Source organism: Blennius ocellaris (assembly GCF_963422515.1).
Source record: "Blennius ocellaris genome assembly, chromosome: 10".
In the NCBI taxonomy this organism is placed as follows: domain Eukaryota; kingdom Metazoa; phylum Chordata; class Actinopteri; order Blenniiformes; family Blenniidae; genus Blennius; species Blennius ocellaris.
In genome coordinates this window covers 4,939,156-5,083,334 of record NC_137659.1, presented here as the reverse complement: position 1 = coordinate 5,083,334, position 144,179 = coordinate 4,939,156, and the positions used below count along the sequence as shown (strand labels likewise).

Below are 144,179 nucleotides of genomic sequence, written 5' to 3'. Positions count from 1 at the left end.
ACCGAGACGAGGAATTTTGCTGGTCATAATTGCAAAGTGCCTCCACTCTCCTGCGCCACTGTGATAATCCATTACACAGTGGACACACCTCATCGAGTTGAAAATTAATGCATTCCACAATATTTTCCTGTAAATTCTAAACACTTTCAAAACAACAAAAATGGAGTGTGAAGGCGTTCTGGAGGTCCAAAGGTTTTACCTTGGTTTTAATGAGCAACCAGGACATGAATACAGACTGGACTGGACTTTGCATTGATTGGACCAGATTCCTCTCTCCATCCAAGGCCAACGTATTCATGCTGTTCATAGAAACTTTCACCTCTGTTTGAAATTATGTTTTCAATTTGTGAAGAAAGCAAGTGTACAAACATTACTTGAGAGAACTATTAAAAATCCAACTGAGATGAAATGAACTCCCTCACATCATCATGATTCACTTCCTTGGTTTCCATTTTATTTCTCGCTCGCTCTCTCTCTCTCTCCCTCCCTCCTCATTCTCATGCAGCTCTCTTTCCTGGTTTTCAAATGTCCATTCAGCATCTCTGATTCGTTGTTTAGGCCGTTGCCATGGCAAAACGTTAAAAAAAACCCTCCATTGATGAGCGGCGCCGTGCCGAAGAAACGGGCTGCTTCTCCGCGGGAATCACGGAGACTGCAATTCCAAATCTGATGAGAGCTTTGACCGCCTCACTTGGCAGGTCAGAGGCACAAAATTCCTCTGTGAGCTGCTTTTGATGGAGGAGGCGATGGTTTTACTAGTGAGGGATCCAATGGGAACCGCAGGTTTGGAAACGTTCCTTCGAACACAGAAGCTTTGAAAGCTTCAGTTTGCTTCGCTCAGCCAAGTGGGAGAGACGCCATCTGTTCTCGACTGTCACCAATTAACTGGTGATCTATGAAAATTAGCTTTCATCCCTCTTTCAGCAGAAAAAGAAGCTTTCTAAACTCTTTTTTTTTTTTATATATACTTTTTTAATCTGGCAGAGTAAGCCCCCAAAGAGCTTAAACCACATTATGTTCCCAGGACTCTCATACCAAATAATACACCGGAGATATTTCATATGTGAGAAAAGTTGTCCAGTCTTTAGTTCTGGTCTGCAACTGACACAACTGTGACACTTGTGTTTTTCCACTAAATTGTATTAATTTGTCTCCACAAGTCTTGATGTAGATTATAGGACCTGTGTTTGAATCCTATCCAGCAAGTTGTTATTGCTCTGGTGATCCCAGTAAAAGAGAGCAGCTGAATAGACACATACTTTCTTCCTTTGTCATGATTTCTGCTCAAGAAAGTAGAATTAAAGAGATTTCATTAACTGCTGCAATCCTCTAAAGTGCCTGTGGTACACAATGTTCTGGACAACTGATCGAAATCGTCCTGAGACAACAAATTGAGAGAAATTTAATTATTTGTACACAGTCAAATATTGGGACACAGTGATGCAGTTATTTAGTCGTGGTTGAGACTCTCAGAAACAATTAATAGATAACAAGTGTGACGACGCGCAAAGTGGAAATATACATACAATTTATGAATTACTGCACAGTCATAGAAGCAGCTGCACAAGGACATAATTCATATCAAGTTTGTGCAAATGGTCCTTTCAGTGAAGGTTGAAATGCTGATTATACTGCATCGGTCATAAATGTACACAAGTCTTTCTTCTATGTACTGGTGTGTTTTTGCAGGCTGTTAGTCCTGTCTGTAAGGACGACACTGTGTGCCTGTGTAAAGTCGTCTGCTGTCCTTCAAACCAAAGACATTGGTTTGTGATGCCAGTTTGTCCTTATACAAAGTGATTTTATGAACCTCTTCATGAGCACTTTGATGGGCAGGTATCCACGTCATACATGTAAGAGAACTAGTTGAACTATTTTGCTATAATTTTACCAGAATGACTCAATGGCAATGAAGCTCAATAGACTCCATCATATCCTAAAGAACTGTTGGTTCCTCATCACACCAGAGGAACACACTTGTCGAGAGTGACGACCGTCACAACCAATCAGCAGACTCTGTGGCTCCCACTTATCGGACCCGTTCCGTGTTCCAGTGTTGGGAACCTCAATGAAGGGATGATGAAAAATCTGTAACATACTTTCCGTACTATCCGCAACCTTTGCCAGCGGAAACGCACGAAATCCCGTCATGTACCATACAGTAACGGCACATACTGTGCAGTGGAAACAAGGCTTTGGTTGTCAAGGTGCTGCTTTCTGGAGGTTCGTAGGTTTTCTAAAAGTAGATCAGGAGGCTTTCAGCTCTCAGGCTGCTCTCATGTGGAACCAGCTCCCATGGAAGCCAACACAGTCTCGACCTTTACAGTTGGACTTTTCTGTTTAATAAAGCTGGTTGAGCTTCTCTGGACCATTGTCTACTAACGCTGCTGGAGGTTTAGACTGGGAGACCTTCACCGGACTACTTTCCTTTCTCAATCTACATACAGTGATGTTTCACTCTTGCATTCCTGCAGGACTGTGACAGTGCAACTGAAAGTTAATGATCTGAGCCTCCTGCCTCCGTCAGGTCTGCAGTGAGTGGATTTACTTTATCTGGGCTTGTTTGTTTGTTATTTTCTGGCTCTGCCCTCCTTTTCTTTCTTTGCAGCCTCTAATCCCAACAGTATCAGCAGAAATCTCGGCTTTGAGGTTTCTTTATAATAAAGAGGAGTCTTTCCATTCCCCAGTGCCTATACTTATGTGCAATATTTGGGTTTTTCTCCATAAATGTTCCATTAGAGGGCTTTGTTGGTGCTCCATATTTAAAATTGAATTGATCTGAGTAGAATGTGTTTTGCTGGATGGACACTGAACCTACGACCTTTAAGGTTTTAAAACATCTAAACTGAGTCCACTTTTACAGTCTGTGTTCACTTAGACCCTTTTGATAAGAAAGAACTCGTATTGACAATGTAGCTGATGATCATGTTGTGCAGTTTGTTGCTTTTGCTTTTTGTTCGTAACTGGAGCAGCCCTTATAAGAATTGATTTCTTAGCTTTGAGATATTTACACGTGTGGTTTTTTCCCCCCTCACAAAGCGATTTCTAATCGAAAAATCAAAAAGACAGTATTAGTGAAGCACAGAGAGAAAATTGTGTTTTTTGTTTTTTTTACAGACAATAAAAATAAAAATCAGATTAAAAGATCAGGAATTAAAAAATAATAAGTAGGATAAGTTAAAGTAACATGAAATAAGAGACATGTTTAATGAGCATGTTTAATCGAGACTACAGAGTGGAGCTGTCTTTTGAATGAATTGTCAAATATTTAAACTCTTGTGGAGAAATAAAGACATTTTTTAAAATGTCAAACTTGTTTCAGAGTACAATAACGGCAGCGCCATTCAGATAAATAAATCTGTCTTCTATTCAGTTCAGCTGAAGTCTTTGTGAATCACGACCGTGTTTCTCCCGTTGTGCGATCTCCCGGGCAGCCCCGGCAGAAAGCGGAGTCGGAGTTAAACTTTGTTCAGCTGTATTTGGTCTCCCGGTTGGAAAATAGAGAAATTATTATTCTGGCGCCCTGCCACCACCCTGATGTGAATAATTTCACATCCCACTTCTGGTTTATAAAAATCCCTTCAGTCACTGTGCCGCATGCTTCCGGAACCGAACCGCTTCACCGTCCACTCGTGTAATTATCTCACACGTTCAAACTGAGACATTAAAATCGACTTCGTGTTGAAATTGTAGTAATTTTATGGAGGACTTGTTTGATTTTGTGTAAACGCAGACATTTTCCTCCCATACACTCTGCACCACATCCAGTGTTGGTGAAGTTTTTTACTTCCCAGAGAAAGTAATCTAGTCTCTTTATTGATTACGTATTTCCAGAAGTAATTAGTTGTTTTTAGTTACTTTTCAAAAACATGACGCACAACCTGAAAACGCTATAAAGCAATGGACCTTTCGGCCTCATTTTATTCACTCTGCAGATTCCATAATGTAAAACTAAACGAAACAGTCTTTTTTTAACATTGAATTTTTTTAACATTTCATACGTTTCATAATTTTAATCCTTTGACTTTGTTGCATCACGCACAAGTTGAATTAAACACAACAATCTCTGACTTGAATCCAATCGTTGAACATTTAAACCTATTTCTTGCACATTGCACCATATCTTAATGAAATAAAGCAAGTGCTTCTTCTGTTTTTTTTTATTTTTTTGCATATTCCAGCATTTAAAAACAAAAAACTTTGTGTATTTACTCGAATGGATAAATGAAGGAAATAAATAATAAAATAAATAAATAAGTGCTAAAATTACTGAGTCGAACTGAAAGTAATTACTTGCTTCACGGTCCTGCTCTCTGCTGCGCTCCATGTTGTCTCCTGTTGATACGTCATTGTTACGAGTCTCACCAGACAAAATCACGGCTTGGTAATGCAGCCTGCTTACGGGAAAGTAACAGTAATCCAGTTAGTGTTTTTGCAAAGGTAATGGCCATATTGTCTCGGTCCATCCAGTGGAGGTGAAGCTGGGCTCTATGTGGCCCTTTTAACAGCCCTTCTATCAATGTGATCGTATTAACTAGTTTTATCTGATTTTAAACCATCAATCATTATTTTACTATGCAACCTTTCGATGACAAGTTTTCACTTCCTTTCTAAGACATCAAAATATAAATCAGATCAAATTACTCATACACATCTGTGATGGCAGACTTTTTTTTTTGTAAATCCTCTTTTCAAAACACCATCTTGTCTCCAGTCTTTTCTCATTGCAGCTTTTATTTTGTTTTCACAAAATTTGCACTCTGCATGTTTTGCTGAGCTTTTTATGTCTATGCTGCCAAACGTCAAAGACTTGAGACATTCATCAAGAATTTACGTTCCCTCTGACTGGCTTCTTCCTCTGTTGTTTCTTCTGCTTTCTCTTAGAAGTCCTCATGTCCCTCTGATATTTTTTTTGAAAGCATGAGTGAAACTCGTATATATGAGATATGATTTCAGATTGAATTTGAGGCACTTTAGACTTTTTTTTAAATTATTTTTTGACTGGTAAGAGCTATTTAACTGTCACACATCATCTCTGTCAATGCCTGCTCACTCTCCCGGAAACCGATGTGTCTTTCATCATCTCGCTGAGCTCCAATTCCTCATGGAGAGCTCGTTGATTTTCTCTGTTGATTTTGGAGCCAGACCACGACCGTCCTTTGTCCGGCTGAAGAACTCCAGGTGCTGGTGATCAGACGATGACAGAAGCTCATCATGCAGGAAGACGAAACTGTAGAGTTCGGCAAGGCGATTTGATTTCAGAGCCAAATTGTCAGTTCCATGAGGTGGAGGAGGATTCGTCCTTCTCGGGTTTGGATGCAGCCAGTTGTTCCTCATTTTGTCATGGATGGAGGAGAAGAATCTCGCAGCAGACATGTTGCAGAGACTTGACCTTTGTTTGAAACCCCAGACAGAATGGAAAAAGAAACTACTCCCCTACTTAACAGACATTTACACAGAATCATGTGAATGCTGGAAGAAATCGCACAATTAATTTCCAGTCTTCTCTGTGTGTGTTCTGATTTTTTTTTTGGCTCACTTCTCCTATAGCTTTTTATCCAATTTTGACCATTCTAATATCAAAACGTGCAACAGACTGCATTTCTACAAAATTTTTAAGCTATGAAAATGAGATCATTCAATATACTGTGTCGTTAAAAGTTCCACAGTTTTGTTTTCAAACCTGCTGATCGGGAAGATTTTGCGCTAACTCAAACATGGATGTTACGTTTATGTGAAACAGGAGGCAGGTGGCGCTGTTGAGCCATTTTGCCAGTCCCTTTGAACTTTCGGACCCTAATTAACTCAAGTAAACTCCTTCCAATAAAAATTATGGTTCCAGCTTCTTCAGCCACCACAAACATTACTTTGTGTCTGGTATCTTTATTTTGTGGGGATTATAGCTTTTTAGGAGGTATTTTAATATCATAAAACTCTAGGATCATAAAACTCTACTTTTTGTAGCTTCTAGACTCAGATGGGTTTTAGAAAAAAAAAACCTTAAATGAAGAACGGAAAAAAGTCAAAAAATAATAATAATTAGACTTTGGCAGAATGTGTCTCTGGAAAATTTGAAGAAAAAAAGATTCCAATTTTGCACTCAAGTTTATTCCTCTGTTGGTTATTTTGTGATTTCAGAAATATTTAAATGTTTTGATTATGATTAGTGTGACCTTGTATATAAAAACAGCCATTATCTCATGAAATATTAAAATATTCCACGATACTGTTTCATTCTCCTGCGTTATAAGATATGAATAATGAAACAAAAGGCTTATAATTTGCTTTATTCTTGTGAAACTGATCAAATGTTTAAGCTTAAACATATGAACTTATATAGGTTAAAAGGTGTTTTTTGTTCTTGTCCATGAAAAACCTTGCCGGTCGTTTCACAGTTTGGATTTGATGTGTCACGATCAGCTGCTCAAACATCCCTGCAGACTCGCGTACTTTAAAAAAAGAAAACTTTTTACTGGTCTGGATTAAACATGAAGCGGCCAGTCGGTTTCTCCGTGTGCGGTGTGTCTGCTCGCCTGCAAGGTGTGTGAAGCTCATGTTTCGTGTGAGTTATCTGATTCCCCCTGCTGTGTTTGTTCTCAACAAGTATTTTTTCCCCTCTTCTCTTTATTCCACCATCAGATTCCCCTGCTGTCTCCACTCTTAGCCAGTTTTCATTATCAGATTCCCCTGCTGACTCTCTTTGCACACCTTCCCCTCTCCTCGCCGAGGTTTTTTTCTTGAACGTGCTTTATCGACTAAACGCAACCAAAAGCTTCTATCCCTCAGTGCGTCCACTTAATATTCGGCGCTGGACCAGATCAGTTGAATGTGACACCGTAACCTCGTCCCCAGGCGGTTCTGTGTTCATGAATTGATCTGGAGCTCCTGCTGTGCGTTGGATCACTGTTGTTTTGGCCCACCTGTTTTTAAATTCAATCTCGCCTTGCGTACAATAAGTAAGCAAGTTTCCATCCAGACGTGAAACAAATTTAACCACAATTACTGGAAAGTTTTCTTACTGGATGCCATCAAAACAAGAAAGACGTAAACCAAAATAAACCTCGCACTGCATGAAAGGAGAAATTCAGACACATTTGCTTTTTTTCTAAAATGTCTGAATGATTGAAATGTACTTAGCTGTTGTTTGTTTTGTCCCACTCTATTAATACAGGAGGGGTGTCACGGGTATATTTTTAAGAGACAAAATTCATAGTTAAATTAATAAAGATGTGTTTTTGCAGAAATGTAGTTGTAATTTGTTAGCACTGTTTTAATTGTTCAGAAAATTGGAAACTTTGTAAATGTACATACCTGTACGTACCTGTGCTGTGGCGTGGTGCGATCCATTCGGTTCCTTCGGCTATAAAAGCAGCCTTGCTTCCTGTGTCAGGGGTGGGTGCTGCATGGCATGTTATGCTGCTAAACATGTTTGTGAATATATGTTTGTATAGTTTGTAAATACATTTTACTGGAAATCCGCCTTGGCTGAGATGGAATCACTGGCATGATAGCTAATATCTAATATCGATGCTAACTAGTGAGCTACATCACTGCATTGTTGCACGGGCTTCATGTTTGACACTCCTGCTTTAAATGAATGTTGTTGATATTCTCCTTTGTGAAACGTTTTCTAACCCCTGTGCGTCAGATTTCACCACAGACAGAACCAAGCCTCCGAGGGACTTGACACTCGAATGTTAAACTAACAAATGTGTTGTTTGTATCAGGGGAGTTGTTGCAAGCTTGTCAGCAGTTGTGCCGTCTGTCATCTGCTAAAGCAGATAAGTGCCCATGACAACACCTGCATCAGAATGAATACAAGTCATTTTGCTTTTTCTATTTCTGGCACGAAAAACAGCAGCAGGGCTTTGGCATGTTAAGAATATTACTGTCTTTACTGCCTTGATTTGTGATAATTTAGTCACAAAAAATAAATTCCCTGTGATATGTAAGTTGTGCATCACTGTCAGGGTGCAACTTACTTTCAGTTTGATAAAAGTTTACAGCAGACAACTGGTGATCGGAGAGCCAGATCTATGGAAGTGAGATCGACGACACACGATGTATCACCACAACATTTTGCCCTTCTTCCCTTAGTTTTAAAGTGTCCCCTTTTCTTTTTGTCATGTCTGGATTTTTCTTAATTAAACAAAGTGTACAAAATTATCACTCTCGAACAAATTTGAACAAACTATTATTTCAGGTAGAGCGTTCAGGTTCAAGATGGAGCGGCATGTATACAGGAGAGAAGACTGAAACTAAGCATCAATATTGATACCAAACGTAAGTAACCATATTTGGATCGATCCACCTTCCACTATTCATTACCATCATTTCCTCTCACTTCGGCACTGTTGTGATTATGTTTCACTTCAAGTATGTGTTTTTGTTTCTTTCTATTGCTTGTGAGGGGGTTGGATTGATGGATGAATGGGTTATTTCTTAGGTTTTCACTGCATCTGAAAGCCCCTGCATACTCCCATAAGAACCCATAAGTATAATAAGAAATGTTCGGCTGCTACGTCAGGGTAGAGTTCGTACTCTGACCCCCTCACAGCAGACACACTTCTGTGAAGCGACGTTTTAACTTTTCAACTGCACTGTTTGTTTCTCGCTACCAATGTTTTCAGAAATACATTTCTCTGAACTGTTTCAATAATTAAAAGTAAGTAAAAGAGAAAGTCTGTGTCTGTGCTGCCATGTTGGTCTTTTAACCACAGGAGCGATGCGTTCAGGTGCATCACGTAAATCTGCCCTCCGACATGCTAAACGAGCTTCTGGGCTCATATAGTAACAGGGCTCCATGCTAAATATGATTAAAATATGACTGATACAGTCATTATCAAGCTGGAAACTGCATGCGCAACACACAGCAGTGCCGCCGTTTCAGCAGTGCAGCGCCGACATACTTCAGTCTGGACGTTTGGCACAGCCGAACCAAATTCACAAAAATCAAGAAGGCTTTGCAGCCCCTCGGGGAATCACTGCCGTACACCTTTTCATTTTGTTCAGTTTTAACCTGCTGATTAGCCAGAGCAGGATACATGCTTGAAAAGCCAGCTGATTTTGGTCTGGTGCTCTTCACCTTCATTAAACTTAAGATGAGAAAAAGTCCAATCAGCTCTGAGGAGCTGGGTGAGAGGAGCAACCCTCGTCTGCCACTCTGAAGACAATTCTCAACTAAACCTCTACATTTCACCACATATAAAGTCTCTTCAGTGATATCTAAACTTCCTTTTCTTTTCTTTAAAAAAAAAAAAAAAAAAATCCTCAATGCATAAAAAGAATGGAAGGAGTTATTTGAGGAACACAAACCCCCTCTGGGACCGCATGCGAGAAAATAAACCATATTGATGTACAAATCTGCTTAACTAAGCTTACAGATTAATTTAGAAAAACAGGAAACTGTTATTTGGAGGACCAGCAATAGCTTTGTAGGAAGCGCTATTTGTATGAGTCCAGTAATTTGCACTTTCATTCAGATGGAATAGCAATGAAATGCTGCAAATTATAACAAATAATTGTTGATGTCTTTACAGAAATCTAATTGGCCGTTTATTTCTGAACACCACATGTGTTGTACTCATTGCGATTCTATGTTGGTTTTCTATGACACAATCTTCTGAATTATTTTGGGTACTGTTACACCTGCTGAATAACAATTATCAGCAGATAGACTTTTAGCAGTAAAATAAATTGATCATCCAGGAGTTGTTCAGGAGAAGAAAAAGTTTTTTTTTTTTTTTTTTGCCAGAACATGATAGATCTTGTATCAAGTTGTTACTTGATGAGCTTTGTTCTTGAAAGATTCAGTAATTGCAGCGTTTTTGACAACATAACCACCAACGCCAAATAATATGCTGTGCAAAGACTTGAGTGTCCGCTTATCACCACCCAGCCACACTTTGGGGAGACATGTCTTCAACAACTCTGGATTTCTGGCCAATTGTGGCTCCACACGATGAAAAAGTGCTGTGTGTTATTTATCCAACTTCACTGTCTTTATTGACTCTCTCAAGAGTCAAATGTTTTTTTTTTTTAAATACTCTGTGAAACTGGAAGTCAGATGGATACCGATGCGATCTTGTGTTTTTCTTCTGAGTTCAGGGAGATTACAGTGTGAACTTAGTCTCAATCGGTTGAGTTTTCAGTATAGATATGTGACAGCAGGCAGCGCTGCTTTAAGATGTTAGGTATCAAAAGACTTTCTGTAGTGTAACTTTAACACTATGCAGGGGAAGACACACTCCTGCAGTCAAATGATTTACCAAAAGATGAGCAACATTGCACAGAACTGAGGCAGCTTAAGCTCATTCATACTTTTAATTTCTTTGAATTGTGCTTCCTCTGATTTTGTTTTGGGAATTAGTTTTTTAATTTACTTTTTTTTTTTTTTTTATGACTGCTGCTTTTTTGGGGGGGGGGTCTTCTGTAGCGAATCGATTATAGATATAGCTCAATTCAAAGTATGGATCTTAATTCAGAGATATTATTCATGTAATTTGCATGCAAATTGGTGTGCCTAGGGCCCAATCCCACGAGAGAAAAAAAGAAAAAGAACCAACAGGAAGATTTAAAAAGTAGCCCAATTCCAGACCTGGAATCCCTGAAAGTAATTATTCCCTCTGGTGGCTCCTTGGGGAGGGAAGCGCTTCCAGTGTTGATAAAACTAGCCAAGGCTTTGGTGCAACATTCCGTGGAGACCTTTGTGAAAAGAGAGGAGCCAAAACATTTACCTTAATGTTTGGTGGAAAGATTATTTACTGTTAAACACAGAAGTACATTCATGCCGGTGGGTATTTGATATTGGCTCAAAAAAACAAGTCGATTGGGGGTGTCGAACACGTTTAAGTTCAGGAACCACATTTCGTATTAAGTGGGTTGGATCAGTAAAATAGTGCCTTTAAATCAACACTGTAAAGATTTTCTTTGTTGCGGTGTAGAGTACACGTCATGAAAATGTCTGTATTTTTGCAAAACCAAACAATTACAACAGAAAATGCCTACAATCTCAACATGAAGCCGATTTTAATGAAACTATCTGGTGCAAAATACAGTGACATTAAAAAAAGTCTCCTGTTGGTGTTGCATTATGCATATTAAAAAAAAAAATAAATTCAGCCTGACAGCATTTGGCTTTGACGCTAATGCTCATTTGTCGTCTTTCATGGCAGCATCACCAGTATCTCAGTTCAGGCCTCAGTGTTGTGTCTGCTAATCCAATGAAAATATATATTTTTTTAAAATCTGTTTTCTTTGAAATTTCTACCATTTGCTTGGTGATTAAGCCAGATTGGAGCCTCTTGCTGGCCGGTTTTGTCCCACAGGCCTTATGTTTCACACCCCTGGACTACATGATGGAACTGCTTTACTTTGCTACTGCACCCCCCACATGTTGCTCCTCATTCGATTCAATTCTGTTTACATATTTCATTTCAAGGCACTTTGAAAGAGAAGAACCCAACAATTCCACATGAGAAAGGAGACGTTATAAAGGAAAAACTCATTTTTCACAGTAAGAAACCTGCAGAATCAGACTCGGAGGTGGAGACTTTCTGCTGTGGGGTTTAGAGGATAGATCCAAGAAAAGGATATAGACAGACAGACAGATAATGGGTCGGGGTCAAACCCTCGCAGATATGGCTGATGCACAACTTAAACCCCATTTGACTGCAACAACACTTTGGAATGTTCCCTCATGGGCAAAACTTGCTGGAAACTTGCTGGCTGATGAAACACCTTGAATAATGAAGGGCACGTTATTAAAAAAAAAGAGAGAGAGAGAGAGACATGAGAGAATGTCCTTCATTAAAAAGTGGTAATGTCACATTGCGCCTGAGCACACTCCTACCTGCCCCACGTGCCTCTTACCCTCCCATGAGACCCCCAGAGTGTTGAGAAACGCCCCTACACACACACACACGCACACACAGTCAGCACGGGCGTCCTCCTCCACCACATCTCTTCAGTGCCTGCTGTCAGGACTTATTGCCCCACTGGACGTGCCAGTCTGGCAGAACGCAGGTTTTCATTAACATCGATGGACTGAGGCGGGGAACCTTGCGGAGGAGGGTGCGCGTCTCTCTCTCTCTCTCTCTCTCTCTCTCTCTCTCTCTCTCTCTCTCTCTCTCTCTCTCTCTCTCTCTCTCTCTCTCTCTCTCTCTCTCTCCCCTTGCTTTCCTTCCCTCCCCTGCTCGGGTTTGAGGAGATCTCTCTCGGAGCCGCAGAGAAGAGCAGAGCTCTGTCGTGTCTCCCCTCCAGCTGCCTTCACCATGGAATTGCGGACTCGAAGGTCCGCTGGGATTATCGCTCCGGTCGCACTGCAGCTTCTTCTCCTCCTTCTCCTCCTTCTTCTCTCATGCAGTCGCGGGACGAGCGGACAAGGTGAGCCGAGCCGAGCCGTGCGCCTTTTTCCACTTTTTTCCCCGGAGGAGACAGAGCGAATCCGGACAGTCATCCCTCTGCACACTGCAGATTCACAAGCGAGGCTCACTGTGTGACAGAGTGACTAAGATATTGTTAATATTATACCAACTGCGTTAATGCCTAGAAGCTGCAACGCTTGAATTTTAACGCATCTTGCGCGCTTCGGTTGCGCATCAGTGGCTCGCCAGTGGAGTTTAGGGTTGGTGCTCCAAGTTATTTTAAAAATCGTTTTGTTTTAACTCGCAGTTTAGTTGCGACAGAATGTGTCTTGACAACTTTTATTCAACGACCCTGACAAAATATACACGTGCTCATTGATCCCCAGGCGTAATTTATCCTGGGAATGTGCGCTCTTCTTTCTCCAAAACATCTCAGCGGTGTGTTTCCTAAAACTTTCGTATTCTATAGCAAATATCACGAAATGGTGCGTGAATAACAAGGTTGTGCCTTTTTCCCTTCTGAGTAATTTGGCGCTCAGCACAGCAGAATGAGCATCCGCACACTCTATGTGCGCTCACACACTCCAGAGAGGTGTGCGTGTGTGTGTAGGAGAGTGAAAGGTTGAATGCAGCTCCGAGTGGTGGACCTGGTGCTGAGAGATTGTTGGCGTGAGTCTGATTCCCGTGATACAAAAATGCCAGTAATTTCCCCCCCTGAAGTGCCAATGAAATGCCACTGAATCACGCTCCACTTGTGCATTAATAGTGTCCAGGTATGAAGCTTTCAGTCGAGTGGGAGTCCAAGGAATAGGGTTACTGCTGTTATTCACCCTGGAGACAGGAGAACAAAGACATAAGCAGGTGGTTTTATGATTCGAATAATAGGACCACAGGCAGGAAAATGGCGAGGAAGTGAATGTTTACAGGCAGGAAAATTTGCTTACAGAATGTTCACATTTCTTAGCTTTTCTGCCTTTGCTGTTCAAAGAATAATTGACAAGCACAGAATCCATTCTCCATCTCCTTTTTTCTCCTCTTCATCCTTGCCTATTATTCTTGCCTCCTCATCTTTTTGCTCATTCATCTCTCTCACCTTGTCATTAACCTGCGATATAGTACATCCCAAGAAACTTCTGTGATACATTGAAAAGCTATAAGAGAAGATCTCAAAGGTTTCAAAAGATGTCATGTAAGACGTGAGTAGTGCTTCATTATTGTGAATATTCCCACAGTGCAGTCCTGAGAATGCATGAAGTGCTGGATTTATTAATTCACTTGAATGTTTGAGCTTTGCAGTTAAAAGGAATCTAAGCCAGGGGTTTGACACTGAAAGACTGTTTTCACTTACCATTGGGAATGTTTCTGAGGTTACTCTCAGTCAATTTAAGATGTGTTCGAGTCGATCTCTGGATACCACGACCAGATTGCAATTACATCTTGTAGTACAAATTGACAATGAAGTCTACGATGCCTTCGGTCAACACATCCTGTGAAGCCACTGAGATAAACCAGATTCACCTAGTCACAGATATAAAATCAGTTTGAAGTCTTTACACAGATTTCATAATATGCAACCTTATTTGGATTATTGTTTGGGGGGGGGGGGGGTCTCAAAGCTGCTTAAAGTCTTAACAGTGCAGAGGACGTCTTTTGCCCTATTTGGCACAACAACGTTTTCAAGTGAAAATGCAAACCTTCTGTTGTGTTCTGGAGCTCGGAGCCACTGTGAAAGCACTGAAAACTTTTTGAAAACGCTCCTTATCGGCCACTGTGCGGATGGAGGAAAACGCATCTTTTCTGAAATGTTTTCTGTCCGTACAGATGTCTGTGTACTCCCATTGTTAATGTTTGCAGCATGTTGCTTTCTGACTGAGGAGGATTTTTTTGCAGTGTGAATGTGTGTAGTTTATTTTAAAAATAAGCAACCAGCACCGACTATTGGCGTTAAATACAATCTACACCATTTTCAAAATATTTTCGCATAACCGAAAACTTCTGCAGCAAAAATTAAAAACAATGCATTTTCACTTGACATGTCACGTAAACAGGACCTGAGTACCACTTTGTAACACTAGGTGGTGTAGTGAGTCCAAAATGGAGTTTGACAAACAAAAGAAGGAGATTCTCTTGTTGCGAATTATTGCAGTCTGCCAATTCAGGAGCTGCATCCTTCCAAAACTTCATAAATAATCTATCAAGCTTTTATTTTCAGTTCAAACTATGACCATTTGTGTGATTTAAGTATGAGCCCGAGTTTAATTATCACTGAAACATTAGTCAAGTCTTCGCTGTATTACCAGACTGATGCCATGGTTGCTAAGCAACCGGTCCAAGACTTAACGACATAGCCGTGATTAGAAATACACGCCGTCTCACATAGGTAGACTACAGACTTCCCCAAACTTCAAAGAACTGTTGGAAATGTAGGAAGGAGACATCGCAAGCGTCAAACTGACTTCAGTTCAGGTGCAAAATAAAGTTAGAACAAGTTTGACCTCAAATTGACCCGAACAGTAAGGGGATCACATTATACTCAATAAAAATTGATAATTCTATGTTCCTGTTTGTTTTTGTGCAATAATGCATCATGGAAATATTATCTTCAGATACCCCTTGGACGAGTGAAAGAATCGCATTGTGATTTTAATTGTACATTTGTGTAATTTCTGAGGTATCTGCAGGTGAATGTAGAATATTCTGGCAAAATCTTATCCACAAAGATGTTTAAATTCAGATATTTTCAGTGCAAATTACAAATAGTTTGATTGAGGATTTGATATCACGTTTTAATTAACTGCAATTGATTGATCAATGTCTTCTCAGCATTTCAAAGAAGAAGCAACATTTTTCAGTTCAAGGTGATTTCCAATACATGCACACAACTCATGTTCATTTAAACTTCAACTTAAATTTGAAACAGTTTAAATACAGAAATGGAAATAAACTTAAAGTTATGAACTCTACTGTTTCAGTTAGAAACAGGGCAACCACCAGGCTACACGTTAGGATTTAGAAATATTGTGGTCAATTTCTTTATTTTCACACTTTACAAACCCCTGGCCACATGTTTGACAACCCAACTTTAATAAACTTCTACTCTCAGCAAAACTGTTTCCTTAATTTACTTCCTGCTATTTTCTTTCTAATTTTCTCTTTCTAGAATCTGAGCTTACCGATGTGAGGATCTTAAGAAAGTGGCATTATCTCTGAGCTCATAAATTCTGCCTCCATCTCTAAAAACGCTTCGTTCTGGCTGTGGTGTCAGATCTCTGATGTCCTCTGTGTTTAAAGTGTCTTGTGTAATCTTCAGTTTTTGTCTTCAGGAATCGTTATTGCCTGGAAAAAATAGACATTGAGTTCACTGAGATTTAATTGAGTTCAAAGGGATACAAAGGTCCTCAAGAGATCATGTGCATGAAATGGATTTGATGTCGGAATTTCTGCTCAAATGAGCTCCCAATTTAACAGAGATGAACAAAACCGTTATCTGCAGTACCACTCAGGTGAGATGCCTTGTAGCTTTTTTTGACAATAAAATTCCAGTTAATAAGGGGGCTCTGTAATTTGGGAGGAATGTCTAATTGTGAATATTGTGGCAGACACTGTAATTTTACCTCGCAATTTCGTTTCTTTTTGGGTTATAATGGATTGGGTAATCTGGACTGAGGAGAAGCGGAGATGTTGTCACTCTGGAGCACGGGGCTGCTGATACATCGCCGTATGGATTCTGTGCTTTCCTTGTGTCGGTCTTGATGTTGCTAATATCTGTATCTGACAGAGTAATACCAGAGCAGAGAGGCATGGAACTCAGGATTAGTAAACTGGAGATACTCCGTAATATTTTATAAGTGAGGCCCTAATAAGAGCTGTTACAAATTTGTCATCAGTGTCCACTTAGTCTGTTGGATGTTTGTTATTTCGTCTTTCATCTTTGAAGTCTAAATTTCTTTGAAATAAATAGAGATCTCTCAGATTTTTTTCTGCCTCACAATGCGGTCCCAGTTCAGTCCAAGTGTGACAATCATTGTTTAAACTTTTGTCTAAAAGACAAAGGCAGGAAGCAAGATGCAATTGCATTTATAACTATAATCAAGACGCTTCTCTTCTCAATGAGATCGTAGTTTGAGCTAATAAACCGTCTCACAGAGTTTTCCTTCAAGCTTTACTCACTCTTTGGGTTGTCTGGTGGCTCCCCCTTCATCTTGCGCCACAAATTTGCACCACGACATCCAGTGGCTGGCAATCGGGCATCGGCAAAAGCCTTTTTTCATTCAGGCGGGTGGAGATTGAGCCTGCAGGGAGGTGGACGTCTTCTCATCTGCAGCATCAGTTAGATGCAAGGCAGAAGAGTCTCTTCCATAACCGTAGCTCGGAGGGTTCATCGCTTTTATGTTGCTGTGAGAAAAAGACTGAATGTTCCTGCTTTCAGGTTCATCAGGTTGGGGTGAAGCAGCTGGCGGCGGCAAAAGTCAGTTGCTTTTGTTTACATTTGAATTTCAGCTGGCGAAAAAAACCAAAAACCTACTCAGCAGAGTTAAAAGCTGTTTGAGCAACTGCAAGATCCCGAAAGCCGAATCATTTCCAGAGAAAATGGAAAGTATACCCAAAGCCAAATGAAGCTTTTTCTGCTTCAGCTTGAGAATTGCATCTGAGTTCAAGTCATACGGGGGGATTGTACTCCGAGCCGTGCTACATGCTGACGAGTTTTTAGGGTTCACACAACATGGACTCATACCTGAAATTGAACAACCACAAAAAGATGATAACAAAATCAGCTGAAAAATATTGCAAGAATTAAATGATTTCCGACCAAACAAGATTATGAGAAGCTTGTTAAAGCAGTTATTTTCAGCAGCCTGTGTTATTGTAGTGGTGTGTTTAATGGTCTCCGCTATTTTGTGATCAGACTGGTGAACTGGTTTTATGTAGCGTTTGAATTCATGGGGTTATTGAGACTGGGCAATTATGTGAATATAAATCTATCCCAACAAAAGTTGTAAACCTGCTGCTTGTTCTTAGTTGATTCACGCAATTGTGTTTTTGTTTTCTTTGTTTATTTGTTTTGTTGGTTGTCAAATGCTCCGGTGGTTCAGGAGTTAAAGAGATAAGTATAGCCGTTAGCCCAGGGAAGCAACATTACATTATATTTTAGTAAACAGACAGCTGAAATCAGCAAAAACAAACCTAAACAAACAGTAAATCAACAAACCCATGTGAAGGTGTGATGAAAAGCCGAATCACTCTTAACCTGGAGATGATTCATGGTGCGCTTCTTTTCTAGCCCAATGGGGACTCGAAACGTCGGCAACAATAACAAAACCCACAACATATTAACAATAATCTCCACTGCAAAGTGATGAGAACTTTATTATTAGCCTTGGGCATGGTTTGCCACGCTGCAGACTCTGGGAACCGCATTCACCTTTCAGTAACCTCGGACAGAATTCAGACAGGAGAGTGTGCTGCTTCACTTTTTTTTTTAACAAATGATGGGCCGTCTGCCTTTGAACTCCTCTTCCTGCACAGCGTGGCAGACACCACGCTGCCTGGCAACATTTCAGTCGTTAATCCAGCAGCAACTAGAACAATGGCGAGAAGTTGCAAAGGTTCAATTTTCATGTCGCGGCCCTACATGAAAAATCCATTGTTTTCAGTGGTATTGCAGTGCAAACATAAATTTGTTTTCTTTTTTCTTTTCCTTTAGACCTAAATATCAGGAAATGGCCAGGAAGGAAGGCTATTACACACTCTGACACAATCTGCCTCTATACCATTCGCCATGATTTTTTTAAATTCCAAATCAGGATCAGTTCTTGTAGCTGTAGTTCAGCCTGCAAGTTAATCCAGGCTGCGGGGAAGAGAACATAAAATCCCAATTGCCAAGTTCAGCGTGAACCTCAGGGACATTCAATTAAAAGATGTTATTTGAGCACAGGCAACAGCTTCTGGTTTTAAGTGAAATATGGCCACAAAGTTAAGAAGGGAGAAAGTCGAGAATGGATTTATGAATAAATACATATGCAGTAACATTGTTTTCAGAACGTTGTTGTATAATGAGAAAGTTTGCTGAAACTAAAAAGCCAAAAAAAAGTTGTGCTTTTACTTGAAACGTTGTTGTGTAAACGGGCCTCGAGATAACTTTCCTGTGAAGGTATATTCTCCACTTCACATTCTTGTCACCAACATGTTAGCTGCAGCTTTGTTTTTCGTCTCTATAGACTGAAACTCGTTCTATAGCAGCTATCATACAAGGTTTCAGCCAGGGTGCACTTGAAACAAGGTTATTTCTTTAGTCTCCGGTTGCTATTGATCATCCTTGGAAGCAGCCACGTATGTGCTCACACTGTGTAAAGATCAGCCGGTGTCTGAAGGCGTGTGGGAGAGTTAAAGGTTGAACACAAGCTCGGTGTCGTCAACTTGTTACTGAGACTGTCTTTGTATATTGAGTCTGATGGCTGTGACAGAGAAATGCTGCTAGATTCCCGTTACTGAAACTCCAATGCACCGCTACACAGTGGGAAGTGGTTCGAACTATTGGGCTCACAGCAAAGGAAATCCCTGGTTCAATTCTGTGCTTGTGTGTATTATGTGTTTGTGTCGGCCGTATTCTCACAAAACTGGCAGCATTGAATGATTCAAACAGTTTCCAACCTTCAAGCTGGCATGAAATTAACTCATCAATAATCCTCCCCATTTCGAGATTGTAATCCTGGGGTTTCAAACTCATTTTAGATCCAAATTTGACTCTTGGTCTTATGTTTTACATCCCTTCTCTAAAGCCTCCAATTGACCCATGTTACATAAATGAGACGGAATCAATTAATTTAAAGTTACATGTAACTCAATTACTTTGCTTCTGATCACTGCCTGGTTACATTTCATGACACATACATTTTTCTTGTTTACTGTGTTGGCTAACATTTTGTTTTTTTTGTTGTTGTTTTTTTTGACCTGGCTTGACTGTTGGTCTGTTTAAACAGAATGTTGAGGTCTTTTAATCTCAAGATGGCGACAATGTGATTATTTAGTGACATTTTAGCTTCGTGTTTGGACGACAGATCACTTTGTACAAGGGTTGATATTTAATTTGCCACCAAAGCTAAAAGATTGAGCCTGATGCAAAGATAGATATATAGATTCTGTCTTGATATGTTGTTCTTCATCCTTCTTCTCTTTATCACCCCCCCCCCCCCCTAAATAAATCATCTCAAGCTTTGCCAAAATAAAAGACTCTTCCTCTTGTTCCACCTGCCTCAGCTTCTTCCCTCCTCTCTTGCGGTGTCTTGACTCAGATCTGCCTCTTTCTCCATCCTGGATTCTCTCAGACTCCTCTTTTTTTTTTGTCACGTTTGTTGTCTTTTCTTCTCGTTTGTCCTGGTCAACCACTTGGTCTTGTTTTGTTGTCATAGCCTAAATCTTCCCTTCTTTTCTTCTCTACCACAAAACCCTTCGTCTCTCTTGATGGATGAAAGCGTTGCTGTCATGTTGATTCGCAGTTCTGGCTTTTTATCCACTGCTTTCTTTTGTAGTCCCTGCCTTTTTCTTTCTTTCTTTTCTTCACTCTTTCACACCAACGTTCTTGGTTTTTCTTGCATTTTCTTTGCTGCTACTTGCTTCTTTGTGTGGCGGAGTTTCATCGTTTATGGGAAAAACTAGCTTTTATTCTATCTGACACAGTTTAGAAACTCTTCCCGATCCCGCTGGCCATGATTTCTGGACTTTACGTTGCACCTGAGTGTAAGTGCATAAGACTGGTGTGTAAAACACATTTATTTTCTGATGCCCAGTGACTGTACAATAATCGAGAATCCTTGTCCAGCAGCTGCTTTTCCAGAAACACCTGTGAATTCTTTTACATAAATTTTTTTTTTTTATCCATCAGTGAAATAGGGCAGTAATGGAGGTTTTTCTGTGTGGTACTGTAGCAGCATTCTGTTGACCTACAGCGACATCTAGTGGTCCCAGGTGGTATGTACTGGTATGTTAAGGCCCGTTTTACGTTTTCAAGGGAATACACAACACTTTTGTAGTGTTTAAAGGTCAGTTTAAATGACAACGATGCTCAGAACCATTAAAAATTGATCTTTTTGAAAACATTCAGGCTCTGTCTTCGTGTTGACGGTGGAAGCGCTACGACTGTGCATGCACACTACTGCTGTAGTAACTAGATCATCTGCGCACGTGTAAGTCGATGGACAATAACAAGAAACAGCACCCACAAGTGGCTCAACATTGTAACTACATTGTTTTTAGCGTTTCTGTTATTTCCTTGTAACTGGACATTGTTTTCAAAATGTTGCTGTGTAAAGTTAAAACCTTTTATGAAACAAACACATAAAAAAAGAAAAACTTGAAAATGTTGTGTTTCAACATGCGTCACATGATCAGCCCGAAAACAAAAGTAAAGAGAGGTGTCCCTTTTAGTCTAGAAACTCCAGTAATATTCACCTCGGCAGTATTTACTGTAATGTTGCCACAGGTTGGATGAAGGTAATGTTGTGTTTCACATTTTAGCTGCACAGTGAGTGTTTCTGGCTCCATCTCTTTGTTCTCTGCCGTTTTATGTTTGTGTCTCTTTCGCTCGGCCGCGCCTGCTTTCTGTATCGGTTTCTCTCCTCACCTCACCCGGGCCGATCCGGTGGCACACTCATCATGCACGGGCCATAAACCACCGCAAGCTTAATAAGTTAGGACCGCGACGGCGCGAAAACTGAGCTTCACATCGTTGTCCTGTCTGGAGAACGGCTCACTGTTCATTATGGAGACGAGGCAAAGTGACAACAATGTAAAAACACACACTTCAATCGCGGATGGCACTGTGATGACTTGTTAACCAGAGCAGTTAGGTTCGGCTGGCACTGGAGTCGGCCTGATGAGATCCAGAGAAGCTACCCGCAGGGCCGCAGAGTCGCTGTGCATTAAATTGCCTTCCGATGTTACAGCGCGAGAGACTCGCTGCGTGCTCAGCAGCTCAGGAAACCAGCAGCCAAATGACTCAAATAATAAAGTACCGCGTGCGTTGAAGTTGCCAGAAACAGTTCTTTGCTTCTTAGTCACCGCTGCTGCAGGTTAGTCTCGGTGTCAGTGAGAGGCGATCTTTATATTGGTTTTCTCAGAGGGAAAAGCACAGCGATAACTCACATCCACAGCAGCGGTTCTCTTTGTTGGGCTGTTTCTTGATGAAAAATACATTAATGTGTATGAGAAGCTGTGTGTGGGAGCTGAATATATAGGATTACTACTTTGAAAGGGTGTCACAACAATAACAAAAAAAACAGCAGTTCAGGTGTTACAAGATTTCATTTAAAAATCAGAAGTTTGGTTCACTCGGTGTCCCCTCCAGGCCTTGAGCATGTCGATGAATAAATAAATACTTGTTTGTTGCTTCAGTATAAACCAATGGAATCAGGAATAATTGAAAATGTACATATATCAGCATAAGACAGTAAACCCAATGATTTTATCTTTTCCAAATGGATCTCTGCAGTAAATAACTAGGTTCTTCAACCAGGATGCTGACCAGCTGTTTAATGCAGGATGGGGATACACCCAAAATCTTCTACCTCTTATAATGTCAACTGTTCTCTTAACACACCATATACAGCCAGATAGAGTCAGGCGAGTTTGAGTTTATACATCAAAGTACTTTGAGCTGCTTGATCAAATCGAAAGTTTTCTACATCTTCACTCCCTGTTTTATTTAGTGTAAGCTTCTTATTAGTATTGTGATATATCGTAATATATTGTGTCACCTTACACTATTATTGTAGAAATATTGTATTGTGGAAATCGCAACAAAGTGAATCTTGCCCAAGCAGTATTTATTTAACAGCACAATCATGAAATTGTCGTTTTTTTCTTTTTTATTCTGTTGAATAAACAACACAGGCTAATATTTGCGACCAGGCAGATTACATCTTAAGTCAAGGGCTTTTTCTAAACCCGTATCCATACGAATGTCCGTGTACATTGTTAATGTTTATCGCATGTCCTTCTCTGCACATGAGTAAGAGAAACAACAGCACCCACTGGTGGCCCTACAGGAAAACATCATTTTCTGCCATTCCTGTGTAAACTGACATCGTTTGCTGTGTAAATCCAAAATGTCTCTCAAAAGACAAACGTGTTTTCACTTTAAACACCATGTAAACAGGGCCTAAGTTTGACTCTATATGCAATACCAACATCTTGGCTTGAAGGCCAATAGTTTTTATTAATTGGAGCAACCAAACTATGCTGGCTTCACAGTGAAACGCCAAATTATTGAAATGATATACATTATGGATTAAATTACATTTGTGCTCAAAAAAGAAACAATACGTGAGTAAGTTGAAAATGCACAAAACCAAAATAGTCATTTGGTTAAAACCTTCTGAATGTTGTATTTGGCGTTATAGAAATAGTATTGCAGTATTGAGTCTTTTTTCGACTTTTTGCAGGAGTGTCTCCAAGACTGGTCTGAAAAATTCACCGGATCTCAGTTTGACTTTATGTTGAACCTGTTGATCAGACACAGGTCTCCTCTCAGGTACTTCCTGTAACTGAACAGGAATTTTTTCGAACGGTTCCCTGTAAAATGTGTGAAAAATACAAGAAAAAGAACCACAGAAGCTGGTTGGCTCCTGTGAACCATATCAAGATTCCTCTTGCAGAAACAGCATTTACATGTACCCACAACCTAACAGTGGAGTGCAGCTCTGTCAGCCGTCAGAAAGGAGCTGAACTTCAAAGATTGTGCATTGTGTGTCTTGAGAGTGGAGGATTTTTTTGTGAAAAGCAATGCCAGAAATGAAAAAAACTGTGTCGACGTTTTGGATTTAAACCATTATTCGAGGCTCCTTTTATAATTCTTTCACACTGGGAAAACATCAGTGTTCCTCTTTCTTCACTTTTTATAGTCACGTCCAAAGGTTTTGATTTATATATTTAAATCACTCTGTCCTTTCAGATTTTCGCTCCATTATGAACGTTCAAGTATGTTTTGTAAGCTTGAAGTATTTTTTTTGTCTCGTACTGCTTTTGCACTGACCGTCACTCTCCTGCCGCTCAGTCAACATGCGCAGTGAATCACCACCTAAATTAAACCCTATTGTGACGATTCCAGCCATTTCGGCTAATCTGTCATTAGCGAAGTTCAAGGAGAACATCTCTGAAAAGCAGTGGGCCCAGAAAGCATACACTTAATCTCCCCAAATGCCTCTCAGGATCTCACTTCGCAGTTTCTCATCTCTGGTGTGTATTAGAAGTGTAGGTGGATAATGCGATTGCGATAATGTAATGAGCTTCCAGTTGAGAGAAAGTATCTGCAGAGATAGACCAATGTGGTGGCATGCTGTTCCCAGCTGTTCAAATTGTAATAAAGATTTTCAAGAGGCTACTTTGGGTGTGAAATTGGTCTCCTGCCTCCGCCGTGATGAATTTCGCTGTGTGTGATTTGTTGAACGTTGCCGCAAAGTGGCCGTCTGGAAAGCAGCTCCTCGTACCTTGTCTGAAGCAAAACTTCACAAATATACTTTTAGTTGGTGTCTGCCATTGCTAAAAGGCATTGCTTTTCTTTCATTTCTCAGTGGCATTTATGGAGATGATGGTTATCTAAACAACGAGTCAGTGCTTAAATCCGCCACGTACAGTGTATAATGACAGACGATTGAGTGTGATAATATTGGGATTTGGTCAGCGTTCTTCATTTTTGGCACTCAAATGCAGCAAAAACACGTGCTCTGTTAATTGGACCGTGTTTATGTGGCACTTTTCTTTTCCGAGAGGCAAAGTACTTGACAAGTTTTTGACTTTGGCAAGTTCACATACGACAGGTGTTTGAGGACTCATGTGTATCACCCAGTGATTTTTAAGTGATGTCCACATCCAAGTAGAACTTACATTCAGGTCCATAATTTTTTTTAATATTTTCACATTGGTTTCAGTGGTCCAACAACAATTTATTGAAAGTTTATTTTTCCAAATCCAGTCTTGGGCTTTTTGGGGAGCTTATTTGTGTTATCTTTTTTCTTTACTTATTATGTGCAGTCGTGTGCTTATTACGTGTTCTTTATTACACATATAATAGTTTTAGGGTTTTAACACAAGTTTTTATAGAGGCCGAGATTTGAACTGATTGCGAAATTTGGTTTCATGTTGTATTTTGGCTGGAAACAGTGAGTCAGATCTGGCAACCCTGGAGAAGATGCGGCTCTCCAATACCATGCGCTAATGTTCACAGTGGATTTATTGCTGTGTCTTGTAGAAACGCTGTTTGTCAACCCCACCAGTTTTACCCAGAACCTGGCCATGAAGGAGAGGCTCCTGAAAAAGTTCAGACTCTGCGGCTGCAGCAGAACATTTCAAAATAATTAGTTAAATATATTTTATGTATGAATATGTTGCATGAAGTGGATAAGTCTTTCTTCACTTCTGGGGCCTCGTTCACAGACGATGGGGACACATGTTATTGTGAGAAAGCCTATAAAAAGGGGATATTGCGCATTATGGAACCTTTAAATCCTGAAATGTGAAAGAAGTTTTCAAATATCAACTCTTCCTCATCCTCTTCATCACATCTAATATTACAAGCTGAAGCAGCATCAAACGAAATCTCACACAAACAAACAACACTAACCTGCAGAGAGGATGTGACACAGTTTCACCGAGTCAACTTGGAGCAGCGCTCACAACTTTCCTACACAACATATGAATGATGTAAGAGGCATTAATCAACAAACATCCAGTGACCTCGATGCATAGAAACACGAGTCTCGCAGGCAAATTCAAGCTGCTCCAAAAACGATGAATTAAACTTCAAGTAAATAACTGTTTTACACAATCAGTGCACAATATTCATAGCGTGCCATTACTAATCATCATTATCGGCATGGATTGTTATCGGAAGACGTTTTCCAAGTAATGTTTTCCTATTAAATCCTCTTTTTTCCCAAGAAGGACTACGTTTGAGTGCCCAAATATTTAGTTAGTGCAAGCAAAACTGTGAGGGGATATTTTGCTGAATTTGACCAAAAGTTGCATCGGAGAAGAATCACAGCCTCCTTTAAGGCTCTATTGATGGAGGAGGGCTCACAGTGGATCGATACGGAGAAGAGGAGTGCGCTCCCCGAAAGGAAGAAAGAAGAATGAGATGAGAAGGCATAAAACTTTAATGTTCCTTGTAGGGGGTGAAGGATATGCGCAGCTGGAACAAAAGAAAAACAAACGTGTGTAATATGATGCATGATAATGAGAGAGTTTTGACCAAATGCATGCTCAGGAAGGATTATTAAGATAAACGGTGTAATGAGGAAACATTGTGGTTCTCCCATTTAATTTTCTTCCATCGCAGTTCACCTTAAATCGAGATTAAATTGGTAGTTAGCAGAAAATTGAAGGTGAAGGATGAGGAGTGATCCCATGTTCTCGTCACCAGGTGAGGGTTAGATGGAGGACGCGGAGTTGAAAAGAAGTAATTGAAAGCTGTTATTTAGCAGACATTGCCATAAGCTTTTGGGGGGGGGGGGGGGGGGGGGGGGGTCAAATTGAAACCATTTCATCATCATAGTGAAAACCTTTCCACCCAATGGAGCATCTTCCATTTAAAACAAATACATACACCTCAGCTGTGTTGTCCTTCAGCTACTCCCCAGAGAGCCCACCTATAGCACACTGTTCACTTAGTAATCATCCACTTTTTTTCCCCCCACATTTCATTTGTTTCAGAGCTCTGCCTTGGCCGGGGGCAAGGTCCTGCTAAAGCTGTTTATCAGGGGGGGGATTGAAGGAGCTAAAATATATCCTGAGAGGCTTGGGATTCTGCTCCGTCACTCATAATACTCCCACAAATTTTAGATTTATACACACTCGCACTTGACACCGCACTTGGAAGGTTTGTATTGGTAGGAAAACTCATCTGTGCCCATTTTAAGTCCGATGTATAAACACGTGGAGGACACGAGAGACGTCTTCATTTTTCATGCAACGTGCAGCTGCAATGATCACTTGATTTTTTTTTTTTATTAATATAATTCAATTAAAATCTATATTGAGAGCTCCAAATACAACAGTCATTTCAAGGCACTTTTATGGAGAAAAATCAACAATTTCAATGGATTCTTTCTTTCCTTTCTTTTTTGAGTGGTCGGAATGGTATGGACGAATTGGAACCAACAGATGGCGGTAGTGCAACTTCACAGATGCCAACTGCCGTTGAAACCGAGTGAAGAAGAAGGGAAACCATCATCAGGGACGAAAAAGCTGCTGATGAGAGCTGTGGGAAAGGATGTGGATAGATAGAACAAGCAGAGGGCGATCATGCAACTTTATGGATGCAAACTGCTGTTAAACCCAAAAGAAGGAGAAGAACAACAAACAATTCCACATGAGCAAGAAGAGGAGATGGTGGAGAGGAAAAAACTCCTTTTATGCAGGAATAAAACTGCAGAACCAGACTCAGAGGTGGAGACTTTCTGCTGTTCCGGTTGTGTTTAAAGGATAGAAAGAGAGACAAGAATAGGACAGAGACAGAGAGTGACAGACACACAATAAGACCACAAACTTCCTGTTCCAGCAGAAGCAGACAAAATGTTTTTCTTGTGAATTTGAGGAGAAGCCAAATAAACCTGTCGCTAGAAATTGTTCCTCCAATATTAGAAAACATCAGTTTTCAATATGAGGAGCAATGAATAAATCCATTATGTAAACGGTAATCATATGATCGCATACATGTTTTAGTAGTAAGATATGACTTTTGCTTTTGTGAAACAAAGTTATTCTATTAGTCCACCAATCCCTGTTGATACAAACCCATTTGAGTGAGAAAATCTTGGATGACATCTCGGCTTGTGTACTTCCCTCAGCAGGACTCACAGCACCTACTATGTGAGACGGTGAAGATTTGTACATTTTACTGTAGTGAAGTTGAGAACAGACCGGGATTGTTACAGATGGCTGTTGCCTGCAGCCTTCTCTCGTCAATTCTTTTTTTAAAACATGAAATTGGTTGAGAGCTGCTCCTCCCTGCAGTGAAAAGGTGGTACATGCTGTAATTGCAAACCTCTTTATGGTCACTGAAGGTTCACCCACTGCTTTTATTCACACCCGTCTTGCTCAGTGGCTTATTATTTGATTTCTCGAAAATGACGCCGAATCAAACGGCAGCTGCAGCACTGGTCAGAAGTATTTCTGCACTCTGCATTTCATCAGTCTTCCTTGAGGTTTTCATCTCCTCTCTGGGCTTCATCACAGCCGGCGAAGTGTGCGCTGTAATCACAGTCTAATGAGTGATGATCTCAAGAACTCTGAGCAACTTCAATATGCTGATTTGCCTTTTCATCTGTAGTTGAAAATATGGCGACTCGCTGGTTCACCACATTCCCAAACCTAACGGATTCAATCAAAAACCTTGTCGGTTTACTGCCTGGGGGCTGTACAGGTTTTCACTCTAACCTCATTTGGCGACTATTAACGGACTTGTTTGTGTATGAATGACTGTCTTTTCACCCTGAAGTCGACTGGTTTTAGGTGACTGTGAGTTGAATTATAGAAGATGGATGGATGGAGGCACCCTGTCATGTGTGAAAGTCAAATTAATGTACGAGTCAAGTAATGAATAATTGATAAAGTTGGGGTTAAAATCTTTCATATGCAAATGTAGTTTCATTCAACTTCAAGCAGGTGGGTCCAATGAACTGGTGACTGTAGGTCTCTCACCTGGAACTTGGTTACTAGTGGCAAATACAATTAGATCTGCATGGGTTAGTTATTTACATGCTCAGGTTTGAAGGAACGGTTTGATTATACAGCTGCTGCAGGCCGAAGGGATTTAATATGAGTTAGAGTAAATTATTGAGACGCTGGAGGCTGAATAGCAAATTCCAGGGTGTTATTACTCACCCAATGAAGGCTATTGGGTGCCTTTAGAAAGAGTTGGTTATTTAAGCTGTGCAGGCTCCCGGGGAATATTAGAGATGCTTGATTAAATCTCGATGCTCGTGGAGGATCCCTCATCTGCTCCGGGATTAATCTGGTAAAGAAAATGCTGAGGATGGAGTGTCTAAATCTTTACTCGTTTTAGGTGCGGTACGGCCCTGTCTCATGAGGATTTATTGCTTTTTGGGTGATGCAGCTGGAAAGAACAATGTCGGAGCAAATTTGGTGTGAATATGTGGGGAATTTCCTTGCGGACATCCCGCTCGTTTATGATTCATGAGAGGGCGGCAACAGTTAGGGCCCGGATGGAGGGAAAAGGGGAAAGTAGCCGAGGATAAATCCTCTTCATATTTCTTTTTTAGTGTCATTTATGGAAATGTGTGCAGGCAAAGTGGAACCATGAATGGGAACTGATGAAGTCAAGGTTACAGAGCAAACGGCAAACCGCCGCTCATGAATCTGGATTTATTAACCCAGGAACAGATAGTTAAGCAGACAGGGAAATACAGTCCATCCATGTAGTATGAGGATCCTCCGGCTTGGTTTGTTTCCTCAAGGCTGCCCCCAGAAGAGGTCTGGCTCCCAAAACAATGAAGCCATTTGTCAAACGCGGCCGCTGTCATCAAAGATGACGAGTTGTCGCTTCAAATATCAACTTTCATCCGTGGAGGTCATGATAATCTATCACTGACACGGTCAACTCAAACAGTAAATGGATTTTACACTTAAAACTCTATTTGTGGCAGCCCATATATTAGTTATGACTGTCCTGATTTGATATTATACTGCCGACATTAAACTTACCAACTGTAACTGCATTAGTTACCAAGGTCACCGCGCTCATTCTCTCTCTATTACAGCAGACATTAGCCTTTGGCTTCACAGATTGGCTATTTAGAGAAGTCTGCCGTAGGCAGTGAAGACAGAAGATGACACTCAAAAGAAACCTGGTCACACTCATCAAACCAATACAAACAAATTTACCTGGAATTAAATGACCAACAAGGTGCATGAATGTGAATGTGGCCATCTATGATGACAATAACTGCTGAAAAGAAAGTTTGTCAATTCTTATAGTTTTTTTTCTTGTTCTGGATGGAAGTTAGTTGGATTTAAGATTTCAGATTCTGTAACACTTTTTGTCCAAAACCTTTTCATTGTTGTTGTTGTTTTTTTTTAAACCTTGTATATTAAGATGACTAATCAATCAACATGGAATTTTTTTTTTAATATGTGCTATTTGTATAGTTGTACTTGAGTAGTTGATGATGGGTGGATGAATTACAATTCAATGGCTGGATGGATGGGTGGTCGGATGATCGAATGGATGGATTAGAAAAATAGCATGGATAATTAAAAAACATATTATGGATGGATAAATGGTCAGATAGATGGATTTAGAATTGATGGATGGATTAAAAAACAAAAAATGATAGGTCGGTAGGTGAGTAGATAGGTAGGCAGGTATGTTTTCAATGAAAAATGTTGCCCTCCTCCGTTATGGATGAAAGGAACTGATTAAAATAAAACATTCTGCTGGAATGTAAAAGAAAAAAAAAAAGTCATTATGGGAGAATTGAATTAAACAGAAATGTTAAAACACTTGAGCAGCTTCTTAGAAGAACATTTTCGACACATTTTAGATTAGAAGGCCATCTTTAGAGACAAATTCCAAGTGAACAGATTGTGGCACCGCATTAATCCTCAGATGAAGATCAAAATCATATAACTTGTGTAGACCGTCTGTGTTTTTGTCTTCTTTTTCTCACAGTAATGTCAACTTAACAGCTTCCTGTCAGTGGAGGTCATCAGTTGCTCAACACTGTGAATAGAATTATTACTTTACCTGAAAGATTCATGCTTCAGGACACCAATGTGTCTCCCTTCTAGACTGCAGCCTGAAACTAAATTCCAAAGGCTGGTTTGTTGTACGTTTCAAGTAGCCAGTCTATCTTTTACGCCTCAGGAGTGCAATTCTCATTTCAGATCAGAGGGTACAATTCACTTGTAGTTGAGCCGGTACAGTAAAAAACAGCATTAAAACCAAGAAGTTTGACATTTCCTGTTTTTAGCACAAAACAAATACTACTAGATCCTCAAATGTCAACACGTATTGCGCTTTTCAACAGCGATAATGAACAAGACAAAATTTCTTCAGAAGAACAAGTGCAATGTGAAATTCAACCGAGCACAGTGATTTCCTCAGACTGATGTGAAAAGCTTGTGGCTTCATGGCGCGTGCTGTTTCACTAACAATAAGGTCGCTAGTTCTCACTGCGACGGCTGCTTTCTTAGCTACAGGCGTCATTATTAACTGCTGCTCAGTCGAGGTGATGACCACCAGCGGTGTGGTCCAGGTCGACGGCGTGTACCTACTGATTTTTCAGTCAGCATTGCAGTTTCCAAATCCCCCATGATGCACCATTCAGCAGTATGTACAAGCCAGTCCCCCCCCCCCCACCCCACCCTTTTTTTCCCAGGATGATGAAGGCATGACACACCCCAAGAAATGATACCCCCAATTTTATGACAATAAACTAAAACTATAATCTGATTTTTAAGTCAATGGACCTGGACCACGACACCACTGCTGACCACTGATTAGGAAAAAAAAAACAAATTTGACATTCAAACTGTTAAATGATAGTTAATATCTTCATATTTTTACACCTTGCAAAGTTTGGCTTTTTCTGGCCAGCTCTTTTTGTGGCCCATGGGCCGATTATTACTTGTCCTTGCTCCAGGGTGTCTCCCGATTGATACGTGATCACATTTGAATGTACTCTTTGCCGAGTGGTGACCAGAGCTGTGATATTCCGCGGTGATGAGAAGAAGCAGAGCCCGGTCAGTTTGTATTAGAGCAGAGGACAGAGCTGAGTCAGTGGCCATTAAACTGAAGCATACGGCTGAATTTCAATACAACAAGCCGGCAATAAATTAGAGCTTTGAGGTGAACCGGAGAAGGACGAGGAGGAGAGAGGAGACGGGGTGAAATACGAGAAGATAAACTTTTGGGGTCAGCATCTGCATATTGTCAGATGGTCGTGTTCCCTCTGTGTTTCTCACATCTCACAACTGCAGTGACATTTTCTTCTGCATTTCCCATTTTATCCCTCACTGACTTCACTGTGTGCATGCGTGTGTGTGTGTGTGTCTGTGTGTGTGAGGGCCGCCATCTGCTTCTCTGGATGCACCGCCTCACATCTCTGAAATGTGACTTGACAAGGCAGAGGAAGAGGCAGAGGAGGAGGAGGAGGGCGGTGACAGATATGCAGCAGGTATGAAGGGACGTTTGCAGCAACGTGCAGAAGGCGACCAAAATAAATTCAGGAGGCAGAAAAATGAGCGATTGTAGGAAAAAGTGGAGAGAGTTTGGATGAAACGGGACGGAGGGGGTTGGGGTTGGGAGGGGGGGAGGTGAGTTTGAGGTGAGGAGAGATGAAGTGGGGATGCTAAGAAAGTGTGTCTGGGTAATTGTTCCCCAGTTCCCCCGCTGTGACATTCTCAGCCACTTCTACAATTTCCCCACTGGCTTTTGACGGAGTGTGTGTGTGTGTGTGTGTGTGTGTGTGTGTGTGTGTGTGTGTGTGTGTGTGTGTGTGTGTGTGTGTGTGTGTGTGTGTGTGTGTGTGTGTGTGTGTGTGTGTGTGTGTGTGTGTGTGTGTGTGTGTGTGTGTGTGTGTGTGTGTGTGTGTGTGTGTGTGTGTGTGTTCCCATTCAGCCCGTAGTTTTGCTGATCCTCCAAGAGTCCCGGTTTCTGCACAGCGCCACTGCTATAAATAGTAAAAAGAACATTTACCACTTCTTACTGAAAGTAGTTGGATCGGTCTGCATGTGTTCAATGTCACCATTGTTTGAGCTTGAGCTCATTGGTCTGTTTCATTAACTCTTGATATGCTAAGAATATACACACTAAACTCACTTCAGAGTCCAAATACATGCTTGTCAGGTTTGTTGCAGATGATAAATAGTTCTTAGACGTTCACGTGTCTGTGTGCCTCCCACCAATCGATAAACCCGAGTTCATGGCTGCATGATATTAGGTGTCTTTGTGCTTTTATATAACAGTGCTCCTTGTCTTGCTCTCAATTATCATTTTTATTATTCTTGATTTATTGCACTTCAGAGTAGGTATGATAAAAAATATTGTTATAAAAATCCACTGTGAATGGAGCAAAGTTGTAAAGCACATGTTGAACTTGGTATGGTATCATTTAAATAGCTGGTCTTTCCTTCACAATTCTGGTTTGTCATGATTTGTGAAAGGATAATTCATCAAATGTGAACTTTTTAATGCTATATCAATACTTTAACAAAGACAGAGATTTAGAGTGCTCTTTATTTTATAATGCTATTGCTTATTGTTCCGGCCAACTTGAGATCAAATTGTTGTGTATGTTGCCCCGGAGATAAAAAGAGTTTGACACACTATAACGGTGCATTTGCAATATATTTGCAGCCACAATTGAGTTTGCCTACAACTCCCAGAGTTATCAATCATTCATAACAGTATATATTGACGGATGGATTAAACGGCCAAGGAAGTTCTCATAGCGATGAATGCAAAGACAATCATGACCCACTGAAAGTCATTTAAACTAATTTTATTTAGGACTCACTAATTGAATAAACTCAAGAGAAGCAGGTGGATGTCTTCGTTCTTGATTCTATTATGTGTCTCTAAATATAGCACAGCCAATGTAAGTACAGGCATGGGTGGAAGCTGTGTGCTTACTATAATAAGTACATACTTATACTATATAAGACAATAGAGTGTTGTTTGTCTGTAAACATAACACTCGTTCAAGAGAAATAATCTACCTACTTCCTCCAATCATCTTCCATGTGAAAGGTTTTAAAACCCAACATGCTACTGAAATATTTTGAGAGTATATATTAACACTCTGTTAACAGGAACAATATAGCAGTACTGATTTTACTGTTTTGTAATGATTGTTATTGGTTTGATCTGTTTCAGTGTGTATGATCCAGAAGACAGTGCAGCCTAAGACATGTTAAATATTACATATTCTGAACATCATATATTTTTAACATGTAAAACAAGAGAGCTACCAATGCAACAGAAACGATGCAGAGAAGTATTAACAACATACAGAGCTTGAATTGACTGTGAATCAAAATCAGGGAACAGAACAATACTGTACTCTATTATTGGAGGACGACAAAACATGTTAATTCATTAGTGATAATAATCGTCATCTGAAAAAGGTTGTAACTCTGAAACAAGTAAATCAAGCGTATCTTATTTGTATGGAGTACAATTAACAGATAATTATAGGTATACGGTTTTAGGTCCATTAATTCCACATCAATGCATCTGTACACGTCTTCGGATGAAAGCTCGTCTTGCTTGCTCAATGTGCATGTGTAATTAGGCGACTGTTGATTTACTTCATTGCATTTAACACCCTGGCATGCCTCAAACAAGTGTAGTAAACGAGTGCAGCTTCAAAGTAATCTGAATACTCACAATTTCAACATTTGCATTTACATTTGTGGTGATGCAAGGCCAATGTTAAAAAATAAACAAACAACCCCCCACAAAAAAAAAAAAAAAAAAATGTAATTAAAAAGAAAAATGTAGAATTGACCACAACGAGCTTGTATATCTCGATTTACAGTTAAGAGGAAATCTTTAAATCTGCTAAAAGTTTCACTGGGTGTCTTCAAAAGGCTTTCACAATCCTGTGGTCTCATAATAATCTCCAAGATCAGAAAAGATGTATTCTGCAATGGTTAAAGTTCATTTCTAATGTATTTCTATAGTGGCAAATACAACACAGTCACTTCAAGGCACTTTCACAGAGAAAAACAAAACAATTCTATATGAGCAAACAGAGGAGACGGTGGAAAAGGGAAAAAAAACCTGCCTTTTAATAGGACATAACGTAGAGAATAAGAGGTGGAGACTTTCTGCAGAACCAGACTCACATCCATGTTTGTGGACAGTGGGAGGCAAATTGAGTCTCTGTGTGCATCTGTTTTCCGCACCAGACGCAAAGACCAAGCCCGGATTGGAACCCGCATCCTTCCTCTAAACACTATCAGGCTGTCTTCTTAAAGAAGCAAAAATAACCAGACGGGGATTTTCAGTTTGAACCAGCCATATCGCTGCAGAGTGATGAATCTTTACCCCAGCAACCAAGCACACACACATACACAAGGTTTTTTTTTAAGAGTGTATTATCAACCGAGAGATAAAACACTTGGAGCTCCAGCAGAAGATTACTTTTAAGGCCAGCAGAGAACAAATGTTGTGTAATACAGGTCTGGAGCAGTGCGATCCACAGTCCTCTGCTCGGTGATCGTCGCCATCACCAGGTCCTACATTTCTCTGAAGAGGATGTGAAGTGCGGCTTTGGCGCGAGGACGCCGGCTTATCCGCGTCATCTCGTCTGAATCTGGTGTGCCTCACTTCATGAGTGAAGTGAAATGACAGCGGGTTATCTCGTGTCCAGTTGTTGCTGCTTTCCAAACTTCGAAAAGTTCCGCAATGATGTAACGAGTCAATGATATTTGTAGGTTGTTGCAAACCACATTTATTACAGTTACTGTTTTCAGAAAGTGTCACACACAAATGGTCATGAATTTGTTTTGTTTACCTACCAAATAACATGTTTTAAACCTTTAAAGCTTTCTTTTCCTGGGATGCAACACATCTGTGAAGGACTCTCCCGCACATCTTGAAACATCCGAACGTTTTGCGAAAAAAAAATCTGACAGAATTCGTGCATCTTCATCTTCATCTCCATCATGCCTCCTTTCTATCTTTGGCACTTCACTCATTCCAACCCAATGGATTCATGAACGTATAAAGACAAAGTCCTTTACGGTGTTTAAAGTGCGTGCATCTATTTTTGTGCCCACGTGGAGCCGAACCCGAAATGCAACAGGAGTTCTGCGTTTTCACCTGAAAACACTATTGCGTAATCAGAGCCTAACTGAAGAGCAATTATGACTCTTAATTCTGGACGCCTTCTACATTTGATGTAGATATTTTTAGTTTTATTCCTTCATCCCCCACTGTCCAAATCCGAAGCAGGCCGACTCCTATACAAAGTAATCTAAAGGACACTCTTACAATCCAGTGCATGGTCGTACAGGCATTACAGAACCTGAAGAATTCAGCTTTCGATACTGAGGTCATCCTCCGCTGTCCAGACTGATGAGACCAACACGCTATGACAGAACCTGCTCCCATTTCTGGTCAGCGCCCTAATTGGAGTCAGAATTTTTCATCTCGCTCCTGCCAATTACACTTCCCTGTGAAGATTTATCCGTTCCAACTAAAAGTTATGCCCCAATTCTTGCCTCCAAAACTTGTTAAAAAAGGACAGAGACTCTTCCGATAAAATAACTCCTGGTGGTCTTTGTGTTTGAGCCCTCGGGAAAAGCTGAGGGACGGGGAGATGAGAACATGCTGATAATTTTTTTTTTTTAAAGAACACTTATCATGTATTGGCTTCTCACAGAGGTTGAGAGTAAAGTAAAACTAAGTAGATGCTGCAGCCACTGCTGTGGTTTAGTGGAGGTGTAAAGACGCCACATTCACAGAGACATAGAGAGAGAGCGAGAGAGAGAGAGAGAGAGAGAGAGATTCGTAGATGCCTTCAGTCATGACATCCAATTTGGAGCTAATATAAAATATGTGTTATAGCAGTGTCAGGGCAGTGAGATTTTCTGGTCCCGGTGGGATCGCCTCTTGTAATGAATGTGTAAACGGGCTGTCTGGGTGTGATCTTCATTGCCTGGCTGGCCCAGAGGCTACAGCTCAACCTCAGTTTATGAGAAAAGTCTTCCTCTAACATCTCGCCCAGCTCTCACATGGACCACATCGGGAGTGCAGATTTCACTGCTTTACTATTACATGATTATGAACATAGTAAATAAAGGCGGTTTGAGATTACTAAACCAGTTAAAATATTGTAAAATGGTTTTGTCTAGGTCTTACATGCTTGCACTTTGTGTGATAGTGTCACTTAACGACCATGTGAAGGGGATTGCAGTCCCTTAAAGAGGTTTGTAATTAAGGAAGTTGTGGCCAAATCCCACTGAAACTCCATCGTTTTCATCATAACGGGCGTCTGCATTAACAGTGGCACATTATGCAAAATTCACTTTTTAATGGTTTTCCAAAAGTAATAATCGTCTGCCTGGCTGCATTCTTCTGCATGTAGACCCCTCCCGTCTCCAACAACTGAATCCTTCCCACTGTTTACTATTGCTGCACAATGTTAGGTAAAATTGCGATATGTGATAATGCTGTCCAGTACTGCAATAACTAGATGACTTTTGATCTACTGATATATTGATATCCCCTTAATTTACATTATTTTTGGTAATTTTACATTAATCTCCGTGCTCCTGACTCATGCCATGTGAACTGCAGGTTTGAAATAATCAGGGATGTCAATCTATTTTAATTTAAACGTCAATCCACAATCTTTGTAACTTGGTTCCAATTGATGTTTTTTTCTTTCTTCATTTTTTCAAATCTTAAGTTGTACATTCTTGGAAACATAATCATAAAATTTGGAGCTTTACGGTACTTTTGAAGCATAATTTGTCAAAATATAGGACGTTTCTTTAAAAAAAAAAAAATGCCGCTGGTTTAAGCTAATAAGAACCGAAGAATGAAGTTTCCTTGGGTCATTATCTCAGTTTTATTGCATTATCATCAACAGTGTCATCAGTGTCAACACTGGTGGAAATCAGGTGTGTTGCCTCAACTCTCTGCCACAATACGTAAGCACCATTACATCACTGTTACACTCATATAATGTTAATGCTGTTTTCTGTACAAACAAGAAGTGGCGCACAGTGATATAATCCGATATAGATGTCACTTCCCTGGACAGTCCATTACCAAGATACTATTTGTCAATTCGTTTTTGAGCTGTGGGAGACATCCTGAATCCCTGGAGGAAAAAAAGAAATGTTGCACACAAGGTGAGAACATGCAAACTCCACAAAGCAAAGCCCCAAATACAAAGTCATACCGGGAGCAGACTGACCACCACACCTCAGGTAGATTTGTGCTGCTTTGTTCCTTTATGAGCGTGAACACAGCTGAGCTGGAGCTTTTCATAGCAGCTTAAACAAATTCAGCCCAAAGAAGACGAAAGGGAAATTTGAGCATGGAGCAATCTGTAAATATCAAACAATGCTGTGTCTACTTTAACGTTGGAAAGGATTATATTGATGTCTGTTGACCCTCTAAACAGTGGAAATGTATTCCATGCTGCCCATGCTGGCACTCATTTGCATGAAAATAGTTTGTAGTCTGAGCTTCTCTGCTGGCGCAATGCAGATTTTTCAATTTTATGAATCCCCAGTGTCCAATTCAGTGCTTCCTTTTTTTGAAACAAATTACATTTGCTGAGATGCTTGGATGATGTGAGTATCCTTGCGCTGTGTACTTTATTTGAATGACAGAACAAAATTACATTTTGTACCAAACAGTTCTCCCCCCGCAGAGACTTGTTGGTCTGTTGCTCTCTATTAAGAGACATTTAGAGGCAAATATATTATAATCATTTACTCATAGTCGAGCTGGTGAATTAGCAGATATTTTATTATCCTCCTGGAGCAATTCAGTGTGAATGATGTAGCCTGCGGCATCCCCTCAAAATCTGCATATTTCTGGATGTGATTCACAGTGAATATTGTGGATTTTCGCAGCGTTTGATCTGAACCGGGGTGAAAGTGTCGGCTCCGAGCTGCTTGTTTCAACTCTCCCGTCAGTGTTTCTGCGAGGTAAACCTGGCAGTTTAGAGATGAAGAGATTCTAAATGCTGCCGTGATGCGGCTCGTTGCTGTTTTGATCACTTAATTTGGTTGATGTCTGTCTCCCACACAGCTACCCACGTCACTGATCAGCGTGTCGAGCCTCGATGAGGACGATGATTGCTCTGCTCTTTCAAAGGCAGTGGCAGATAGCTGCAAAGTGGTGTGTGTGTGTGTGTGTGTGTGTGTGTGTGTGTGTGTGCGTGTGCGTGTGCGTGCGTGCGTGCATGTGTGTGTGTGTGTGCAAGGCTACTGTTTGTATGTGTGTAGGCTACTGTATATTTTCGCAGTGTGTTCTGTACATAATGAGCTTATTATCTGGTATTTTCTGGCCGTTCTCGGCTCGAAGGCCAGAGTGAATCAACATTATGCAGGACAGTGTTTGACATCCAGGTGAAAAAATAAAAAATTGGAGACAAGGAACAAATATCCTTGCTGTTGCTTGGAGCCCGAAGGGTAAAGTGCTGAGTGCGGCAGCTGTCAGACCGACAGACCATTATCCAGCCAGAGGTGTCTGCTGAGATGAAAACCAGCAGGGAAGAGGAGGAAGCTCGCCTTGAAGCTACACAATGAAGGCGTGAGGAACAGGTTATCAATAAAGGCTTGCGTATCCTGAGAAGTTCAACGATCCTGTTGGCTAAAATATAATAATTGAAATTATAGACAATGAGTAGTGAAAGAAGACTGAACAGGCCACACTCCAAAGAAGGACTCTGAAGGCATTTCTCTATATTTCAAGCTACGTGACATATATCCCATCTGTTTTGTGACCATGTGAACGTTGCAATTCAGATTTTTACGCTCCAGACTCAGGCCTCGATCATATGTGGGACCAAAATCTGAATGCCAGTCAACTTGCATGTATGCAACTTCCACGTCCTTGACGTGAGTCTGAGGCCCCTGCCCACACGACAGCGCTGTTTCATATAAATCCATTGTTGATCATCTGCACAGCGTGGCATTTTAAGACCCTGAAAAGAGTTTCCAGAGTGGTGAAATGAAATTAAAAAAAAAAAAAACGCTGCCTTGGCTTTGAAGTATCGATCAATCGAATTTGCTGCAATCGATGATGTCATTGCCCCACCTCTTGACCCGATCCTCGTCACAACCTCACTTAGCAGCAACAATGGCGGGTTAACATGCTCCAGATTGAGCTGCAGGTGTCGGATTTGTCCATTTAAGGACAAAGTAGCATTTAACATGCAGTGTGAACGATAATGCAGGAAATCATAAACGGAATTGATCATCAAGACGTGCCGTTTAGACTGAGACAGACAGTCACAGACAGTCACACACATTTACGGTTAATTTCTAGTCAATTAAAATCTAAAGCATGTTTTTGGACCGTTGGAAAAACCCGTAGTACCTTGGAGAACATATGAGAACAACCTGTTAATGCTTCACAGAAATAACTGGATTCAAATGATTTCCTCACTCTGCAAACAAAATTGTTCCTGTGTTTATGCAATGGTTACACTAAAATGTAAACTTGGAGTTCTCAAAGTTCTGAGAGGTAAAACAATAAAACTGTCATTTCACAGCTCAAAATTCAGAAGCTCCCTGAAACGCACCGTTTCACTGTTTGTTTTGATTTCCCGGGTTCTTCACTTTTGGAGTTTTTCAATTGTGAATATTGCTTTGATTCTCCCTTTTCCCCTGCATGCCACATCAACATAGACTTTGAAAGCATCTTTTTCCATCTGCATCTAAACAAGAGTTTTCTCCAGTGATTGGTTTTTAGACTGCCCATATTTTCAACAGAGCCGGTTTGAAACCTTGAAGTTGTATTTTTGGAGTAGTCAGCAGTATTTCTCCTCTGAACTTGTGAAAACTTTACCCAAGAAATTCCACACAGTAGAAAGATTAGTGGTTCTAAAGTTAAGCTATAGTAGATTCCTAAAAGACTTTCCAGTCTATCGAGTAGTTCTTATGTTTGATAAAAGATCTGCGTGTACAGCAATATGATAATCCGCAATAGACAAATGACTTACAAGTGAACTTTTGTGCTTTGTGGAAAATGTTCTTGTGCTTCATTCAACTGTGAGATTCTATGAGATCGTTGGCACATCCCACAAGGGAAGGCGATGTGAAATATGCAGCGCATTGGAGAAAAAAAAAAAACAACCCAGACTGAAACATTTGACTTGATAATAACCCTGTCGGTTTTAGAGAAAGTGCATAGCGCTATGAATGCTGTTGTGTAGAAAAATAAAATGTATTGTTGTGTCTCCTTACACGCTTTCTTATTTAAGCAGCGTCGGACTGCTTTGGGTCAAGCTGAAGGTAGAAGCTGCGTGGATTAGTAAAATGAACATTGACGTTCTCTGCTTGAGGATGATTGTTAGTGCTCCGAAAGCCAAAGCAGCCATCGCCGGAGCCTCATTATCCCGCTCGCCTCTATGTGCCCTGCATGGCTAAATAAGTCCAGTGTGCTCGTACTGAGAGGCACTGAACTCTGGGTTTTTGCTGGGTTTACGGAGCTCTGAGGTGCAAGACCTTCTGTTCACTGCTGTTTGTTGAGGTGATGGATGGAGCTCATCGGTATTCAGGGTCTCCAACTCTGTCATGGACTCACTGGGCACTTTGTTATTCAGAAAAGAAGAGGGAAATGCAGGTGAATGAGCCATGGTCTGCCTCTCTGTCCCTGGTATAGGCCTGCCATTTCGAGGGCGATTAAATTTATTTGGTCTCTACCCTGCGTGTTTCTTTTTTAAACTCCTTTAAGGCCTTTTAATGCTGTCAAACTCACCATTTGTCACTCCGGCAAAATGATAAACTTGACACTGTATGACCCGACGGATTGCCCAGAGGATGAGTGATGGGTGTCCGGGAGGATATCAGACTGAGCCAAAAAGATCTTTTCCATCACTCAATTGTCCAGATAATGCTTTCCTGTCATGTTGGTCAGGATTTTGTTTCATCAGCAGAAGAAAATGCTTGTGGGTGAGCCGGTATCTGTGGTAGACAGCGGGTGGGCGTAACACATCACACGGTGGCATGTTCATTGTTAATCACCCAGACTGAGGTAAATTTCTCTCACTGGCTAACAAGGTGCTGATGCCTGTTTATTTCCTCAGCCCTATCGATTCCTGGAAAACTCCACTTTCTGATCTTCCCAAAAGAGTTTTTTTTTTTCATACTTCCAATTACTCCAGAATTCAGCTGACATGTGTGCTGAGGAGGATCAGAAGCCGCTGTTTTTAAGATCGCTCTCTTGACTCCTGTGTGTTTCATGATTGATTTTAAGGTCCTTTTCATTGTTTTCACATGTCTCAACGGGCTTGTGCCTTCTCAGCTGCCTGTGGCCATGACTCTGGGTCCACTCTGTCTGGGTGAGCTGGGAGATCCAGACGATACATTTTGGCCGGGATAATAGGCTCTCCTCTTACCTGGGTCAGGATATTGCTGCTTGGTAGCAGATTCGTTGGGTTTTACTCTGTTAAAAACACCAAGAAATGACTGTGTTGTATTTGGTGCTATATAAATAAAGTTGAATTTAAGTTAATTGGTTAGTTAGTCGGTTTACTCATTCATTCTTTAGTTGTTTTGTTGATTGGCTGGTAACATTTATGACTGATTGTGTCACGGTTGCTTGGTTTTGGGCTGGGCAGGACAGATATTAAGACCCTGCTCACATTCTGGTGGAGTATATTGTGAAAAGCATATGCACCAGGGCACGGACCAACATAGTTCACGAGTTTGAAGTAGAAAGGCTGTTGTCGTTCAATGACCTTGTGTCAAATACACAAAACATATAGAACATACTAGAAGTACCTCAAAAACCCAGCATACTTATGATGTTGTTCTTTTTCCCCAGTGCGTTTACGCATAAATGTGGTGCTCTCCTCATCAACTGACACATTTACGTCTAAAATAGTGTCGACAGTGTTGACTGTTCCATTTTTCACTCTTCTTTTTTATTTAAGTAATTCAAGTCATTTTCTGTTTTCATTTAAGCAGTTTTCAAATTTTCTCAATTTATGATGGTAAGCGGGGTTTTTTTCAGCCAAGAGCCAAGAAACCTTTTGACAATGGTGTGTGAATAAGCTGAAATGTTTATTTACGAGTAATTGTCTGAAAGCTTCATGGAGCCACTACAGAAGGGCCGTAGGTTGCAGACTTCCATCCTTGACAAAGAAACTGTGCCGATACCAGTCAAACTCAGATGGTATAAAAGATGACAAAAAGTCTGTGTTTACTTTGGTTGAAGAGTCTAAAGCCATTTCTTTTCAATGCCATCCTCTAATAACTAATCATAATAGTAGATGTGGCTCCTTGCTTGTACTGGAGTAAAGCAGTTATTCACCTGGAAAGAAATGTAGAATTTTTGTAGCATTCTGAAAAGTGTTAGTTTGTCTACCGTTGGCTAAATGTTGTGGCTGATACAAAAGAGAGCAGACATGTTCGTGCTCATAGAAGATACGGTGATTTAACATTCAGGATGGTTGCTGTGTCCACTCAGCCAGGGTCAGTGTCCAGGTTCATTGGCAGCAGATGCCAGCAGGTATTCAGCATTTAGCTCCGTTTTCCTCTGAGCTGTCTGTGTTTGTGCTCCACTGGTCACACTGTCAGGGATGTTGGCTCTTAAATGCTAAAGCCCTGCAGAAGGGAAAACCCCCCCCCAAAAAAAAAACTGGCCCAGTGTTTCTATACTCCACTTCTCTCTCTCTCTCTCTTTCTCTCTCCCTCTGCATTGAGTGTTACCTGAGTGAGGCTGTGCTCTCACCACACATTATCTCCTCGGGGATTACAGCACTCCGTGTTTGAGAGCCGTCCCTCTCATTTCACCTCTTCAGACTACTGCAATTCACCTGCTTTTCACAGCCAGTGCTCCCCCACCACCTGCGGTAACAAGTGTCTGTCAGGGTGAGGCCTGTGGGGGTGAAGACTATCTGTAGGAGCTTCGGAGAAACAAAAGGCTCAAAGCCGTCTCGTCATTGTTTAGTCGGTGGATTGCATTGAAAGAAAATGAACTGAAAATAGATTCATTTTCAGGCACTTTCTCGCCAACGGAATGTGATTAAGGTTTGACCAGTTTATTTGAAAACACTCCTCTGAAGTTAATTTCATCCTCCCTGTACTCACTTTTGGGTTTTATGCTGATTGAAGGCAGTTTTAAATTCCTTTGTTCAAACTGCAAAGCGTAGGCTCCTGAAAGTGAAACACAAATATGTTTTATTACAAATACAATGGCTGTGCAAAGAATGTTTTTCTTCTTCATTCCATGGAAGCTTTTCTTAAAATCAACAATATTTGTGTTGGAAAAAAGAGAATCATGTCTGTGTGCTGTTATATTTCACACTATATTGTATCGTCGTTCATGTAGGCCAACACACCTCGCTAATATTGGTCATTTTTAATAAAGCACATAAATGTAGAAAGGTTTAAGTCAAAACATTGCCACAAATGAAAAATCGACTAATTAAAATGATTAAATAGATATTAAATCATAACATTAATTGCTAAGGCAGCAATAGGTTTCTCTTTTCAAGTGAAAGCCTCGAAGACCCTGTTGACATGAAAATGGAAAACTTTCCTTGTGTTTTGGGGGTCCGTTCACACGACAACGATGTGTATATGAATAATCAGATGGCATGTGTTTCCTTATTATTCAACACAAATAAATACAGATACATTATTAAAATAAAGTTCCCATTCACATTTAAGATAACTTGAAGTTTAATTCAATATAAATTAGTGAAGTAAAATTTTTTTTTAATAGATGCTTCTCAGTGTAATATTTGCTGTATTTTGCAGCCTTTAACATGCTTGTTTTTACAAATCCACCTTCACTGTATGGCTTTAATACGAGAGCTACTTTTTCAATAAAAAAAAAAGAAAAGCTGTCAGGTTCTCCTGCGGACCGAATTGGACATCTTATGAGCTCTTTGTGGCCCAGGGGCCATATGTTTGACACCCCCTAGCTAAACTTTTAAAAGCTTCAGGTTGAATTCCCTCCGTCCACGCTCCTGTGAATTCAGTCCAACCGACCATAGGTTTCTCGTGCGAAGTGCTGGTGTAAACATCGGAGTACTCCACTTCAGCAAGTGAAATTATCATGCCACCGCGGATATCGAGAGGCTGGAGCAGAACCACTGTTGTGGAGATGAAGTACGGCGATGTTGACAAAGCAATCGAAGCTAAAGCCTTGTTGTCAGAGTTGTGGGCCCAGATCGGACGGCGGCGTGAATCATAGTAATTGGCTCTTGTCTCGGTGGTGGAGAACAACATCCATTAACAGAGAGGCTTTAGCTGGAGACAGCCTTGGTTTGGCTTGAGCTTACAGTTTGAGGCTTTGAGACAAAAACTATGAAAAACTATGAATATTTATGGAGTTGACAATTGCAAATGTGTTTGTGGGTGTGTGTGTGTACAACTGTGCGATGCAATTACACTGTGCAGACCGCAGACCCATCTCGTAAAACAAACAGCCATTTTAATATTGTATATTTCCATGGTGAAAAAAATTCTCCAGAGAATTAGATTTTTTTTAATGCATTTCCAGCACAGTTAAAAAAAAGCACTCAAATTAATCTTGATTAATGTTAATTATTGCGGAATGTTTAATGTATGATGTTTTTATCGCCGGCAATCTGCCATAAAACATGAAACGCGAGGAGGTTTCCTCTGACAACACTGATTCATCTCCATCAGTGTTCAGTCTGTAATGAGTCATTCAGGACCTCATTCATCTCTACAACATGACGTGATTACAACCTTCATTTATCCATTCAGTCAGAATTACACCATTCACTCATCCAACTGGACATTATTACAATTTTCATTCATCGAACATGTCGCTGTTACAGCTGGAAAACCCCAGTTCCCACCTGGGGATATTAAAACTGCTCTTTCGTATACTCTGCCACTTGCTTGGTGGGACATACCAGCTTGCAGTCTATTATTTTTACCACCCACTAAACCACTTCACCAGGAAACCAGAGAAAACACGTTGAATAAAAAAATATTTTGAAATCAAAATAAAGCTATAGATCCATCACCTCTCCAACATTGATTGTGAAATTAACACGATTATTCACATGTTCACATGAAATCAATGCCAGACCCAAAGGCAATAAATTTCATTTGTTGGCCGTGCTTTGAAAATATTTTTTGTGCCATAAATTGATTGAATTGGCAATAAACAGAATGTGTGAAACACGTCGAAGTTTCCGGATTCATCCCCATTGAGATGGTAGTGTAATAGACAATAGCTCCTCGTGAGAAGGCCGGTATTTTCTGTGGTAATGTAATCCCTGTGAGTACTCCTGAGTCCTCCATCAGAGGTTAATTGGCAACATTAAAAAGAATTCCAGATCGATTAGAATTAGAATACGTGGATGATGACAAATCATCTCTGAAGATGTCAAGCAAATCAAGTTAATAGTTTTTTGCAAAAAGCTGGTAGAATACAAACATACATACCAATAAATATATATGTGCTGACAAAAGGCGAAGGTAATGACGCACAGCTCACAACAATCGTGAAATCAGTGTGGAGTTGGAGTTCAGAACACAGAAATCAGACATGGACTGACTACTAGAAACTAAATTAAATATGTTATATAGTAGAAAACATGATTACAAGGAAATTCACAAAACCCACAACACAAGTAGGGCATGTGTTAGGGTTTGCAGTTCAGGAGTCCATTTTCTTGGGGTCCCACCATTTCCCACAGTCTTAATCCTCTCTTGTACTGCATCCTTTACTTTCACTGGTACAGGGCTGCCAACTCGCACACGTCAAGTGTGAGACAAAACTGGCACTAAACTCACTCTGTCGCTCTACACATGCATTTTCTCTCCCTGAGCTGCAGCTATTAGTGGAATGATGAGCTTCCTGTGTTTCTTATTTAAAAAACATGCCCTGATTACCATAAAATGAAATGACCTGGGCAATTATGTAAAGAGGATAATGACATATTACAAGTGCTCAACTTGACACACTTTTATACCACAGCTCATTTTATAGCTTTAAATTTGTGCGTGTTTAGAAAATGTGGAAAATCGTCACTTTTTTTTAGCATTGATGCTTCACATAGCTAATACATCAATAGTCCACGTACTTTTTTCATGAGTTAAAGCACATGTAGTTTGGATTTCCTCTATCACTTTCTTCCTAACGACTTTTTGATGCCACTGTATCTAATGGTGCTCATTTCTGCTTTGTTCTTATTTGGCAGAAGCGTGTGACGGCGCTCTGGTATCCAACCTGCCGCCGTCGTCCTTCAGAAGCTCGTCCGAGCTGTCCAGCAGCCATGCGCCGGGCTTCGCCAAACTCAACAGAAGAGACGGTGAGCAAAACCTTCCCAATAAGACGACTGTTGTCCTGGATTTTAAAGCCCAAATGGGCCAAAAGCAAATGGTTATTTTTTTGTTGTTATTCAGAGGAAATCTTGAGACTCTCTGAAGTGCACCAAGTCTAAATCTGAGTCTTTGCTGAGATGCTTCACACTGTCGCTATTCTCCATCGGTGCTTGGTTGTATTGGAGGCTCGCACAAAAAGCAGAGCAGTGATTTTGTGTTTGTTGTGGTGTTTGTTTGCCCGTCCGGTGTGAAAACCCAGCAGGGAAGTTCAGTGCGGCATGTTGATGCGACGCGTTGATATAATGAAGATTGCAGTTTGTTGTGTGCACTTTCTACCAGGAGCTGGCTTCATTGCTTTGTCCCGGCATCAAAGCCTCTAAATCGTCAGGGAGCGTGAAAGAGGTTTAATCTGGATCTGAATGAGCTTCACCACCTGGGAAAGTATCACGGCCCCCTTTGACCTAGTTGAAGACAGACAGAAACTTCCAACATGCTCGTTTTGTTGGACTTATAGTAAATCTCTGAATACAGTATAAATTCACTTTAATTTGGATGTTTTACCTGGAAAAATTACAACTGTACATGCTGTAAGTTCATTTTATGAGGCACATCAAATAAAATAGTTCAATTATTTCATCCATTTTTCTTTTTTACTGCTCTACATTACAGTTGCAGGAAGCTGGAGCTGATCCCAGCTGATTATGGGCAATGGCAGGGTGCAACGTGGAGAGAATTACCAATTGATTTCATTGGCTTTTGTGACTGTGCGAGGAGACCAAGGAGAACATGTAAAACCCTGTTTTCAAGTGAAAAGGCAAAACTTTTGTTCCATTTTTGGTGTCCGTTAACTAGAACAATGGTGTCCCAGCCACTGAAAACATGACTTTTTGAAAATGTACGGACTCCAGTGGAAACTGGTGCAAACGCAAATCTCTGAAATTGCTTGGGCTCAGTGTAGACCTGGGGTGTCGAACACATTTTACTCCAGAGGCCACGTTCAGCCCAATTCCATCCTGAGTGGGCCACCTCGGTAACATCGTGCCATAATAGCCTTTAAATTTAAACTAAAGTTTTTCTTTGATGTGGTGCAGCGTACACGTGATGAAAATGTCACAAAACCAAATAATTACCACCAAAAAACGGCTACAATCTCAACATAAGCCCAATTTTATTTTTGCAAAATACAGGGAAATGTCCAAGAAACGTCTCCTATAGTTGCATTATGTTTAATGCAACTTATGTCTAAAAACACTGTTGTGTAAACGCTGAACTTTCTCTGAAATGAAAACACTGAAACGATGCATTTTCATTTACAACGCTGTTCTGTGAAGAGTTGATAATGCTGCCATTTAAAGGTGCTGACCACTACACCGTCATGCAGCTCAGTGGATCCGCATGCATTCCTATTGAAATCATGGGGTTTTAGAGAATATGTCGATGATAGTCTGCTTTCTGCTACTGTGAACGTTAAGAAAAAAGCCTACCTTTGCTGTCGAGTAGAGACTGTATGAGCTAATGTTCGTTGTTGCACTTTGCTGACACCAGCCGATCTAAAGTCACCCAACTGTAATGGAACAGACATTTCTTTGTGTTTCATTAAGTGTTACAAGGAATCTGGCGACCCGGCGATGTTAGAGGTATAAAATTATATCAAAGGTTTAGATGAACATGTGCTGGCTGATGTGAAGCCTCATTTTCACGTCGCAGCTTCTCAGAAGTTCTTCATGTATTTTTATAAGCTGCCAAAAATCTCACTGGGATGAAAGAAGTGAGCTGCAAGTGATGTGGTCATCTTCATTTATCTTTGGCTATTTTTGGACAGTTATTCATCACTCATCATCTTGATGATTATTATTAACTCACAAGACTTCTTTTATCACAGTTTAACCGAGGAAAAGAGAGAAGCGTCACATGAAAGGTTGAGTCAATTCCTCCCAGAAGTTGTCTCAGTAGACCGATCGTATTCTCCTCTAGCCTTTTTATGAGGTGTAGACATACTGTATAATCCACAGTGTTTCTGCTGGGTACAGGCATAAATACTAATTTAAGTACAATACAAATAGTCCCTTTATATGAGCCTGTGGTTGGTTAGAAGGACGGTACTGTGGTGTATAGATTTTATGGACTTCCAGTTATTATTGTGCAAACATAAAATTAGTTATTTAACTTTATTTTCAAAATTCGTAGTAATAAAACACAACTAATTAGTTATTTTCCTCAGGTAGGACAATCGTAATGCTGTGACGCAGTGTGTTCAATGGTTCATTCATTAAGTTCAAGTGACGTTGCATCAGTTAGTGGGAGGAAGATGCTCTATAATCTGGACGTTAGTGGTTTGTAAATTAAGACCGATAAGCAATAATTGAACAGTTGCGATAAACTAACAAATCATACAAACATCTGAAAAGCAATTATACAAGGATGCTAACATTTTATTTGATTTCATTTCATTTCATTTCATTTCATTTCATTTCATTTCATTTCTTCTTCTGTGATTCTGTCAGAAGAAGTTGTTTTAGGATTGTACAAAATCAATCCAGTAGACAAGAGTTTAGTCAACAGTAATAGAGCTCTTATTTACTGAAGGCAACAGCCACAAGTAAAACTTACTACAACGAGAAATACAAATCACAAACAGGCAAAACCTCCAGGAATTCTCATCCTGCATAACACAGAAAACCACAATGAGACACTTTGTAGAATGTCGAGAAGATGTTGGAATCTCCCCGTTACTTTGTGTTTAGGAGGGTTTTACAAGTTAACAAGATCCTGTAGTGAAAAAAAAAACAACCTCCAAACGTTTCGTCACTGAGCAGAGAATAGATTGATAATTTGTCCTATCACTTGCTTCAACAGCGAACAAAACGTCTTAACAAATTGTTTCACAACAGTGGAAACCTCCACATGCCTTTCTCATCTCGTTCTCGTACGGTGCTGGCAGATAAGGAAATTCCTGTCGCAGGATGGATCCCAGGGAGCGATTCGAGCTATTTGCAGAGGAAATCGATGAATAAATGAATGTCTCCTTCTCATTTCCATCTCCTGCTGCTGCTGCTAATGTTCTGCCTTCTGCAGTTGTTCTCCAAGGAGCAGCTTTGCTGTCAATTTATTCCACGGCAAAGTGAACAGAGATCAACACGTTGTTGAAATGTAACCCGTATCGTATCGTGTCCCCGAAAAAGGAATCTATCGCGTTCAGACTTTATTATTGATGTACACTGAACATGAGTGGAGCACTATGTACACACAATTTTATTGCTTTTACCATGAGGAACCAATATGTCACAGGGCCATTTTTCATTAGACAACAAGAACACAACCTATACTTGTGCACTACGAAACAATTACATTGTTTGTATTGGTTTTGGAAATGTAGCTGTTATAGTTTTATGTTATACCAATTTCATGATAAACATATTGGTGTTTTAGCTTGAGCAAAACTTATCTTTAAAAAAAAAACCAAAAAACTGTTTTTTCTAGTTACAAGCAGTCTTTTACTCGGACCCGTTCAAGCCCGGTTCTGTTTTTTGATGACTAAACAGGTTACATGACAACCTTTTCAAGTGAACATGTAAAACTTTCATACTATTTTGGGTGTCCGTTTACACGAAATCAGTGCTCTTAGCCACTGAAAGTACAGTACACAGTTCTTCGTGTCTGTATCCACTGGTCCAAGGTGGGGAGGAGAGATTTCAGCCAATTTACTGTGATTATCTTATGTGCTATTAGTGCTATAGTCTAAATCTATAAAAGGCACAAATCCTCAACTCAGCGGTCAAAAGTTTCACAGATTTAAATGTTTTTACTTTTTACTCCTTGGCAAAATGTTTCCAATTTAGTGCAATCTCCAAAAAATGTGCGAGAAACCTCCAGTTGCACCACAACCCCTCCAGCAGAGGGGGGAGGACCTCTTCTCAAACGTCAAAGTTGTCAAAAAAATGTTATTCTTAGCTTCGATCCAAATTCTCTCCACTGCTTAAACATTTTTACCAAAACACGCTGGAGCCCTTGCAATCTTCGTCTTCAAACACAGGCTGAATGTAGAGCCTTGACTACTTAAAATGCAAACATTTGCATGTGAAGTTCTGCAAATCCAAAAAATGGTCGGGTTAGTCACGAAAAAAGAAAAGAAAAAACCTTTTTTTAATGCATGGATCTTTAAAAAAATAAAAAAATAAATAATCAAATACTTGATCAATCTTGACCAAACTGGTTGTTACCGCCTCAAAAGCAGCTGTATTCGATCGTCCTGCAGCCACAACAAAAAAAACAGAGGATTATTTGTCATGTCTGACTGAACTGGAATCAAGTGACTCCAGAAAGGAAATCAGTGTCATTTTTTTGCATTTTTTCCCCTTCATGACTGCTGGCTGCTCAGTTCCTCAGAGCTCCTGACGTTGTATTCAGACTGCAACCTGATGGAACTCGATCATAGCCAAAGTCTGAAGGCTCAGAGTGGGACACCAAAAGTGGATAAAACGCCTTGATGGTCTATTGATTAGGAATGAATGGGACCTGGAGGATGAATGACTCAACTATTTCATTTCCTCGGTCTCATTGCCTCTCTCCTTTCCCTCCTTGCCTCACGCTCCGTTCTCGCTCTTTCATCCTGCCATTTTTCTCCCTTCCCTTCATATCTGTTTCTCTCCGCTTTCTTCTGCGACTTCCTCTCATCCTTCAGCTAAATTGTCTCTGTCCATCATGTGCATCGTGTGCGTTACATTTCACTTTCATTCTTCGAAACTAATTTAGGCAGCTGTGTCTTCTTGCCAAACGTTAATAACTCATGTTTAAAAAATTTTTTTTTTTTAAAGTTCTTTCTTCTGACGCCGACAGTTATCAGTGACGCCATTGTAAATTCCCCGAAATGAGTTTGAAAAGAATCATTGTACCACAGTAATAATTTTTTCCTCCAAAAACTGCGTTTGAAAGTGGAATTGAACTTTGACTGCAGGCTGGAAATTGAGAGAATAAGAAGAGCCATCTAATCAGGTATTGAGCTCCATATTCAGGTTCCTTTGTTTCTGTAATATATCTTTGACATTTTTTTACAGTGTCGTCTCTGCTGAGTTCTTAATAAATGTATTTCTGACTAATGCTAATGGTTTTTTTTTTGTTGTTTTTATAATAAAATGCAAAACTGTCTTGTGAAACAGCCTCACTGCAGGGAGTCATTTTACCGTAATATCTGTACTAGCTGCAGTGCATGAGCATTTAACGTCATTTTTACGTTGCATAAATGCATGAGTGTGAGCTCGACTCACCCGAAATGCATATTAGCGCCTGGCGGGAACGAGCCCAGAGACCGAGAGGAGGTAGAATATGTTCACCAATTTATCAATGCCTCCAACAGATGTTCTTTTAATCAGTGACCGTTTGAGGAAAAGAAATCCATACACGGTCCACCACCAGCCGACCAAGTGAGCTATTTTGAGGGTCTTTAAGCAGATTCACTTTCTGCTAACATCTTCCCAGCTCGTCCCTGCAGAGGTCCTGCAGCGTTCTCCAGCCTGCTGCTGCTGTCACTGCTGCATCGAGCCCATTAGCTTCCTGTTGGACTCGCTGTCCGACTGACAAGTTATCAGGCGGCTGAAATTACCCTGCAGACTTTGTATTTTCATGCAAATGACCGGCGCTCATCCCGGGCCTGGCGCTCGTATTGGCCTGTCTGTTGCATGTCTTTCCAGCTGATTCTCTCTTAATTTACCTCCCTGCCTCTCTCTCTCTCTCTCTCTCTCATTACTCCTTATCTAGCTTTCTAATCATCTGTCTCTCAATTTCATTTTTTTTTTTTTTGTTTCCCTCACCCTTCATATTCGACCTGTCCATCTCTCTGTTAATTTGTTTCATCCGTCTACTGATGCTGTACTTGGCTGCCCTTCATATTATTCCTCACTTAACCTCAAGGCAGAAGCCACACTCACACTCAGCCGCAGTTAATTCTCAAAACAAGTCTTTTCTCTCTGACCTTCGATCTGTGCCGAATTGTCACGACGGCAGGACGATGATCTCCCGAGGGGCCGCAGAGGAACTTGAGAACCCAACTTTTAGGCCACTTAAATGAGCAGAAAACTTTTTGAAAACGACGTCCGTTTGCACATGAACGCTGGAAACGATGTAGTCAGCATGTAGGGCCACTAGTGGGTGCTGTTGATTGTTTTTGTAATGAAAAAACTCACTCACACATGCACACAGAGAAAAACACGCTATAAACATTAACAATGGGTGTACATGGAAATTCATGTAGATGATGTTTGAGAAACTTTCATAACTTTTTGCTTGAATTAAAAAAAAAAAAAAAATCCAGTACAACGATGTAGACGGTAGCATCAAGCAGCATATATACATTGTGACACGAGTCCGATATTAATTTCATCCTCCGTTTGGCCGTCAGAGCACCGATGTCACACGCCCGACCTCCATTAACCTTCTCTTTCTTCCTCTCGTACCTTGACTGACGCTGGCAGAGAAAGAAACCAGTGCCATCTTTTTGATTTAAACGACAGCCGTGACACGGAGCGTTCAGACCGCCCAGCGTCGCTTCGCCTCCATTATATTCATCATACGTCCTCTGACAGCGAGGACTCTAAATCTGAGTTGCACCTCTTATCCTCTCATTTGTTGTTGTTGGGTTTTTTTTTTTTTAATCCACAGTCTAATCTTTATGAGTTAAGGTCAGAGCTCTCATCTGCTCAGCTGTCATTGGACACGTCTGTTAGTCGAGGGTTTATTAGCTTTGGCTTTTAGCTCCTAAAAGATCAGCCCCATCACAATTTTTTTTTTGTCCTTCTACCAAGCCTGATTCACGTTGTTAAGAGCAGTTGATGAAATAAAAAGTTACTGTCCAAGCTGCTGCCTTTTAAAACCCTCATGACACACAAGGTGATAATATCCAGCGCCTTATAGCCTTATATTACTGGGATTACTTCTGCTCATCAATGGGGGTAGTTATCACTAAGTGGCAATTTCTAAAACCTTTGAAAGACGAGAACCCACCAGGGTTGTTAAGAATTATACGAGAGGGCCATTAAAATCATCCAATTTATGATTTTGGGCGATATGAGCTTTATTTGCTCTTAACTCAAATATTGGATGGAGTAAAGAAAAAAAGACTGAATGGCTCACAAGAAGCAATAAGTCGAATAATTGTGGATGTTTATGCAGTGTTGTGCAAGTTATTGGACATTTGCACTTGAGTTTGCAGTTTGGAGTTATTCCTCTCAGTTCAGGGGCCAAAAACGGGACAATTTTCATCTCAAGTGGGCAGGATTGGTAAAATAGTAATATGTAATTCATTTGAACTCCATTAGTAAGTATTTACAGACTATTGTTGTTTCAAAATGTATCAACATTAACATAAGATGTTGCTTGAATGACCTATAATTGCCATATGTGTTGTCATGTGGTCTCAGCAGAAAGACTCAGTCTTTTTTTTCTTCTTTTTTTTTTTCATGAAGTCACAGTTGTTGGTGTTGTGCCACCGCCCTTCCCTGTCCTTAATACCTTTGTGCATGACGCAGATCACCGCATGCTAGGATTGGCTCGGGCTGAGTGTGTCTGACAGCAGGTATTTATGGTAACCTAATCATCAAGGTTACAAAGTGGCCATCTGGACAAGAATTATCGCAGTGTGACGTGATATTGATGGTTTGGATTATTATAAAAGCTTTGAAAAAGGCTACAGGTAGCTGGTATTTGTCTTTTACTGCATATTTAGTTGTTGTTGTGTGTGTGTTCACTAATGAGGTAATTTGCTTTTCTCTGTAGCGTTTTGTCATAATATTGTCTCCAAGCTGCTGAAATGAAATAAAAGCTGATTTTTGTGATTTCTTTTTTTTTTTTTTTGTACAGCTTTAGCTGTGCAAATGTGTGTGTTTGTGTTTGTTTGTTTGTTAGCTCAGCGGGACCCCGGTCAGCAGCTTCCTCCTTTAGCATCCGTCCATCTGGTGTTTGAGCTCTGTGCTGCCGTTTTGGCCTGACACAACATTTTCCACACATGTGCATGAGCATACACACACACACACACACACACACACACACACACACACACACACACACACACACACACACGCTCAGAGATTGCCTCTCTTTTGTATTTAAAGTGTCTTTGTTGTGCTGCAGCCGTTCGCTACACTGCTCTCTATCTGTCAAGGCAGACAGACTTCTGTCACCACACACACACACACACACACACACACACACACACACACACACACACACACACACACACACACACACACACACACACACACACACGATTGTACAGCAGTGCTTGTTCATTGACCCTAATGTCGACCATAATTTTTTCCCTCACCTCGCTGTAACCTCTGGCCAAACACTGTCTGGGCTCCAGAATGACTTCAAGCCCCGTGACCAGTGTTGCCACAGTTACCTTGAAAAAGTAACCCGCAAACTCCCAATCCCAAGTCCACTTCTGCATCAAGATTTGTACAGTCACATTCTAATATTTCTTCACATCTAGAGTAACATAAAACATCAAATTGTTTCCTCGCAGGAGAACGACTTCCCTCTAGTTTTAATAATGTGTTTAATAATGTGCAAAACTTATTCTGGTGCCATGGGAGCGTATGAAATGTCTCAATTTGTCCTGGTCAGGCTTCATTTATGAAATGGAGAAGGAAGAATCACTTCATGTTTTTATTGTGCTCTTGTATATACAGTAAATTTGTAGTTTTTTTTTATACTTATGTTTATAGATTTTACCTTTTGGATTATTCTCGATTTGTATTTTTATTTTGTTGTACAATGACAATAAGTATTTTCTTGATTTGGCAAATGCTTTGGGTTTTCAAGCAGATCTCTTCTCAATCTTTTAAAGATTGTCTTGTTTTCTGACGACTTTTCTCTTTCCAGGTTGACTTTATAATATGGTTTGGTTTCTCTGAGAGACAAGAGAAAAGACCAGATGCGTGAAAATATGGAGCGACACGGCGAGTTTGAGCCTTTTAAATTCCCAGTGGAAGCTCTTTAAAGTGTGATTTATATCTCATTATAACTTCAAAATGGATTTCGAGATGTTTGCTGTGGCTCAATCAATTTCCATCATTCTGGTCCTATTACAGATTTTCATTCAGAATGAAGAGTGAAGTAATGCTATTCATTTTATTTTATTTTTTTTTGCTCTGTACAAGATGGGATTCCATCTCCTCCAACCCAGATATAAATCGGATAAATCTCCTGTTTGTTCCTCTGTGTCCTTGCAGGAGCTGGAGGTTGGTCTCCTCTCGTCTCAGACAGTTCCCAATGGCTGGAGGTGGATCTGGGCGAGCGGACTAAGATCACCGCCGTGGCCACGCAGGGTCGCTACGGCAGCTCTGATTGGCTGTCGTCCTACCTGCTGATGTTCAGCGACACGGGACACAACTGGAAGCAGTACAGACAGGAGGACAGCATCGGGGTGAGTTCAGAGACAAGTTTTTCATGGCTTGTCCGCTGCTCTCTGGCCCAGTTGAAGACTCCCGTCTCCCCACGGGGATCAATAGTCATAGTTTGTCTAGTGTAAACTCGTATGAAGTGATGTAGTGCCATGTAGTGCAATGTGGCTCAACCCGTCCCGTCGAGATAAACGCTGTCATCATGAGTTTATCTTTTCATTTATAATGTATGAGCCGGCGGTGGAGCTGCGCTGACTCAGCAGACCTGCTGACAAAACACTTTAGATCCACATCACGAATAGAGACGCAGTCAGCCAAGTCCTTTTATTTATATTTATTTATTTATTAATGACGGTTACTCTTGTCATTTTCTGTCTCTATTGTCACCATGCTACTTTTTAGAGCAGGAGTGAGACGTCGTGGAAGACGAGAGCAAGACAAACACAAAGTTTAGTAGATTATACAAATTCATTTGTTTAAACTTTAAGTATAATCCGGCCATGTATTAATTTCATAAAGCAAGGGTGTGAAGTTTGCTTTTAGATAATTCACTGTATTATTTTCCACGAGAAAGTTTAACTAAAATTGGCTTTATATTGAGACTGTAGTACTTTTCCATTGTAATTGTTTGGGTTCTGTGAAACTATAGACATTTTCATCACAAATACTCTGCACCACAACACAGAGAAACGTCAATTTAAAGGTTGTATCATACTCTGAGCATACTCCACCTCTGATTGTAGTCAGTAAACATAGACACTAACCAATGAAATCAGTGAATGTAGGGAGTATCCGCCAAGTAGAGGCAGAGTAGGACGGGTCGTGGCTTCATCATCCTAGGGAAAAAATAGGCAGTTTGGATCTTAAATACTGCTGAGTAGTGCATCATGGGGGATTGGAAGTGACCTTTGAGAGATGATAGTGTACTTCATACACTATATTGGACTACATCACTTGATTCATATCCTGGAAATATTTTCCCCCAAATATGTGCATCATCCTGAAAAATAAGATATGTGTTCAGTGTGATTCCAAGTGACAATTGTCACTAATTTCCAACATTTGTTTTATTGGTTTGTTTAAAACTGGTTGCAAATAATTGCATGCCACTGAGAAATGTGTAAGCAATTTCAACACAATGTTCAGTAATGCTACCTCGGTATTTGTCGGCACTTTGTAAGTGACGACATGGTGCAACAGCCATAAAACGAAAAGTCTCAGTGAGTCTGTATTCTCCTGGCTGAAAAAGAAATCAGTCATATGGGTGGTGAAGGTGGTGAGGCATCACCTCCTGCCTCCTTGTAGACAAAGTGTACACAAGCGTCAGCTTGGGCCCACGTTTGTCCCGTGGTCGATGTGCTACACGGTTCGGCGTACAGGCTCTGGAATACAAAGCAGTTGAGGAGCAGAAGCGGGCGCAGCAACGTCAGCATGACGGACTTTGTGCCGCCGTCGTTCCCAGAACATCCAACAAGCCACACTAAGTCACACACGGCAACTCAAACTTTGGACATTTTTCCACATTTCAGCTCGGACATTTATCCCGGGAGAAGCCCCGTTAGTTACGGCTCTGCAGGGGGGAAAAAAAAAAAAAAAAAAGCACCTTTGATTAGAAGTTGAGCCGAGGCAATTTCCTCGTACGGAGGGGATCCGGCTAATCTGAGCTACTGAGGATGTTTCTGCGAGGCGGAGCGGAGAACGGCTCCTCGCAGCTTAAAGAACATGTTGATCTGACACTCTACATAAACTCGAGCACAATCCCAGTCACATTTCAAAGTGTCTGGAAACTTATGTGAATTAGTCAGCCCAGGCTTAGAGAGGCTGTCAGAAGTGAGAGTTGATGACAGAGCCGCTGGATCAACCACTGAATTTTTTTTTTTTTTTTAAACTGGGATTCAGCTCTCAGCATGGTGGGATGAAAACCAGGAGAGGAAATCGTTTTTTTTTTTTTCTTCTTTCTTCTTTGAGGATGTCATTTTTTATATTTTTTTTCTCTTTACTCCTCTGAAGTGTGTGGATGCTTGAAAAACCTTACAATCCATATTTTCTTTATTCTTCCTTTTCTATTTTTGGTTTATTTTCTCTTACCCAGTTCTTTTTTTATTTCATTCTTTTATGACCTGTGATAGCCTGAATCAGATTTCTTCAATCTTATGACCAATTTTTTACTTTTTAATTTTTTTTTATTTGTATTTATTTATTTATTTTACAATTTTCTACAACATATAAGGAAATTAAATAAATAGATGCACAATTGAATAATCAAACAGCACTGCAACACTGGGCCATGAAATAATTTATTGATATAACAATATATGAATTGATATTTTAATGAATTAATGACGCATTTAATGACACATTTATATATTTGACTCTAATTGTAACTAATTAACGACACATTTAAGTAATTATTTAATAGTGTATTTATTCATTCAGTTTTGGCATGTTTAGTCATCCTCTATGGATGACTGCAATTAATCTGAACTGGAGAAGAAACATAAATGAAAAAAAGCTGTACAACCAAAGATTAAGTGTCACTTTTATAATCTTGATATATTTTATTATATTTGTAACTTTTCGGGCCATTTATGCAATTAAAGCTTTTTTTCTATGGATGAGCTTTAGTTACTTTATATAACGTTGCTGTATTAGTTGCTTTAGCTATTCAACTATTCATAGCTTCTCTACATTTGATAATGGTTAGAGTAGTTTTATAGAAAACAGCAATTTTATCTGTGTGGAATGCAAATGCAATTGAAAAAAAATGTTTATTGATATTACATATTCTACTATACAGAAGAGCCACAGGTGGACGAGCGTAGTGAGACACACTTTTAAAATAGAATTTGACTGGATTGATGCGCAACCCCATTGATCGTCTTTCCAATGATTGAAAAGAGGAGAAGTTACACATATGAAATGTGGTGATAATGTTATGGCTTATCCCTGTGGTCACAAATCTCAAATATTAATGGTTCATAAAACAGTGTATTTAGTACTAAGGAAAGGAAATTGTTAAACTTTGAAGAGGCATCTCATGTTTCTCTGTGAATTTTTAAATGAAAAAAACCCCCAATGTTGAACACAGAGCGATTTCTCTTGGTCAAGGTTGCGTTTCATCATATGTTGGAATCCGACGCCCCTCTCTGGTGATTAGAGAGGGAATTAATAAGTTAATTAAATGTCTTAAGCGTTCGTTCAGTTGTAGGGAGAGCCAGTTAACCTGCATGTCAACTTCAAGGGAGGCCTGTAATGAGGACGGACTGCCAGATGGAAGAGATAGATAGATACGAGTGAAAGGGAGAAGCAACTCGATCTGCCGGGCGTTCAGCCCGGAGTCAAAGACAAGCAGACAGTTACCTGCTCGCCATCCAGATTTTTGTGGAAAGATCTCAGTGTAAAGCAAAATTCAATAATTTCCTCAAAAGAAGCTTTGAAGGATAAAAAATGCATTCCCTATGGATTTTATATAATCGCATCTGCTTCTCTTCTGTGCATCAGAAACAGCTTTTGTTATCTGGCATTGCTATGCTTTCTGTAGCCGATGGCGTTGTGGCCTGTCCGCTTTATCCCAGTAAACATGTTGACACAGGGCCAACAATTCAATATACACATGAAGACGGTTTTCAGTTTGACTGGAACCACAAGTTTCTGGGAAATACTATGAATTGATCTGTGTGTGTGTAGATATAATGACATTTAGATTACACAGTGTTTTAGGTGAAAAATATAAATATAATAACGTTTTGAAAATGATGTATTTACCATGTAAATGTAGATTTACCATGTGGGTTCATGGGACTGTCGACTATAAAACTACCAAGTCTCAGGAGAACATGGACTGGGAGTCATGAAAACATTTTTTATTGCTCATCTACTGAGCATGTGCAGGAGCAGCTTTTGTTTCGTTTTGATTCTCATTCTCACTTTTTAAGCTGTGTTTTATTCCGTTTCCATGGAGATGGAGTCATAGCATTTTCTAAAAGTTACGTTTTATCTTGTTTACCTGAAGACAGATTTGGAGCATTTTCAAAAACTTGCATTTTCCTGTTTCCATGGAGACAGAGACAGTCATAGCACTTTAAAAAGTTGCATTTTAGACAGATTCGCAGGATTTTCCAAAAGTTGCATTTTCAACTTTTTCCATGGAGACGGTGTCATAGCATTTTCAAAAAATGTGGTGTTTTATCTTGTTTACGTGAAGACAGACAAACAAAACAAACATTTTACGCTTCCATCTGCAAACATTGTGTAAATGAGTCCTTAAAGCAAACCAAAATGTTGAATTCCCCCTTAAGAAAGCGTAACTTTTTATGCTAATTGCTCGACTGATTTGTGTTTTGTGTGTCTGTCAGTTCTTCCCAGGTAACAGTAACGCGGACAGCGTGGTTCAGTACAAGCTGCAGCAGCCGGCCGTCGCTCGGTTCCTCCGCCTCCTCCCTCTGGACTGGAATCCCAGCGGGCGAATCGGACTCCGGCTGGAGACCTACGGGTGTCCTTACAGTGAGTCGGCTGCTGAATTAATCCCTAATCTGTTCCTGGAACAATTCTCACTATCGATTTCCTCTTTGTTTGTTTTTTTTGTGTGTGATTTATTAAATTTTTTATATATATATATTATTGCTCTGTTTTAACACAAAGCTTATTGAGTTATCTGTTCCTTTTATTCCATTTAACATTCCCACTCTGTACATATTGGCAGCCTCAGCCTTTTCATAATCGCAGCACGTTAAACAAATATGACACCAGATTACACAGTAGCTTTTCTTTTTTTCCCTTCACTCCTGGCTTCAAAAAAAAAAGAAGAAAAAAAGATAAAGATTCTGTGTGAGGCAGGAATAGTCTGCTCTGTAAAAACAACAGATATCAAACCTGTCACTGCTCTTTTCTCCTCTGCAGTCGAGACACAGTGTGGCTTTATTTTTCACCGCTTTTATTTCCTCTCAGTCCTGAATCCTAATGATTCCTTTCAGGGTAAATCAGCACGACTACAAACACATTACACTTCTGCTCTTTTCTCTTCCTTCATCCACTTCACGACTCATCCAGGCAGCCAAACACATGTGAAGGAACTTTCTGAAAGTGTCGGCATTTCTGATGTTTCCCGACTTTTCCATCACGATGAATTTTTAAAAACAACTCCACATATCTTGATAAACTAACCGACTCATTAAACTGTGTCAGCCTGATCTGCGTGTTAGTCTTTCTGTTTTTTTTCCCCGTCGCTTCTAGACAACTCTGAAAATCAAAGAAATATATGTGCTGATTGTGGCGACAGATGAAATCGAACTCATCTCTGTTGAATTTGGTCCATCAGGATGTTGACTCAGGGTCGTGACTGAGTGGCTTCTGCACTGCCTTTATGAGCTCCTTTTGACTTTCTAAAGTTTTTTTTTTGGGGGGGGGGGGTTTGTTTATCCTTCAGCCATCAGATCATTAAATAACTAATGTAGAATAAATAAATAATGTGCTAACGGGACACACTGTGGACTTTACATTACATCAACACACTTTTATCGATTTAAGGTTTGCCTTCATGAATATGGAATATCCGGCTCGTGTCCCACATCATGTAAAATCTGGGGAGGAGTCTATGCTAATGGTTTAATGCAGGACATGTAATGAGATTTAAATACATACAGGTGCAGTTTCCAGCAGATTGTTAACAAGTGTAATGTATGTAAAAACCTTCATTTGAATATTCCTCTCAGCAGGTTTCATGCGGGATCTTTAGTAAATCAGGTCCTTAATGTTATGATTGAATACCAAAACAGCTGCTGGAGAGACCAACTCTGCCATAATGTAGTTAACTAGGTAAATGAAGTTACTGTCTCCTGATGATTCAATTTGAGAAATACCTCACAGGCTTCACAATGGCGCAGTGGCTAACGCTTTTGCCTCAGAATGTTGTGGGTTCAATTACTGGCCGGGTGGAGTTTGCATGTTCTCTCCCATGCGCTTGTGTGTGTGTCGGGGGGGGGGGGGGGGTTCTCCCACCATCCAAAGACATGCATGTGTGGGTAAATAGATAAAAACAAAGGAAGTGTCCTCACACCCAAACGCAGTTTCATGGAACCGCGTTGTTTTTGGCCGATCATCCACACGGCGTGGCGTTTTAGGAGCGTTTAGGGAATAAGTAAATGAATTTAAGATTATCTCTAAATAACATGGAGCATATGGTAGATTAGACAGACAAATACAAATTTAGACGCTATGCAGTCTTTCTTTTATCGTATTTTATTAAATCATCTTTAACATCCATGTATTTCATCCATATTCTCTACCATTTTGTCCAACTTCCTAGGGTTGTAGGCAGGATGCACCCAGAGAGACAGATAATCACTCCCAATCCAATTTAACGGCGCCAATAAGTCTTGAATGCAAACTTTTAGACCGCAAGGGAACTGGAATAACAAGAGAGAAAAAAAGCTCTTTAACCGGGGACTTTCTTGCAGTGAGGGAACGGCGCGAACCACTTCAGCTGAGCAGTTTGTAATAACGTTGAGTGTATCAAGGAGTGACGCAATCGCAAATCTTGTGAATCTGTACGTTATTACTACAATAAGGTGGATAAAACCTCCAATTAATGGATCTTCTAAATGATCGCACTCATTAGGCCTAAACCATTTGTGTGTTTACGTTGGGAGGGAGAAAAAAAATATATGTTTGAGGGGTAATTATAGAGCGTATAATTACAAAAATACATCACGCTGAAATGAGACTGTAACATTGGACCTAATTAGAGTGCTTGATTGTATATTAAACAGTAAACTAGATCTAAGTAGTGTTTCCAGCTTCACACTCAGAGGATGACTAAGTGCTTTGCAGCTGCAGCGTTCTGCACCGTAATCAGCAGGAAATACACCGAACAATGCAATAATAAGAGCGTTACTGCAGGCGGCGTTGATGTTTGATCGTGTGCGAGTGTTGCAGGGTGCCAGGTTCATTAAAGAGCGTTCTGTCAGGGAGAGCCGATGAGAAATTTGATGCTGAGCTCAGCTCCTGCAGCGCCTTTTAAACAATTCAGGTTTTGCAGTATTTATTTATTTTTTTCCCCACCGCCCACTCCGTTTGGTTTTACCCACCTCACCTCGTCTCACCTCGGCTCGGATCCCCCGGCGAGCGAGCGAGCAAGCGGCGGACGCCAGCAGAGAGATTTCTCTTTGGAAGGCGCTGAACGGAATACGCATGCGATCCCTCGCTGGGAAGACGTTCACGTCACTGCAATCACAGAAACCAGCAGGATTTTTGGTACGGCCGAGGAAAGTGTGCTTTTCAAAATTCAAAAAGCTTTGCCTTCACACGGATAGAACGACATGGGTTGAAGACTCGCGTTTTAAAATGAAAGGAAATTGAAATATGAGGGCTTGTTTACTTTTGTAGTGTTTTGGGTGCAACTTTTTGAAAACGGCTGCCAAAGAAGAACTTATGGGAAATGCTCTGTCTCCATGGAAACGGGGGAGAAACGCAACTTTTTTGAAACGCTGCTACTGCACATGTGCACTCCAGCTTTTGTAAATAGTTCTTCAGCACATTCGCGAGTAGATGGACAATAACAACAGTGTTTACCTCTGGAGTGTCTTGACCCCAATTAATGTTCTCCTGGGACTTGGTAGTTTTATAATTGACAGTGACAGTAATAACAACCCAACTTCGTCTTCCCATTGTTTATAGTTCTTTGCAAGCCCGTGTGTGTGGTTTCATTACACAAAAACAACTGACTCATTAAGCGTTTCTGCAATTCCCATGTAAACAGACGTCATATTCAAAACGCTGCCGTATAAACGTGAAGCTTTCTTGAAACGAAAACCTCGAATGAATCTCCTTTCACTTCGAACATTATCGTGTAAATCGGGTCTAAGTTATTTTCTTCATCACATACAAATTAGACACAAAATATTCCATTATTGTCTTCTACAGGGGCTTCTCTGGGTGAAGTTTGCATGTTCTCTGGGCGTGTCAGTTAAGATGTATTTTAGGTTGATTACTGACTGACAGGGATTGTTCTGGTTGATATCCCATCTTTTGCTTATATTTCTAATGTAGCATGGGCTTAAAAAAAATAACCGACTTAAAAGGCTGACTTCACGCACATTAAATATTTGTATTTCAAAATCCAGAGTGAAGCAGATCTGTCAACTGTCACTTGTGGAAGGTGAAGTTACTCTATTAACTTAAGGCAAATTCACTTTTTCCCAGATTAAGTGAAGTTAGTACATGATTTTACCATAGCTTCGCAATAATTTACCATAAGATTTCTATCTGTTAAAGAGGCGTGTGTTCAGTGTAACCTATTTGTTTGGTTTAGGTCGGTGTTCTAAATGTTTCTCTCTTGTTGTATCACCGAGTCGCTCCTCAGTGTCTGCTTTGTTTTGCTTTCCAGCCTCTGATGTGGTGAGCCTCGGCGGCGGTGGCCTGGCGTTCAGGCTGAGTCCAGGAAGCAGGCGAACATCCAAAGAGGTCGTCTCTGTGAAGTTTACAACCCAGAGGAATTCTGGGATGCTGCTGCAGGCGCAGGGGCGCGAGGGATCCAGCCTTAATCTGGAGCTGGAGGGAGGAAAACTACTGCTGCTGCTCAGAGAAGGTAGGGTAAACATCACAAACTGACACCGTCCCATCCTTACTCTGGAATTTAATGCAGAAGTAAACACATGTGTGAAAATGCCAGGAACAAAATAAGCGGTACTCAAAGCTGAGAAAATGATGTCTTCAAGAGGAAATACATATACAGCAGCAGGTTCCACAGACGAAAATGCATAGTCATAAATTAAATGGGTAACTTTTTCATTCAATAACATTAAAGAGAAAAATAGAGAAAATTCCAACAGTTCCAGCTGAGAAAACGGTGATAATGGAAAAGAAAATCTCACTTTTCGACAGGAAGAAACCTCCAGCAGGTTTATACACGGAGGCGGAGGCTTTCTGTAGTGGATATGAGAAAAAAGCATCGGAAAGACCCAGAGAGTTAAAAAAGAAAGAAAGAAAGAAAAAAAGAAGTTGATATCAGACAGGAAGCTAATCCACCTCCAGACGTGATTCCTGCTGGAGGAGACCAAGAGAGGAGAGAGCACAGAATAGTTCCAGTGGTAACGTGTAAACTTTTGAACTAAAAGTGTAAAGCGCTATTTGAACTATTGAGTTATTTGAACGTTTTCAGCTTTTTGAAAACGGCTCCCAAGGTGGAACTTTTTGAAGATTCTCCAACCCTGCCTCAAATTTTTCTGAAACTCTGCTAATGCGCATGCGTAACGTTTGCAATGTTTGTTTGCAGTGTGTCACAACTCCCAGTCCATATTCTCCAGATTTAGTTGAGAGCCACCGCAATAACGCCCACTGTCCACGCGAATGTCCATGTGCTCTCATTGTAGTGTATTGTAAAAGTGCAAAATTCAATGAGCCAAATTTTCATCATTAAACTGTAGACAAAAAATAAATTACTTTTACTGAGATAGAACAACGAAATGACTGTGGAGGGCCAAAATAAAAACTGTAGTGGGAAAGAAAATTTCAGTTGTCATGCAGCCAAAACTAATGCTGCCAAACGATTGGTCGAGGTCTTGGCTCTCTGCAGCCGATCTGTCTCGTTTCAGCCGTGATGGATTGCTTTCCGTTCACCATAGCATGTGTTCGGGACACACTCTGCGGGACTTGATGCATGGCGTCTATACGGAGGTGTGTGTGTGTGTGTGTGTGTGTGTGGGTGGGGGGGGGGGGGTTAAGGGAAGCTGTAATGTTACAACTTGAGTGGCTCCTTCAATTAAACAGAATCAATTGTGAATTCTGCCAAGATTTCTTGTTAGACAATAAGTTATAGAGACGGACGGTGCTGATCGAAGGTGGGGCGATCGCCCACCGTCACAACAGCTTGGCTCGGATCTCAGGGACTTAAAGCATCGACTGACTGTCAAACCGACTAAAGCGTATAAGTAGTTCACTGCTATTCACTCACTTCATGACTGCGGTGGCAATTATTGGAATATTTCTACTAAAGTCAACTTTTATTTTTGAAGGCAAATATTTGGACTTTCAAACGGTGATGAGTAAGTCACAGTGGAAATTGTTCACAATACAGAAGGTGACTGAGTTACATAATGTCTCGATTTCAAAGAATGAAGAAAATTATTTCTTCCACTTCCTACCAGCACCATGTAAAAACGGGTCAGGATCTCTTAGACAACTAGTTTCAATACTAATACTTCTCACTTTTACAGCTGAGTATTTTGCAGAATTTTTAAAATTTTTATTTGACTTAAAGCTGCTCAATCAGAATCCACACGGAAAAAATTAAGAATTTAGGACCTAATTTTAGTGGATGCATTGTCAATACCTTTCTGAAGGAAATTCATCTTTACACTCATACAAACACATATTTCCAGCACTTATATTTGTTCGCTCAATCTTGATTCGGCTTGAAGACTCTTTGAGAAAATCAGGTTGTTTTTTTTTTGGTGCGATTCATTTAAGCCACTGTGGGCTGAAGAATAATGCTCTAGTTTTTGTCTATTGGTTTATTCTCTGTGCAAACGTGGTACGTTTTTTGGGAAGTAAATAGATTTTTTTTTTTCCGGTAGAGTAACTAAGTAAAGAATACTTTTATTTCACAGCAATCGAATGAACTTGAATTGTTGACAATTGACCCTATTCAGTGCTCCGAGGTGTCGCTCACCTAAATAAATGGGGAAGATGCTCACACATTCGTATTTTTACTGAAAAAATCTCCTTCCTTCTGCCTAAATGGAAGAAAATGAGCAGCTTTGTCAACTGTGCTTCAGGGCCGACTTTCCTCCAGGTGACAGTCACAGTTACACACAGTCTCATCCTTCTCACTGTCTGTTGGATATTTGGCTCAGAGAGCAGAGCCGTCGGTTTTCCAATCTAAATGTTGTTGGTGTCGAAGTCCAGAATCTCATCCAGGCCATATGCAAATGTCTCTTTGGGCCAAAAATATAATAAATAAAAACTGAACCTTGCTGCCAAAAGAGGTTGTGCACCTCACCTGGCAGCCGTTCGTGAGTGAGTGAATGTGTGAAACATGTTCAGAGTACAGAAGCAGAATAACATCCATTCATTATGCTTACTAGCTGTTTCAAGGGCTGAATTTGCATGCATCCACAGAAAGAGTATGACTGCGTTAAAACAAGAGCACTTGCTTCATGTGGACTGCATGCGAAAAAAATTTCCTTATATGAGGACTTATTTTTAGGTAACAAAATCACAAAGACAGTTTGTAGAGAAATACAGCGTGTTCTCCTAAACAAGCACAGGCGGGGTACGATCCCTTAAAAGCTCGGGAAGTTCTGTATCATCGTGACGAGCGGTTCACCTTGAAGACTGTCATTTCCAAGAAAACACTTCAGTCAACAGCAGTGCAATCACATCTGATGTGTTAAAAAAAAAAGGCAGATCTACCTTTAGACGATGTCGTCCATAAAACAAAACAAAACGCTGTTAAAAGAAATGAAGGCCATCGGTTGACATGATACAGGAGAAAGACAGTTTATGTGCTTTAATTCTTTTGTCTCTCTTTCTGGCCCAATTCTCTCTTCCCTCACTTGACTTCTTTCTGCTGCTTTCCTCCGTTTCGCTTGTAATTACAGTTGTTTGTCTTGATTTGTCTCCCCTCACGTCACACAGTCTTTTATTTCCTCCCGTCAGAAGAGACTATTTGCCTTGTTTGAGCCGCACTCATTCCATAATCCCGTCTGCTGCCTCACTATCTTGTCCCTCACGCATACACAGAAACTCTTTTCATATTTCCACCCAACCATCGTCTCCAGTTTTCCTCTCCCTTCATTGTTGCGTATCTCAGTCTTGTGAATATGCCACAGCATAATATCTTCTTCTTTTTTCAAAGTTGGCCATGAGCTTTTTGTTTTCGTTTTCTCCTTCCTGTTGATGCACCTTCTGCAGTCTGATTGTGTAATGTGGGACTTTTTGCTGTGTACACTCATCATGGCTTCACACGAGGTCCACCGCACCGTGCCACATCCCCGTTTGGCCGCCGCGCAGAGCCGATGCGGTTCTCTTTATGAGGCAACACTGAGCAACCGCCACGCGCCGCAGCAGCAACACAAGTTAGAGGCTTCATGGAAGATGAATTACACTTCAATAGATCGGAATCTGTTGCACTGATCAGCACTGTCGTGTAATGCAAACTGTTATGAGCTGATTCTCCACAGTGTGTCACTTATGTTTTTTGCATAGTTTTTTTTTTTTTTAATTCCAGCTCAGCCATTTCACTGTCACTACTTATGTGTAAAGAGATCTTTCATGTGTGCAGACTATTTTAGGAGGCTGGGAGATAAAGGCTGATGTGGCAGAAGCTGTGTATTGATGTCATTTCATTGACAATTTAAAAAAAAAGAGAGAGAGAGATTAGAAAGCATTTCATCTCTCGATTGCTTCATTCAAGAGTCTCTCAATTTATCATCTGCGCTCCATCTCATTCCATCCCCTGCTCCTCTACTGCAACACCGATCATCTCCGTGTCCTCCTTCACTATGTCCTCGATTGTTCTCTTCCTGCCTGGCAGCTTCATCTTAAACATGCTTTGTCCAGTTTATCTCCTATCTCTCCTCAACCTGGTTTCTCCAGGTTTATCTCCAAACTGCTCAACGTTATCTCTCTGATCTGCTCATTCCTAATCTGTCCCCAATGAATATTAAAGCATTTTAATCTCTGCCACCTTCAGGTGGAATACTCTGTTTGTATTCCATTTAGGCAGATTTAAGTATATATATGCATGTGTCAAACACATTATAGTTCAGGGCCCACAAACATCCCAGTTTCATCTTTAATGGGCCAAATTGGAAAAATAGTGCCATAATAATGTTTAAATTTAAACTTTAAAATGTTTCTTTATTGTGATGTAGCATACATGTGATGAAGATCATCTATAGTTTTGCAAAGACAACCAATTACTACAAAAAAATTACTACAATTTCTACATAAAACCCATTTTAATGAAAACTACTGGTGCAAAATTAAGTCCACAGGAACTCCTATAGCTGTTGCATTATGAATGTTTTTACAAATTCACCCTGACAGCACGGCTTTGAAGCGACCTTTCATAGCAGCATCACCGCATCTCATCGTTGTGTTCGCCACTCTTAGGAAATTAGTTTTAAAAATCAAAGCTTTCTTTCACATTTTTACAATTTGCTTGGTGGTTTGGCCCGATTGGAGCCTCTTGCCGGCCAGTTTACATCCCTCGGGCCTTATGTTTGCCACCCCTGCTACTGAATGATGCATCAGTCCCACAGCTGAAGGTTGGAAGCGCACTGTGAGTCTCAGACACCCACTTCACTGCAATGCTGGATGGAAGTACTGTGCAGCCATGTTTTCTGACACTTTAAGATGTTTCAAAATTTACACAGTTAATAATAAATTGCTGCACATAAAATGAAATTTTTTTTTTTTTTATTAAAGTTCACTGTCAATCATTGTTCTGTGCCTGAAACATTCAACCCTGTGTTCGCTGAATAATGCAGTCAAAAGGGGAAAAAAAGTGGGGGGGAAAAAAGTGAAACTACTTCAATAACTGGGAGGTCACGTGATTAGCCTCTTGTTTACAGACTTCCATTAAGACAGATTTGGAGTTGAAGAGTATTAATCCAGGAAGTAAACAGTCTGTTCCTGTTATGTCGAGCTCTGAGCCACCCTACAGATCGGGCAAAACAGTCTTTAATGGGCTGTTCGTGGTCTGCAGGGGCAAATGGGTATCTACTATAGAGGATTTAAATCTGTTAAACCTGATAGAAAAAAAAGAAGCTATTTCGGCATAAACACAAAAATCTAAATGCTGTCTGTGATTAGAGCTTATGACAAAATGCAGTTTCTGTATTTCTGTATACGGAGCTCAGTTGCTGCCATCCATCTGCCATGTCTTCCACTCGGATTCCAACAAGGGTCACCAGTGTCAGAACTGCACCACTGAGCAATGAAAGAAAGTTGTCTGCTTTGATTCATCACTTTTTATGTGACTTCGTGTGGATGGCTGCGTTTGTGTCCGTGGTTTACCTGGGAAGGAAATTGTACAGCTGAATGCAAAAAGGAAAGAAAAAAGACGACGACGACAGGCAATCAGAGGCAGTGTGATGATCCATATCAGTGGCTGTCAACCTTGTATTTTTCCTTAGAGCTCTGTCACATTGCCTTAAAGCAAAGACTGTTGGCCCCCTCTGAGTTGCCAAAACATTACAGTAAAACCACACACTTGCACGCCCACCCACTCTCACCAGCATATGAAACCATTAATGTATAGAGGTATCTCTAAAAGGTGTCTTAACATGGGTTGTATATTCAAGTGCAGTTGATCAGAAACCAATGTTCCCTCTTAGAAAGAGTCCTATCATTTAAAGAAGACATTAACTTACAATGTCATGCCTGATTTACTGACATCCTGCATGAGGTGGGTTGAATTTCAGACGTGTAGAAGCAGAATGTCCACCGTTTGTTATCCCCCACATACACAAAATTAAATGTGAATATTATGGAGTTGGACGTTATCAAACATATCTGAGCATTACTACAAATACAATATTCAAGATTCATTTTGGGAGATGTTCGATCACAAAGTCAAAGTTTTATCTAAAAGACAGAAAATGTTTTAAAATCAAGTCTTAAAAAAACCTGTTGATGGAATCTCGGACATTAACCCATTCACACCATGCAAGGAGCTCATCCATTGGGAGCAATTCAAGGATTCTTTGACATGTATGACGAGGAATCAAACCTGCAAGCATCTGATTGAGAGATGACACGCTCCCAACCGAGCAACGGCTGCACCAAATAATAAATAACAGCAGTAACATTGATTTGCACCACCTTGTGAATTACTTTGAGCAGTCATTGACACTCGGACAAATTAATTTATCTTACATGATCCAATAGAGAACAAATTTTGGAATATCATTTTATCGGCCAGTCAGGCTTGTAATGACCCTTTGATTAACTGAGAGTTATTTAGTAATATTGTCCTCTTTGTGCTGTACCAGGAGTGGGGTTTGAACCCACGTGGACACATGTCCATTGGATCTTAAGTCCAACGCCTTAACCACTCGGCCATCCTGGTGTGGGAAGTTAGGGCTTTTTTTGTGTGTCGGTCAGTGAACTTCAGTGACCAAAATCGAAGAACTTTAATGTCAATTACATAGTTGCAATCAACATTGAGTCCCATTTCTCAATAACGCAGTCATTCTTGTGTTCCATTGAGAAACAATATAGCCATGATGAACATAAGTACATATTTGTTGTGTAGTGAAATGATCTTCCCAAATTTTTGGATAACCTTTTACATGACAATACTGTTTGAACTAAATTCCAAGCAAAACATACCAGGAGTGGGGTTTGAACCCACGTGGACATTCATCCATTGGATCTTAAGTCCAACGCCTTAACCACTCGGCCATCCTGGTGGACTTCCTGGCTCAAGAGTGTGTCTCATTGAGAACTTCATTTAAACATTCATGTCATACCTCCTTGATGGTACTCAGTTCCTTCAATTAAAATATTTTAGATCCCAGACGTCTCTCCTCTCCTCCGGTGTCCTTCAAAGCTCTATCCTGGGCCTCATCCTCTTCATTGTCTGTCTCCATCCCCTTGGCCATACTTTTTGGAACTGCAATATTCAATCCCACTGCTATGCGGATGACACTTAGCTCTACTTTTCCACCAAATAAATCAGAAATACAACCTAGTGTTGTTGTTTTTGTTGTTGCACATCTTCTAGAATTTTACCTTCTTGGAAATCTGCAAACTATTGTTTTTGGTGCAGTGCTGGTGCTGCTTTGATCATCATTTTCTACAGCAGTCATGGCTTACGGTGTACAGGTAGCCTTCACACAAATGTAGACATTTCTTGGAAAAGACATTAAAACACTCGGTAGAGCGGCAACCTTCATCACTTTTGTTTGCCAAACCGAGTTAGCATCGCTGACATGATAGCCGTTAGCTCTTATCGATGCTAACTAGGTAGCTCAGGTAGCTACATTGCTGTGTGAAATGTGACTTGTTCCTTTGAAAAAGGCTCAGCTACCAGGTTACAGAGAGGCTGCAAGGCTTCCTGGGAGATGTGTTAGTGGTGTTATTACGAGAAATTTCAAAGAAAAGTTAGTGTGATGAGATGAAAGAAGATAAATGGGACATTTTTTTTGCAGTTTTTTGAGAGTTATTCAGCAACGGTTAGCCGTTATCATCCCAAAATCGAATCGATTGGTCCTTGAATGATGACAAATCATCCCTGAAAATATCATGCAATTTGGGACGGTAGTTTTTGCAAAAAGTTGGTAACACTACACACACAACACAATACATACATACATACATACATACATACATACATACATACATACATACATACATACATACATACATCTGTTCGTTGGTGAAGGTAACAAAGGGAATTCATTTTTGTACTTAACGCAGTGGTTTCGAAAAAATAATGTCTTGTGTGTTTCTTCTGAAATTTCTGGCAACTTATACCCTGAAGTTCGCCCAGCGTTGGCTGGAAAAACACAATAATTGTCTCTCAGCTCCTCGTGACCTAAGCGTAAATGAAGCAGGATGAACAGATACAAGTACTTTCTGTATTCCCCAGATTTCATGGAGCAGAGAATGATCATTCATACAGCATGTGAGATTTAGTCTAATCAGCCGCTCTCAATGTGACAGTCTGGGGTTTTGCAGGTGACTTTCGTTGCAGTTTACCTTATCGTGCCACATCAGTTAAAAAAAAAGAAGAAAAAAAGTGACTGTTTCACTGAGCTCAGCTTGCACAACAAAAGACAAAAAAACTTTTGAGGCAGCTAAAATCTCGCTGCAAACTTCTGACTCAGTGACCTGGGCTGTGAATCATTACCGAGCTCCTGTGACAGGCACTGTGCTTTATGAGAGTCAATTGCTGAAATAATTATACAGCCGGATTTCTGATAACAGCGATCAGATTTTGCACGGCAGTAATAGAATAGCAGACGAGATACGGTGTGGGGATATTGTCTCGGGGACACGTGTGGAATGACAAAATGATACAAACTACTGTTCAGCACAGATTATAGCGATGAGGCAGTCAATCAGAATCTCCTTGGTTGCAGGAAAAACTGCTTCGGACATCGTTTCAACTAGTTTTCAAAGTTTTTATTTGTGTCCTGAAGAATTTACAGCACAAGCACTTTAAATTGGATTTGATTACTCCCCCAAGTCTCTTAAAAACAGACAGATAGTCAGCTGTTTTGCTCTATTTTTCAGTGATCTATCCACTTGATGTACCGACATTCAAGTTTGATGAACAGGAAAGGAGAGACAATCTGAAAGTGACTGGACGAAAGCCACAGTACATCCTGAACAGTTCAACCATCTGTCACAGGGCAAACAATTGCTCATACTAAACAAAACAGAAACGGAAAGCGTTTGATGCTCTTTGGGTTTAAACTCGCATGACAATGATGGTCTGAGTCACTAAAAACGCAACTTTTTGAAAATGCTCTGATTCTGTCTCCGTGTAAATGGGGATAAAACCCAACTTTTGCCTTGAAAAATGCAAAAACGATGCATTTTCACTTGAAATGTTGTCATGTAAACGTGGCCAAAGAGCAGCTGGTTAACCCAGCATGTATGGTGATTATGGGCGAAAGGTGGAAGATCAGAAGAAAACAAGAAGGTGCAAACTCAACAAAGAATCAAACTAAGTTGCTGTTTTCTCTGCCCTTTTTTCCTCCTCCAATAATTGAAAAAGTAATTTATCTCCATCAGGATAAGTGTGTTGACTCCACCGTTTTTAGGGGCCTTATTTTATGTTCAACATCTAATTTGATTTGGGTCTTGTGAGCAAGGCAGATCATTATTTCAATACTTTCCAGACAGTATTGTCTTGATTAGTTTCTAGCAAGTTATTTCGCTTTGTCAGTCTAAAAGTAAGTTCTCTATCACTTTAGTCGGACCACTTCAACATCAGCAGGGTCACAGTATTTGAATGCAGGGCAATAAAAGGAAAAGGGAATGGACAAGGAAGAAATGTCTCGACACAGCCAAGTAATTACATTTTTTTCCCACTTCAGACCAGACGTTAACAAATTAAATTGATCTTTTTGACTTGTATAGATAGCTCAGATGTCGATTATGATAAACAGTTCATTAGTCTGTTTTATTACATAATTTTATTGGATAGAAAGTCTTTATGATGGAATGCTTTGGACTTACAGGATTAATTTTATGTTATTTCCTGCAAAAGAAACGCATGCAGTTCTTGGCTTCTTCTCGATATTAATATTAGCAGTCCTATTTGTTTAGGCGTCTGATCTATTGCGCTGATTTGGAAATCTCTTTCCCATTATTCATGCAGTAATCAACTCATTCATCCTCTAAAACTTCCGTCCCTTAAGGTTTTTTGTTTCCACCAGTTCCAGTGTAATAATTGCTCCATTAATCAGTGCCATAGACTGTATGTAGCGATAGACAACGTGACTCCGCCTCCTCCTGTTGTGCAAAAATGAAGCCAAATATGCCGGATATAAGTGCTACCAGACGTTTCCAGACTCTATATAATCACCGTCTGGAAGTGCTGAAAGGATTCATAAGTCCCATAAACAGACCAGCTTGCTGTCGATCTTATGGACACACCCACTTCTTAGAGGATAAAATTGCTAAAACCAGAGAAATGACGTTTATACACAATAATGCAATTATTTTCCTTTTTCTTTTATTTCTCACTGTGCTGTACTGGTCCGCCCTCTCGCCTCACAATGAGAGGACCCACTGTTTGATTGCAGAGTCTGTGTTGTTTTCATGTTTGTGGATTGTCTTTATCCTTTCCCTGCTGGGTTTCATTGGTTATATATTAACTCTGTGATTTTAGATTTCCTGTAGGTTTAGATGTGATATTTGGGGGATTTCTTGTCTCTTCCTGTCGATCCTGTGCAGGATGTTTTCTGTCAGCTGGATCGACTCCAGCAACCACCATCTGGATAAAGTGGGTTTAAATAATACATAGATCGATGGATGTATTCTTTATGAAGTGAACAGGGCTTATAACTAACCAACCATTAGTGGGCATTTAAAACGATTTGGCCTCTTTTTCCCCCACAGTTTATAATCACTGCTGGTTAAAAGATCCCATTTGGGTTTTCCCTCTTGTATTGATTGCATGATTTCTTTTCCTATTTATGAAGTAAATCACTGTTGACAAGGGAGATTTACTGTGTATCAGATGGCGAGCAGGCCGAGTTTCTAACTTTTCATCCAAACTGCAGGACCATAAAGCCTCAGAGGATGAACTAAAATATCAAAGATACATTTGTCCATCATCTTCCAAACTGTCTGCTTCTTTTCTCTGAAGTTACAATCGCCTTTCCCTGAAGAACATCGGATACATTTTTAATGACTGACAGCAGTCTGCTCGCTCTCCAGTTCCTTCTCTCTGTACAAACACTGTTTCTCTCCCTCACTGCACTCAGTGGGTGGAGATGGATCTACTTATTAGGACCGGCTGGTGCTCATCTAACATTAATGATGTTTCCTTCGCGTTTTTTTTTTTTTTTTTCAAATTAGGCATAATCGAGTGTTTGGCTTCGGTTTTCTTAGTGCAAGTATGCAGATGTATGCAGTAGTTCCTGATGAGATGAGCGAGGAGCGACCCCTCGGTGGTTCTCCCCGAGGGAGTTTTGGGAAAAGCAAAAGATATTTAGGTGCTGTAAGGAGTCTGGAGTGTTGAAGCTGTCTGGAGGTTGGTGTTCGATGGTCAGGCTGTCAGTGGGAGGAAGGATGAGTAGGTCAGATAATGAGGAGATGGTGCACTCACAGGTCAGAGAACACACACACACACACAGGAAAATGTCCACGATTTACACCATTGAATATAGAATGATTTGTTCAAATTTATACACCACTGGATATCTGGCTACATCGAATGGTGGCTGTGACTCAGCTGGTAGAACACATGGTCGTCTATGAGCCAAAAGTGTCCCTGGACAAGATATTGAAGTCCAGATTTTCTAACAAAGGTGTGAGAACACCTTCAGTGGTGTGAATGTGGCGCCATTTCGATAGTGTTGAAACTGCTGAGTGAGGACCATCCAAAAACTTTGCCGCTTTTGGTATCTAAGGTCCCATTTTCAAGTGAAAATGCAAAAAATGTCATTGCGTTTTTGTGTTCCATTTATGTGAAAGTGGTACTCAGAGCCACTGAAGGTGCGAACTTTTTGAAAACACAAGCACTCCTACTGGAGCAGAATATACAAATGAAACAGTTCTGACAATTTGATTAAAAGACTGACTCCATCTTTATAATTTCCTGTTCTCGCAATGTGATTAATTTTCAAAAACGGTCTATTTGTCTCCGTCCATTTTGTCCCTTCCCACTTTATATCTATTCCATTATATCATCCATCCTTTACTTTTGACATCTGCATCCTTTATCAATATTGCTTTTAATATTTTCTGTTTTGCTCATCACTTTTTTTTTTTTTTTTTTTTTTTACTTTAGCTCTTGTTAACCTTTTCTTTCTTCTGCTTGCTCGCTTGTCTCCCTCCTCCTTATACCTGATATACACTCACCGTTTCTTTTTCCTTTCACGCCATCTCTCCTTCCAGGCAGGACTCCGTCCTCTGCGCCACGTCATCTCGCCTCCCTTGGCAGTCTGCTGGACGATCAGCACTGGCATCACGTTGCGCTGGAGCGGAGGAACACTCACCTCAACCTGACTGTGGACAAACACACCGAGAGGGTCCAGATCCCCGCCGAGTTCAGCCAGTGGGACATCGAGCAGGTGCTTAGAAACACATAGAATCCTCACCGTAGGGTGAATACGCCACAGATCCATCTTATTGAAGCCGTCCTGTTGTCCTCTCGCTGTACAGCTGTTTGTAGGGGAAGCCCACAGACTTCACTTCAAGAACAGCTTCCACGGTTGCATAGAGAACCTTCTTTACAACAGCCAGAACCTGATAGAGCTGGCGAAACACAACGACCACAAAGTTGCCATAAAAGTAAGTGGTTTTTTTTCCCCTGGTGTTTTAATACGTACGAGGCAGACACACACACACACAGTTAATCTGATAAAAGCCGTGAAGTGGAGGCTGCTGTTATGAATAAATGGTATCAGTGACAAATAAATTTGCGAGATAACTGTATTGTAAAGCAACACATTGGCTGGTTTTATCTGTTTCTTAGATTGGGCTGTATGTATATTTTTTATCTCCAGTCATCACTTGATGTCAACATTTGAATGTCTTTGGCACGCACAATTTGGTGGACTCTCACTTCTCTGTTTTATGTTAAAATTAGTTATTTCCTCTCAGGAGAGGACGGTGTTTCGCTGCATCCTGAGAAAAATGTTTGCCTTTCACTGTGGGTCTTTCCTAATGAGAAAATAATGGAGCTGTAATAGACCACTAATTTAATGAACTAATCAATTAATTGTATAATTGCATTTTGCGTTGGGCTGTCAGGCTTTTCTGCGTCTGTTCTCCATGTGCCTGCATGGGTTTTCTCTGGGTACTGTGGTTTCCTAAAATAGTCCAAAAACATATGTTTGAGACTTATTTGAGATTTAAGTTGACTGTGAGAGAGAATGTGTGTTATTGTGTGCTTGTGAAGGGCTTTGCTCCTTTCCAATTGTATCATAAGACGATGTTAGGTAAAAAACTTGTGCTGGGATGAATATTTACGATCAACCTTGACCTTTAGGATCAAAACAACCTTGAAGCCAGTTGAGAACAACAATTGTACCTGTGAGGAGGTGACACTAGCTGTATCAGGAGTGGGGTTTAAACACATGTGGGCATTTGCCCATTGGATCTTAAGTCCAACACCTTAACCACTCGGCCATCCGGGTATGTGTACCTGGTGTTTCTGATGCAATCATTTCCTCTCAGGACATTGATTTGTGGTAGCCAGTTGCACAGCAGCAGGCAAGACAAGACAGGCGTAACGTACTGTTAAGCTGGTGCCCAAACAGTAAGTTGCTTGACTGCTTTAAACTCACGCTGGTGAGAATTTTCAGTAAGGTCTGAAGAAACACAAGCGAGTTTACTCATCTCACATATTAAGATCGAGGTTTGAACCAACATGGACATTTGTCCTTCAGAGGTTATGAACAACAGCTCATAAACTAACGCATCATTGTCTTCCACTTCCGGATTTCTGTAAGATTTTAATCTTGGACCATTGATATAAATGTATTCATTTTGTATCAGCTTTCATATGCAAAGCACTGTCATTAAATATCTTTGTGTCAAGTTTTACTCAAAGTTGTATCCATTACAGGAAAACCACAGCATCCTAATAACTACAGTTATGCAGCACTTTTTGTGGAACTGAAAAATGGGAAGTGATGCAGGTACAGAGTAGGTCTTTTTGTGTTTTTGTCTTTTTATGGCGCCGACGCGAGTGGCAGCCTCTCCAGCATGTGAGTTTCTCTTGGAGATCATTAAAGTATCTATCTATCTATCTTTTTCATTGTGGAAGAAAGGGGAGACCATTGACAAGCAGTGTTCTTCAGTCGGAGGAAGTTGTTTCCAGTGTCGAAGGACAGGATGCGGTCATTCATGATTTTGAGAAGGGTAATTTGGAGGGGAAAGGTCGTCTATCAGTGAGGAGTGTACAGCGCATTCCATAACTTTAGAAAGGAACAATAGGTTGGAAATCTGTATTAAATAGTTACAGATGTCAGGGATGAGTCCTGGATTCTTCAGAATGGGGGTGACAGCAGCAATTACAAGAGGTTTTTTTGACAATGCCAATAGACAGACAAGAGTCAATTGTTGCAGTGATTAGTTGGGAGAGAGCAGGGAAGCAGGCCTTGATAAGGCATGAGGGGACAGGGTCCATGCTGGATGTGCCAGGATCGGCTGAGTAATGAGCTTGGAAAGGTCTGTAGTGAAGACTGAGGTAAAGATAATGGTTGTCAGGTTAACTGGAGCCAGCTGGATAAAGTAGAAGCAGATGGAGCAGTAGTTAAATTGCTGTAAATGTTGTCAATTTGGAAAAGTAATGTGAGTAAAAATGTACATTTATTCATTCTGAATGGCTGAACTACTGTCCACGGGATGGTTGATTATTGAGAGAAGAGCCTTTGGGTTTCCATTGTCGGAGCAATTCATTTTGAAGATAGTAGGAGACGAGAGATGTACAGTGACACTTTTGTTGATTGCAGATTCTCTCAAGTTGCACATGTGCGAGTTGATGGACTATAACAACAATGGTGGTCTCCAGAGTGCCATGACAGGTTCCATATTCTCCTGAGACTTGTTGAGTCAGCCATGATAGCAATCCAGCTTTGTCATCTGTCCGTACTAATGTCCGCGTACTCGCTATTGTTAATGTTTATAGCTTATTATTCTCTGTGTGTTTTCATTACAAAAAACAGCCTCCCCTAGTGGTTTATCATGCCAACTATGTTGTTGGTTCTGTGTTTTGACAGAAAGATGGCAAGTAAATAACACCCCCTTATGCATTGTACCAGGAGGGGGGTTTGAACCCACATGGACATTCATCCATTGGATTTTAAATCTAACGCCTTAACCATTCAACCATCCTGGTGTGGGCAATTATGGCCTTTTTTGTGTCGGTCAGTCAACTTCAGTGACCAAAATCGAGGAACATTAATGTCAATTACATAATTGCCATCAACATTGAGTCCCATTTCTCAATAATGCAGTCATCCTTGTAGCTTTCTATTGTGTTTTATTGAGAAATAATATAGCCATGATGAACATAACTACATATTTGTTGTGCGGTGAAATGGTCTTCCCAGATTTTTGGATAACCTTTTACATGACAATACTGTTTGAACTAAATTCCAAGCAAAACATACCAGGAGTGGGGTTTGAACCCACGTGGACATTCATCCATTGGATCTTAAGTCCAACGCCTTAACCACTCGGCCATCCTGGTGGACTTCTTGGCTCAAGAGTGTGTCTCATTGAGAACTTCACTTATACATTATACCACACCTCCTTCATGGTACTCATTTTCTTCAATTAAAATATTTTAGATCCCAGACATCTCTCCTCTCCTCCGGTGTCCTTCAAAGCTCAATCCTGGGCCTCATCCTCTTCATTGTCTGTCTACATCCCCTTGGCTATACTTTTTGGAGCTGCAGTATTCAATCCCACTGCTATGCGGATGACACTTAGCTCTACTTTTCCACCAACTAAATTATAAATACAACCTAGTGTTGTTGTTTTTGTTGTTGCACATCTTCTAGAATTTTACCTTCTTGGAAATCTGCAAACTATTTTTTTTTGGTACAGTGCTGGTGCCGCTTTGATCATCATTTTCTACAGCAGTCATGGCTTATGGTGTAGTGAGAAATGTGAAATTATTGACATGCTCAGAAAATAACCTGGTGTTGTTTGTGGTTCTCGGAGAATCTGATGACAGATTTTAAGTCATAGTCAAAAATATTACCAAAGTTCTGCATCTTTTTTTTTTGGATGGCTGTACCAAGAGTGACCGTGAGTTTGGGAATTCAATCTTAAACTCCACAATCTAATATCTGATACTATTTCAACACTGTGATATCAGCAATGTAATAATGCTTGAAAAAATTAATTAATAACCTCAAAATATTAAAATATACCATGCCAAGTTCAAGGAAATCGCTGATAATGTAACATAAATGCCAAGAATCTTTCAGTCAGACAAACTATATTTAGTTATGTTTAGTAAATATAAATAAACATTTACTTGTTTAGATACATGAAATGGATAAAGTGAGACACATTTTTTCTCACTTCATGACAACAGGTCAAAACTAATCTCTATATAAATTGATAACTTATTCCTGAACTGAATAAGTAAGGATGTAATTTCAATTAAAGTTTTTGTGTCCTAACTGCCAACATTCAGTCTCGCCCATCATCTTCTGATAAACAACACTCATCAATGAACAAGTTCCTCAAGACAGCTGGCGTGGCGCAAACACCAGCCGGCATAACTTTTTTTTTTAAGTATACAAAGCCTTTTTGTCTCCCCTGTGCAATGATGACAGATCATGTAAATTATTTGGGTAGAGAAAGGGACTTTGATGTCTCGCTCTTCAAACTCCTTGAGCTCTGGGTCTTTATATCTGAGAGAATACATCATCAATAGCTGGATCTGAGCCACCTAAAATGGGGAAGGGAATAAAAAAAAGAAAAAAGAAAGCACTTACTAAAATCGGCCCACCACAAAACTCTTTGGCTCACCGAAAACTGATGAGTCATTGTGCTTGGTTGGCTCTTTTGATAGCTGCCTCATTACGATGCATCCCAACACTACTGCAGCTTCTTCCAGCACCAACCCATCCCTGAAGCATAGAAACGACTGAACTTTTGCATCCAGTGGTTTTCAAAGTGTGGGACAGGGCCTTCCCTGGGGACTTCCGGAACAGTCTATGGGTCAACGGGATGCTTTTTCCGCAGCATGTTTTTATTGGTTTTACTATAGAAATAATAAATGACTTTTGGTTTGGCCAATTTGGTCACTATGAATTCTTAGATCTTTGTTTACATGACAACGTTTCAAGTGAAAACACATCGTTTTTGTTTCAGAAAAGTTTAGCATTTACATGACAACGGCAGCAACGCTGAAAAAGTTGTCGTTATCTTGTTGGGCCACTAGTGGGTGCTGTTGGTAGTTTAATTAATGAAACCATACGCAGCGAATAATACGCTATAAACATTAACAATGGCGAGTACACGGACATTTGTTTGGGCAAACTACAAAACGAGCAAGTCCCAGGAGAATATTTACTGGAAGTCATGATACTCTAGATGCTGACATTGTTGTTATTGTCTATCCACCTGCGTATGTGCAGAAGAACCATTACTATGGCCGTTGAGCACATGCATAGTAGCGGAAAAGTTGCATTTTCGCCCATATCCACAAAGATCTATATGGAGCGTTTAAAAAAAAACGTCATGTTTACAGTTGCCCCAAGCACCATTGTGGCATAAACAGAAACATTAAAAATATACATATTTTCACTTGAAAACGTTGTCATGTAAAAGGTGTCTTAGTTTGATGACTATGATGAATGTTGGTCATTTCAATCACATGTGAATCGCAATCCTTTGCAAATACTATATTGGGTAATACACTTTAAATTCAACAATGCTATATACATGCATATATCACAGCAAGAATCGAGAGTTTTGTTGTGAATTCCAGAAAAAAACCCGCTACACATGCGCGGCTTCAGATTCGACGGAGGCACACTGTGATTGAAGATCATCCCTCCTGGCTGCCGCAGTATTTATTCATGCTGGTGTCCTCATACATGTTGACATCCTTGTACTGCTCCTCCGCTGGGAAATTGGATGTGAATGCAGGTGGTGCTGCTGCTGGTTGTTTAATGATGCTAATGAGCTCATAACGAGGACGCTGAGTGATGGGTCGACATACAAGCTTTGATGGTTTCTAAAACTTGGGCACCCCCCTCAACCCCAACCCCTTCTCCCCGTACCAGCCATTAGAGGTTTCTGCAGTGAGAACAGTTATATGGAACAAGCTAAGTGTGGAACAAGTTTTGAACCATTACTAATAAAAAGGCTTCTCATTACAGTTAAGGACCAGAGAGCAGGGAAGCAAAAAGTCTTGGTTGGATAAAGGTTGAGAGGCTCGCACGCACGACTGAAGCCTTAATAGAAGCTGTTTTTACAAGACTTCCTCAGCTCTGGCTGTGAAGTATGAACACTGTTGTAGTCCATTTAAATGTTGAGCCACTTTTAGCTGTTCTTAAAGGAATGATAAGAGAATAATGTAGTGCTTTCAGAGATGTATTTATGCAAAGGCAGCGTGATGAGTGTTTGTGTGTGTGTGTGTGTGTGTGTGTGTGTGTGTGTGTGTGTGTGTGTGTGTGCGTGCGTGCGTGCGTGCGTGTGTGTGTGTGTCAGTGCATGGCTTTCACAAACTTTTATCCACCCCCCCCCCCCCCCCCCTTTTTTTTTACTTACTATTTTGCTGGGGTGATGCATTCTCCACCACATACTTTCATACATCACTTTAACAGCTCTACAAAGGGCTTTTAGATGTCACCTGTGTTTCCGGAGCATTATAAAGATAGCTGGCTGATATTCCCAGCAGAGAGGCAGGACTGTAATATATTATGGCTGCAGCCCCAGCAACGGACCCGATGTCATTACCACTACTCAAAACAATGGACTGTAACGGATATGTCTATATAGCAGTGGATATGCATATCAGCTTCGTGGTCTGGGTGACATTGGTGTTTTCAGCTTGCATCCGTTGCTTTTATTCCCAAGGAGACTTGCTGATGAGATCATTGCGACATGAGGGCACATCGGCACGCCCTCTGCAACTGATTAATATTCATGTTTTCTGTTGTTTTTATCTCTCTCGTAATCATTTCTCCCCGTCCCGCCTCCTTCCTTCTCTCTCTCTCTCACGCCCTACCCTCCCTCCCTGCTTCTCTCTCAGGGCAATGTGACCTTTTCTTGTAGTGAGTTAGTTTCCGTCGCTGTGACGTTCCCCGGGCCCCAGAGTTTCCTGCAGATGCCATGGACGACGGCCCCTTCATCATCAGCATCATCGTCATCATCAGGAAGCGTATCCATCGGCTTCCAGTTCAGGACATGGAACAGGGCGGGGCTTCTGGTCACCTTCCGCCTCCCGCGGCACGGGGGCGTGGTCTGGCTGCACCTGAGTGATTCCAGACTCCAGCTGCTGATTCACGAAGGTGATAAAGAGCTGCTGGTGCTCAGTGCAGGTGAGTAGAACCACCTACAGAGTTGACCTTTAACCTCTTCTATCCTTCCAGTCAACCTTGAGCAGATACAGCGATGAGAAAACATTTGCGATGACTTCTCCTGGCGTTTTCACAGGTTCTGATCTGAGCGACGGTCAATGGCACTCTGTGGATCTGACTTCCAAACGCGGTCACCTCACAGTCTCTGTGGATAAAGAAGAAGGAGGCGTTGCTCACGCTACTCCCTCTTTTCCCATCAGCGCTGGAGGACAGATTTTCTTTGGAGGTGAGAGTGAAACGTGGGTCTGTCCACAGGTGTGTCAGAACTCTCCCCTCACGGCAGTTCACTCAGATTAAGTAATTTTACATTCATTCTGGATGTTTGGAAAAACAAACAAAAGTGAATCGGAAGCTTTCAGAGGATCTACTGCTACTGCTAAAATTCTTTAAAAAATGGAGTTGTAGAAAACACTTGAAAAGTCAAATTTTTTTATCTTATATCATACGACCAATATGCGAATAATTGTGGCGGCTAATATTGAAATGTAGTGTTTTATTTTCAAATGTGAGCCCACGCATCTTCAATTTAATAGCATGGATGGATGGTTAGGTAGACAGATAGTTTGTATAGCACCTTTCATACATAAGGCAATTCAAAGTGCTTCACAAAGGTAAAGAAATGTATAAAATTGCAATACAATAGCATAAATACAGGAATATAGTGTCCAGCAGCTCTCATAATAATAATAATAATAATTATTATTATTATTATTATTATTAGTTGTAGTAGTAGTAGTAGTAGTAGTAGTGAGCAATAGTAAGTAATAAGAGCATATGTGTGTATATTATATATCCATATATATATATCGAATTATTATGTCATTTCCCACATTGGCACATCAGCATAACACTACCTCACGCTGCAGCTTCGCCACTTCATTCCTGTCAGTTCAAAAACGACAGGATGTTTCTGTTGGAGTTCAGCCTAAATGAATGTTGCCACATTTGCCCTGAAAAATGTCTATTAATATTTGAACGTTGTTGATATTGCGCTGTACAGTCGGTGTCAACAATACTCATCTTCAGCTTGTGGCTGTTTTATAATGAAAGTTATAAGTCTGCTTTATGTCTCTCCCGTTCTGCTTTTATTTCTCTCCTCAATCTGTCCTCCTCTATTTTACCTTCCTTTTGTCCCTTGTTTTTATTCTCCACTGGTTTGCGCTCACATTTCTTTCATTTTCTCTCTGCTCAGCAATATTAAGCCTGTTCTTAAATGGCTGCAGGCTCTTTTATCACCTTGCACGTGCACATTAAACGGACCTGAAGGAAAACGGCGTAATAATTCGACCTATATTTGCATGCTATGAGCCACTGAGGAATTTGCAAGATGCCACAAATCACAGCCCGACTCTGTGTTGTAAAACCACTTTTTACCACAGTTTTACTACGTGATGTCATTTTAACATTTCTTGAAGGCAGTAAAAAGAGAAAAGTGAGTCTTACACTTTTGTCAGTTCTCCAACCTTTGCTGATCTAAGCTGTCCTTCTCGTCCGTAAATAGTGTCCATAATATTCTCAATAGAGCTCGTCACTGTTGTTTTGCTTAAAAGCTTTCCCCCCCCTTTTCTCATTAAGGTTGCCCTGCTGACGCAGACGGCCCTGAGTGCAGAAATCTCTCCGACAGTTTCCAGGGTTGCTTGCGTCTCCTCACGTTGGACAACCAGCCAGTCGATCTTATCGCGGTGCAGAAGAGGCTGCTGGGAAATTACAGCCAACTTCAGATCGACATGTGTGGCATCATTGACAGGTGAATTACGAAAAAAAATTTTTTAATTCTCATTGATATGGTTTGATTACTACAATTACTGGTATGCAGGTTTTCATTCCCTGCCTGGCTTTCTTTGTGTTTTTCTTATTACTTCAGAGGATATGGTTATGTACTATTTCGTTTTTTCCTGGCGAAGTGATTTATGCCCTCCCTGGAGATGAGGGTGTTTTGCAGAAGCCTTGGAGAGTTGTTGTTGTCGATGTGTCCCAACGGGAGAAATAATGGAGGCTTAATGAACTACTAATTTAATTAACTAATGAATACGAAGAAGATTGGTGCTGCTGTCACGGCTCACACGGAGCATCAAAAAGCACAAAAGCAGAGATGATGTCCAGAATAGATCTGTCAGCTGTCAACTCATGAACACCGCAAACAGGCAGAGGTCAAAGGTCAAGACCAGATAGACGAGACATGGGAGGACACCAAGGTTGGAACGAGGACTACACACAGTAAAAATAGACTGGCGATGTCGAGCAGTAAACTGGCACTTACATGACACACACACGCGAAATGGAAAGAAGAGGCAGGTTATGAGAGTCCACAGAAACAAAAAATAAGAGGGAAAACCCAGAGCTAAGATTGGAAAACCACAGGATCAGTGAGCACTGACAGCTGTTATTTTTGGCCCCATTTAAACAACGCTTTTTATTGAAAATTGAAAATCCAACATCATCTGTCCTCATGAATGTCCATGTACTCGCTATTGTTAAGTATATTGTTTTCTATGTGCATGTGTGTGTGTGGTTTCACTACAAAAACTAACAACTGTGCCCACTAGTGGCCTGGCATGATAACTACTTCGTTTTCAGCGTGTCTGCTGTTTCCCTAAAAATCTTTTTAATATAGAAAGACAGACAATCTATACCAGGAGTGGGGTTTGAACCCACGTGAGCATTTGCCCATTGGATCTTAAGTCCAACGCCTTAACCACTCGGCCATCCTGGTTGTTCTGTAAAATTCCTTGAAAAAACAAATCATGTTACATTAAGAAATAATGGAATAAATGTTTGTACCTAGCACATGCATATACACAGATACAATGTTGTTGAAAGAAAATGTACGAAATGATTCCCAATATTGCGTTCCAATGCATGATGGCCATTGTTGAAATCCTTTTTCGGTCATAAACTGTCAGAATACAACAAATTTCAGAGTGGAGAGCTAAAATAGCTGGAGTCATGCTCTGCCACTCTGAAGCATATTCCTCATTCTTTCCCAGGCTACCCTGATTGTTTTGTCACATAACTTGATGTGACACACAGCGCTGAATAGAAGTGAAGAAATTTTTTTTTTTCTTTTCCTTGATGTTGTTTTGGCAGGGTGATTTATTTCCGAGGTGAAGCGCTGTGTTGCGTTGGCTCCCGCAAAGTAACAAACACACGACCAAGAAGTGAAGAGCTCACCCTCACCGCGTTTCCATTAAGGAGCTGGGAGTTATTGTCCGCTGGAGATCTGTGGAGTGAAATAACAACTGGCAGCAGCTGTTTGTTTCACTCTCATTGAGATCTGATGACTCAGCGTTTCTTTGTGGTTTGTCTCCTCTCATCTGTTTCTAACAGTGAGCATAATCCTCGCGTGCATTTTTGCAGATTTGTCATCTGTGATCAAAGCTGTTTAAATGAGCACCATGATGGAATCAGCAGCATTTCTCACACAGTAAGAAACTGAATAGATTTTCTTCTTTGTACTTGAATGGAGCATTTTTTGTTTTGCTTTTGAAATATGACTATAATATATATATCTTTTTTTTTTTTTTTTTTTTTTTAATGCTTAGATTAAAGGTAAACATCCATACTTGCACTATTTTTAAGCTTCACAAAATTTTCTGGTTTTTGACTAAGTTTTGACCTGTTTAAGTTTAAGGTTAGATGACGTTTGGACCTGTTCAGGACTAAGTTTGGACATGTTCTTAGACCAGGTTTGGACCTGTTTAAGACTATGTTTAGACCTGTTCTTAGTTATGTTTTTGGACTAATTTTGGTTCCCTTTTCTAGACAAAGTTGGGACCTGTTTTTAGTCTTCATTCGGACCTGCTCGTTCACAGAATTTTAACATCTTTGAGATAAAGTTTTTGCCTTTTTTCAGACTTGGTTTTGACCTGTTTGAGTCCAATTTTAGATGAAAACACATTTTTCACTGCTCATCTAATGGAAAAAAAGACACGCAGGTCAAGTGTAAAACTTAATAATTGTTTTATACAATTTCTCTCACTTACTTCAATGTAAAATTAATTCAATGCAATCTCAGATCTTCAGACATGTAGAACAGATGCAGACACCTGCTGTCCCCATGTGACAAAAGCACTGCACAATTAAAAGTAAGCAAGGCGGTTATTAATGTTCCTCCATGCTTCACGCAGAAGACACATGGTCACTTGACATGTGACTAAACTGAATACAAATACAACTGCGCACATTTTCATCAGACAGAGACAACCTGCTCCAGTGGGTTTAATTGAATAACTTTCTCTTTCTATTGCGCTCATCAGATTATTATTCAGCAGAATTCTGCTTTCTTCACAGATCTGACCGCTCACTGGAACAGAACAAGTGAATAACTCAGAGCTTCCACTCTACATTCCCACTTCGATTCAATTTTGTTTCCATGAGATTAAAAAAGTTTTATGGAAAATACAGTTTGAGAGGGTTCTTCGAGAGAAGGTTGATATAACTGTATTCGTGTGTATCTTAATAGACCAATAACAGTGAAGTCATCAAGTGAGTGCAGCCGAGCATCTATCATACTTTAGCCTTCAGTCCTGTGTGATCAGTGAAACCGTAGCACCTTATATTTATGCTGAACACAATCTGTTAACTTTCTGAAGCTTTCAGCTTCACCAGAAGTGGAAGCAGAGTCTGAATGAGTCAAATGAGTCTGAATGTTGTTCTGTGCAGGTTGATATCAAAATGCTTGAGTTGAATCAGGCGACAGGCTTTTGTTTTCTTTCATAAAGAATATGATCATAGATTTCCCTACATCAGTGAAATTCTTGCAATTAAATCCAAACTCACAGTCTGCCTCATACAAAGTAGTAAACGACACTCTCATGGTAGCGTGGATCACTTTTTTAATCTGAAAGCTCGGCTGATTAATCGGCCATCCTGTTCAGTTCATGTACTCAAGTCCATGTTTCTCCAAAGAGACGTTCTGTACAATCCCCGTCAAATTAATATTGTTCATCAAACAGATTTTCTCTCAGAACCTGCATCACAAACACCTCTCCACCAAATCTCCCTCTGGATAACAACAAATAGTGTAAATTCATTAATCTACATCTTCCTACTCAAAGGAGTTTAAAGGGATTATATTATGCAGCTTTTCAATACTTTCACATGGGTCTCGTTGGTCCAAATATGTTGTGTTCAAAGTTTATTGCCCCGAGTCCAGCTTTTCCTTGATTTTCACCTATTTGAATATTGGACCATATGAGCTGTAATCAGACTCTGCAGTGTCTGTGTGAGCTGCACTGGCTCCACCCACACATGCCCATCTTAGGAAGAGGAGAAAGTACTTCCTCTCGTGGTGCCATGTGCCTGAGCAGAGCTGCCTAATTGTGGGAGGAGTCATAGGGAGGGCCTACCTTGACTGAGATTGGCTAAACCCCTGATGGCACTATAGGGTTTGATTTCTGCTGGTTGGAGCAACACACTTTATAAAAACTGAAACAAGACAGGGAGAGCGATAACAAGACTTTCTTCACTTCTGGGGCATCATTCCAGGCATGGGGACGATTAATACTGTTGGAAAACCATTAAAAAGTCAATTTTGCACAATATGACCCGTTTAAAATTACACAACTTAACCAGTCAGATAGAAGTCTATTCTCATTTCTGTCCAGCCATATGCCTGCTTGAAGCATACGACCTTCACCTATTCACAATATCTGTTCTTGTTCAAAGAAATGTCATTTCCACTGTCAATGGACATGACATCCTTATTGTATTTGTACTTTCATATGGTCTTCTCATATTCATTGCACAGTGTTACCTGGAGACTTTCCTAGAGACTTCCCACTGCAGTTGTTTTGTAGCTCATCAGCAGTCAGATAGACAAGCTGTAAATAAGGATCATGCACTCTATTTACTACAAGCACAAACGCTCAGATTCCTCAAATCCTACCTGGAACACAATCACACGCACCACACACACACACACACACACACACACACACACACACACACACACACACACACACACACACACACACACACACACACACACACACACACACACACACACACACACAATTCCCAACCAGCTCAACATATAAAGTAAATAACAACCACACAGTGTGGTAATGTGAATTTGAAGTGAAAGCTAAGTGCTTTATCTGCAAGGCTGCAGCATACTACAGATTAAAGCATAGTATAGAGATAAATGGATGTTTAGAAAAAGAAAAAGAAATGTAGACTGTAGCAGACTGACAGGCTGCTGAGTTAGTGCTTTTAGTATCTAAATAAAAAGGAGGTTGCAGATTCTGAGCAGTCATTGGTTGTCTGTTCAATATCTTTCCCTCTGTTCAGGCGTACAGGCAGTTGAACAGGAAACCTGGTGACTTAAACACGCGTGTTCAGATATGAAGACACAGGAACACAATCCTCAACACAGAACACCAGTGATGTGAAATGGCGTGTGCATGTGTGTGTCCTGAAACAGATGGAAAGGAACCAGTGTGGGTTAAGAAGCTATTCGTCATCCACCCCCTATCGTCTCTTCTGTCTTTAGATTAGAGGCTGTGCAGATTTGTCGGTAAATCTTCTGTCATAATGTCCCTCGAGAGGCTGTTTGATTCAGGAGGATGTCTTCAGCAGTGCGACGCCGTTCGGTTCACATGCTGCTGCTGCACATGCGCACCATGGCCGTAGTAAACAGTTCTTCTGCACATGCTCAGTAGATGGACAATAACAACGTTTCCTCCTGATTATCATGGCTCCCAGTCGATGGTAATGTTTATGGTGTGTTGTTCTCTGTGTGCATGTGTGTGTGGTTTCAATACGAAAAACAAAACAACGCCAACTCATGACCCAAGTTGAAAACAACATCGTTTTCAGTGTTTCTGTCATTGCAATGTAAACCAACATAATTTTCAAAACGTCACGTAAACGTGAAACTTTTCTGGAACAAAAATGCAAAAACAATGTGTTTTCAATTGAAAAGCATTTTATCATTTATACTTTTTTTCGCGGGTAAAGTGCGAGCAAATCAAAGATTGTATGTTCATCATTTGTGTCACGATGAATGCCATTTTTAATTTTCATCTTGATTTCATTTTTCTGTTACATTCCGGGGATACATGCTGCCCTATCTCATCTCCACTGAGCCAGACTGGTAAAATATTGGCATAATAACCTTTAAATTGAAAGTTTTAAGTTTTCCTTTTGTCGTGGTGCACAGAGTATGTAATGAAAATGTATATATTTCCACATAACCAAACAACTACTCCCCAAATTGACTACAATCACCACATCAAGCCAATTTTAATTAAATGTTCTGGTGCAAAATACAGTGAAATATTTGTTTTAAAAATCGTCTTCTGCAGCTGTTGCATTATGCATGTTTTTACAAACTCAACTCAGCTTGAGTCTCACTGATGTGTTTTGTTGCTACTTATAAGACATTTGTTTAAAGAATATCAATGATTTCTTAGAAATTTGTATAATTTGCTTGGGAGTTTGGCCGAATTGGAACCCCTTGTGGCCGCTTTTGGCCCACGGGCCTTATGTTCGACAGCCTTTCTAAAGATGCAGGTGTTTGTCTTGTTATCTGGTGAAGCTATTTTTCCAATTCCTACTTATTAATACAACTCACACAACAAACTTTATGCTCTTTTCTGTTTTGTAGTAATTACTGCTTGAATAGAACTTTTTGTTTCTCCCAAATGTAGAACAAAGCAGAACAAAGTATTTATCAGCATGCTTGTTAGAGAGTACATTCAACAATTTCTAAAAAAGCTTTCCCCTCAGGATGTGTAGAGTTTTTTGTTTTTTTTAAATGGCACAAAATACTTGCATTTTATTTGATATATTGTTTTCAAACGGAAAATGTGAACCGGAGAAATGGCTCGCTGTTCTCAGAGCCAAACAACTCCACTTCATTTGATATCCTTGTCTTTGCAAGTGTAAGTCATTCACATATTGCAACAGCTGTTACCTTTGTGGGTTTTTCTTGTTCTTTATAATCATTCTGATTATCAAAACTATGAAAATTACAAATCACATCCTTTTTCTGGATGATCACCTTTTCTGCATATTGTGTTTTTATCCCTTCCTTCTGCTTTTACTCTCCTTCTAATAACAAACCACTGCATGTTTAAATCGGACTGCAGTCATGTTAATGCCTGGCTTTAATGTTCACATATTTGCTGCAGTGGCTGATGGGAACACGGCCTGTATTTGCGGGTCTGTCTGATACTAAGATGTAGTTTACGACCTCCCTCGGTAGCTGCTTATATTCCCACTTTGGACACGGATCCCACATGTCAAGGCTTCTTCTGTGTCTCCATCCCATCTCAGTTAATTAATTTCAACGTGGTGCTTGGAAACACAGCGTTTTCATAATCTCCAAAGCCTTCGTCACTCCTCTTCCTCCTACACAGGACTGATGTCACAATGGCTGCAGCGGTATGATATTTATCTATAAATAACACACGGAGCTCCTGTGAAGTCTGCTGGGAGCTGGGATTCAATGAAAAGAGCCACTTCAAACGGTCTTTTAGTGTCTGAAGATCTGCTGCCAGGGAGAAATAAAGGAGATTTTATATTCAGACGGAAACTTTTCCTTTTATACTATATGAAAAAAAAACATCTAAAAAGCACAAATCTGTGAAGTAATGATTTTTTTTTTTTTTTTTTTTTATTGGACCGTGGAAGGGTGAGAGAGGTTTTAGATTAATCATCTTCAGATGTAGAAACTCCAATCAAAATAAGGAAGCTGCTTGTTTTTTTGTGTGTTTTTTAAATAAATCAACAACGTCACACAACTTCATTTGAAAAAAAAAAAAAAAAAACACACACACATTAGTCATTGAAAACAATATTCTCAGTTCAATCTGTGCTGCTTTTTAGTTGTGGACATCAAATAAATATCTTCAAGAAACTACATGTTTTTTTACTTTGCTACATTACAGCTACTTTCATAAAGTTTGTGTTTTCCTTTTTGTTTTAGGGACTAGTTATGTTTTGTTCTGTCATCCTAAAGAACTAACAGAGATTTGAAACCGTCTTATTATTGTACCACTTGTTCCTGTTCTACTTTACCACCATCAGATTCCAGTGCAAACACTCGACAACCCTGAAGTGACATGATTTAATGATAAGGAAACGCTTTCTGCGTGTTTTTCCTGTGAATATCCCAGAAAAAGTGAGGTTGTCTTTTATTCTGTAATGAAGATACTTTATCTATCGTAGTATTCCATATTGCTCGCATGATCCGCTTAATCCGAGTGTCGTGTTTGACTTTTGTGGAGTTTTTTTGGTTGATTTTGTTCCATTCAAATCAAGAAGAAAAGCTAATCAAGGAGATAAATTGATGTTAATATGTTAAAGGATGATCACACCTCCTCCCATGAGGTGCAGCTTTTATGGCAATCTGTATGCAGGGTGATCATTTTAATCAAACCTTTAACACTGCATGACGTCCTCTCGGATGCTGATATACGTACACCTTGACATTAAAAGCCTCTCTTTCGGTACAAAACAGAGGAGACTCAGCTGACATTTGAGTGAAGTATTTATCTGAGTGTTTATATTCAAAGGTAAAGGAAGTGTTTTGTTTGTTTCTAAACCCTCTTTTGTCCTCTGAAAGTTCCCTTCATGTCGAGAGGAAGCATTACCAGCCTGTCAAAGCTGAGCTGTTATCAACCCTCAGGCGTTTGTTTGTTTTTTATTCAATCCGGTGTCCATTTCCCTCCTTTGCTCAGGTGTTCTCCCAGTCGCTGCGAACACGGCGGCCACTGCAGTCAGTCCTGGACCGTCTTCCACTGCAACTGCTCCGACAGCGGGTACAACGGCGCCACCTGCCACAGCTGTAAGTCTTCAGAACATCTGAGCATAACCTCCGAGGGAAGACACAGCCACAGGGGGACAGGGAGGGGAGAAATGAGACACAAATGAGGCTGAGAGAATGTGTCAAATCGGATAATGAAGATTTGTTCACTTCTGAATTCACAAAACTCCGACGCAAAAGCCAACGGGGAACGATCCGACATTACAGTAGTAAATGAAATGTCATTGGATCAATACGATAAAGATCAAGCTATTTTTATTAGCGTTTCTATTATGTTTTCCAGAGATTAATAAAGAGAGAATCAATACTCCAAACCAGGGTAATTCCAGACACACACACACACACACACAGATACAGTTACAGCTACAGATACATACACTCTCATCCTGGAGAGAAACTGTTATATCGATGAAATGAGATATCATCCAAGCCCAGACAGGTTAGAGCTCACCTTTGATAATCATAGGCAAACATTCACACCCAGTGACACATTTAGATTCAACAATTTCAAGGAGCTTTTGAATTTTGAAAAAAACTCAACGATTCCAGATGGGCAAGTATAGAAGACAAACTCCCTTTTATCAGGAAGAAGCTCAGTCTAGATCTCCCAGTAGTCTAAACCTATAGCAGCTTCTCTAGAAAATAGTCCAGAGTGGTCTGAACTGACCCTAACTGTACATTTTACCAAATAGAAAAGTCTTAAGCCTTTTTATGAAATATAGGACGAAGCATAAAAGGTGAAATAAGCAAACTCCAAACAGAAATTAGAAATCGAATCTTCCTGCTTTTCAATAAGAGTACTAGACACTGACTAGAAACTTAGCCAATCGGTCTCTATATGCATATGGACTAACTTTCCAAACTCGCAGGACAACAAACATTTACGGTTACCTGAAGTTATCCAATCTACGGTGTGCAATTCTTTATATGAGTAGAATACACATGTATTCGCAAAACGAAGATTGCCAGATGCAATCGGGAAAGTTTATCATTTTACTTAACAACTTATTTTTATTTCCCAAGACTAGCCCCCAGAACCACCCAAAAAAATGTGAACAGATTTGAAGACTTTTTAAATCAAATGTCTTAAGAGTCGCGACACGATACTGAGTCCCGAGCTGAGATTTCAGTGATGCTGCCATGAAAGCTATCAAACCAGCATTGGCCTCAAAGTCATGTTTTCAGGGTGAAAAATTAAAATTGTCTTGATATTGAGATCGTAGTCGTTTTCGTTAGTAATTGTTTGGTTATTTTCAAGAATATAGACATTCTAATCATGTATACGCTGCGCGGCAACAAAGAAAAACTTAAAACTTTAAATTTAAGGGTTATTACGGCACTATTTTACTGCTCCGGTCCACTCAAGCTGACATTGGACTATTTGTGGCCTCTGGACTCAAATCACCTTACAGGTAGATGCAGAATCGAGCACCTTTGGGAGGTTTTGCTTTGACCACAAATCAATCATCTTCTCTGAGCTCTACCTATCATCAAACGATGGAGGCTGATGAGACTGTAGCTGTGACTAAAAATACCTGGGAAATAATAGGCAAAGTATGACAGAGTGGTGATGCGAAGGGTGAGATCTCCTGGTGGTGTGCTGATTGCCTGGAGGAGGCTTTCCCACACACTTCACCTCCGCTCTCGTTCTGATCACCGGCACTTCTCTGCACACCGAGAGGAATCTGGCGGGTAAAAGGCCGACGGCTGTGGAGAAGGACGGAGACCCAGACAGACAAAGGCAGCATCTTTGACTCTAACAGGTCCACCCGTCGACTGTGGACGGCGCTTTTGGTTTGAAATAGAGATGGAGGCGGTGAGAGTTATGCAGGCGGAGGAGGAGGAGGAGGAGGAGGAGGAGAAGGAGGAGGGAGGCCTGACAAAGGCCTGATAAAGTTTTATTTATCGGGTGTGTGCGTATTCCCATCAGTCACTGCCGTCGCTTCCAGTCGGATTAAACTTTAGTTTATGGGATGCCTTAAGATTACTTTCTTCTTTGCTCTGATTATGAGATGCGTGCATCCTCCACCCCCCCCCCCCCCCCCCCCCCCCCCCCACACACACACACACACACACACAACACCCCTCCCAGCTCCTTGACGTTGTGGATTTCGTTCTTTTTCCTGCCAGCGGTGTACGAGCAGTCCTGCGAGGCGTACAAACACAATGGCAACTCGTCGGGACACTTCTACATTGACGTGGATGGCAGCGGACCAATCAGACCGCAGCTGGTGTACTGCAACATGACAGGTGACACACACACACACACACACACACACACACACACACACACACACACACACACACACACACACACACACACACACACAGAGACCTCGTCATCGCTCAACATATGATGAACTTATATAATTGCGAACAATGATGTTCCTTTCATCTTGTTGTGTCAAGCTTCATTCCTCTTTTTTCCTCCGCTTTTGTCTTTTCTTTCTTCCCTTAATCCCTCATGTTATTTTTATATCATCATATCAATATGAGTTATGGTGTTACAGCTTTGTTGGTTCATCAGTTTTTTGTTTTTTTGTCCATTTTGTTATTTTCCTTAGTTTTTCTATTTATTCTGCCATGATCGACATTCACTGTTTTTTGTTTTTTTTTATGAACATGTAGCAGTGACAGTTCATCTTCAGAATGAATTACACACAATTAACTGCAATTAACCGAGTGACATATTATTTAATTTCGAGAAGATTAATTAGCAGCCCTGTTGATAATTGATTCATTAAAATTATTTGTTTTTATAAAATGGAAATCATTTAAAGTGATCTTATTGTGGCCTTTGAGAAACTGTGAGTCTCATTTTCTGAACAATTAAAGTGCAAATTGCAAAAAATACTAATTAATGGCGGCAGTAGAAGCATTTTTCCCTATTTCTTCAGATTTTAACACTTTCCTTTACCATTCCTTCAAACAAGCCACACAACAGATAAAAACACTTGAATGTCATTCCATGAGAGATACTTCTTTTACATCAGTGTGCTTTCATAATGCCTGAATAGACGAAACCAGAGGTCTGCAACCTGGGGCTCTTTAGCCTCTCTGTGACGGCTCTGAGAAGCTTTCAGAAAATTCTATGTAAATAAACAGAAATGGTCTGTCCTTCAGGGATTGAATTAAAGCACACTTTTAAAGCTTAAAATGCTTTTTTGTAATTAAATTTAATTAAATTAAATATTCATTTAAGACCACATTTATTTCTCGACTATTGAAAGCAGCACCCACCAAATTTTAAATTACGTGATGCACACCCAGATATCAGCAGCATGAAGGTTGTTAATTCATAAAATATGTAAATTAGCTGCGTAATTTTTTGTTCAAAGCTCGTGAAAAAAGTAGCTGCTTATAGTCTGGAAATTACGGTAATCAATTGGCACACACGTGGTCCAGAAATATTATAAACATTGTGAAGTTATGCACATGTATTTCTATGTCTTCATTAAATCCACTTTGTGAACGGGTCTCCGTCAGAGGACGACACGTGGATGGTGATGCAGCACAACAACACCGAGCTGACCAGAGTCCGAGCATCTCCGGGTTCCAACCAGCACTCGGTTCACTTCCGGTATCCGTCCGATGAGGAGCAGCTTCAGGCCGCCATCAGCCAATCGGAGCACTGCGAGCAGGAGCTGTCCTACCACTGCAGCAAGTCACGCCTCCTCAACACCCTGGGTGAGACATGTTTGCTTTGTGCGGTCACGAGAAGTGAGAATTACCCAGTTTCTCTTCTCCACTCAAGTAAAAGCAATGACATTTCAATGTACTAAAGTAAATGTGGTTTATTAACTTTATTGACACATGATTCCTTTTTTAAGGCACATTTAACCCGTTTTGGTGTTTTTCTAGTTTTTCATACCAACATACTCAACTCTATGGCTCAACCTACAAAGCCGTTTGTTTATAGCAATGCTAACTAGTTAGATCATGTAGCAACATCACTGTGTGAAACACTGAGCAGGGAGCATCTCCATAGTAACAGACGCTGATCTCCTTTGAGCTCCTTCACTAGGTGCCTCTCCCTTTATTTATTTGGAAATTGATAGATGTTAATGTCCCAAAATGTATGAGATTGGTCCTTAGGTGATGACAAATCATCCCTGAAAATCTTGTGCAGTTTGAGTGAGAAGTTTTTGTGAAAGTTCGTCAAATACATACAAATCAATAAAGAAATAAATGCATGCAGGACGAAAACATAACCTTCTCCAGCTTTCATTGGCAATGGTAATTATCTAACACGAGGATGTCAAGCACATTTTAACTCAGGGGCCTCATACAGTCCAATTTCATCTCAAGCGGCTGGATGTAATACATACAAATTATATAATAACCTTTGAATTTCAACTTTAAAGTTCTTTGTCGTGGTGCAGAATATACATGGTGAAATGTCTTTATTTTCACAAAAACAAAGCAATTACTCCCAAATAATTACTGCAATCTTGACATAAAGCCAATTTAAATGATGCAAATAATTAAAAAAAACAGTTATGTCTAACCTCAGTCTTTTTGTTAAATTTTTAAATTTCACCCGGGCAGAAAATTATTTATTTTCATCCTCAACCCGTGAGTGTAACAAGAGAGAGTAAATAAATGCTTGTTTCTAATTGATGCATTGGGCTAAATACATGTTGGCCAAAGCAGGCTGCTTCTCTCGTTTTCTCACTATCAGACAGTTTCCAAACGATCCAGCCAATTAGTTTTTTCAGGGTTTGTTTCTTTTGGAGTGACTGTATTGACTTAGAGGTGTTGAGCATCAAATACAGAATTAGAATAGCTCTGTTCGCCAAAGTATATTGAATCTGGCTTTGTAGCAGGTAACTTGGCAACTTAGATCATTATATAGATTTTTTTTTTCATTTTATCCATTTTGAAGTTGCATTATTTTACTGAAAATAAATGCATGAACAAGTTCGGTCAGAAATCCTTCAATTCTTGCGATATTTTTCAGATGGTATTGATCTGATTTAGTCACATGTCTTAATGTATGATGGATTTCAAGTCTGTGTCCAGATTTCTGATTATTATTTGTTGCCCACATATAAAATACAGAGTGTTTTATACCAAGGCTCCAGGTCATGTGAGTAATGAGTAAAGCGGATAGAGACAAGGATATGTTTCTGTTTCCATTTAGCACAGTGGGAAAAGACACAGCACTCTCATTTATTTCTACCAGACAGCAACACAATAGGCTTTGGCAAAAAAAAAGTAAAAATGCTGAACCTTGGTCTTCAGCAATAACCAGGAACAAAGTTAATTTCTGGCCAGGAGTAAATACTGAAAAGTCATTACAGCTCGTCCTGAAAGTTCTGTACCACATCATACTGCAATCTATCATAATAATTTCATTAAAAACTACAAATGCCACGGGTAATGTGTTCCAGCTTTTCTGCTGGATGACAGCTTTATCGTAGTAATTTCAACACTTTGTCATTTGAATCCCGTAGTTAAAAGAGTTTCAAAGCAGCGGACCCACCGATTCACTGACATCAATACAGCTTGAGTGTGACATCAATATAACTCCCGCGGAGCTGCGGGAGAGAAAATTTGACTGGTGGAGCAACTTTTTGGTGCGGCGGGTAATAAAATGATGGATGAAAAGAGTGAATGCGGTGGAGAGGGAAGAATGAGTCAGAAAAATAAAAAAGTTCCATTCTAAGCTCTCGGGTGCTCGTCTGGGAAAATGAAGAAGCGCCGACTCAGCAGAGACATTTGCAATCACCTTCTCGCCATCCTCGCTAAAACACACACACACACACACACACACACACACACACACACACACACACACACAGCCAGTCTGTGAAATACTCTTTTCAGGGGACGCCATCCTCTATATGAAAACAATATATTCAGGGTTAGGAGTGAGAAAACGAGTCATGGAGTCATATTGAGAGATGAGAGATGGTGAGATTTTCTACGCAATCACAAGTCCATCTTTAGATGCAGTCACAGCCGCCAAGAGGCCGCGGATCAACAATCACTGCTGTGTTTTGAAAGCAGGAACATGCTCCAGTGCATCCTAACAACATATTAGATTATTTTGATTTAGATTTCCCTTTAGAAGTATTTAAATAATATCAACCTTTCGAGAGTTCTGGTGTAAATGTTCACAAAATATTAAAGCCGTTCTTTGAATTGATACGGAAATAAGCGCTGGTGTTGCAAAAAATTATACTATTAAAGTAACGACGGAGCAGGGGTGTCAAACATAAGGCTGGTGTGGCAAAAACGACCTGCAAGAGGCTCCAATCTGGCCAATCCACCAAAAAAATTGTAAACATTTCAAATTAAAAAAAAAATAAAAAATAAGCCTCAAAGTCCTACTCTCAGGGTGAGTTTGTACAAATATGCACAATGAAACAGTTATTGGAGGCTGAATTGGCTTTATGTCTTTGGCTTTATGTCGAGATTATAGTCATTTTCTGTAAGAATTGTTTGGTTTTGCCAAAATGTGGAAGTTTCGTGGGGAATCATGTATACTCTGCGCCAGAACAAAGAAAAACTTTCCAGTTTAAAATTTTAAAGGTTATTAGGGCCTCTTTTTTTTTTTTTTTACCAGTCCAGCCCACTCAAGATGAAATGTGGCTTTATGTGGCCACAGAACTAAAATGAAAAGTTCATAACTGCTATAAGGTAAAATAAGGGTTTGCGTGTGTGTGTGTGTATTTCAGAGGGCTCTCCGTTCAGCTGGTGGTTTGGCGGCCCGGGTCCTGGGCGTGTCCAGACCTACTGGGGCGGAGCTCAGCCCGGCAGCCAGCAGTGTGCCTGCGGCCTGCAGGGCGACTGCGTGGATCCAGAACATTACTGCAACTGTGACGCCGACCGCACGGAGTGGTACTGACCTTTGACCTTTTTACTGTAAACACAAAAATCAAGTTTTATACAGGGAACTCATCAAACAAACCAGAGCAAATAAATCTGACTTTGCCAAAAATAGAAATATAGAATGAAATTTTGGGATAAAACACCGGAAATATATTGTATCAAAGTCTGCAAATATAAAACAGAACAATCTTAAACAAAACAAATTTCTTCACCTTTGTGAAATGCATTTTCTGTACATTATTATCAAATTCCCAAACTCTCGGGCGCAACACTGTCTGTCACACACAATCCTCAGTTAGTCCCATTGATAAATCAGCTTGCACATGTACACACAATATCAAACGTAGACACAGAGTTTGAGTGGATCTGGTCGACTCTGAGGACTCCCTTTGTTTTATAGCAATGGCTTTTGAAATGTGCACAAACAAATGAGAGGCAGCCAAAGAAGTTGATTACAAGCCTTAAAAAAAACTGTATCGAATACCAATGTAGGCTGTTGGATCTGATCATAGAGTCATTATATGAGTTGAGATTTGATAAGAGCGTGGAACCGAACAGCCTTCGACAGCAACTTATGAAGTGTGAAGTTGAGAGTTTGTGTTGCTTGGAGGAGGCACACCGTGTCTTGAGAAACCCCCGGCGTCGACTCGGTACGGCATGACACTCACTCTCTACACCATTCACCGTGTGTGTTCGTCAAACTTCCCACCACCGGCGCTGTTTTCCGCAGCTTGCTGCGAGCACACGCCACTCATTTTCAGGCCCGGGTATGACTTCTCACCTGACAAGAAGACTGACGTGCAGATTATGTGAACGCGGGTGTGAACGCGTGGCGCCGCTCGCTCAGCTGTCGGACCGGAGAGCTCCTTCGGATCGGGCTGTCATTGAAATTGGCAGAGACGGACTGTCGGGTGTCAGGATGAATCCGATACCATCTGCCGGGAAAATTGTCCTATGCGCAGAAAAATGTTGTGTCAGGTTGTAACAAGAGTGGAGGAGTTGTTGTGGAGCAAAGGAGCCTCATTAGCATCAACGCTGTTAATTCAATTGTTTACGTTTTTATCTCCATGTGCTCTTATCTGCTTAAACCACTATTATGATGCTTCTTTGTGTGTTTTCACTCTGTATTCCTCCTTCATTATAGTTTTTTTTATGTTTTATTAATCGGCCATCTTCATGTTGTTATTCTACATTCACCTTCTTTTTTTAATCTATTTCATCTCCTCTACTTTCTTTCTTTCTCCCTCCACTCCATATTTTCTTCATCATAATCTTCTCTTTATTGTTCTTAGATATAGTCTCTCTGTCTCTGCTGTGTTTCCTCATTTTAAATTTCCCACCTCATCCCTCACCTCCTCCTCCTTTCTGCTCTCTCATTCTTTCTATCCCTCCTTCCTTCATGTGGACATAAGACTGTATAACTTCTCTTCGTATTACTGAGTGTCTGTTGTGTTGTTCCCTCATTTTAATTCTTTATATGCTTATATCATTCACCATTAAGCCTGGTAAATGTTGATAGTTACTTTTATAAAATGTATTTTATTAAATTTAATTCATATTTTACACTTTTATTCCATGTTATTTCTCTCTCATCTCATCCAGGACGGAGGATTCGGGCCTCCTGACCCACAAGCAGAGCCTCCCCGTCCGGTCCCTGGTGCTGGGTGATGTCCAGAGGCCGGGGTCCGAGGCGGCCTACAGGGTGGGGCCTCTGGTCTGTCGCGGAGACAGTAAGTCCATCCGCGTTTTCTGGGCTCAATGAATTCCATTCATACTGATGGCAAGACCTCAGCATGATAGATCGATAGCTCTAAGACGGCAGGATTTTGTTCTATGCTTCGTTCCACCTGCCAGCTGTGTCAGGAGTTAATTATTCTGGGCGCGCTACTTCCTCAGATAAAAGCTAATTATCATTAGCAGAGCTGTTACTAATGCATACTACCTTTTAGGTTTTCACGCTTTGATACTCGCGTCTCATTAAGCGCATTACGGAGTAAATCGAAGAAGCATGCTTGCCTTTTCGTCTCCCAATTAATTGCAATTATAGCCTCTCTGCATCTCACCCAGAGGAGCGATGGATATGTGTTTGGCTTGATTAATCATGCGAGACTACGTAAGAAAAATCATGCGTGGGCTCATTAGGTGAACTTGGTGACTCGCATCTTTCCTCTGCCATTTCCATTTAAAGTTCAGGATGGAGGTTTGCAATTTATTTCCTTTTTTTCCCCAGAGAATTTCTGGAACGCAGCGTTTTTCGACAAGGAGACGTCGTACCTCCACTTTCCCACCTTTCATGGAGAGCTGAGCGCGGATATCTCCTTCCTGTTTAAGACCACGTCCTCCTTTGGGGTGTTCCTGGAAAACTTGGGCATCAAAGACTTCATCCGCATCGAACTAAGCTGTGAGCACTGCAGGAGCTGGAGGGGGGAGATTTAATGTGGATTATGAGGATGTATTGGTGAAACCTTGAAGTCAAAGTGATAATCTGGATCTGTGCGTGCAAACCCAGAGGTTACAAACATAATCTGTTAAAAAAAAAGAAGAAAAAAAAAGGCTTTTTTTTTTTAATCTTTGAATTAATAGACGTTGCATTAGTCTTCACATATCAACTTCTAATATTTTATCTAATGATCCAAGGCTTTTCAAAACCACAGGATTGCTTTGCTGTTCATGTTACCCAGGTGTTCTATAACAACCTCAAACTGACTGCAGGCAGTTCGATTGCCGATGTGCGGCTGATAATTCTTGGTTCACAGTTGTGTTCACCGTAATGAAAAACCAGTGAAATTCTTCCAGAACAAACTAGGAAACCTTTTTAACTTGAGGGGTGTGTTATTCAAAACAATACTTAAACTATTGACAACAGGGTGAAAGTTAATATTCTATCAATTAAACCAAAAAGGGTGGGATGGGAGACTAAATGGATGGATGATGGATGATTGGCTTTATGACTCCCACATGCATTTGGAACATGACTTCTTTCCATAAATTGTCTATAATAAAATTTTGGAAAACCCTTCACACATTTTTATTTCCTTTATTTTCTCCCTAGCTCCCACACAGGTCGTCTTCTCCTTCGACGTCGGTAACGGCCCGCTGGAGGTCCGGGTGGAGTCGAGCGTCCCGCTGAATGACAACCGGTGGCATCGAGTCCGAGCCGAGCGGAATGTGAAGGAGGCGACGCTCCGCCTGGACGACCTCCCCATCGCCACGCAGGAGGCTCCGGCTGACGGACACTTCCACCTGCAGCTCAACAGCCAGCTCTTCATAGGTGAGGCTCAGTTTGAGCAATTCGGTCTTCGGTAGCAGCGTTTGTGGTTTTCATGTCCCTTTTTCTTTCATTTCTCGGGAGAATTTCTTGCTCTTAATAAACACACCGGGCCACATGCGATGACTTAGTATATATTTAATGTGCACATTTATCTTCTAAGACAATATTTTCTTTGTTCTCATGGGAGCAGTTCAGTTCAGCGTCTCTGTCTTTGCTCCGACTGAAGTCTGCAGCATAATTACAGAATCTACAGCCTTTACTCTTTGGTTTTGCTCTTCCTCTGTGGTGTAACTCTTCGCCTCCCACTTAAGGTCACGTCAGACGTTGCTGTATAAGGGGTTGTGCAGTACGTTGCTATTTCTGTTATCTGTAGGCTTTTATATTGTACGCTTCAATGTGTTTGAATCTCGTTAAGATACTGTGCCAGATGAGCAAACATATACATTTTTAGTTGTTTACAACATGCAGGTTGCAGCTCACCTCATTGAGACAAATTTATGTCAAATATCGAAACAGACAAGCCTATAATTAACATTTTCTGTTGCCAAAGTAATTAACCGGTCATTTGCTTGGTTGGACCTCATTCAACAAAAGCTGATTTCTTTCTGTTACTGCTGCTAATGTTCCTCTTTCTCTCTGTGTTGCGCAAAAGTCAAGTATATGCCTTTAGAATTACGATGTTAAGTGGCTCCCACACAATTTATCCATCAGTTGTTGTGAGTTTATATTGATTTTGATGCCAGTTAGAGATTTCTGTCGTCTTTAACGGAGCATCAATGTGTCAACATATTTATATCTATGGAAGAGTAATTGTCATAAATGTTCTTTTTGAAGATGTTAAATTTCGATCATGAACAGTACGAAAGTGACATTTCTTTATTTGCAGTTCTGTGGCATTTTTTTAACCACTGGTAAAGTTGGTTGATACATAGGAGTGCGGGATGGCGCTTATTTTACAAAGTCAAAACATAGCTTAGCTTTACTTTCTTTTCAGCTTCTCTAGTTTGAATGTTGTCCCTGGTTTTATCGTGTGCATGCATGTGTGTAGTTGTCTGAGCATCAAGAATGTGAAGCTCAGAAACAGAATTATTAGTTCAGTAAACTTTCTGAACACAAACACAGTTAGAAGAGCTTTTGTATCTTCAAAATTTATTCCTGAGACTGATGTTTGTGTCAGGCTAAATTTTATCAAATTTTCAGATCAGGAATTGTTGGAAAAGTTTGGAAGTGGAACCACCCTAGATAAGAAACAGATAAGCTCATATCTTACTAGACTGAGTCAACTCATCTGGATCTCATTTCATGGATTTTGAAGGGTTACTGTCAGGATACACTTATTTTATGTGACCATTTCTGTGTATTTCTGTAAATTACTCGACATTAATACCTATTTCAGCGAAATGATTTGATTGTCTAACACAATATAACCAACAGAACACATCACATACAAGAGTACAGCAAGTTTTAACAGTAACAGAAAAACTTCAGAGTAGACTCACTTTGCACCAGTGACGACCAGAGTCATTTCTCCACAGACACACGGTACCGTCTGATCTGGATCTGACGTATCGTAGCTGCCTATTACTCTCCCGCCACTGCATGGAGCTGCTGCAGCTCCCCGGAGAACGTGGACATGGTCGATACAGGCGTCACCTGCAGATCAAAGTCGTCCCAACGGTCCAAGCTGCACTGAATTGTTGGAGGCATACAATAAAGCAATAGTGCATGTTCATCCTTCTGGAAAGGGCTCTGAAGCTCTGGCCAGACGGTAACATCCCAGTGGCCATATTAGTGGTTTCTTACAGGTCGATGACTGTGATGTGGCCGAGGAACCAGGCCATACCTCAGAGAAAGGGTTTATCGGCTCATACGATGAGTTGGAAATCCTAAACTAGACATCAGATCAAAATAAACAATTTTTCTAAGCAAAAGCAGCAAAGCTGATGAGACAAAATATATGATGAGTTCATGAGTTTATCTGAGCTACTGTGCCTGGTTCCTGCTGCGAGTAAAGGAGACACTATCAATAATAGATCACATGTTCAAGGAAGTGCATTGCTTTGAGTTTGAACATCTACTAGGTGTATAATCACTTCACAGATGCTATGCAGCTCTGGGTGGTGGTAGTTTTGAATTTCATTGTTGCTGTGCCGTAATTTGTAGAGTCTAAATGTGTTGCAATGGATGGACTGAATCGAGAATTACCAAATAGCCTGTCGTTTGTATTGACGCTGTGACTTTAATTGTAAATAAATATAACAGAATGGCACTTTTGCTAAAAGAAAAATAGATATTTGTGTTATTATCGGGGCTGGTGTGGCTCAGATGGGTTGTATTACCGTCCCAAGAGTGGAGGTTCAATCGAGACACAGGACCCGAAACAGGAAGTCCCGGGTGAGATGTGGTTCACATAGTTTCTTCTCAGAGTCCCAGAAAAGCAGGGTTTGTTTTTTCTCAAACAAACTTTAACAAGGGAAATGGAAAACGTACAAATACAGGCCAAAGTTCGAAATCAGACAGCAGAGCAACACTGGATCTAGTGTACATTGCTGAAATTGTAGAAATGAACGGGCAAAACCAGACGGAGGTCAGTTCAGACCGACACCCTAACTCTAATGTGTCAAAGCATCTTTTGGAAGTGCACTCAATCACATGCTGTTCCCAGTGGCGCCATGGCAACCAATGGCATGTTTGAATGTGACTGATCATATGAAGTTTGTTGAGATTAGGAAAAAAAAGTAGAAAAACACTTAGAGCACAGACCTTCGCCAGCGCCACATTTCTTAGCATTTGTTAGAGTTAGCATTGCGTGCATGATAGCCATTAGCTCATATCAATCTGAACTAGGTAGGTCAGGTAGTAACATCACTATGTGAAACACTGAGTAAGGGAGCCTCTCCATGGCAACAAACGCGATCTCCTTTGGTCTCCTCCATGAGGTGCCATCACCTGCTTTGTATGGGATTCGGATTTTTTGGGATTTATTTGTAAACGGTTAGTCGTTCACATTCCAACATCTAATCAGTTGGTCCTTGGATGATGAAAAATCATCACTAAAAATTTCATGCAATTCGGGTGAATAGTTTTTGCGAAACTCTGGTAAAATACATATATACGAACCAATGAATAAATAATTTAGTACACGCAGACGAAAACATAACCTTCTCGGCCCAACTTTCGTTGGCGAAGGTAACAACGTGCAGGAACTATCAAACTAACATCCATTTTCCATCACTTGGTGAACATGAGTAGCTTTCACTTACTGATCAAAGGCATATAAGGAATACAGTATAACCATACCTGATTGTTGAAAATGATTAAGCGGTTAGTAGGTGCACACACAGATACACACATGAATTTTTGACACAAGCAACATTAATCTGCCAGCTGCATGAATGATGCCGACCTCAGCAGATCTATTATACTGAGCTCCCACTACCGCTTTATCTACAGCTCGTTCGTGCCTGAGTGTGTTTTGCAACCAGTACAGTTGCCAGGTTTTATCTCCTCCCAAAAGGCCTTTACCTGCTGCAAAAGGAAAAGAAATGTACGGCATTAAAGTGTACGGCATGAAAGTGTTTAACTGTTTCTGGCCACGTGCCACCGGCTGCTCAGCACTATCGAATATGGAAGTGCTGATGCAATGAATTCTGACCACTGGACAATAATCACACGCTATAAATAAGCACGCAGCAGTAAGCTGTGATTATACATAAGGCGTAGCGTGATTTCTAGCAATGACAGCGTCTGAATAATGGTTAGGTTAATCTGAATCTGTGAGCTATTCATAAAGCAGTGCAGTAATTAAAAACCTTCATCAATACCACAGCAATGTCTGTCCAGTTCAACGACTTAAATGCTGTGCTTCACCTCTAAAGCTGTCTCTGGATATTCAAGGACAAAATTCATCATTTATTATCGGGTTTCATCCCTCTCTAAATATTCTGTAAGTCATTTCACATCAGTAAACAAACAGGACGAGCCGTCGATGAAGGCGGTGGCAGTAGCAGAGAAATCAAGGTGAATATTGACCAGCTGAGTGCATTCAGCCAATAGCACCAGTCGATTATGGATGTTGTTGGATGGAGGGAGATACTAAACACGCTGAATAAAATCCATTTGTTGCTGGGGGGGGTGAACTGTAGCTGATCTCTGCTGACTATGGGGTGAAAGCATGGTACAGGTCTGCAGTCTATTCAGCACAAATGCACAGAGAGACATGCACACCTTCAGGAAAATCAGTCAAAAATTAGCCTCAAAGACATGTTTTTTTTTTTTTAAATAAAGGGAAACTGTGTAGTAGTAGTGGTTTGTGCTCTTGCCTCACAGCGAGATGGTCATGAGTTCAAGTACAGCCCGGTGTGTTTCTGTGTGGCGTTTGCATGTTCTTGCCGTATCTGGCGGTTTCTTCCAACAAAAACATGCGTGTGAGGGTAACTGATGACCCGAAAATTGGACAAGTGGTTGAAGGTTTGAAGGGTCTTTCTTTTGTTTCGTATTTTGAGTGGTGGGATTGTTATCGACGAGCTGGAACCAGCAGATGGCGGTAGTGCAACTCCACCGATGCCAACTGTGTTGAACCCAAGTGAAGAAGAAGAAGAAGAAGAAGAAGTGAAACAATCATCAGGGACAAAAAAGCTGCTGATAATAGAGAGAGAGGGAAAGAGTCATCGGGGACGACGAGAGTGGTGGGAAGCAACGTCGATGGGTAGAACCAACAGATGGAGGTAATGTAACTTTATGGATGCAAACTGCCATTAAACCCCAAAAAAGAAGACGACCCAAAATTGCCCCTCGATGTGTGTGTGTGTGTGTGTGTGTGTGTGTGCGTGCGTGCGTGCGTGCGTGCGTGCGTGCGTGCGTGCGTGCGTGCGTGCGTGCGTGGATGGATGGATGGATGGATGGACGGAGACTGTCGCCATAGAAACCAGACTACTTTAGAGGACCATGACTACCCAAACATACGTTCAAATCCACATGTTCAAAAGTGAAAATAAGACCCTGCTGAGTCACACTAGCAGCCATCAGTCGTTATCCTCATTAGCAAAATTGCTAAAATCCATCCACCTTATTATCCAGTGAAACTCCCTCTCCATCCGCGAGTAGCAAAGAGAGTGAGAGAGGCTTGTTTAGAGGAACATGTCTGAATCATTTATCCTTCATCCAGCTGAGTTTTATTCAAGATTCTCACTTTCTGAGCCAAAACTGTGGCCTGAAATAGTGTGTGGCCCCTGAGCTAGAAATGAGTTTGACACCCCCAGTAGAGCGCTTTAAAGAAAAGACTTAAAGATGAATATATGATGGTCAAACAGGGCACGCAGCAGAGATTCCAATGTGTTACACTTCTTTTCATTGTTGTGGGCAGAGTTCCCACGGTGGCTGCGCTTGTATTTCCCTCAGCAGCTTGTTAAACGTGCCAGCAGCTCGGCTTCGGGGACGGCCATCTGTCAGTTGGACCGCCGCTTTCTGGTTCCCGTTCAAATTTCTTAACAAACACTGGAAGGATTGTGTCCCTCATTCACGGTCCCCAGATGAGGAATTCACATGACTTTAGCCAGATTTTAATCCAATGTCATTATTTGTCCCACAAACACCGGCAGGGCCGCCGTGACATCAGGATCAGCGGTTTTTCATTGTGTTCCTGCAATTTGCATGTTTGCTGCTGAAATCATTGTAAGCAACGTCAGCGTTCCTCCTCGGCTAATCTCTTATCTTATTTTATTAAGATAAGTCTTTTTTTCCGTCTCTCGCTTCAGCCCTTCTCAAGTTTATCAGAGATTTTCTATGACTTGACAAACCTCCCCTCAGTCGTAATCCTCACAGTAAAACATGGAGTTTATGGTTTGTGTGACTGCACTACAATATCCACATGCACGTGCTACCCCACAGTATTCATGTGTTTAGGAGCAGGTCGGCCCTCCCCGATGACATTCAGGATGAATGTGACTCCACAAGTCACGTTGGGGTATTTAAACATGCGACTCATCTCCCCACATGAATTGTATTGATCAGATTTGTTCCATTGTTTGTCTCGCAGGCTGCTGTGTTTGCATTATAAGCCTCTGTGTTGGTTTGTATGAAATTTATAAGCCATATTTCAGTCTTGGATGTATTTATGTGCCATAATCCTGCCTTGCTTTATAAGGCAGTGAATTCTATTGTTTTGATTAATAAGCCGTGTTATTGCCTCGCATGGATTTGTAATCCACACCATGCCGCCTGCTTTGCAGGTACTAAAAAACCCAGACGCAGCTGTTTCAGTGGCGCTGAGGAGTGAATGCAGAAATCGTTGCTTTTGTGAAGCTTTATAAGCAATTGTTTTGTGCATTGTGCGGACAGTTAAGCCCTTGTTTATTCTTGCTGTGCCCTGACTGAGGATTTCATGCAGTTTTCTACTGCTCTGATGCGGCGTAGAGACGAAACATGGTTGTCTGCAGGGATTCTCCACGACTCCTCCAGTCATCCCTTGATGTATCTCTCAAAACGCATCTGTATCGACATCACATTCTCCTGGGAAGTAGTGCAAGAATTTCGTTGATCAAGATTATGTTGTCCTCTGCGGTCTAGAATGTACTGTGTGGAAGTTTTGATTTTGACGTCAGTACTTTTTCGCATAACCACAGTCTGCTACCACAAATTTTATTTTCAACCATTTTTATAATGAAGGATTGTTTATGTTCGATGCTGCTCTAATTGCCACCTCTTCTCATTTACTCCTAATAAATGTTATTGCAATCTCCAGCAGGGTAATTAAGGGAACAAGTCCATCAAAGTGAGCAGGTACATTTCAGACTAAATAATGAGCTAAAATGTGAGTAAACAATGTATCCACATACAAAATGTACTTAAATAACAATACAGGGCCAAATTATCCACGTTTTAGCTGATTACCTAATCAGATATGGACATTACAAAAAAGGAAATAAATCAACAATTAATATGGGGATTATCTACTGATCATTTTTGTCAGTCACGGTGAAACTGTACAAAGCAGCAAGATTATTATATCATCCCAACAAGGTGCATCAGCTCTTTATCTTTATCTATCATGAATACAACAAGCCGAGACATTACGATTAACAGTTAAGTAATACTTATTCCAAATATTAATTACCTGTGTTGATTGCAAGTGAATTTTACTATTAACTTGTGAGCAATGATCTAGTACTTTGATTCTCAAAATGTTGTCCAGTGATGTAACATATGGCTGGTACCAATTGTGAAGGTCTGAGAGCAGCTGAAAACATAAATAGTTGGCAAATGAGTGTAAGCACCTTGTTAGTGATTTAGCTATGTGCAACAGTTGCAGCCACCTCTGCATATGCAGAGGTGGCTGCAGTGATTGATCTGGTCTTTAGTGATTGATCTGACGGCTTGAACCAGCCCGCCATATTTCATCGGTACTTTATGCCGATACTCTGATTTCACGTTAAGGCTTTAAACTCCTCTGCACTGAGGGCGTCAAGTCAGACGTGTGGTTGAACGCTACATTTGCTTTCAGTGTTTTTGCCTGATGTGTGGGGTTGAACACGCATCACCTCCATGATCACTTTGATCTCCACTTTACCAATTAATTCCTGTTCCCTCTTATGTGGTCTCACATGTGCGTTACCGTGCTCAGTACCCGGGCCTCCTGCCGGGAGGATGAAGTTTCCCTGATGTGAGGTTGAAAATACTCCTGAAGGTCATATTGATAGCTCTGCTTCTTCGGTCCGAGGTGGAGTTTATCTGCATTTAGATTCTTTGATGTTTACTTTGATCTCCACATCTTAAGTCCCTCATTATGCTGTTTTAAGTGTTTCATCTGCGCCGTGGTGCCATTTGATGTGGAGACACTGTAATCTTTGTTAATGCTGAAGCTCTGTGGCATGATGTGCTGAATACCCTCCCCAGTGGTGCAGATTGTTCGCTGATAACCTTTTCCTGCTGCTGTTTTGTTGCTTTGATCAGAGGTGGTGGGCCTGAGGGAGCACATTACACACACACACACACACACACACACACACACACACACACACACACACACACACACACACACACACACACACACACACACAAACATAGGGATGGATGCACACTGAAATGCGCAAAATCACACAAGAGCACACACACGCACAAACATTCACTCAGTCACATACATACACAATCACATATACAAAGACCCATGTGCACGCCCACAAACACAAAAATAAATGTACAGTACTATCTCTCTCTATCTCTCTCTCTGGCTCTCTCACACACTCCAAGACACACACTTTCAGGGACATTGCCTTGACTCACATTCATTAGTTGCAAACTCACTCTTACCTCAGCTGCACTGCTTGTTTTATCCCAACAATCATAGTCGTCTAACCATCAGCCTCAACATGTTTTTACACAAAAATATTGTACATTTTCTATCTGGGGACGACGACACTAGTTCTCCTCAGATAAGATGAGTCATTGGATCATTGTGTAATTAGGTTGGTATAGAATTACGAGGACGCAGTCACAAACACGTATTGTGTTTTCACACCTTTCGTGGACTTGTGTTGAATTTCATTAAACTTACTTTTAACTCAGACTCTTGCTTTCCTAATCCCACTCTCCTTGCCTCAACCTAGAACCCTCACTGTGTTATATTGGTCTCACCGAAAAACACGTATTCCCCTGGTTGAGACAAGCTTTCAGTTCCCACAACAATCCTATGTTACTAAAATGTCTAAACACACACACACACACACACACACACACACACACACACACACACACACACACACACACACACACACACACACACACACACACACACACACACACACACACACACACACACACACACACACACTGTTTACCGGTGCCAATTTCTCAACTGCTGGTTGAGAAATGGAATGAGCTATTTAAGATGTTGGGATTTCCCAAAACAACACAGTTAAGTGAAGCACCTTAGAGGCTTGGATGGGCATGAAACTGCCCACGTTATTCCTGCACATAAAATACAGGCGGGTGTTGTAGATCATGTCAAGCTGCAGGAAAAAAGTGGAATAGCCGGTATAGTCACTCGCCTGGGAATTTTAATGTATGTGCCATCAAATCTGAGGGAAACACTGAGACTTTTAAAAGCTCAATTTTTTTGTACGAATGAAAAGCAAAAGTTATAGTCTTCATTCATTCAAGATTAGTATACTTCAAACACAGAGTTATTACTTCATATTTCTGTCCCTCTCTTTTTAACTTGTGGAAAGAGGTGAGGCGTTGCATCATATAACCCCTTTATACAATCACATGACTATAAACAGTAACAAGCACTATCTGGCTCTCCAGCAGTTTCCTACAGTGAATAGTTGAAAAACGTTCAATTTATGTACAACAATTGTTGGATTATAATAACTCTCATCGTGGACTCTTCAAACCAGTGTTTTACTTCGACTTGATACTCCAGTAACTCAACATCACACTCAGGATTGAATCAACACAGGACTGACACACACAAACTTAAAAAAATGAACACGTGGGTCAGAAAGGAAGAACTCATGATAAAAAGTGTTGCAAACTGTTCCCATTTGTTGAATTACAAACGTTCAGAGTCAGGCTCTCAGTTGATCTGGATCTTTTGGGTATTAAATGAATGTGCCCGATACACAATAGTCTGAATTAGCATTAGAGTGACTGTAATTAGAAAACAGATTAATATGCAATTATTCTTACGTAAGAACTATAAGCAGTGCAAGGTTACATTGTTAAAGTGTGTGTAAGTGTGTCGCCTCTTTGAGTCATTATCAAAATGTTAACAGTTCAACTAATTTCTTGCCTCGAAACGTTAATGACTTTCAGCAAGAGACAAAAAAAATTACTCGTCATTGTCTGAGGAAATGTTGAGGCGAGTTTCATATCCCGTGTTGCTTTGCTGGTTCAATAATTTATACAAGTCATATCGGTGCAGAAACCTCAGGCCCGGAGCAGAGTCAGTGATGCATTGGTGTGAAAAGCTGCTGCTGAACAATAGGAAGTTGTCAGCCTTAGATTCGGAGAGCAAAGGGCTGCTGAATTCGTGCCTGGAGCGTGCAAACAGGTTCCGTCTGTGATCTTTGCAAAAACTGGAGAGGAGGTACTTTTTGAACCGTGGGAACAATAGGTGACCGTGTTACGTCTCAGGCACGCAGTACAACGTTGAATGCGGAGTTTGAACTCTTGTACCTTTAAGTACAGAGGCGCACTGAAAAAGGGGGCCCTTGAGCGCAACTCAGGAGACGAGTCTAAAACTTAAGAACCAGCGCTTGGAAATAAAAACAAAGATCCAGAACTCCGAGCAGTCATGGGAAGTACAAAAGGACAAGCTAAGGTAAAATCCATAAACATAGGCAAGGTTAAACACAACATCAAAACAGACAGACGAAAAGGGAGAACTGAGCCGAGGCACAGGGGATGAATTAAGTTTGTAAGAAAGCAAGTGAAAACAAATCATTGTGGATCAGGTTGGAAGGTTAAAGAAGTATTCTGGTGGAAGAAGAGAAGCAGGTTGGACTATTTTTCAATTCACTTTGGGTTTGTCTCTCATCTAGTGCCATTTACAACATGGCACTCTAATGCTACAAAATACTGAGAAAAGCACAACAGTCCCACAGGGTCAGGAAACAGTTTTAAAGAAAAAGACCCCATTTACCAGGGATAATTCTCGAACACAGGAGTTTCTAATCCTGGTCCTACAAGGTTTCGACTCTGCAAGTCTGCAAGTTTTAGGCCAAGTTTCAACGACCTTTTCAAGTGAAAATGCAAAACTTTAGTTGCATTCTGGGTGTCCACTTAAGCGACTACAGTATTTAGAGCCATTGAAAACACAACTTTTTTAAAATGTTCCAATCCTGTTTCCTTATAGATGGAGGAAAATGCTACTTTTTAAAAACGCTGCTACTGCGCATCCACACTACCATCATATTAAATTGTTTTTCTACAAATACACAATAACTACATTTGCCTCCAGAGTATCAGGAGTCCCAGTTAATATTCTCCTGGGACTTGGTAGTATTTTAGTTGACAGTCACTGTAATAATAATCCAACTTGGTCCTCTGTCCACTAGAATGTTTGTGCACTCATCATCATTAATGTTTATTGTAGTACGGCCAATTTAATTGGCAGATGATACCCATTAGAAAATCATTGGTAATTGGTAAAAAGTTGGCCGATTGATGCTGACGTTCACGCTGATGTCTCACTAATAAAAATGCAGTTTACCGCAATGGTACGTTAACTAGTTTGTGAAATAAACCTTTCTGAAACATATGTAAAGACGATGCATTTTCACTTGAACGGGATTGACAGAATTAGTCAAATAAGAGTAGAAAGTACTGATTGGGGAGAGAGATATTATGTGATAGTGATGGTGACATTTAATGGTGAGTGAAAAACAGAGAGAAAAATAAAGACAGTCTCAATGTATAGCTTCTTACTAGAAATGATCCACGTTTCAAGGGCTTTTGGCAGCTTCCAGAACTAAAAATGAGAGCTGCTTCCTCAAGATAGGAAACCGATAACTGAAATCTCTGCCTCCCACTTCTCTCTCAAAGGCCCCGTTCACACTGGAGGGAAAAGCCACCCAATTCAGATTTTATACTCACAAGTGACTCATATCCAACTTGTTTTGTGGCCGTGTGAAAGTACTAATTCAGATTGTTTTCACATCAGACCCAGGCCTCAATCATATGTGGTACCAATTCTGATATATTTTCTACATGCGACTGCTTCGTTGTTCACGTGGGACTGAGGTCATGGATAAGTGGAAGCGGCTCCGCCAGAATGTTAAAAGCTGTTCTCTCATTTTACCTCATTATTCTTCTTTCTCTCATCATGTTGTCTTGATTTTATCGGCTCGTATTAAACAACCACTTGAAAATGAATTCACATTTGAAATGATCACAAAATCGGATCCCAGCAAAAACGCAGAATTGATCATCAAGACCTTTGGTGTGAACGTAGCCAAAGTCGAGGAGCCGCCAATAAGCCTGCACTGTGAGAGCGCTGTGTTCTGATTGGATAATATAGTGCGGAATATATAAGGGCGATCAAGTTCAGTTGTAGATAGAAATTACAGAGTTATAGTGTGGGTACACAAGTGAAGCGAAAGCATGACTGGGCAGGCTGAAACTCTCAACATATGCAGGATGTCCCATTAGACAGGCAGATGGACAGGCAGATAATAAAAATGATGTCCCGAAAACCATTTCCCACGTAGGGCTTATTGCCTCGTTGCTTTTTCAGCGTGGTGTCGTTTGGTGAGAGGAGCGCTGACAGCCGGGGGCTCCTGGGGGAGCAGAGGCGACGTGCGGATGGCTTGTAGATGACAGTAGGAGCAGTTGGAAAAAGAAACACACTGACAGATAGAGAACATGCAGACTGTTCAACATCTAACGAGAGAAGAAGGGGGGGGGGGGGGGGGGGGGGTTTGGTGTGTATTCTTAGCTAAACACCATCTATCTGGCAGGTCTGTCTTATGTTCATTATCTGAAGTTAAAATGTAAATGTTATGCTAATGTGATGCACAATCATTGTTGTTGTTGTTGTCAGGAGGGACGGCGTCCAGGCAGAAGGGCTTTCGGGGATGTATCCGCTCCCTGCAGCTGAACGGCATCACTCTGGACCTGGAGGAGAGGGCGAGGATCACACCCGGAGTGAGACCCGGCTGTCCGGGTCACTGCAGCAGCTACGGGTCGCTCTGTCAGAACCAGGGCCGATGCACGGAGAGGGAGAACGGCTTCCACTGTGACTGCAGCATGTCGGCGTACTCCGGTGTCTTCTGTCAGACAGGTACACACTTAGCAGCTCTTTCAGAGAAATGCCAAAAACACCATGCACAGTTTCATATCAACATAATTTTTTGGGGGATTGTAAGCAAGATATGACTGCTTCACTCAGAACATCAGAACAGAAACGACTCCAGTGATACAAATTTCTTTCAGATTTTGGGATCAAAATATGAATAAAGCCCAAACACCAACACATCAGTGCTTCACCACTCCTATCAAAAGGTTAAAAATCAGCTTTTAGTCCACTTAACACTAAACTTGAAGTACTCAGCAACCATATGACGGCAAATATTAGAACCGAATAGGGATGGTTTCATTGTTCTATATGTGCTAAAGTAACACTAACAATGCGTCATCTCATTGACCCCCCCCCCCCCCAGTTCATTAACTTAAGTGAGTTCAGTCATCTTGTTTCTCCTCCCACCAAACATCCACATCCACTCTTCCCACTCCGCGCTGATGCACACTTTGGTTTTTTTTGTGAGTCATGCTGACGCACTCCGGAGGTTAATATTTGACAAGTTTATCTCTATACTTTCTGGAAAATAAAAACTTTGGAACATACGTTTTTTTTGTTGTTGTTGTTTTCCTTGGTGAGTAATCAGACATGCAGAGTTCTTCTTACACCACAGCCTTCCTTTGACGTTAATTAATTATATAGTGTTAGTGCCATATACCGTGTCCTAAAAGTTACTCATTTAACAGGTAAAATGTAGAGTTTTCTCAGTAGATTATTAAAGTCATTTAATGTCAAGTCGGCAGATTATTATAAAACATTCTTTTTCAGAGTAGGAGTTGGAGATGATCTCAAAACAGAGTTAAAACAGAGAAGTATTCCCAAGACTAATTTGATGGTGCACAGCAGACACATTGAGCACACGTCATTGTCTGTGCGGGGATCAAACTGGAGGGGAAAGGGTTAACCGCTTCTCACCGTGCCGCCTTCGCATGCTGTAAATAGATTTCACTTGTGCAGCGATTCTCACTGATTCAGCAGTCTCTAAACACTTCACAATGTTATACACGTTCACCTGTTCACACACAGACTCACTGGTGATGATGGCCGAGGCTCAAAACAGACCTCAGAAGGTGGGGAATCAAACCTGCAACCTTTTCATTTAAAAGCAGTTCTCAAGAAAGAAAGAAAGAAAGCTTGGTGGTCTGTTGCTGATGGGCATTGCGGCCCCCACCACCGGCTGCAGGTTCTTCCTCTTCACCTGTTATTTGCTTTCCTATATATTCAAATCCTTGATTCACAATAAAGGTTTCCGCATGCAAAACTATACACTCATCCTTTCTCTCTAACCGTTTACAGACATCCATCCATCCATCTTTGTTTTTTTGATACGACTTTAACAAGTGTAGTGTTGGAGCAAAATACTGCCGACAATGTCTGAAGGCAGAATTCAGCCTGATTAGATCATTAACCTGTGGATATTCTCGCTGACAAGACTTTCCCTCTCTTCTCCAGAGGTGTCGGCCATCTTCAAGTCGGGAACGTCGGTGGGCTACACCTTCAAGGAGCCACACGAGGCAAGCAGGAACAGCAGCGCCCTGCCGTCCTCCATCTACTCCGACGTGACGCTGAGAGGAGAGAACGTCACACTGAGCTTCAGGACCAATCAGAGTCCAGCTCTGCTGCTCTACGTGGGCTCGTACTACCGAGAGTACCTGGCCCTGCTCATCAACAAGCACGGTGAGGAAGAGGAGTTGTTTCGGAGGCGCCGACGTTAGCCACTTCGATTGAATTCTTCCTCGCTTTTAATGGCCCCCTTTCCCCTCTCTTTTGTTTTCCTTGTTATCTTTAATTTATTTCATGCTTTTTTTCTCTTTTGTTCCATTTTGAATGTTGCTTCTTTATTGACGCGTCTCTGCCTCTCATCTCCCTCGTTCCTCTCTCATTCTCTCTCTCACTCATTCTCTCCCTCCCGTCCATGACGTCGACCTCTCCTGCTCATTCTCCATCGCCTCCCCTGCGTCGGATCTCTCCTCGCCCGGAATTCACCTCTGCTACCTTTTTAATTCGTCCAGCCTCCATTTGTCTCAAAACAAAACAAACGTCTAATCGCTGTGACCTGAGCTACGCTGTGGGAATACGAATTTGCGGAGCTGCTAATGGGCGGCACACTGCTGAATAAAACAGTTAAAAACGGTTTATTATGTTGTGAGGCCGACTTTCCAGAGTAGTACAAAGCACTTTGAATTCAGAATTACATTTCCAGCGTCCAGAAGCCTTATTAAATTGGCACTTTGGCTCCAAGATTAGCTATAAATGTTTTTTTTTTTTTTTTTTTTTTGTGGTGTTAATGACTCAGAGAAAGCCGACGGACGGCGGGGTATTTTAGTTCCACGTTGACCAAAAGGTCGTCAGGTAAAATGCTTTCAAGACGAAGCATCTAATTAAATCCCTGAGAGCTTTCTCTTGTTCGCCAGAAGGTTCTTTTCTTTTTACTCCTGACCGTTAAAGCTCCTCAATGTAAATGTAACTTCTTTAAGTAAGGCCTATTATATCTATTATTAATTACCATGAGAGGGATTTACTACAGGAGCGGAGCTACAGGTGGGTCAGACTTTTCAAATTAGCCTTTTCTACCTTGTATAACCGTGCCTCTAAATTTAAACTTTGAATTATTTAATTATCTCCGTTCCAAATAGTTGTGTGGTTTAGGTGACTGTTGTCTCTGGTTCTTGTCCCTTGATACTTTTGCTTTTAATATATAATTGTGCGAATAAATTTAAAAAAAAAAGGGAATACTTATCTTATCATCCAAAAATAGAAATCTTTGAAATAAGTTGGTGATTCAAGGATTAACTCAATGAAATCTCTGTTGTTTTGTTCTTCTGTGTTGCACCGTGAATGACGAGTGTGGTGTCTGTCCTTTGTGAAGATAAGCTGGAGGTGAGATACAAGCTGGACGGCAGCAGGGAGGCTGAGGTGTTGCGGAGCAGCGTGAAGAACGCGGCTGATGGGCAGCTGCACACCGTCAGCATCCGCCGACTGACCGACTCCGTGTCTCTGCAGGTAAAACTGCCCCGTGAAGCGGACACAATTAATCATTTTAGCAAAGCATGTTAACATTCGTTGTGAAACTCCCACAATCGGCTTCATCTGAGATCTAAATAACTTTGCCCGTCTGTTGTGTGACGACTGTGTGGTTTATTTTTTAAGCTGATTTACCCAGAAACTGCTGTTTTTGCACAGTTTCCCAGGAGTATAGAGTAGCAAGAGGCACACCAGGTCACACAATAGAAGCAAAGTACTTCACTGACTTTGGAAATGTCAATGTGTTCAGCAGTTCTTCATCTCTAATTCCCAATGTGTAAATGTGCAACAAGATACACACTGAATCTTGTTTGGGCAGAAATTTAATGATAGTCAACTCCTAAGTTTGCATTCCCAACTGAGGAATGGTCAGAAAGGTTAACCTTTCCTCACAAGAATCCAAAAGCCGATGCAGAAAAGGTCAACACATTTGAGAATATTGAGATTTTTTCTGCAGCGTTCACGTGCTGCAACACCGTCAGGAAACAAAACACAGGCCTTGGTCTGTAATTTCAGCACAGACGTCTTTTATCTGCCAGAAACTGAACATGTTTGATGCAACTTCATGTCACTTTACGTCACACCATTTGTCATTCCATATCTTGTCGCAACCATCTTAAATATACATTTTTCAATTAATTTATCATTATATGGGCTTTTTGAACAATGCATGCAATATTTGTAGTATAGTAATAGTAGAGTAATGTAAATACACCACGTCGTGGCAGCTATGTTAATTGTAAATAATATGTAAAAAGGTCTGATTTGAACTTGTCTTTCAATGAAGAGTTAATCTCAAGGTCAAATACAATAGCACAAAGCATCTCTCTGTATGGTATTGTAGAAGCCCTCTTTGTAATAAAGCCCCAGTCTGCACTTTATTCTCGCCGTCGTCACTATCTGCTGTTGTCTTGCAGTTTCAGCAGAGCAGCAGGGACACATTAAAACAGCCACATATGAAATATGAAGCATCTTAATCCGATCTGGATCTACTTGAATGGCCTATGTTGTTAACAACAGCAGGGGATGATGTATGAGGTAAACTTTATCTAAACCGAGTGCCAGCAGCCAGAATGCTTGTATAATTACCAGCCGAATGAGATAAATAACAAGGTGACCTCGTCTTACGCGAGAGCAGCCCCCCGGTTCACCGTGCATCAAGACTCCGCTGACACATGAGGTGGATTTCATCTTATCGGCAACATCTGACCGAGTTGTTTTATCTTCAGCTGTGAGATTTATGTGTGTGGCACAAGGTGACAGTTTAGGCAAGTATTTGCAACAGATATAAAGATATAAGATGAGGATATGTAGATATACGTAGATTCAATCTGATTCCATCCACAAAACATGAATTTGGAGCATATGTGGAGATACAGTGAGGATTTAATTGTTTTTTGTTGTTTTGCTCCATTCGGACAAAGAGGAAGATAAATTGCACTTTTACAGTGTTATTCACAGAAACTGTGTTGAAAATATTCTTCTGTCTTTTTTTTGTTTTTTCAGATTGACCAAAATGCAAGAGAAGAATTCAATCTGACATCCGATGGAGAATTGAATGCCGTCAAGTCACTGGTTTTGGGGAAAGTGTACGGTGAGTGACAAGGAGAAGGAGGATGATGAGGAGGAAGACATGGGGATGAATGATTTTTTCATTTGAGGTTGTTGATGAAACAGCTCGGAGGTGTTTGGCCTCATTTGACACACAAACGTAGCCAACGTGAAGGTGGATGGAAGAAAAATGAGAACCAAGAAGTAGATTTAATGAACTGTGTTCTATAATAACATGGACTTGTGATTGAAATGATTTGAAGGTTTAGTTGAGTGATTACAGGATTGTACTGAAACACTTTTAATTATGGGACTGTTCAATATATGTCTGTGAGCTGTGCTGCAACACCTGATTATTACCGTTTCTGTTGCTCTGTTAATGTCAGGTTGCAAATCAATGATCCCTCATTCTCTGCGTTCAGACTAAATATACAGCACGATGTATTTCCAGTTGATCTTTGTGTGTATGTGTGTGTGACTCATTGAATATTCCCTCTGTCTTTAATATCTTTGTGCCAACATATTCAATTTAGTTGTTTAAGCAGCTTTCTGTCTGTGTTTTCACAAACCTGCATCTTTCTCTGAAGCAATGGATGTTAAATATCAGTGAATATTAAATCCGATTTGAAGGTAGGAAGGAAAAAGTTTGAACGTTTTGGGAGGGTTAAGACTCGTTTTCATTGAGTTTCTGTGTGTACTCCCGGACAGCCATGTTGGGGCCAGACCAGACAGTAATTGGCTCTGTCATGACTTATTCATGTTCCCTCTGAGAGGACTGAGATATAAGCTGTTAATGGGACGAGGGGCAGAGAAACCACAGGCTGTGGTTACAGCTTTTTCTGATAAAACAGACACAACAACCACACGGTTAATTTCAGAGGAGGCACTTTGGCTGTTGTTGATGACCTGAAATAGCTCTGATGAAAAAGTCTTATTTTATTGAAGAAAGTCGTTTTAGTTTTAGTAATTCGGCCAGAATTATTAAATGGACATAAAACCCTCCATTTTCTCCAACTTTCAAGTAACGCATGACTTATCTAAAGCCAAGTATTAATTTTTGGCACACCTCTGTTGACATCCATAGGCAGTAATAATCATAACTCGATTCAGGCTTGTTTGATGCATTTCATCTCAGAAATCTGGTAACACTTCACATTTGGTTTGCTGTATTGAAGAAGTTCTTTTTGACATTTCACTGTATTTTGCACTAGAAAGTATCATCAAAATAGGTTCCATGTTGAAATTTAAGTCATTTTCGTTGGTAAATGTTTGGTTTCATAAAGATATCGACATTTCTTTTATTACATATGCTCTGCAACACAACAAAGAAAACCTTATTATGACACTACTTTACCAGTCAAGCCCACTCAAGATGAAATTGGGCTGCATGACACCCCTGGACTAAAATGTGTTTGACACCTCTGCTTTTGAATGAAGCATAAACTAGCTCCACTCGGTAGAGTGCTGACTTTCGTTAACGCCACATTAGTTTGCGGAACTAAGTTAGCATCGCCAGCATGATAGCCGTTAGTTCATATCGATGTTAACTAGGTAGCTCAGGTAGCTACATCACTGACTGAAACACTGAGCAGGGAGCGTCTCCATGGCAACAGACACTCATCTCCTTTGATTTCCTCCATGAGGTGTATGGGAAATTGCTTTGTAGTTTTTTGCAATTTATTTTGAAAGGGTTGTTCAATAACGTCTCAAAATCGAATCGACTGATCATTGGCTGATGATAAATCATCCCTGACCTTTTCATGCAATTCGGGTGAGCAGTGTTTGCGAAAAGTTAGTAAAATTCATACATATACGAAACCTTCTCAACCAACTTCCTTGGGCGCCCAACATTTGTTGGCAAAGATAATAAATGAACATACATTATTCCCTTCTTCCTTTGTGTATGCAGGTTTTCTCCACTTACTTTTCTTCCCACAGTCCAAAAACAGTGTTTAAGACCAATTGGTGACTTCAAAATCCCAGTAGATTGTCTCTCTGTGTTTGTCCTGTGATGAACTCTTGACTTGTGTAGGACGTCCTGCCTTCAATCATCCCCAGCTTTAATTCTAGAAGTTGAGTGGAACCTTCGGTGTTTAAAGTGTCCCTGAAATAATTCTATTAAAATACACCAGTATTTAGCATTATTTTCCCCCTTTCGAATGATATATGACACACCAATGACAATCACACCACTATCTTGCTCTTGAGCGCCGAACGTCTAAATATGCCTTTAAATCTCCCGCCCTGTGAATCTGACCTAGTTTTCCCAACTTGCCGTAGTTTTGCGCTGTGACGTATGAGGGGTTATTTACTTCCGCCCACAACAGCTGATCGTAGAGTCTTGTTTACATGTGCTCTGCATTATCGCGTTATTTAGCAGTTTTTTAGAGCCATGCCTAAGCGTTGTGTTGCGGCTGGGTGTTCCCAAATGCCCAGTCCGTCTGTAAGTGTCCATAAATTCCCAAAAGATCAAACTTTGAGGAGATTATGGACAAAACAAGTGACGTATCCTGAAACCTGGTTCTGTCCCCACCATTTTTAAACGGCTTTTTAACGGATTTTTAAACCCAACCTTCAGTAAGTCTTTTTAAAACCTGCTAAAACTTAAGACAAATAGACCAATAAACTTTGCAAAACACCCACTCTGACACAAGGGTAAATACCCGGTCACACACAATATGTGCACACGGGTAAATACCCGGTCACGCACAATATGTGCACACGGGTAAATACCCGGTCACGCACAATATGTGCACACGGGTAAATACCCGGTCACGCACAATATGTGCACACGGGTAAATACCCGGTCACGCACAATATGTGCACACGGGTAAATACCCGGTCACGCACAATATGTGCACACGGGTAAATACCCGGTCACGCACAATATGTACTCACGGGTAAATACCCGGTCACACACAATATGTACTCACGGCTCAAACATGTATGGTTGAACGCCTTGATTTTCTTCTAATTCTTCCTCCGATGATTCCTCTCCTTCATCTTCGTCCAAAACCAACGATACGTCACTTAAATCTTCGCTAACATCGCTCCTAGGTGCTTCTGTATCGCCAAACCCCTCCATTCTTCAATCAGCTGATGTTGTTTTGGCTGGGACATATAACCCCTCGTACGTCATATCCGGTCTAGCTCAGGCGGCTCACATTTATGGCCCGCAAATATACCGTCGTCTGCTGCATCATGTAAAGTCAATTAAAAGGGTCGGAATTCGGACTTTTATCTGGGAATGTTATATACCTTTCGAAAGCATATTTATTCTTCTTTCTAAAGATGAAATCTGAAAAACATTTCAGGGACACTTTAAATGCTACCGAAAGGTCCATCACCAAGTTATTTGGCTTCGGGAACCTAATCCTGCCTGAGCAGTTGACACAAACTCACTCAAGCTTGTGTCATATTTAATGTGAAGTCTCTTGGCTCGGTGCTGCGGCGCGTGTTTTAACCCCGTCATGTCAGCGTGTGAACAGTCCGACCCTCTGTCAAAGCAGTGGACTCAGAGTCACGTCGGGATCAGAGGGACGGCGGGGAAAGTAGATCTTTCTACGACCCTGTCATCCATCAGGCAAACTAATGGACCCGGAAGGAATAACTGGAGAGACCGGGCGGTGGAGAGAGGTGACGGGAGCGCAGAGTGTATCGGCTGAGCGGAGCTACACTGCTGCTGTGGCGATTCCTGTCGGCCTCATCAACATGCAGATGTGTCCTGTAAAACCGCCGTCACCTCTCAGTCATCTGAACAGACACCGACGCAGCTGCTCGCGGCCGTAACGCCGGCGCTCGCAGCTGCTGTTTACGCTCCTCCGGAAGAGCGGAGGTGAATGATGAAGGGTTGAAAGTCAATAAAACGAACTGATCGAAGTGGCGTGGGCTCGTCCGTCTTGTGGAGTGATAGATGCAGACTTTAAAAGCGGAGAAAAATTTGACGGTTAGTCAGTGGTGGGGAGGGCGAGCCGGGTTACGCGTGCACGCTAATTAGAATTAATGAGCTGTCGCTATTGTCGCACTCCGATGACTTGGTAATGTGAAGCAGAATCAATGAACCTGTCGGTGCATGTCATGATTTACTGGGACCAAACCACCTCACTGGGTACAGCCTCTGAACAAAAGGTTAAAAGTTCAGTCACCACAGTTAATTTAGACGTTTCAGGTTCAGTTGGTGTTTTCCTGGTGAAAAATCAAGTAAAAAAAACTCACCTCATATCAGGTGTTTATAAAATAAAAAGGGTTACACAATGACAATACTTAAGTTTTCAAGTGAAAACATTTTAGGCATCCCGTTACATGACAACGGTGCATTGAGGCACTAAAAAACAGACGTTTTCAAAAACGCTGCAACTCTGTCTCCGTGGAAACACAACTTTTTTGGAACAATGCTACTCCACATGTACACCACAGCCTCCGGAGTGTCATGAGTCCATTGGAATGTCCGTGTACAGCCGAAACTCTCTCGGTGCTAAATCAATTTAAAACCTACGGTCGTCACCTTAACAGAGATCTTCTTTTCATCCTCAGATTGTGACGACATGGATCCAGACCTGGCCCGCTTGGCGTCTCTGGGTTTCACCGGCTGTATGTCTGTGGTTCACTTCAACACCATCAGCCCTCTGAAAGCTGCTCTGTTCCACCCGGACAGCAGCCCCGTCTTCATCACCGGACCTTTGGTTCAGTCCAGCTGCGGCTCTGCGGCTTCGGCGAATCCCTACGCAGCGGAGAACACACACCACCCTTCAGGTAAGGTGTGAGACGTGTGAGATGTGTGGTTTGTTTTCTCCTGTGGCTGTGAGGAGAGTCAGACGGGAGAACATTTACTCAATTCTTTAGGTTTTTTTTGGTGCTATTGTTGTTGTTGCTTTCTACTTTATTGACCGGTTAATACTAATTCATACTTCTGTTCATTAGCAATAATTAAAAAGAAATCTCTATTAGTCTACTAACCGTCAAATTTTTCTTGTTCACGGTTTCGTGAGGAATTCAGTTGGTGTGTGCATGTGTGCAGCTGCTGATTCAAAAGGATGTTAAAGGGTTAAAAACATGTCCTACCATTGAAGAGAAGCACTTTCTCCGGTGGTGTTACATGTCCTTCAGCACTTCCTTTCCGATTTGGTGAATTAGTCTTGGCTGTAAACAGTTTGGTGCACAGTCGTCCTTCACCGGGAATGTATCATTGCAGCACACTTGGTTCTGTGGTTTCTGTGATTCCGTGGCTTCAATCAGGCTGTTGGATAATCTGTTGTGTGCGGTGCAGTTTGGAAGCAGGGGAACGGGGGTCAAACAGGAGCTCAACTGTGGAATTTTTGCCTCAGGTCATTGTTGTAAAGTTGTTTTCATGAAAAACAAAAGGGAAAACAGCCCAGTTCCTCCTGCACTGCAATTTGCTTGGCTGTAAAGTCTCCTTGAATCATCTGTGATGCTTTATGTTTCACAGTAGATTTGAGGTTCATTCTTGCCTTCACTGAGAAACAAGAAGGACGCTTTGCCTCTATGAATGATTATTTTTTACACTTTTCAAGGCTAAAATGACAATCACCATTATTTGGTTGATGTACAAACCGTCTTCAGTCACTTTATCCTCATGTAGAACTGACTGAACAGTCACTTTCCAACAAGAAAATAAAATCTGCAGATTTGATGGTTCTGGTTTTTATTCAGATCAGATCCAATCAAAAGCGGGATGTAGGAAAATCTTAAGTATTTCCTGATTAATTGTAGCTGTGGATCAGCGTGTAAATGGAGTGTCAGTGAGAGAGCTCATATTTCATTGTCTGATTCACTTAAGAATGTTTTAGATTTCATATAAAACAGTCTGCAATACTTTTAATAATTTAATAAGTTTAATAATTATTTATACCATCAGCGATCATGTTCTTGAACTCATCTTTTAAAAAAGTAGCATCATTTCTGATTATTTTTATGCTTATTAATAAGGAAATCACTGAAGTAGTAGTAAGTAGTAGTAAAACTGACAGATTTTACTATCACTTTCCAAAACTAACTCCTAATATTACAGATGGCGTGATTATAATTTGCTATGATGTTTTAAAATGTCTTTTTTAAGTGGGACATTTTGGAAAGTGGTCATCATTACATCTATTAATCTACACTAACTAATTATGTCTCAGTGTTTTTGCTGTTTTCAAATTCAAAACACATTTTCTTTGAGCTTCCCATGTATCAGAGTCGATATTTATCACGTCGTCAAACTGGCATTTTAAAGGTTAAAATATTCACAACGTGAATATTTCGAGTTGTTTAACATATTTATGCAGAAAGCTGCAGGGAAAAAAAGCTGTAACGTTCTTATAGCCACATTTTTGGAGGACGTTTGTAATAAATCACTTAAGGGGTTTGTAAATGAAACCGATGCATTTCTTTGCTGCCCTGCCATTTACATCATGTTAAGATTGAATATATAACTGAAGGGCAACCAGTAAGAGCACCATTGATGGGTTGATTATTGCAACTCTTTGTGTTGCAAACATATTCCAGTTGCTCTGTTCCAACCTCATTAAGTATGCGCACTTTGCTGAAGAGACAAATGACAACGTGCTTGATAAGATAATTAATTTGCACTTCGGGGGGAGTTCCCAGCAGCATTTATTTCCCCCAGTTTTATGTTCTGTTAATAGAGACCTTTGAGTTGCTGCTGTGCTCGTCCCTGTCTGCTCTAAGTGATGATGCTGCGATTGTCTTACATAAAATGGTCCGGCTTGTCTGTTTTTCTCTGACGGCTTCTTTGTTTATCTCTTATTTTCCCTCATTTTCTCCATCTGTTTTGTCATCATTATTGCTGCATTGCTTTTATGATACTTGGCATTTTGTCATTCACTTGTCGTCATTTTTCTCTTTAACTGCATGTGTTTACTTCTTTATATTTATAGGTAATATGTACAAAATTCCTGTTGACCGTTGTGCAGGTTGTGATCTGCAACTACAGGTTGAGGTTATTGCCACCAAGGGAGGGTCGACCAGTTTTTAAATCCTCAAGTTCACATACATTTTCCACCCTGTGCTGTGAATTTTTACATGTTGTGTTCAACAAAAACATGAAAACATATCACTTCTTGTGCTGTACGAGTTTAAGCAGACTGTGTAAGATGAAGAGCAGAACACATTTTTTGCAGAAGTCCAAGTAATTCCAAAGGGTTCACATACTTGCCCGGTGATTGGCGTTTGGTTTTGTGAAAATATATCACATTTTCATCACATATAGTCTGCCCCACAACAAAGAAAAGTAAACATTTCAAGGATATTATGGCAATATTTTACTGGTTTCACCCACTAAAGATAAAATCGTGCTCTACGTGGCCCTTGAACTAAAAAGTGTTGAAGTCGGTAATAGTTCTCACTGGATTTCTGTAAAGTGACATTCAGTGTTTCTTTCCTTCAGTGTAATGTGTCTTTTATGCTGAAGAACTGATCCTGGTCAACAAAACCAGCAATTGCAGGATCGATCACGCTCTTCTTGTTCTTTGTATCTCCTCTGAGACCTGGTTTGAATCCAAGTTGTGAAGTGATGCTTCAACTGAAAGTCATCATATTAATTCCATCTGAATGTGTTTTTCTTTCTCTCCCTGCAGACCAGTCCGGTTCAGCAGGTTCAGGTCAACCTTTAGTCAATGCCATCAGGACGGACTCAGCCCTTATTGGAGGTACTTCACTTTATCTTGTTCTATTTTGCTTCATTTTCATATCATAAATTACAGATTCTAAATACATTTTTAATGACTTGACTTTAAATCACAGCTTATAACAATCTAATATTAAAAAATTAAGTCAACGTTGTTGTTTTTTTTACCTTGTTTACACAAAACAATAGGATTATTCCCATTTTATTCCAATAAAACTTCACATTATATCCATATCATTGTGATAGATTGAAGATCAAAGCTAAATGAGCGTTTCATTTTAAGATTGATTCAAAATCAAGATTTCTCGACACTGTGGATCTGAAAGTGAAGCAAAACAAATACATTTGAATCTCTCTGTTATGATTTTGTGACTCAGTTCACAAAGGACAGCAGAACTAATTAAACATTTGCAAGAACGACTCGCTGATCAAGAAATATTCAAACCCTTATCTGGAATATGTAGAAGCTGTAAAGCGGGGCTTTAAAAAAAATGGTGCGAAATTGATTTCAGCTGCATTTTGGAATTTCAATTAGATGAAACTTTCTGTGAATAAAGAACCGAGGAGTCCCGCCGAGTCTAAATGTGTGAAATTCTGTTCCCTCTGTGGTGAAGTTAGATTAGCAGTAGCGGGAAAAAAACAGACTTCAGGGCAAAAGAGCTGTTTTAGAGCGGAGAGCCAGCAGAAAGCAGAGACGGCGACACAGATCGTTAACATACCTGATAATGGGAAGCTATGTTTTATCCTTTTACTCCAGCATTCAAAATTAGCTCCACTTCTCTTAGAAGTCTGGTGTCTTTTCACTTTTGTTGAACAATTTCTCTTTTTCTAGATAGGCAGTAGCACACTTTTTAGTGCTCATGTCTCATCGGTCGGAGGTTCGAATCTGAATTTCTTCTTGATTTCTTTGCACTTGTTTACTGATTTCATGGAAAGATAAACAATGTCTTCCCCTATTATCAGGCCACAAGCTTTTTCTCGCACCATGCGGTCATTTTTAGCTTGGCTTCTTTCAGTTTTTCACGATATAAGCAAACAACCTCGTCTACTTTCAGTTTGATAGAGCTGGACCTTGTATATAGCTCGCCGCTGTTTTACCAGTTATACTAATGTCTTTGTTCTGAGGCCTATTTTATGATACCTTCATTTTAATAAATGAGTTTCAATAAGTTTGACCTGTTTACAAGTTTTTTGAGTGAGAACACATCATTTTCATTAAAAAAAAAATTAAACCAGCCCAGAAACACAATTTTTTTTTTTTTTTAACTAAAACTAACTAGACTCTATTAGACTCTAGTAAGGAAGGCCATGGCTTTATCATCCTCGGGAAAACTTTTTAAAAAAGGTCATCTAACTCCTGCCTCAGGGGGATGTAGATGCACGCAAAGCTGATTGTACCTTGTATACCAGCATATACCCTGAACTCCACCACTGGGTGTAGATTTCTATATGTCGGACTGAGTGTGTTTTCTTCACTGCAGGTGTCATAGCTGTCGTCATCTTCGTGTTTGTGACCGGCCTGGCGGTAACCGCCAGGTTCCTCTACCGGCGAAAAGAGACGTATCGAAACCAGGAGGTGAAGGGGGTCAAACAGGAAGACAGCCAAGATTTGCCTTTCAACAACCAGGCGGACTCCCACAACGTCCCAAAGGAGTTCTTCATGTGACTTGAAGAGCTGGCGGGACCGGCGGCGTTCGGAGATGACGGTCGTGTCGAGCCACGCCTCAGGACGTCACTCTGCACACAGAGCCACTCGCACACAACGGCACGCGCAGTGGCTCAATGCAATATAGAACACAAAAAACAACAGAAAAAAAAAAAAAAAGGGAAGAGTGCGCACAGTTTCGTCCTCTATTGTATATTGTGTATATAATGAAAAGTCAAGTCGCCGGACCTAAAAAGTGTTGATATCATTGTGTCAATGACTGTGTATATAAAAAGAAAATGTAAATGTTGGAGTAATGTGGCCAGCTAGTGTTACTCTGTCCTATCAAATGGTAACAGATACTATTACGCTGAACAAATTCCAGTTTCAATGGTTTTATTTACCTTTATTTCGCTATTCTAATCAGCCCGGGTGCTCGCAGTGATTTGGCCGTCGGCCCCTTTGTACAAGGGTAACGAATGGATGTTTGCTCAGTTGGAAGTGGAAATGTTTGACCCATAATCAGGCCCCTCAGGTGGAGTACTTCTCTAAGAGGCGGCGTTTGTTCCTGTGTAATGCCTTTTCATTATGTGTGCAGCTTTGGGGCAAAAAGCATTATGCAGTCTCGAGAGGTTGAGGAGCCTTGAAACCTCGTTTGAAAGCAAACCCGTGCAAGCTTTTACACTCATCAGAGACCCTTTAAGCCACATACTGTACATCCTTTAAAAAACTTTTTTTTTTTTTTTAAACGTATAGAGCAGAACGTCAATCTCTATGATCGCAGAAGCATATAACTTTTCTGTTCTGCTGGTTTGCGGCAGCTGCAAGTGGTAGAGAGTCTTATACAGTTGGGATTTATTTTTTTTTCACTTGGTTTTTTTATTTTTCCCCATCACCCCTTTTTTTTCTGGGGAGTCTTTTTTTAATTTTTTTTTTCTCAAGAGCCCAAAAACGACATTGAGAATTCTTTCTGGATTTTCCAAGTCTGCACATTCAGTTATTAAAGTTTATTCCCTTGGTTGCGAGCCACCTGCCAGAGGGGACGCACACTTGGCTTTCTCAATGCCAAAGTGAAGAGCGGAGCTTTGTAGCTCTAACAGAAGCTACAAGGATGCCATTTCCCCCGGTAGACTCGCACGCAGAGATGATAAATGTCACTTTGCGATGCTAATCGGCTCTGATCTGACGGCTGGTTTGTGTTTCTGTGGCGAGACGCGATAAGATGATCTCGGAGACTCTGTCAAGCGGTTGTAATATAAACACAATCTTATCGAAGCGCATTAAAATGAGGCAAAAATGTAAATGCAGCCCGCGTGTAGAGGTTTGATAGAGGCGGGACGAGGAGCGGAGAAAGGAATCAACAGCAGCCCGTTTATCAACACACACACCCACGTCTCTCTGCGAGACCCCAAAGCACGGATGGGATTTTAATGACAAAAGTTCCTGGAAAAAAGAAGGGGGAAAAAAAACCCTCCAAAGCGTTCTCTTTCAACCACAAAATGGTTAAGGCCACACATTGTTGTCTATGCCACATCCATAACTCCTGAGAGTTCTTTCTTTTGTGGAGAAGTATTGACTGTCCTCCGTCCCGCAGAAGAAGCTGCTGCAGTGCAGCAGCCGCTTGCTCAGAGGAGTTTCAACTGGTTACCTTGACGGCCAGGCCACTTTTCATACGAAGCAGCACTTCGCGAAAGGCTGCATATGCATCCGACAAATGAAATTACTTATTAAAGCTGGAACACGAAGACTGAGGTCATCGTATTATCTTTGTAAACGAACGCATTAAGTCCAAATAGCAGGCAGATGTGGGTTGAATTGAGCAGGATGAAAAATCACAAAAGAAATTAGACAGAATTATTGTTTGTATTCCTTATAATAGATTTAAAGCTTGCGGCAGTGAATATGTTCGTAAAAAATTACTTGAAGTCAAAACCACACAAAAAACTACTGGAACGAAAATACAAAAAAAAACGGTGTGTTTTCATGTGAAACGTCATGTAGAAAGGGCCTTAGTCAGTGAAATCAATTACTCTTTTAATCGCATACAGTGTCACGCAGCTGCCTGCCACTAGTTTGAGCTAAAGAGCAGTCATCCTCACTGCAGAACTGTTTGAGTAGTGTTTTTTTTGTTTTTGTTTTTGTTTTTTTAAACAGCGCAGCTGGGAATTAGAGATTTTAGAAAAACCAATATGGTTTGTCTGTACATTCATCTAGAAAATAAAAAATAAGGTAGCACCCCACTGGAGCGAACCACATTCAACATTTGATATTACCCGACAGAAAATGAGCTGTTGCTCGCCACACTAAAAGCCTGTTTGACATCATTTACCCAGAGACACTGTAATCCCACCCGGTCTCACAAAGAAAACCAATTCATCATGACAATGATGTCGCAAGGTATGAGTAGCTTAATTGTGTCGTAGGTAAAACCTGCAGAAAGGCCAATGGCATATATTCTTATCAAATACACATAAATTGCTAAAATTTTGAGCTTTTTTAGAATACTCCAACTTTCTCCCAGGCTTTTGTAGTCTGTGTTAAATGAAGTGCTGTAAAGAACTCTTCGGCTTAAAAGAACTCTTCGGCTTAAAAGAACTCTTGCGTGTATGAAGCTCGAGGGCACGACGAATGAAAAGGTTCACTGAAATCTTTTCAGAGGCAGAGGGACTTGTAAACAAACTGGAAAGCAGGTCAAAGTCATCTGAAATGTTGACATGCAAGATGTGATGCTGATCGCTGGATTGCAGCAGATTACCTGCCACATTTTTGCCTTTTCCCATGTATTCCATAACAATTGACAAATTTTAGTCGGGTTTGACTATCGTAATCCCACATATGGATTTCGCCCCGTGCAGCGTTTTCAAGGCATCCGGTATACCAACGATTTGAGTAAAAAAAAAAACTGATTTAAAACATGTTTTCTTCAATCTAACGTTTTTTTTTTTTGGTGCATCATAACAACTTAAGCTCCACTTTTTTCTGGTATTCTGATTATTATTTTGGATATTTATACATTTATAGAATAAGGGAATTGGTGTCATTTCTCTCTGACAGTGCACTGGTTTAAAGTGTTGTCTATATAACCATTGTATCCGGTGAAAACAGTGATGTGAGTGTGAGTGACGCATCATAGAAATATACAGATTTTACCCACAATTCTGGTTGTTTGGTAATCACCAATATCCTGTTTGATTTAAATAAAGAACTATGCTTTTTTTTTTTTTTAAACAAACAAAAACAAAAAACTGTTGTTTTGCATTTCAGCCAGAGGTGTCAAAGCTTTATGGATGAATCACAAAATGTGTAAATGTTCAAAGAAAACACGGTAATTGTCCATGTGAAACAATTTGTACTTACATTTATGTCTGAAGGGCTCTTGTGGAAAGACGAGACGAATCTTAACAACAAAATGAAAGGAAATTTGTAAAAGTGGGATTTCTTTACAGAAAATTGAAACCGCTGAGCTCTTTTGTTTCTCCGTTAAATGAATCTAACGCACAGCAAAGACCTCCCCCTCAACCGGCAGAACAATTTACATACATTTGCATCTTTTATACACGTTCCGTCAAACTGTAGAGTGGGAGGATATGCATCCTTCAGCGCTGACATTTCTGATGGCTCCTAACATCCCGGAGACGAGGGAAATATGTAAAGCCGTGTGGCACTCGAGAGCAGAGGATGTCAGAGTGATTCTCTGTGAAGAGCCACTTAGCCCCGCTGCCTGTTTAAAGGCTTGGACGCCTGAGGTTAGAAAGATGATTCAGCTGCCTCAGATCACTGAGCCCTGCTCGATTCATTTGCAGCTCCTCCCATCGGTGCCGATCAGAGGCCCCGTGTACATCTGATAACTGACATCTGCAGCCTCATCTGCCGTATCAAAGTCTTGATGCAGAAAGCTCAAACGGCATGAAGATTTAATAATCTTGATGGCCCACAAGAACTGAAATGTGATTGCGTATAGCATATGTTTAATGTGTATGATTAGGATGATGGATGCCACAGGGATGCAGCTCGGTCTTCTCCGGCACTAATCAGTGGGATTTTTTTTTTCAGACTGTAAATCTTTACAGCGGTTATATTATGCAAAATTCACTTTGTAATGGTTTTCTAACAGTAATATGCATCCCCATGCCTAGAATGACGGCCCAGTAGTGAAGAAAATCTGTCATTGCTCTGCCCTTGCCCATGGCACCACAAGAGGAAGTACTTCCTCCTCTTCCCAAGATGGGCATGTGTGGGCAGAGCCAGTCCAGCTCACACAGACACAGCAGATTCTAAACGCAGCTCCTATGATCCAATATTCAAATGTCTGTAAATCAAGGAAAAGCTGGATTTTGGGCAATGTTTTTGGACCAATGAGATCCATATGAAAGTGTTGAAAAGCTGCATAATCTGACCCTTTTAAAATGTTAGTAGAATCTTGATACTGGACCCCCTCATATACGTCTGCATGCACCAGCAGGTCTACCAGGTAGACGACGATGCAGCGGCTCCGGGGTACATCGGCCGGAACTTTCTCCATTCGCCGCTCGAAAGTTGCTGACGCATTGCCGAGCCCAATGGTGAGGACAGTTTTTGGTTCAGTTTAGTCACAGGAGCTGAAGCTCTCAGATCTAAGTCATGGCCCAACATGATAACTACATTGTGTTTTGCCATTTCTGTGTCAACTGATAAAACGTTGCCTTGTAAACGCGAAGCTTTTCTGAGACAAAAAACACAAAAATTATGCGTTTTCACTTGTTATGTATAGAGGGCCCGGACTGTCTGTTCGACTATGATTTATTATCATGACTCCAACTAACAAGATTTGTATTAAAGCAGTGAAATTTGGTGAAAACATGAATCAATCAAATTACTCCAAATGTATTCAAGTATAAAAGGAATGTTCAACATTGGTTTTGAAGCTCTGTTAAATCAACATATCGAGTCAGACCTGCTGCTGAAAGTTAGAGAAATACTACAGACCAACGGCATGCATAATTTAAACTTCATTGGCAACTCTCTTACTATTTTCCTTTATTTCGCTAATGAATGGAGGGTCAGCTTGATCTATACATCACATCAACTCAGCAGTGAACCCTGAGTGAAATAAATAACAGATTTCTCCATCATCCATACATTCATGTCCTCATCCTCACATTTTACCAGTCTGTTTTTTTTCCTTCCAGTTGGCATGTTGGCCATACTGCTGATTAAAATCCCTCAGTTACTCACTTCCAGTCTACAACAGCCATGTAAACAGCAGCTTAAAACGTAGTAATTGCCACCGTGTCCCACTGCATTAGTGGCTGTTCAGATGACGGAGGGGCGATTGTGGCTTCAGCGGGGTCGAGTTGCATGTTGATGAGAGCAGCTGAAGCAGGCAGCGAGGCAACGATGGTGTCACGGAAATCATGATATGCAACGCCCATTAAGTGTGTACAAGGAATAATGAGACGTCAGCACCAATGTGATCTCAACCATTTATCGAGTTATTCAAATGGAGATAAAGTGCCAGCAGATATTCTAGCTTTGGTAGAAACAGGTTGATATGGAATACTACGATAAGGTCCTATCAACAAAGATGGAAATATTTAGCCTTACATTGCTGCTATAATGTAGAATTTGAAGTTGGAGTATTTTTAGTACATTTAGCCACCGGACCCAACCTGGAAGAATGAAACTGTGACTGTATCTCAGCTGGTGGTCTTTGATTAAGCGAGATCTCGGAAGACAGAAATTGCTACCAAGAGGAATTGAGCATTTTTGTGAAGCAGTGTGATTGGATGAAGCCAAGGACAAACTGGCTCAACAACAACTCGGGCTTTAAATCATTATTTCTGGAAGAGGCTTACTTGATGTCAGCTTTAAGTCTTAAAATACAAACTGTTATTAGTCATTTTGCAAGTTTCGGTCCCTGTATGATGGGGATTACAATGGGACCACAGAAATGTAACTCCGCATTAGTTCCAGTTAAAGAAACATCATAAATTATGTAGCTGAAGTTCATCATTCACTTTTTCAAGGAGAGTTGAACATTTTCATACAGATCATTTGGAAATCTGATCTGTTGGAGAAAAGGCTAATAGGTGACTGCATTTCGCAAAAATATAATTGGAAAAAATGACTCCTCTACAATTATATTAGATTGCTCTCAAAAAGCATCCAGACCTCTGCTATAATACCTGATTTTCATCATCACACCCGTTGGAAAGGTTCAAGTGACATTTAACACGTAATTCTTTTGTTTTTTTGTTTGCCTTGTCAGTGACCGACTCCATTTCTGTCTATCAGTGGCGTCGTGTCAAAGATCACATGGCTCGCAAAGAACACTCCAAAAAACTAGTTTCAGTTTGTGATAACCTCCAGTATTCAGGGAAAAGAAGACAGCAGAGAAACTCGTCTCATTAAACAGCAGTCAGACCCGCATCGCTGGTTCTGCTCAGAGCCCTCAATACTTTATCATGATGCTTTACAGAGGAGGTCTCGTCTCACTCCTAGTGAGCCTCAGCCCTCCAACTGATTATAATTTGAGCAGCTGTCTTATGATTAGATGGCAAAGTTAGTCCTGTTAATTGCCAGCCCACCTACAGCACGTACGGGAGAGCAGCACTCGTCCACTGTTTCTTCTTTCATTCATCTGCTAATGAACACACTTCATATGGCACAGTAGTATCAAATGAGCAGCTCATTAAAATCCATTAACATGACTTATTAGTAAGATCTCCTCCATCTTCAATAGTATCAAGAGGTGACTTTACTTAAAGGTTGAGACATTCCTGATCGTTTAATTCATTACCGTCTCATTTCTTTGTATTTGCTTCATGTTTTTTTTTTTTTGCATCTTTATGATGTTTTCAAAGGTTTTTGTCCTGTCAGGCCCCATTTACAACAATGTTTTTTTAACTGAAAACAGAAAATACACAATATTTTCCAGTTTTCCTCTTCATATTCAGATTTGTTTTGACAGTCCAAAAACATGCATTCCAGATTAATTAGTGACTTTATAATTGCCCATATGTGTGAAAGTCCGTTTTTTTTTTTTTAGGGTTGTTTATTTTTCTGTGTTTACTCTGTGATGGACTGGTGACCCGTCCATGATGAAGCGGCATCAGAGATGCGTGGATCGACTTCCCTTCGACTTCAATTCCCTCTCGGCACTTTTACACTGAGTCTTGGTCAAACCTGTGAGCTCCTCCTACATGTTTATTAACCCCGCCCATCACGCCACACCTGTTTGCTCCTCCCACATGTCATTAACCCCGCCCCTCCTGCCACACCTGTGTCTCATTTCCATCTCCATGTTTGCAAACACTCTGCCCTCCAGTCTGTATGTGAACTGTTTAGTCCCCCCCGCTGCCTCTGTTCTTTGTTTCTACCTGATTTTGTTGACATATTTGTCAGTTTTGGAGGCATTTGCCTGGATTACATATTTTTATTGATGATTACCTTCTGTTTGGACCTTTGTGATGCCTAGATCCTCCTACACTGACAGTAAGTATCATCATTATTTCACCACATTATTTTATTAAATGTCACTTTTTTTATTTTAGTGAATACCTGTCAGCCTGCTAGGACACTCAGCATCTGTAACATCTGTAACAGGTTATCCAGAAGCAATGTACTCATGGTAAGACTGGCAAGCCTCATTAAGTGAAGAGGAGGCCAAGAAGTAGGCCAGTTACTTTGCATTGTTTAGCTCATGATAAAATATAGGAGAGAAGATGCAAAAAAAGAAGTTAAAGCATAGCTCTTGTATTACTTCTATTTTATACCACTGAATCATTTATTCTAAGCTGGTTGAAGTAAATGTTTGTGCCATATTTTGTACCTCGTCAGGATTTTGTTTTACCAGTCGATATTATAAAGTGAACACAATATCCAGGAGAGAGAGGAGGTGGGGACATGAAAGCATGATTCTCGGCTAAAGTTGAACCTTAAAGTGAATGAGTACAATACACGTTTTTTTTCCTCTTTCATTTTTTATGGATTCTCAACCCTCATGATGTGCTTCTCAGATATTCTATGCACTTCCCAACAACACTTGAAAACCACGACACGTTATAATTTCTGCTACAAAATGGCATTGATGGCGGATGGAAAAGGCCTGTGCTGTTTTCAGGGAAATGTAAATAAAAAACTGCACTGATACACAATAATGGATCGCACTCAGGAGCAAACAAAGACATTCAAGCATTTTTATTCTAATTGATTTACTAACACCTGAACACAGCTCAACAAATGATCTGGAGTGCTATTTTTCACAATTTGGTCTCTACCTGCTTATCAGAGGGTTTTAAAGCCAGAAAGATCCAAATTATTCCAAAATGTTGTTGGGATTCATCCACACAAAAAGCTCGCTGCCTCCCTTCTCTCCCGATAAGAACATTCATAGGTCAGATGGAACATATTTGCACAAAATTATTTTCTACTCTGATAGTAAGGCTGTAAAGTGGCTCGGCCATGATGGCTGATATGTATCTGGAAGAATACCGACTCCTCTTTCACCACAGGACAAATAGGAAATATTATAGGACGAGGGGGGCGGTGAGTGTGAGGATAATCCCTTGAAAGTACACCCCATCTGCGGGCAGCCATGTTTAAGAAGTTGTCCTTCTCTGCTGGTATTTTTTTCTGTCACAGATTAGCTCTGTTTCTCTGAGGACTGTTACTTTTCCATTAGAGATTAGAGCCGTCGTATCTCCTATTAAGGAGAAGGCTGGAAGAGTCAAGGTGCTCTTAAACCAGTGTGAGACTTTTGGAGCGATCTGATAAATATTCTCCGCAGAGACCTGAAAAAGTTCTGCTCCATTTAAGCTATCTGTCTCTTTACTTGTCACTGCTGTCTGCCTTTTCCACCTTCCCTATTTCCTTAATCTACCGTTTGACTATTTTCTTGTTAGAAGTTGTAGTCGGTCGGAAACGGCCATTTCTGATGAGTGATTTGACAGGGAATGAAAATTGATTGTTGATTCGAGTTACTTCTTTAAAATGTACTACTTGCAGGAAAAAAAGGGTATGCAGTTACTTGAGAAAGTAACCCTTGCATTAATTCGATAACAGAATCGTGTTTATGTTCATGTTCTATTGTTCTAGTGTTGCTTTGACGAATACTGGCAGTGCTGTCAGCATTGTGTGAGTAAGTTCAAGAACTAATTATCATCTGAAGTCTTTATTGAACCTGGGCTTTTCCTCATTAAGTCTTTTCAAATGTATTTGACGAATCATTCAATGGTTGTGAGACACGACACCAAAAAAATAAAAACCAGTTCAATGCAGATAATATGTTGAGAACAAGTTACGAGAACAGATTGACATACGTTTCTCATAGATCTGCAAGAGAGAATTTTTTTGCCGAACTCGCCTTACTTTGAAGTGACAGTGTGTATTTGGCTTTATGTAAAGTAGTCATATTATGCATGTTTTAAACACTTTCACATGGTCTTGTTGGTCCAAAAACGTATTCAAAGATTATTGCTTTTCCTTGATTTTCCTCCATTTAAATATTGGATCATATGTGCTGCATTCAGAATCTGCTGTGTCTCTGTGAGCTGGACTGGCTCTGCCCACACATGCCCATCTTTGGAAGAGGAGGAAGTACTTCCTCTTGTGGTCCCATGTGCCAGAGCAGAGCTGCTCAATTGTGGGAGGGTCAAAGGGAGGGCTTCCGTTGACAGTGATTGGCTAAACCCCCAATTATACTATATTGGGTTTGATTTCTGATTTGGTCAATGGAGCAACACACTTTTTAAAAACCGACACAAGTCAGCAACAGAGAGAAGACACTTTCTTTACTTCCAGGGCATCATTCCAAGGTATATATGCTGCCAATGCTTCGCCACTGTGGGTCCCTGAACAATTCACAATGAGCTAGTATGAAACATGTTCCACTTTTAATGGCTGATTGACACGGCTCATTTTGAGGATCATCATCAATATTCGCCTCGCCCTGATGTAGTATTTTTGTTCCGACTTGAATTGACAACTCCCTCAAAAACTCCCTTTTTCCCTCAAAAAGCAGCTTCCTTTCTGTCAAATATTTCTTCCAAACAGTCACATCGTTGATGTATCTGGGCACATTTTGTTCTTGTTCGTTGGAGCCGTGTGTTTTCAGATCAATGAATCTCTTCACATACTGAACTTTACTTTTGAATCTCAACCATCAAAATTTTGCCATTAGTGAATTTTTGTCTACACATTTGGTCTTCTGCTTCTCATTCATGTTTCTCCAGACAGATTCCTATCAAAGGATGTGCTAATCAATTATTGAGAATTCCTTCACACAAGACTGTTTTTACTTTGCCTTATGAGGAAACGATAAACTCTGATAAAGCAGTGGGTCAGACTGTGGAAACCTTTCTTTTTTTATATGTTGATTGCAGGCTCCATGGCAGGGTGGTGGTTGGCATTCATATCTCATAACGGGAAGACTTTGTTTTGGTATCTGGTTGGTGTGTGTGTGTGTAGATAATCTGGTTCCCTCCAACAAGAGAAAGACAGTCAATGATGTTTATTTGGGTATTGTAACATCCCCTCAAAGTGTGAATATCAGTGTGTGTGATAATTAATTGTTTACATTTCAGAAAAGTTTCAAGTTTACATGGAAACACTGAATGTAGTTTAGACCACTAGTGGGGGTTGAATGTTGTTTTCATGATGAAACCACAAACACATGCGTGCAGTGAACAATATGCTGTAAACATTAACAATGTTGAGTGGTACTGAGGATTCCATTTTCAAAAAGTCGCATTTTCAGTGACCTCTGTACACTGTTGTCATGTAAACCAAAATGCCACAAAAGTTTTGTATTTTCACGCGAAAACATCATGTAAATACTGTATAAGCTCAGCTGTGATTGGCTTCAGCTGCCCACCATCCTGACCATTCTTCTGGAAGAACGGCAGGCGGTAGTTGTTTCTTTTAAGAATAAAAACAAGACCAAAGCAGCCACTGTGTCATTCAGAAGTGCAGTTGTTTACAGCTTCAGTTCATTTAAAGCATCAGCTCCGACTCCTCAATTATACTATGTTATTCTGAAAAGTTGCCTCCACCTTCCCAAATGGCAAATTCAGTGTGTTCGATCGAAATGACTTGGATTCTGTTGTGGTGGAGTGTCTAAAGCCAAAACGTTGTCTTTATGATGGTTATGAGAATCACCCCGGAATTTTCAGTCATGTGTAATTATCCCAGTAAGAAGCTTCCATTTCCTTCAGGTATCACCTAATCTGTCCCATTATAATGGATATCATGAGGCCCTTCTCCAGCTAAGGCCTCTCATTTACCCCGTGGCACACCTCCCATTACACACTCCCACAGGCTGACATTTACCGAAGCTTCCTATTTGTTGTTATCGCACGCTGAGATGGTAAACTATTTTCTGCTCAGTGGGGGGGGGTTTCTCATTCTCCTTCAAATTATAGTCGGTCTGTGCAACCCATTGGCCAAATGGTTAAAAGGTACTGTATAGTCATACCAGCAGAGTCTTCAAGCTGGCTGCCTCTTTATTACATAAAACCACTTAAGAATAAATCTTGTTTTTTTCTTTGTCTTTGGTTTAATTCACTGTGAGATGCTTTCTCTTATATTTTTGCACCTTTTTCATCACTTATTTCCAGAGAATTCCATTTGAGATGACCGTAATAGAAGTAGCGGTGGGAGATTATATTGTTTGCTTTAAGCTTCATTTTACCTTTAATCCAGGTGACGGGCAGAGGGACAAAGATGCTGTGACAGCACCCTGACAGGCGGCAGATTACTCTGATGTCTGTTGTGTGTTTCGGTGACTGATAAGGCGCTTTGAAAACATCTTTATTAGGCTCAGGGTACACAGGAAATAAACTCTGCAAATATGACCACAAATCTCCAACCACGTTTTTCCTGTTGCGACAGTAGGATTTATGCTTCCATCCCAATGTGCTGTAGAGTAGATTATGGTCAAGTGTTGCAGGAATCATTAGTGTCAACCCATCTCTGCAGAAGCTTTAAAAGGGCAATACATTCGCCCAACAACGAGACAAGAAAAATGTTTTCTTGCTATAATTTAAATCCAGTTTAATGTCTGCTGAAGGGCACATGAATAATGCATTTCTAAATAGATCTATTTAACCTCCGATAGGTTTTCTGTATTTATTTGTTTTTCTCACAGAGCGCCACCGAGCTGAGTTAAAGGAGGCAGATGTGGTTTAATTTCCCCACCAGGCAGATTTGGGGATTTTGAAGGCATCGCTATCCGTGTTTTCATTTATTGTTTCATAATGTAGGCGTCGTGTTTCCCTGCGAGACCATAGCTGTGATTAAAGTTGGTGCAAATTAAATTGACTTGACGGAGTATATAGAGCACATTTAGTGCTGTGTCAATAAACCGAACAAACAAAGGATGTATATCACAGTAAAATAAACATCTCGCTTGCTGAATGACATTTGCTCCTAATCTTTGTTCCTCTGATTGAAATGCAGGAGTCGCATGGAAATTAGAGAGAAATCTTGAACCTACAGATGCAAACAGATTTTAAAGAGAAAATTTGACTGCACACTGGGAGTGCGAAGTCAAAACAGTGCGATGATCTTCTCAGTTGATCGCTTTTCTCTGTAATAATTGTGTGTAATGCTGAGTGAAATGCTTTTATATTGGTTTAGATCTAAAATCTTCCGTTCCGCTCCATCCAGTTCAGGGTCACGAGTGCTGGACCCCTTGATATAATAATCCTGCGCTTACAGCTCAACGAGCACGATCAAACTGCGGCGGTGGAACTGTCTGTGGTTTTATATGATTTGCATTCGTTAATTCATTCAAAATTCCAGACGTCCTGTTGGTCAAAAGTCCAAAACCCAAGGTTGAGTCCTGCGTTTGGAGAAATGTCATGAGAAGATCAAACCAAAACTGAATAGTTCGTCTCACCAAGACATAAAAATCACGTGCTCATTCAACATGAAATTTGTGCATTTGGTCAGAATCATCATAATTCTTTCACTGACTTCCATTTGAAGAAACCAAATCTTCAAATTCTGCTCTTCATATTGTTGAAATTTTTGATTTTCAAGAATTTGAATGAGGGTGAAAGCCCAAGTCGTTTATTTTCCACTAAACATGGCAGATATCCTGGCTCCTCCATGTGTGATTTCCTTGACTGTATCCATGCAAAACATCTTTATTCTCAAGTTTATTTCCATGTGTACACATATTCATGAAGTGGCCTTGAAAGCTGCAAAATAAAAGATTCCACTGAGGGTAAAGTGTCTGAGGGGCATTTTTTAATGTTCTGCAGGCAGACGCCATAAATGTATAACTTGGTCAGCAGCACCGGTCTCTGGAAAGATGAGTCCGACCCCAACACAGCATCAAGGATGGAGAGGATGAGGATATTGAGGCCGAACGACAACAACATATGATTCACTAATAGGAGTAACTTATTCACTATATAGAAAGTATTTAACGATAATGATGTTCCATTACATTTACATTTTGTATTTCCACAGGGATCATCTATCCATATAAAGGTTTGCCTTGATGGCAACTCAATTGAGACTAAACTCCCGCCCACGCAGGGTTATTTTCTTCTATAATCACATTAAACATCATTACATTCAGTGCATGCAACAGGATGCTCTGTGTTGATAAAGCCGTCATCTGTTTATCCATCAGAGTGAAGTCCAAGGTCCGTCCCCCCGTGTTGTCTCTACAATCACTGCTGTGCTGAATGGATGAGAGAGAGGTGGAGTGTCGATCTCCACACCCCACCTGGATCCATATCGCTCCTCATCCATACTGACAACAGGCAGCGAGACGGAGTGTGAAAGGTCGCCCGGTACTCTGAGCAGTTACTGTTGAGATGCTGTTTGTGTAGCAAGGTCAGAGCACAGTGATGCATTATTACTTTTCACAGCTTTGAACTGCGTGAGACGGAGACAGATTTGAGTGCAGGAACCTTTTTTTTCTTTTAACTTCTATTTTTTAATTTTTTTTTATTTTGTGTGCACTTTCACATTGATGCTGGATGAAAAATGACCTGAGGTGTCGTGAGTGAGATAATAAACAACAATCAGAAACACTCTGCTCGTCATGTGCAACAACATGTGCCGGAGTTTGTCTTCTTCTTGACACGGATGAGAAACGGTAAACAACAC

The 144,179-nt window shown here is 40.6% G+C and overlaps 1 protein-coding gene across 1 annotated transcript; it reads left to right on the top strand.

Moving 5' to 3' along the window:
- Positions 1-44,142: 44,142 nt before the first annotated feature.
- LOC308135098 (contactin-associated protein-like 4) lies at positions 44,143-130,097 on the top strand (the record flags this gene model as incomplete). The annotated part of the gene is made up of 24 exons (XM_080502971.1): positions 44,143-44,269; positions 46,268-46,378; positions 55,616-55,809; positions 60,142-60,289; positions 64,170-64,370; positions 76,370-76,545; positions 76,637-76,765; positions 83,202-83,490; positions 83,606-83,755; positions 85,105-85,276; positions 93,216-93,322; positions 95,432-95,551; positions 96,788-96,988; positions 99,985-100,147; positions 101,741-101,868; positions 102,369-102,539; positions 103,191-103,409; positions 115,951-116,190; positions 117,661-117,885; positions 119,078-119,211; positions 120,739-120,826; positions 125,317-125,535; positions 128,382-128,453; positions 129,913-130,097. 24 exons carry the CDS (start codon positions 44,143-44,145, stop codon positions 130,095-130,097), a joined length of 3,969 nt encoding a protein of 1,322 aa, XP_080359097.1.
- Positions 130,098-144,179: the final 14,082 nt, after the last annotated feature.